The sequence below is a fragment of the Adiantum capillus-veneris genome, chromosome 3 (assembly GCF_014529385.1).
Source record: "Adiantum capillus-veneris isolate H3 chromosome 3, ASM1452938v2, whole genome shotgun sequence".
Classification (NCBI taxonomy): domain Eukaryota; kingdom Viridiplantae; phylum Streptophyta; class Polypodiopsida; order Polypodiales; family Pteridaceae; genus Adiantum; species Adiantum capillus-veneris.
Genome location: NC_140933.1, coordinates 62,895,436 through 63,039,614, shown reverse-complemented (window position 1 = coordinate 63,039,614; position 144,179 = coordinate 62,895,436). Strand labels below are relative to the sequence as shown.

At 43.6% G+C, this 144,179-nt stretch overlaps 1 protein-coding gene across 3 annotated transcripts; it reads left to right on the top strand.

Moving 5' to 3' along the window:
* The first annotated feature begins 25,009 nt into the window (after nt 1–25,009).
* LOC147461018 (Chaperone DnaJ-domain superfamily protein) lies at nt 25,010–122,666 on the top strand. 3 transcript variants are annotated; one of them, XM_086508675.1, is made up of 7 exons: nt 25,010–25,168; nt 107,541–107,658; nt 121,591–121,671; nt 121,763–121,789; nt 121,881–122,007; nt 122,091–122,194; nt 122,295–122,666. In XM_086508675.1, exons 1-6 carry the CDS (start codon nt 25,109–25,111, stop codon nt 122,143–122,145), a joined length of 468 nt encoding a protein of 155 aa, XP_086364801.1. In that variant the 5' UTR covers nt 25,010–25,108; the 3' UTR covers nt 122,146–122,194; nt 122,295–122,666. The 3 variants fall into 3 exon arrangements, with proteins under 3 accessions (XP_086364801.1, XP_086364802.1, XP_086364800.1); XM_086508676.1 differs by having other exon boundaries at nt 107,541–107,633; nt 121,641–121,671; nt 122,091–122,666; XM_086508674.1 differs by having other exon boundaries at nt 122,091–122,666.
* The last annotated feature ends 21,513 nt before the right edge of the window (nt 122,667–144,179 follow it).

Here is a 144,179-nt window from a genome sequence, read left to right as displayed (position 1 = left end):
CAAGTCCAAACTATACAAAAACCATAAAGAAGGGATAATGGACCAAGGGCAAGTTGTGTGTCAAGTTGTTTCGTTATCATCTAACACAAGGGTACATGGATCCCGATCCATGTCCCCCTGTAACAAACTGAGGAGTCAAGTGGTCTTTTCAAAAGAGAATCTCGATATCAAAAACTAAGCCAAAACCCCATACCTATCAAGCATTCTCACAAAGTGAAAGAATTGACCTAATGTTCAATCCAGAGGTCCATTTTCAAAAATGTATGATGCCATAGGACCTACTAGTCAGGATGATTCTGATGGTACGAAGAAAAGTCAATTTGGGCTCCAAACATGGATCGTGATCCATGACCCCATAACAATACCTTGACCTGAAGTTTTCCAAATTAGTAGTGCATATAAAAGAAAACATATCCCCAAGTGTAGTTTTGAAAAACATTGAGCAAATTTGGGTCAAAAGAAAGCAAAAGAGGTGCAATGGGTCAGATTTGGAAAAATAGTTTTGGAAAAATTTGGGTCAAATTTGCATCCAGATGTGGTGGAGCATGGAATAAGAGAATAAGAGAGGGTTGTTGAACCCCTTGGTTCACACAAGGTACCTCTACATCTACATCGTGCTCTTCTCTTTGACCTCCCACCAGCTTGAATGAAACTTACATACATCTGCTACCACTTCATCCACATGCAAAACATCTTAAATACCATACCTTGAGGACATGGACTCTATCTCCCACTTGACATCTATGTGTAGAACACTGCTAGAGCTTGATAAAATTCCTTCTTTCTCCTAGAAAATTGTTAGTTTTGGCACCTCCACCACCTTCCTTATTGCCTGTACTAGAAAATGTACTTTCTCTTCTCAAGATCTTTCATCCTCTCCTTGCTGAAATCTTCTTGAGAAAACAAATTGGGTGGCACCTTGAACATGCCCCTTTACATGTTTGAGGCCTTATAGGGACATGCTATATGCATATCTTGTAATTTGACATCACTTCTACTAGCTTTTATCAAATGCATATCAACATAAGGAAAAGACTTGACCTCTTGAAACTTATCTACTCATTTCGGCTTAGGTCCACCACTCGTAAGTGTGAGCTTCACCAATCCCATCTCAGTTACCTCTTGAAACTTATCTATTCATTTTGGCTTATGTACACCACTTGTAACTGTGAGTAGCAAAAATTCCATCTCAATTTAATTATCTACCTTTGAACTCTTTGCTCTAGTGATTCTCATAGCTTCATCATAGACTTTTGGATCTTCATAATCCACTTTCTCTCTAACATGAAGATCCAAGCAAGCTAGAAATTTATCCATCTTGAGATATTCCACATCGTAACAGCAACCAGATCTCTTCAACATGCTTCAAATCTATCAACAAAGGTATTGAAATCTTCACTTATATCTTGCAATAGGCTTTTAATCTTTGCATTTTTCTCAATAGCCAGCACCACCTTTCAAAATCTTTGTAGAAATTTCTCCCAAACACCAATCTAATTTTGCTTGTTTGCATCTTCTAAACCATCAAACTAGACCATTGCTTTACCCTCACAACCCCAATGGCATAATTTGGAGATTTGTTTCATCACTTGGCATCCATGCTAATAGCATCAAAAATTCAAAATCGGTAATCCACTCATCTGCATCTTCATCAACTTTCAATATTATAAAGAGATTCAGTCTCATCTTTCTTTACAAACACATGACCAAGGAGCAATTAGCATGCTCCTCCTTGGGGACACCAGAAGATGGAAGGGGGGAAAGGAAAAACACACATGAGAATACATACACACCTTGCAATAGTCCACATGGAATCACAACACCTTGATCCTCTTAAAAGACACATAAAACAACAAATCTTCACTGCAAAGTCTTGTTTGCACACATGCAAGCCCCCAATCACACAAAAAATCATATCTTACTACATCCCACTCTCTCTCTATCTCTCTCACTCTCTCTCTCTCTCTCTCTCTCTCTCAATGTGTGTGTGTGTGTGTGTATGTGTTCTTTGTTTATGCATGTGTGTTCAAAATTTTTTGCAAGCACCATTGGTGTCAAACAAGTATGCCCACTTTCCCCAAGTTACCCTCTTTCGGCTACTCATTGAGAATTCATGAAATGCATGGTTCTTGATTTTATGCAGCAAGAAGGCATAGAAGAGGTTAAGATCAGAAATGCAGTGATCATGCGTTTGCTTTATGCCGATGGTGTGGTGCTCTTGGAATATACTTTAGAAGATGCACAGAAGCTTATGATTGTCTTGGAACGATTTTGCCTACATAGCGGGCTGATCGTGAATGGATCCAAAACCAAGGTTATGCTTGTAAAGACCCTCAATGACAAAAATCCATGCATTGTATATAACAATGAGCAACTTGAAATGGCAGATAGCTTCAAGCACCTTGGCCTTGAGGTTCCATACAATCATAAACGGAAGGATTGCACAATGGGTCACTTGGAAGCCGGAAAGAGGGCTTATTATCCATTTGAGAACATGTACAATGATGGAGAGATCAAGTGTTGGGCTCTCAAAAAGTACCTCTTTGAGACATTGGTAACACCGGTGCTTCTTTTATCGAGTGGAGGTGTGGGGTGGTAGCATCGGGTATTCTACTTGGAAAGAGTTTGAGAATGTCCAAAAGAATTTTCTCACAAACTTTCTCTGAGTCAAGACACAAACACCCTACATGATCTTACTTCTTGAGTTCAGATCGCTTCCCATTAAGGTCTTGGGCATGCAAAGGGTTGTGGAGTACATGCTTAAGACACAACGTAGCCCTTTGTATCAACTTCCTAGAATCGCATATGAACCAAGTCAAAAGATCCAAAAGGCATGCAAGAGCAAAATGCTAAGTTTGGGGTGGATGCTTGACATCAAGAAATGGTTTGGAAGATGGGACGCATGTCACTTGGTCAAGGATGCGTCGATCGACTCTCAAGTTAATGAAGCCTTCTTACAATGCCAATGTATCACGGCTTGGGAGAAATCTGGAGGTTCTGCCTTCAACCATTACACCACACACGTTGCCCCAAACTAAAAATCTCTCTTCTTCTCCAAACGAAGTAACCAAACCCATCCCTACATCCTTGAGCCCATCACGGTGAGTGCGATCCGCACCATTGCCTCCATTTGTTACGGCATTAGCTGCACATGCGGTCCTGCGGTCCTCTGGACACTGCGGATCAGGAGTTAGGAGTCATGCGGTATGCGGCGGCCGGAGCGGCAGTTCTTCATAGGATATCATGGGACAGGAGTGTGTGAACCGTTCCCGAACTGCGCTGGAGCAGCTGTTGTATATGGAGGGGCATACCTGTCTTTTGATGTAACTTAACCAATCTCTATGATATTCATGGCATCATCTATTGTACTCTGTGTCTGGATTACAGATGAATGAAGCAAGGGTTGTTCTGTGTCTGTGTACTTTGTACTTCCTTCTCTTGTCATTCTGTGCGTTGATGTTCATATAATATAGTTGCGGGTAATCATTCCCGTAATTGTCTATTGCTCCTGTGTGGGCAATAGCCATTACATCTGGCGACCACGATGCGTGATGAACGGCCTGCGATGAATATGCATGCGCACTAGGTCGTAGGGTCCGCCTGACCCTATGGTTCCAATTGTAGGAAGACGTCGGAGGAGAGGCGGTTCAGATGAATTTGTTTTTTCTTCACCACAGATTGAGGAATCTGTATCTCCATCACCAAGCCCGGTGCGTGGTAGGAGGTTGCGGCGAGCGAGACGTACTCCGCGCAGTCAGTCATGTCCTCCTGTCGTACGTTCACCCTCACCCACACAGGTTGCTCCACCACCGTCTCCGATAACCAGTCCGAGAGTATCTCCGTCACTGTCTGAAGGGGATCGGGGAGCACCACAGACGGAGAGTGAGAGAGAGAGAAGGAGACACACACACGATGTGGGTGGGGAGACTCAAAGAGTGAGCAGCCCCCTATACACTTATGCTATGTATGAGGTATACAAGTCAGTGGGCGCCCAGACTCTGGGCGGCCGGGCAAGGCACAGGCGTCTATACCCCAACAACCTCCCACTTAAAGGCGACTGTGCCTTTAAGCAAGGGAACCTAGTCTAAAGACTACAAAAGGTGAGAGAAAACCGCTTTCAACCGATGCCCACTGGCTGGCTGTGATTGTGTGCATCCGGCTGTCCTACTCCCGTGTAAGTCCATACACCACCAGACGTACCGCACACATACTGCAAGTATGTACGCAATACCTGCATATCTCCCTCGTGCACTATGCCATCATCAGTCAACAAACGACTGACAACCCCAACTGCAAATGCTCCCACTGCAGCTACGATATCCAGTCTCAAGATCAGCATCTCATACATGAGACCACCGAATGCCGATGCAATGCTAGCGGGCCCTGCTAGCTCTACGGAGCATGCATCAACATATATATCCCTGGAAATAGGCATCTCTGACTGACAAGGCGTGTCAGCCACATGCATCTCCTGACTGTCCACAAAAGACGCATCAACCTGTTGTGCAACCTCAGAGCAAACCAACTGCTCTAGGTGTCTACTGGAAGACATATCCTGCACAACTATATCCCCATGCTCACTGTCGAGCATAGAAAGGAATGACTGCATAATCGCTGACATCTCAGTCTCCTCTGCAATCATCCACTACAGACATGACCACTCAATCTACTGTGACTCACTAGAGCTCTCATGCTCTAACTCCGTATGCATAGACTCTTGCACAACGTCCTCCTGTCGTGACTCACTAGAGCAAGACCACTCTACCTGTCTATCCTGCATAGAAGTATCTCGCACAAGTGACTCTCTGCTTTGCTTAGTCACTAGCAAAGCATGCATGTCTAAATCTGTCCTCACCACTCTGTGTGACTGCTCAAGTCGTGCCCCAACTGTGTGCACAACGAGCTCACTACTCTGCACTCCATGCAAAGCACCCTGCAACCCATGAGCAAAAGAGACTCGCCTGCTCTCTCGCTCTCTACCTGGCTGCATGATCACAGAGACAACACCGTCTCTCCCGTGATCCACATGCAATGGGTAACTTGTACCACTCCTGGCACCTCTCGCAATCACTAGCGAACCCAAATGCATCACAAAAGATCGCTCAAGCAACGATACCCGACATCCACTATCCCGTAACTGTCTGACTGAGATCAAATCCCGTCTCAGATCTGGCACATAACGCACATGATGCAGGGTAAATCTCATACCACTGGGCAAGGACAAACATACGTCTCCTGTACCCTCAATGTCATACACAGCACCATCAGCCATGTGCACACAACCAAGTCTCCCACTAGAAAACGTGCTAAACCACTCACGATGCGACGTGACATGGAAAGTAGCATCTGAATCTAGTAACCAATATGAAGACAATGTGCAATCCGATATGCAATCCGTAGACATAAGATCGTCTGAAGACAAGCTAGATGTAAATGTGACATCGCCGTCACAATCATACTCAGTAACCACCGTACTGATCTCACTAGCATCTGTCATGCCCAAATCTGCATCACGCATCTGTCGCCTCCGTTGTCTCAAACGCCTGAAACATCGACGCCTAATGTGCCCTCTATGTCCACAATGCCAACATGTCAAGTCTCTATGCCGTCGAGACTTGCGTGTGGGATCAATCTCTCCCATGGACATAGAAGTAGGACTAGACTCCCCTGTAGACATGGATGTCGCGTACATAGCATGTAAACTCTGCCATAAAGCATGAGTTGTAGTCTCCCTCGAGACCTGCCAGTAAATAGACTCAACCAGATGCAAACAAATCGTAGACATGGCTAACTCATCAAGATCCTGCCATCATCATCACGCATAGAATTGGGCTTCGCCGATAAACCACGCAAGGGTTTATCCTGCCCCAAATCCGCCAATGCAACAAGCATATGCTCCTTCCAAGCAACAAAATCTGCACCATCAAACTGTGTCAGACCATAACGCTGGAAGTCAAATGAAAAATCAGCCATAATGCTCTCAAAAGAGCAACCAACAATGAGTAGCAAATGTCAACCAAATCAGCCCTAAACTGGCTCGAATCGCATCAACAAAAGTCTGCAAATATGGTTGTAAATCAGCCCCAAAATTCAGCTCTTAAACAGCTGCATAAACAAGTCACAAACGTGTCCCAGATCAGCCTACAACTGAGCCATACATGGACACCTGCAAAGAGGAAACAATGGCTGAAAATTCAGCACCCAAATAAGCCCTCAAACCTGCCTGTAAACTTGTAAACCTGTAAAACCTACTGAAAAACCTCAAGTCATTAGTGCTCGAATCCGGTTACCTAGCCCGTAGCCACACAAGCATACATCACAATACTCACTCCTGTGAGTGTGCCAAGATAACTGTACGCCTGTCAAACCCGTGAGCTAATCACCAAGCCCACAATGTGCGGTATCGATGCATACACACGCACAAATCTCCCACCTGCAGAGAACACCGCACCCAAATGCTGAGTGCAACCCGCAATCTCTACCTAGATCGCATAAATGATACGCATAAAACTCCTGGGAAAATTTCGCCAGAGTTTCGTCAGTAAAACGGCCACAAAACCAATAACCAAACTGACTGCACGCTCAAAACCATGAGCAACCAAAGCGCATCAAACCGCACTCCAAATGCATGCACCAATCTCCACACTTTGCATACATCACTGCAAACACCTGCAAATCTAGTACACAAATATCTGCTCTACCTGTGACTGCCAAAAAACATACTCAAGGCATACATTGCCGAGCTCAAAATGCAATCACATTAGTCTCCCTGAGCATCAAACCACATAAGGCATACATTGTATCCTCCCACCTGTGAGGAAACTTGCAGCAAATATCACTCTCACATCTGAGAGCAAACCATGTGTGGAATCCTCGACACACAATAAACAACTGCTGCTGCTGTAAAAAATTCAGTGTTCAGAATTTTAAAATTCTGATATGACGAGCGCGTCCGGAGCATGCCAAAGCCCCAAGGTAGACTCCTGGATCACATGTATCCGAGTCCGAGTGTGAAAGCTATGCCAAAAAACCTCCGTTTTGATCCAAAAACGTAGCATAAACTGCCAAAAGAGGGCTGAAAAATGCAGCTCCTCAACCGTAGCTCGAATGAAGTTTTTGATGGCTCGAATGGCTTTGAAAGGGGGGTAAAATGCCATAACGCCTAGTGGAAACGCTCTCGGAAAGCTAAATTTGCCAATGCCGAAGTCAAAACCCTGTTTGCACTCTTGAAAGTGCGCGCTCGCGCGGATGCGATTTCGGGAATGAAACTGGCTCTCCGTTGTCGTCGTGACTATGCACACACGCGCTCCCTCCGCACCTACGCTCTGATACCAATTGAAGGGGATCGGGGAGCACCACAGACGGAGAGTGAGAGAGAGAGAAGGAGACACACACACGATGTGGGTGGGGAGACTCAAAGAGTGAGCAGCCCCCTATACACTTATGCTATGTATAAGGTATACAAGTCAATGGGCGCCCAGACTCTGGGCGGCCGGGCAAGGCACAGGCGTCTATACCCCAACACTGTCCCCACCTCCTAGTGCTCGTCAGCTTTTTCCGGGGGGAGGAGGAACAGTTGGGCAAGGAGTGATGGCTCATCCTCAGATTAAGTATAGTCGGTTTCGAGGTCTTTCGAGTGAAGACCCGGATGCACATTTACGCCAATTCAATAAAGCTTATGGATTGAATCATCCTGAGGTGGTGATTTCTCTCCATAAACAGTTAGTAATTGAATCTACACTCTCAGGGAAAGCTGCGAAATGGTTGTCTGAATATCCTGATGATCATTTCCAGACGTATGCTGACGGATCCATAGCGTTTCTACGAAGGTTTCAAACGGAAAAGACAGTCCCTCAACATTTGGAGAAGCTTCGAACGCTCCGGCAGAAGTCATTGCCAGTGGAGGATTACGCTGCAAAATTTCGGATGCTTTTGCAGAGGGTACCTCAGGCACAAAGACCGGCAGCGGAAGTACTGAATGACTATTTTTTACGGGGGCTCAACAAGGATCTCAGAACGGCTATGGCGACAGTGGATAAGGTAACTACTCCACTGGATACTGTAATTGTTAGGGCTGTAGTAGCAGGAGAGGCTTTAGAGGATACGAAACATCCAAAGAAGTCAAAGAAGAAAGATAGAAAGAAATCTCATCGGAAGTCACAGGACAGTGGCAGTGATAGTTCGGAGTCGGAATCCGCAGGATCTGATTCCTCGGACTCAGGCAACAGCGATTCGGGAAAAGAATCGGAAGAGACACCACGGAAAAAATCCCAACGTCACGGGAAAGGTGTATCCTCCAGATCGACGGAATCGACTGCAGTGGCTAAAAGTCTGAAGGAAATCCGGTGTACCCAATGTCGGAATCCGGGCCATGCTGCTCAGGAATGTGCAATGAATCAGAAGTGGTGTGCGATTTGCACGACCAATACTCATAATACAGTGGAATGTTATTTCAATGGCCAGGGTCGTCGGAGATGAGGGGACACTTCTACCTGGCAACAACCATAGATAGGGTAGGGACAAGAGCCTGCTGTGGCGATGGCTCATGCTCATACACCAGAGTCGCCTCTGCAAGGTCAAGCAGGAGGACAGGGTCAAGGGGGAGGACGAGGCCGCGGAAAAGGTGGCCGAGATTCTAATCGCCCCAAGACATGCCTTTTCTGTTTGGGGGATGGTCATTGGTGATCTGAGTGTACTGAAGCTATGGAATACGATCGGAAAAAGCAGGAGCGCGCTGCAGGGAAACAGCCTAGTGTGGCTATGGTTCAGATTGAAGGATTGGAGGAGTCTGACCCAGCGGTTTCATTAATCACGCGATCGGGTAAAAATGTGGTTCCAACTCCCGATGTGAAAATTCCGGATTGGACGGCTCAGGAAGAGGTGCGGAAAAAGACTATGTCCTGGTTGCCACAATCCGCACCACCAGTAAAGACAGCAGGACCATCGACTATGCCAACCACTGTAGGCCTGGAAATCAGGGAAGGGAAAGCTGGAATTAAGGGTGATATTAAAGAACGGGAGGAGTGGAATTCAGTTTGGAAAGAGGTTCTCACGTCACCAATTCAAGTACCTCTGGGTTCATTGTTGAAATTGGTCCCGAATTTCCATAATGCATTGCTGCGACAAACGGCCACTGAGCTGAGGGAAGTCGCCATTGGGAAGGTTGAAAGCGAGGATGATGATTCAGCCCCGTTGCCGACGAATAGGATCACAGATACCCGTATTCCGGAACTTTCAATTCGATACCATGGCACATACATTGACAAGGTACTCTTGGATGGAGGAGCGGGGGTAAACATTATCACCCAAGCAGCGTGTGATCGTTTTGGTCTCAGTGATTGGGAGCCTGCACCCTTTGTAGTCCGCATGGCAGATCAGCAAAGAGTGCAACCAGTGGGTTTACTTTGGGGTATTGTTTTGGATGTAGCAGGCTTGTCCTTTGCTGTTTCCTTAGTAGTTTTGAATATTGAAGATCATAATCAGGATTATCACATTATCTTGGGGAGACCCTGGTTACGACAAGCGAGGGTAAAACATAATTGGGAAGCAAATATGCTTACAGTAAAGAAGGGTAAAAGAAAAGTGCGTGTGATGTTGGGAACATGCCGACAACCAGTTCAGGCAGCATGGCCGGTGATAGCAGAAACAGTTAATATGGTGGAAGGATTAGAAGAGGATGAAGAGGAACAATTTCTCAAAGCGAATCCGGATTTGGTTTCTCTATACCTTGCGGATATTTCTCTGATTCCGAAAGGGCATTCGGTGGGGGTTTCAGGAACTCCAGGAGGAATAGGGGAGATCCAACAACAGGTGCTTCCAAGTCCTGAGTCACTGGAGGACGTGATTCAGCAAGAACGAGCGTTTGAGGCGCAAATGGAAAAAATTACAAGGGTTAAGGAAGATAAATTAGAGAAGGTTTTTCTTTGGGAGCAAGCGGAGTCGCAGCCCATATACATTAATAAGCAGTTGGAAGCAAGTTTTAGAGATGATTTGATCAAATTACTGACAGAGTTTAAGGATGTTTTCGCATGGGAATATGCGGACATGCAGGGATTGGATCCTAAGTTTTATCAGCATACGATCAATTTGAAACCGGATGCGGTGCCCGTGAAGCAGCATTCGTACAGGATGAATCCGAATGTGGCAAAGCAAGTTAAATTGGAAATTGATCGCCTGTTGGAAGTGGGTTTTATTACCCCTATTGATAATCCGGAATGGATTTCTCCAATTGTGGTAGTACCAAAGAAAAATAAGCAAATCCGAATTTGTATGGATTATCGGAAATTGAATGCCGCTACTGTTCCAGATCCTTTTCCTCTCCCGTTTTTGGATTCCATTTTGGATGATGTAGCAGGACATGAGATGTATACTTTTTTGGATGGCTTTAGTGGATATAATCAAATCAGAATGGCATTGCGGGATCAACCAAAAATAGCTTTTATTACCGCATGGGGAGTATTTGCCTGCACAGTAATGTGGTTTGGATTGCGGAATGCACCTTCCACTTTTCAACGGGATATGTTTCAAATCTTTGGGCCTTACTTGACGGATTTTATGCGGATTTTTTTGGATGATCTCAGTGTTTTTGGAGCACAATTGGAGCATTTGCAACAATTACGGTTATGCTTTACGAAATGCAGAGAGATAAAATTCAGTTTGAATCCTTTAAAGTGTGCATTTGCTGTTCGCAGTGGCAGGCTCCTGGGACATATCATCTCTGAAGACGGCATTTCTGTGGATCCGGATAAAATTGTTGCAATTATGGAAGCGCCTGGACCACGGAATCAGAAACAGTGCCAGATTTTCCTGGGTCAAGCCCGATGGCATGGGAGGCATTTGCGGTTTGTCGCGCATTTGGCAATCCCGATTACTCAGGCAGCTCATGCTATAGATTTCGAATGGACACAGGAATGTGATTTGGCTTTTCGAAGATTAAAATTGCAGCTCTCCAAAGCTCCGATTATGCTGGCACCGAATTGGGGGAAGGATTTTCATGTGTTCGTGGATGCTTCGGATCGCGCTATTGGCAGTGTGTTGATGCAGGAACAAAGTCAAGGATGGTTCTGACCGGTCTATTATGCCAGTAGACGATTATCATCTGCAGAAAGAAATTATTCAGTAACAGAAAGGGAATGTTTAGGGATGATTTATTCAGTGAAGAAATTCCGGCACTATCTGTTGGGCCGACAGTTTTTCTTCCATGTGGACCATTCGGCTCTGTTATACCTGGTAAGGCAACAGAATTTGACGGGAAGATTGGCCCGATGGGTGCTTCTCTTGCAGGAATTTGACTTTGAGGTCATACACAGGCCAGGGGCTCAGCATGCGGCGGCTGACTACCTATCCCGGCTAGACTCTGGAGAGCCGCCGACGGGGGTCGCTGATGAATTTTCGGATGCATCTCTGTTTCTAACAGGAGTCGCTGCAGAAGATATTACCGTCCCGAGTCACGTAAGGGTCATTCCGAGCATTCCATGGACATGGTATGAGGAGGTGTTTCATTTTCTCGACAGCGGCGACATGCCTTCCTTCTTGACCAGCCATCAGAGGAAACGTATGGCTATTAGAAGCAGGAATTTTGAGATCATTATGGGGAAGCTCTATTACCGCACGGTGGCAGAGGTGTTACTCCGATGTGTGCTACCACAGGAGCAGAAAGCAGTCCTAGAGGAAGTACGTACGAGTATTGACGGAGGTCACTTTGCAGCACTAATTACAACTAGAAAGGTTCTCCAATCAGGATTATGGTGGTCCACATTGTTTCAAGATGCGAGAAACTATGTGCAACAGTGTGATGTGTGTCAGCGTTTGGGGCAACCTACCAAACGGTCGAGAATGCCTTTTCAGCCAGTCATGCCCTTGGAGCCTTTTCAAAAGTGGGGTTTGGATTTTGTTGGTCCTTTTAAACCAGTGGCAACTCACACAGGGAATAAGTATATCTTGACAGCCACGGATTACGCTACCAAATGGGTGGAGGCATAGCCTTTGAGGGATAACACTGCAATTTCTGTGGCGGGTTGCTTATATAAGGATATCTTTTCTAGATATGGCTGCTCTATTGAGCTGGTTAGTGACCGGGGAAGTCATTTTTTGAATAAGGTGATGGAGAGAATGCTGCGGTTTTACTTTGTATTGCACAGGAAATCTTCTCCATATTATCCTCAGGCGAATGGGCAAGTAGAATCAACCAATAAACAATTGATTCGAATTTTGACAAAGTTGGTGAATATGAATAGAACGGATTGGGATGTGAAACTTCCTTCTGCCTTTTGGGCCTATCGGACAGCTTACAAAGTGGCAACAGGATTGACTCCTTTTAAGTTAGCATTTGGCATGGAGGCAATCACTCCGGTGGAGCATGTGATTCCGAGTTTGCGGATGTTGATTGCGGATTGGCTTATTCCGGAGGATTCCGTGATTTATCGATTGGATGTTTTGCAGGAAGTGGACGAAGAGCGGCTGCAGAGCTTTGCGGTGCTGCAGGATCTACAGTCTAGGCGGAAAAAATGGCTGGATCGCCCGAAAGCACGGCAATTTGTTCAAGGACAACTGGTCCTTGTCTTCAATTCCCGTCTCGGGAAGATGCCGGGGAAGCTTAAATTAAGGTGGTCAGGACCATTTTGGATTTTTCAAGCATGCGGGCCTATTTCTATTTTGGATTTATTTGCGGGGGGAGGTTATTTATGTGCCGGTCAATGGTTTCAGACTACGCCATTATGTTTCACCTACCACGATTCAATGCCCCTTTGCTGCAGTACAAGAGCCGAAAGCCGCCTTAATCATGATTGGGGATTCTTTTGCATGCAATCTTGGGAAGCGGGAAAAGATCTATGATGGTTGCGACACCGTGGATCGCCCTATTTTGGGAACTCATTGTGGAAGGGTTACTATTGCATGCAGACGTTTTTTATTGTGGTTCTCTAGTTTCGTGTGTCGCATGCTCTTAGTGTTTTATTCTCTGCTCCTGCATCTCATCGCCACCATGACAGCTTCTCTTCTGCAATGTGTCCCTTTCACTCCCGTGCAGCAGCTCGCGCTTCGACGAGTGGACGCATGGTTGCAAGACTTGCGGCTACGTGTGTTCGCCAACCTAGACTGGCAAGGAATCCCAGTGCACCCGCAAGAAGCACGTTTGATCGAGCAACTCGCGGCTGGTGATATGGTGGTCCTCAACAATCAACAGATACAGTTGACAGCAGAAAGAATCTCAAGATGTTGCTGTTTACCCAACGATGGCGTGGTGCGAGCCTCCCATGTGATCCCTGCTGCAGATGTCGAGCAGGAATTTGGCTTGAAGGTCAAAGGGGAGTATAAACTGTCAGGGTTGTCAGATGTGGCAACCAGGGATGCATATCGGTGGTTCCTTGAGGGGATTTGGCTACAGGCCAAAACGTATACTATTTCGACCAGAGCTAGAAATGTGTTGCATTCGACCAACTTTGGGCCAGTAGCTTGGGCAGCAGTGGTCAGAGAGCGACTGCTGGCGGAGTGCCAACGAGTGATGGCACAGTTGGGGAGGGGTACCCCAACCAATACAAAGGTGGGCCAACTGCTCACATTGATCTTTCCTTTGAGAGAAGTGTTTCCTCTCGCCATGCGTCCTCTTTGCCACTTTGAAGATGATCGCTTGGTGGTCCAAGGCACTAATCCTCCTCTGTCGCAAACACAAAGCTTGGCAGTGCCGGCGGAGAGGGAAACACAGCAGCAACAGGTGGGTACTGTGGAATTGCTTGGTTCATCAACGACGGTGGTATCCTCTGGAGCCCAGGAGATGGCCACTGCAGGTGTAGGATTAGCAAGCCACAAGCGCGGCCATGAGGAGCAGCAATTTTCAACACCACCTCCAGCAACTGCATCTCCTGTTGCGGAAGATTCTGCGGTGGCTCGCTAGCGCCGCCGAATGCAGGAAAGAGTTAGCAGTACGACTCCCTTGAGGATGAGCTCTGCGGTTGCGGACGTCCCCGCTCAACCGAAAACGTCGGGTATTACAAATGCGGCTGCCTCGACGAGAGGTATTCTCCCCGCAGCGCTACCCTGGGAGGCTACAGCAGCAGCGACCCCCGCTGACCAATTACAGGCATGCGACACATTTTTAGCTCTGGCTGGCAGAGTCTATTCGTGCGGCCTGGCCAGCCCCAGCCACAGAGGGACGAGTCAATGAGCTGGAAGCGCAAGTAGCGACTTCGCAGACTCGGATTGACAAGTTAAACACTCAGAATGAACAGCTGACTGCCACTACTCGCCAGCAAGGGGCATAAATACAAAGATTAAGAGGGGCTAATGCTGAGTTTGTAAGGTCTATTCAACAAGAACTTCTTCAGTTGAGAAAACAGCATAGCCTAGCTTCTTACTTAACCTCACACCCTGGCGATGTAATGATCAACATGACTGATTTGGATGCATTGGCAGTGGAGATGCAAGAGGATCTCCGAACTTTTTTAGATAATCAATTACAAAGCTGGAGCACACACTTGGCTGCTGAGGTGGGAGCACAGCCACCCGCTCAGCAGGTTGTGGTGCACCAACCCGAGTCATCCAACACTGACAGAGGTAAGAGTGTTGTTCCAGAGGGTTTTGATGTTGCTGATTGGGCACAAGCTACAGAGGATTGTGCTGAAGCCCAGGCTCATGTCTCTCGTTTGCAGAAAATGATTCGTCGATTTCGTAAGGAGAGGCGCAGGGTCTGTTTTTTGGTGGAGACCTTAGCTCATTCCTTTTCTCTCAGTCTCCCACCTTGCCCTCCATTTTGGGCTGCTCTTAATCGCTACCTTACTCGTTATTATCCCTTGCATACACCTCTTGCTCCTCTGCCACAGCCACCTCAATCTATCTCCTTGCCAACGCAGTTTATTCCTCGGGCTGCCTGTCCGGAACAAATTGAGATAGATCCACGTCTTTTGGATGAGGTCTATCGAGCCCATATTGCAGATTTTCGAGGCTTTGGCTATATTGATGTTTCCTCTTCACCAGAGCAGGGTGCAGAGCAACCACCGGAACCTTCCAACCGGAGGGGCTGATTGTGGGTTCGCGCAATCCACCGTGCGTGCCAGGTGTTACGGCATTAGCCGCACATGCGGTCCTGCTGTCCTCTGGACACTGCGGATCAGGAGTCAGGAGTCATGTGGTATGCGGCAGCCGGAGCGACAGTTCTTCATAGGATATCATGGGACAGGAGTGTGTGCACCGTTCCCGATCTGCGCTGGAGCAACAGTTGTATATGGAGGGGCATACCTGTTTTTTTATGTAACTTAACCAATCTCTATGATATTCATGACATCATCTATTGTACTCTGTGTTTGGATTACAGATGAATGAAGCAAGGGTTGTTTTGTGTCTGTGTACTTTGTACTTCCTTCTCTTGTCATTCTGTGCGTTGATGTTCATATAATGTAGTTGCGGGTAATCATTTACGTAATGCCTATTGCTCCTGTGTGGGCAATAGCCATTACACCATTCATCTTTGCTCACATTCTCTACGTTGCGAGACAAGATATTGGGGCACTGACGAGGAGTCTCATTGACTTTGCATCTTATGCCCTCGTCAAGTACGAGAGAGTGAGTACCACACATTACTTGAGTGATTAGCTTTTGACCACGTTACGTCCTCTTTTCCCCATATAGTCAGGCATGAGCTCTCTCTAAATACCTTCTTCTCCCAACCACAATGTGGACTCTCTATTGGGACGCTCATTTTAGCCATTTTTGAGCATTGAGAGCCACTTATGACTTCCACTCACACCACGTGACATGTTCATTTGGTCCCATAGGTCATATTTGACCTCCAAGGATGATAATAGAACTATCTATCTCTTTCTCTCTCTCTCTCTCTCTCTCTCTCTCTCTCTTTTCATACACTAGCGACCTCTTCTCATGCCATTATGTAAAGAGAGAGTCGATCGCTTTCTTCTTCTCACCCCGACTATGGAATCCCCCCCTTGTGGATTTTAATGGAGTTCAAACCTCCCTTTTTTTATTAAAAAAACTCTCTTTATCACTGTCGACCTACAGCAAGGCGAAAAATTCCTCTCTCTCCCTCTTTGATTTCCTGGTGACTCCCATTGGCTTTGCAATGCTCTCGGTCCAGGTCCCGCTTCACTCACCAACCTAGTAGCAGATGGTTTCCAGCCCTCTCATGGCTCAGGCCCTTTCCTTTCAGCCGCTTCAAGCGGCCCCCTCACACTCTCTCTAAAGATTCTCCCTCACAGTCCCTGTAGAGGCTTATCCTCTCACTTACATGGTCTTGGATGCAACATTGGCCGCGTTACCATCCTCATGGGGAGCATTTAAAGCATCCCTCCATGGTCTGCTCTCGTTCTCCTACTCCTTCACTGGGCATGGACACAAACCATCTCCGTCGGTCCTAATCTCAGTGGATTTCTCGCCGCACTGACCTACATCGCACTCAATTCTCAGGCTCTCCCAATCAACACCCTCCCATCTCTCGTCGTCACCCGCTAGCGACTCCTGCTGATGGCCTGCTCGCTCTCCTTTTCCAACGGTGGTGTCTCCACTGGTGCCGTTCAACGGACACCCTTACCGGGTCGCTTGACATCACCGCTTTCCAACTTGTTATAAAGGCTATACATATTTTATTTTTTACAATTGCCCCCTAAGGAGACTCCCATTCACACCCTCCCTGCGACGGCTCTCCTTTCTCATAACTTATTTCAAAGAGACAGTTATCTCTCTCTATCTCGGTCCCTATAGAAGGAGTTTCCCTGTCTCTCTCTTGATTTCTCCATGGAGGCTATCTCTCTACTAAATAGAGAGTACACACACTTGCATACACACACATACACACACACACTTGTACAATATGCATGCGTAGTATAAGAAAGTTGCACATGACATGCAATGGCAACAAGCAACTAATAGTGGCAACTATCTTTTAAAAATCATGTTTAAAAGGTGACATTAGACCATCCTCTTCAAAATCTTTTCTAGCCGCCATGGTACACCTCTAGCAGTGGTCGATCTCCATCTCTAGCCGAGGGCTTTATCGTGGCATCTCCAAGCACATTATACCCTGTCAAAAAACTCCTCAAGGCAGATCAAGTGAGAGTATCATCAATGGAATAGCATAATATAAAACTCTTTTGTTTTAGTGAAAATGTTCATGCTATAGTAGTTGCTTGTCGAGGCCAAAAAAACTCCAACAGTGGCGTCTTGTAGGGAAAACTAGCCTACTAGTGTGAACCTGATTTTTTTTGTTAGATTAGTCCCTTATCCATTGGTCTTCTCTTTTTCCTTACATTTAAACTTCACTCTTTTTCTATTAATTTCTCTCTTCCCTTTATCTTGCGATAACCCCCATGGATTGGAAACAAACTCACTCTTTGGCACATGGGGTACCCACTGTGGAGTAGGTAAACTGGTAACTCCTAAAGAAGGTGACTCATTAGCTTGCAAAGGTGTTGGGGTGAGGGGTGGTGGAATAAGAACCATAGGAGCACTCGCCATAGAATTCAAACAAGCCTCTCTTTGGTATTGCTTAGCTTCCAAAGTTATCCTCCATGAGACGGCTAGGGTAGTAGCTTCAAAAGCCTCCCCCACAACTCTAGCTCGTGCATATGCATCCTCAAGTTTCTTTGGATCTGACAACCTCACATGGAATTGAATATCCCTCCACATACCCTTAAGAAAACATTCCAATACAACCCTTTCATCAAAACAATAGGGGTCACAATGCTTCCTCTTGAAAAATTGAAAACGGCCAACATACCCAGAAATGGACTCACTCTCCCCTTGGAAGAAGTCTAGCAGGCTCCCAAAGGCTAAGTTAGAAGGTAAAATAGGAGAAAATCTATCAACATAATCTCTAACCATTCCATCCCAAGTCTGCATCAAATGTGGAGAATGTCGTTGCATGCTATGATACCACTTCCTAGCTACACCAACCAAAAAGACATGAATGAGCCGCATGAGGTCTTCAAGCTTGTCATAACCCTCAATCCAACAAGATTGCATAAATTGCAATAAATGATAATTAGTTGTATCAGCCCCAAATCCATCATAGGGTGTCAACTTGACAATCAATTGATCAATAGGTCTCTCCCTAAAAGGGTTGGCTACATGAACATTAGAAACCACGGGATCTGCCACTAATGGATCAAGCTTCTCTTTCTCAAGAACATTTTCAATGGTAACCAGATCATCATCAAAAATATCAAGAGAACTAAAAGTAGAAGCATAAAGAACATCCTCAATAAGAATATCTTCTCCAAAAGGTGTGACTGCAAAAAATGGCTTAACTACTGGCACAAATGCCACCCTTTCTACAGGTTGCATCTCATCATCAACATGCTCAAAAGAATCTAAAAACACCACTCCAAACTGCACCTCCTCAACAAGGGTGGGAGGGTGGGAAAGAACAAGAGGTAGGTCAACATTATCCTCCTCAATAAGACATTGGTTACAAGTGGCATCATCCACCAAATTGGCTAAAAAGCCAACCCAAATGCACTCGTCAAGAGTCGCACAATCGCTCATCACTTCACTCCCAACAATAACCTCAAGAAAAATGCCCTCATCTTCATCAACTTCATCAGTCAAATGGGCTAAAATGCATCCCAAACTCCATAAAAATTTAAAGTCTCACCAACATCATCATGAATACTCAAGGTTTGGGTAGCAAAACAAACATTACAATAACCCTTTTTTTGGAATCCTCCTACCTAGATATGTAAGCATCCCAAATGGTTGCCAGGAAAGAAACGTGCATAAAAGTCAAATACAACCAAAAAGGAAAAACTAGCTCCATCTTTGAGAATCATAGAAACTTCGCTCAAGCAAAAATGCTAGAAGCTGGGTCCCATCGGGCGTGCCACTGATGGATATTTTTATAGGTCTGGACCATGGAGCAAACCCAAACAAGAAAAACCAAGCAAGGATAACACTCAAACCCCCAACCCAAGCCCACCAGCAAGGAACTATGGCTGGAGATGTGCTGTTGAAATCTACTGCCAAGGAATGTGCAATGTAGTCTCAGTGTTATATCTCACCAATGACTATCCACAAAGACAATTGCTTAATCATGCAACAAGAGAGAGAGCGGAATTTAATGTTGTCTTTATTTCAAAAGAGAGAGAAAGATGAGACGAGAACAAGATATTGTGAAATTACTGAGCATTATGAATATTGGAATTGTTTTTACAACAGCTTAACAAAACTTATCTTTTGTCTTCAATACCTTTTTGTGGAGGCAGCTTCATAGGCTCCAAAATTTTTGAATGGTAGTAACTTAAGTCTTATAGCCTCTAGGGCATCACAACAATGCTTACACCCTATAGGGCAGCATGTTTGAATAATGGCTTTCTTTCTTCTCTCTCTCTCTCTCTCTCTCTCTCTCTCTCTCTCTCTCTCTCTCTCTCTCTCTCACACACACACACACACACACACACACACACACAACACCCTTATGAAAAAATTTCTCTCTCTCTCCCTCTCTCACACATCCCAAGTGAATGCCACATTCTCTCTCTTTCTGCCTGCCTTGGCTATGCAAACCCAAACGACGAGAGATAATCTCTCTCTCTCTCTCTCTCTCTCTCTCTCTCTCTCTCTCTCTCTCTCTCTCTCTCCATGCACTCACGGCCTCTTCTCATGCCGTTATGTAGAGAGAGAGAGAGTTGCTCTCTTTTTTCTTCTCACCCTGCCTATGGGATCCCCCCTTTGTGGATTTTAATGGACTTCAAAATTTCCCTTTATTTTAAAAAATATATCTCTCTATCAATGTCGACACTACAAGAGGTCACTTGAACTCCGGCGCCACATTACCGGTGTCACTCGCGGGCGTCCATATATGTGTGTGTATTTATGGAGGGAGCTAAGGTTTTTTAAAAAATGTGATTTTCAAATTTCCGACGCTTCGTCCGATGTCTATTCCAACGATAGTGTGAATTGACATTTTGACGGTTGTACCCATGTCCGTACCGACATCTGTATCGATGGCACCTGCAAAAATCAAAACCGCGAGCTTTCTCGGCGCATTTCTCTTGTTCTTGCACGTTTTCTCAAGATCTCTTCTTCCCCATCTCTCACAGATCTAGTGGGAAAGAAGCCATCGACGGAAGTGCTAATCTTGCTTGTGGGTTAGCGCATAACACTAAGGTGAGATTGTTTTCATGTTTACTTGTAGATTTAGGGTTTAGGGTTTAACTTTGTGTTTGTGTGTGCATTTTTGCAGGTTTCAAGACTTTCACAACAACTTTCATTGCTCAAATAGGACGAATGTGAGTGCTCGAACCTTTAAATGCATATTAAATTATTTAAATTACTTTGTATATTAAGAAAAGAAAATTTCATGCTTTAAACTTTCAATGCTTTAAAAGAAAGTATGGTTTGTGATGTGAAATTTCATTTTAAATTATGAAAACTTTTTGTTTTGAATTATGAGAAAATCTTGTTTTGAAGAAATTTTGTATTGAATTATGTCGTTTTTGAAATTATGCAATTGATGGGGTTTATGTTTTAGGTTAAATTTAGGTTATAAGTTAAGTTAGATTAAGTTAGCTTAGGTTATCTTATACGTTAGGCTACGTTAAGTTATGCTACGTTAAGTTAGGTTATACGTTAGGTTAGGTTAGGTTATCTTATACATTAAGTTAGATTAAGTTAAGCTACGCTAGGTTAAGTTATATTAGGTTAGGTTAGGTTGAGTTAGGTTAGGTTATCTTATATGCTAGTTTATGTTAACTTAATCTACGTTAGGTTTAGCTACGCTAGGTTAGGTTAGGTTAGGTTAGGTTAGGTTAAGCTACAATCGACAATACGGCAAGACATAGAGCTTACCTACATTGCATATTAAAAACAATACCATGGCGATCCGTTCATCAATACGGCAAGCCATAAAGCTTACCCACAACACATATGAATTGTGGGCAAGCTCTATGGCTTTCCATATTGCTAACGGCTCACCATTGTGTTTTTTCTATATCCACGAGCGGTTTTCAAGTTCTAAAATAGCTAAGCGGCCCTGAAAATAACACCATGGCGAGCCATTTGGCAATACGGCAAGCCATAGAGATTGCCCACAATGTATATGCATTGTGGGAAAGCTCCATGGCTTGACGTATTAATTGCCGAACGGCTCGCCATTGTGTTTCTATATGTCTGCAAGCGGTTTTGCAAATCCTAAAATAGCTAAGCGATCCTAAAAACAACACAATAGCAAGCCATTTCGCAATATGGCAAGACACAGATCTTGCTTACAATGCATATGCATTGTGGGCAAACTTTATGGCTTTCCGTATTGCCAAACGGCTCACCATGGTGTTGTCTATATGTTTGCAAGCGATTTTCAAGCACTAAAATTGCCTTGTGTCCCTGGAAACAATACAATTGTGATCCGTTTGGCAATACGGCAAGCCATAAATCTTACCCACAAGGCATATGCATTAAGGGCAAGCTCTATGGCTTTCCGTATTGCCAAAAGGCTTGCCATTGTGTTGTTTTCAAGATCGCCAGCAGTTTTCAAGCCCTAAAATAGCTAAGCAACCTTAAAAACAACACCAATGGAGATCCGTTTGGAAAAACGGAAAGCCATAGAGCTTGCCCACGATGCATATGGCATGCCGTATTGCCAAAGGCTGGCTTGTGTTGTCATAGCATCGATGTGCGTGTGCATCTGCGAGTCCCTTTAACAAATTGGTGTGTTTGTGTAGAGAGAGAGAGAGAGAGAGAGAGAGAGAGAGAGAGAGAGAGAGAGAGAGAGAGAGAGAGAGAGCGAGAGAGAGAGAGTTTTTACGATTGAAAATTTGGAAGCAATGAAGCAGATTGGAATGTAGTAAGCTATGATTTTTTGTGTTATTGGGGGCTTGGGTGTGTGCAAACAAGTGTTTACAATGAAGTTTTGCTTTATGTGTTTTTTTCAAAGGATCAAGGTATTGTGATTCCATCCGAGCTATGAAGAGGTGTGTATGTATTGTCAGGTGTGTTTTGCCCTTCCCCCCTTCCATCTTCTGGTGTCCCCGAGGAGCAGCTTGCTAATTGCTCCTTGGTCATGTGTTTGTAAACAAAGATGAGGCCAAATTTCTTTTTAATATTGAAAGATAATGAAGATGCGGATGAGTGGATTACGGATTTTGAAATTTTTATGTTATTAGTGTGGATGCCAAGTGATGAAACAAAGCTCCAAATAATGTTGTTGGGCTTGTGAGGTAAAGCAATGGTCTGGTTTGATGGTTTAGAAGATGCAAACAAGCAGAATTGGACTGGTGTTCGGGAGAAATTTCTACACAGGTTTTGAAAGGTGGTGTTGGCTATTGAGACAAATGCAAATATTAAAAGCCTATTGCAAGATATAAGTGAAGATTTCAATATCTTTGTTGATAGATTTGAAGTATGCTGGAGAAATTTGGTTGCTGTTACCCAAGTGATCAATGTGGACTATTTCAAGCTAGATAAATTTCTAGCTTGCTTGGATCCTCATGTTCAAGAGAAAGTGGATTATGAAGATCCAAAAGGCTATGTTGATGCTATGTGAATCACCAGAGCAAAGAGTTAAAAGGTAAATAATTAAATTGAGATGGGATTGTTGCTACTCATAGTTACAAGTGGTGGACCTAAGCCGAAATGAATAGATAATTTTCAGCGGTAATTGAGATGGGATTCGTACAGCTCACACTTATAAGTGGTGGACCTAATCCAAAATGAATAGGTAATTTTCAAGTGGTGAAGGCTTTTCCTTATGCTGATATGCATTTGATAAAAGCTGGTAGAAGTGATGTCAAATTACAAGAGATGCATAGCATGTGCCAATGAGGCCTCAAAAAGTGTAGAGGGACATGTTCAAAGTGCCATTTATTTTGTTTGCTCAAGAGAATTTCAGCAAGGAGAGGATGAAAGATCTTGAGAAAAGAAGGTACATTTTCTAGTTCAGGCAATGAGAAAGGTAGAGGTGCCAGATCTAGCAATTTCTAAGGAAGAAGGCATAATTTTGTCAACCTCTAGAAGTGTTTTGCATAGAGATATCATGTGGGAGACAGAGTCTATGTCCTCAAGGTATGGTATTTATGATGTTTTTCATGTGGATGAAATGGTAGCAGATGTATGCAAGATTTGTGCTAGCTAGTGAGAGGTTAAAGAGGAGCATGATGTAGATGTAGAGGTACCTTGTGTGAGCCAGGGGGTTCAAAAACCCTCTCTTATTCTCTTATTCCATATTCCACCACAATTGGACCCAAATGTGACCCAAATTTTTTCAAAACTGTTTTTTGAAGTTTGATCTACTGCACCTATTTTTCTCTCTTTTGACCCAAATTTTCTCAATTTTTTTCAAAATTGGACTTGAGGATATGTTTTCTTCTGTACCTGCTATTGATCTAGAATATTTAGGTCAAGCTCTCACTATGGGGTCATGGATCATGATCCATGTTTGGAGTCCAGATTGACTTTTCTTGGTACCATCTGAATCATCATGACTAGTAGGTCCTATGGTACCATCCACAATATGACGAATGTTACACTTTCCTTAGTCACACGTATGCATTATGTAAACCAATATCCTTATACTTAATGAGTCTTTACCCTTATGGTTGCACAATGATTCCTATTTGAATAGCCGAAATGCGGTGCTACATATGATCAAAGCTAACTCAAAGAGCATACTTGTAGTGTGATAATGTAGCTCGTTTGAACTTTGACCAAGGCATTACAAACATAGTTAACACCATACCACCTTGTAGAGGTGCTACTAAAAGTTGCAGTAGAATGTCAGATGATAACAAACTAAAACTAGAAGTACCTGACATACATGCAATTAAAGCATGTCTATAGACATCACAAAATGCTTGGAAAATTTGAAAAACTACCATCTGATTGGAGCACATTCTGTGTCTTATAGCACCAAATATGCAAAAGGCAAGAAATTGTCTGCTCTTCTTTGAATGAGCTTACAGAAGTTTGGCATCCCATACCAAAAAAAAAAACATAAGGAGTTGATATTTGTAGACTACCTAATCCATGATTAGTATAACATATCATGGAAAAGGCCTTAGAGCTTGCACATAACTTTAGTGCCGCTTGATCTTGAATCAAAGTTTCAATTGAAAATACTCCATGGTATATTTACTGATAATTGACAAATAGTCTTGTGCTATAGTGTCGTGAGTCGTACTAACCCTAAACATGTTTTAAATCTATAATACTCTACACTTAATTGTAGAATAGGGCATGCAAGGCACCATTTGATGGTAAAATGGTTGAAAGATGACTATATTTATTATGAAAGATTGAAAGGACACCAAGTGTCCAACATAGATTGCATCCAACCCATAGGTAAGGGAGACATTGGTCCTTGTCCATACTCATATCCAACATGACATAACCTCCATTGTAACCTTGGATGACAACTTCTAGATTTGAATCATAGATTGAGCTCTTTGAAAGCTGTAACGTTCTCTAGTTTAGGCATCAAAACATCCAAGCAAGGATGTGCCAGCCATTTGCAAGCATAGATGCTATAGAAAAATGGCTCTCGCAACCCCTTAGTTACTTAAGTTACCTTAGAAACCATCCTAAAGAATTGTGAAGCTAGCAAGTAGAATGAGTACAACATGCAACACACCTTACTAAATGTTACTAATTTCATCTTCTTAAAGAGGAAAGATAATCATGGAATGGCTTGCCATTTATGTAGTGATGTGATATACCAATCATGGTTTCATACGAATCTTATTGCAAACCTCTCCATGGCACATTCCTTTGAGCCTTGAACTTATTGAGCATGGTGGAAGCTTACCAATTTGCATAGTAAACTTCGAGTTAATACACTTGAAAACTCTACAACATCATACTCAATCAATGGTCAAGAGACACCTAATCCACTTTGTAAAAACTGCTTGATAGCTTTTCATAAAGTCCTATCACTTTCCTCTTTGAGGCTTGCATAATGGTTGGGATTGCCAGATCCAACTGGGCTTTTCCAAACTTGATGTATTGCGTGTTTTAAACAATACATTTAAATTGAAAATCCAAAACCCTTATAAGCCCTTTAATTTGTGGGGCAAGGTTTCCAGGGGGGTTTACGGCTTCATATTACTTGAATTCCCTACTATAAACAATCTGGCCATCGTGAGTCTTCAACGTGTTTAGGCATCAACGGGACAGAATGCGGATTTCTGACGCGAGGGATCTGCTTGGCGTGTCAGACGACGCTTCTCTATCTCAGGTAAACCTAATTGTAACTTCTCCTTTTCTTCCAAGCATGCATGCAAAGATTGGTGCTGCTTCCATAGTTAAATTAACGTTTTTTCTACAAAATTTTCTCTGGAGGCGCGTTTGCGCGCTCAAACGTTCTCGAAAGAGTGCCGTCACTGTCACCAATGAAATGCTTGTTTTATCAGCTGACACCAATGAAGGCTTTCTTCTCATGCTCAAAACAATCCAAACTGTGCATGTTTGAACCTGGGCACTCTGCGTTTGTATGATATTCATGATACATTGTGAACTTCCTCTTTGTTCTGCAATCGAACATGTTTTTTAATTGTTTTCTGCATGTTCTAATTGTTTGCTTGCTTGGACTTTTTCTTTTGTGTGCCTCTGTCTGTTTTTGTATTTCCTTTTCTGCATATTTGTGTACTGAACTTTTTCTTTTGTGTGCCTTTGTCTTCTTTTGCATGTTTTATGTCTCCTTTTCTGGATATTTGTGTACAAGTGGGAAACCTCAAAGCGAGAAAAACCCACCAAAAAGATCAGATTTACAAAAAAGTGTGTGAAGGTGTGGGGTGTGCGATGATGTGACAGGCAAGCAAGCGGTGAATCAACAACGAACACATGTAGGAACTTGAAACTGTTAATACTTGAACTTCAAAACAACATGAGTAGAGACACAATAGAGCGTAGTTCTTTGCCCCTAAGTCTGTGATCCTTTTGGAACTTTTTTTCATATTAATAAGTCACAAAGCACAACTTCTGGGAAGTCGCTCTTTGCATTTGTGCAGCCATTGCACTGATCTGGCAAAGAGGATCGCAAGGGTCCAAATTAATCATAGGGAGCACTACTTGCCCTTCTCTGCCACTCACAAGCCTCTCTCTGGCTGAAGCTAGTGGCAACAACTGCCTCATGACTCGAAATCTGACGTCGTGGCCACTCTGGTCGCCACCATGTGTGCCATGCCAATCTCTTATGTCAAATCTTTATCACCGTTATCTCTGTGGAGCTTGCCTTTGTCTTCGTCTCTTTGTGAGTTTCTGCTTTTGTCTTTGGCTTCAAACTCCCGAGCCAAACAAAGCGTTGTATCACAATTATAACATTGGTTTTCGGATCTCGTGGGCACCGAGGCAGCTAACTGAGTACTAGTATTGTCGGCCAAACAAGTTGACGGTTTCCTTGAGAGCTTCGGTCGAGCATAGGCTGTTGACTTGATGATGGTCGATTAACTTTCCATAGCTGACGATTGGTCTTGGTCATTGGTGCTCGAGCAAGGGTGGGCCATCACGCACGTACAAGTTGAAGCAAGCCATGTTTGATCCTCAGCAAGCTTGCACTTCTGCCTCGCACTCCAAAGGCCTCTGATGGTAGTCCTTGAGCTGCTCAAAAAAACTCCTTGCTGCCTTCCCAAGCACCTATTGCATGGGGGTTTCAAAATGCAATGAGAAATGCTGCCGACATCGAGTGTTCCACACTGCTTCCACGCCATGGGCGTTTCAATAAGCAGTTGACGGACTTCTCTGCGTGTCACAAACGGGAGCGCATAACAATATAAAATACATTCGGATAAATAGACTTTATCACTTATTACTGAAGCCAAAGGATATAGAGAGAAGTAGATAGAGAGAGAGATAGAGAGTGAGAAGATCAACACAGTACTGGGGACCAAAAGATGGGCTGGTCCCCCCCCCCCCCTAATAGTATCTTTATTATTGAGGAGAAGTCTATACAAGTACTTGAACCGAACGTATTACCACGTTCGTTCTAGAATAAGACTTGATGGTTCCCGGAAGCCTTAGCTTCCGATTCCTAGGGCAAAACCCTATTCCAAGGAACTTGCGTTCCTTATTCCAAATCCTTGAGAACCAAGGTTCTCGCCTCTGGATCTCACCTTCCAGACTCAGGGCATGACATCCCTGCAACTCTCTTTTTCAACTCTGTTTCCAGAGTCCTCTTCCCGCAGAACAACTCTACTTTCCCGGACGCGAAGTCCTTACTTGGGAATCCCAACTTCTGGATCACAACTTGAGAGACTACCTCTCTCCGATCCGTGGATCTACTTCCCAAACTCGGGTACAAAACCCTTAGGTTGATTTGGCTCTAGTTCCTGAGAGCGCTTTCTCCTGCAGAGGCTCATTCCTTCCTCTCCTCCTACTCCCTCACGAAGAGGAAGTACACCTGCAATCAAATACTCAGAGATCATAACATGAAAATCATTACCTTCAAAGTCTCGACGCTCGAAACGCAACTCGGTTCTCGAAAAGCAATTCCCTGGAAGAGATCTCTACGTAGAAAATCCTCTCTTCCAATCCTACACACAAAAGAGGTGTGTTCTCGGGTTCCTTCTCGTAAATCAGCCCCGTCTACGACGTTTATGGGCTGAAATCAGAGAAAAACAGCAGCTTGTCGCGATGGAAACACGCTTCGTAGGCACTTCTTTGCGAAGGAACTCGCGCACTGGGTCTTGGCGACATCTGGTACACTTGGGGCAGCCATGGGCATCACCGGCAACGTCTTCTTTACGGCTGAAATCTGCAGTAGCATCTCCTCGTTGCAAAGATTGGTCTTCCCTCTGGGAGAGGGCGTGTGATGCTTTTATAGCTCCTTGGCCATGGAAAAGATAGCTGCTCGCGTAGAGATCGCGGCTGTTTTTTTTTAAAAATAAAATAAAATAAATAAATAAATTCATAAATAATTTTTTTCATTTTTTTTTCCGCTATTCTGCTAGAAAAAGAGAGAGAGAAAACGCTGGCTGATCTGTTGCCTTATTTATCAGATGGCTGCCCACTTATTAAATGGGCGGTCGGTGTATTTTAAAAATAGTCTGAATCTGCCCAAAAACTCAATAAAACCTTTCAAGTTAAAAACAATGCTTTCACAGCACTTCCCAGGCGTCCTTGGATGCAATCACATGCACAGTTGCAATGTAGACATAGTCTTCCTCGCGGGAAAGCATTTGCTTTCCCGAAAAGCAATCCCGCTTTCTCAGAAAGAATCTGTTTTTCCTCAAAGTTTCCTCTGAACCCATCTTCGTTCAACTGCTTGCTTTTCCTTGGGAACAATTCTAACACAGTTCGGAATTTTCTCTTGACTATGGATGTCCCCTTTCCAATGCACCCGTCACCCACCTTGTGACACATCAGGAATACCCATCACCTAGTCCTTTCATACCAAACTTACGGTACCATCTCCTTCACGATGCTCTGTCACCCATCCTATGACGCATCAGAGATGTCTGTTGCCAGATGGTTGGATACTTCTTTTCGATGCTCCCTGTCACCCATCCGATGTGACGCATCAGAAGTACTTGATCCTAGTACTTGATCCTGGTGGCCTTACAGATATTCCTGTTCTCAGTGCTCCCGTCATTACTTTGAATGACGCACTAGGAATACTCTGTACTCAGATGTCTCCAGTGAGAAAAGCCCTCTCACTTAAAATTCCAATAATTCATTTAGAATTATTTTTCCTTGGTGTTCCAAGTGAGAAAACCCTCTCACTTATAAATCCAATAATTCATTTTGCATTATTTTTCTGTAAGATAAAGCCAATTTAGCAACATCCCTCACTTATAAACAGTTGTCCTCAACTGTAGAGGTCCAATTGAACTGCCGGGGAGAAACCGGAAAGATTCCAAATCTTGCTCAATGGTGAGTTGAGCTGGTCCTTTCTCAGTAGAGAACTTAAAAAGTAAATTAAACAAAAAATTTCATAAATCAATACTTACCTTACTAGTTCATGTCCTTTCTCTAGTACCTTGGATATCCTTCACCATTCATCAAACTTACGAGCCATGTAAGAACTCGTCATTCGCGTCTTTCCGAGAATCTGTGAACTCAATTCCACCTTCTCAATCCCGAGAAGAATAATCCTCCTAAAAATCAATTTAGGTCTATGTCCTTGCGCATAACCTTGCGCTATTAGTCCTGAGGATATTAAACCTCTTCTGTCCTCCCGCATAGGGCATGTCGAGAGCATTAAGCTCATGTGAATCTTCCTGTGGAAGACAAAGTGTGTCATCTTACCAAAGTAAGTTCTTATTCCGGGCCTTTGCTTTGGGTAGGCCAATTGTTCTAATCCAAAGTTTTCTTATCCGAGACTCTGTTAACTTGATTCCGTCTTCTCAAATTCGAGAAGAATAATCTTCCTAGAAATCAATCTAGGTATCTGTCCTTGCGTATAATCTTGGGCTGTTAGCCCAGAGGGTATTAAACCTCTTGTGTCCTCCCACATAGGGAATGCCCAAGTCATAGAGCATTAAGCTCGATGTCTTTCTTTCACAATTTGCGATCACCTTAAAGAAGGTTCTTGTTCTGGGCCGTCGCTCAACGTAGGCGGACGGTTCCAATCCGAAGATCCTTGTGCACGACGGCACTTCCTTCCAATCTTTTCCTCGTGCGAGTTATTACCACCAGCAGTGTTTTCCAGACGCCCATTAGAGTCTCTTCCTTACAGAATCATAAAAATGATTCACCTTGCGAGCATCAATGACGCCTTGCAAAATATCAGGCATATAGGATTCTAGCCATAGCATTTTCTGAACGTACGTTCAAACCCGGTTCACAATAGAGCGAATTTGATTCTTGCCATTTTGAAACGGTTGGCGAACTATATTCTTACGAATAAAAGTTCGAATTTATTTTAATAGCGTGTAAATGCTACTTGACCTTCTCATGGAGAAACATATACCGCAACCAAAAGTTGCTACTGTAATGTAAAAACACATAGCGTACTCAATGATCAACAACCATCAGAAAACCTCTTCTCCGTAGAGAAACTCAAATTCCTTCTACCAAACACATCTCAAATAGAGATTCTCGTGTCGGAATATCCTTGCACGCAAAAAGGCGCTCAAAAGAGTATAACAAACTCTCGTCCAATTCTTGATCTCATTCCGTTCAGCAAAAAAAAAAATCAATTGGTAGATGATCCACCTTAGCATAGGTCTGCATCTTCGTGTGTTATCCATGTACCCAAAGGTGTACATAAGTTTCAGTGAGCCTGGTAAGATCCTTAGAGCGAAGACGCTCAACCTGACGATCTCTTGGCTCAATCTTAGAGCAAAACCCGCTCATCAAATAAACTAGGATTTTAATCCTTGGATTCCTCGAGCACAAGCCATAGCAGTCTCTTGCTCCTTTACTCATAAAGAGAGTGTTTATTTACTTGTGCGAAAAGCACTACCATATCTTCCCGGGTAAGGAGTGTTGGTTCATAAGGTACTCAAGCTTAGTGAAAACTTTTCTTGCTTGAAATCGCGGAATGATTCCTTCCTTTCTGTCGTCCTACTTGCAATAGCAGGTAATTTGTTGAAGAACCACCGGATACCAGATCAATAGTTGACCTTTTGGCTAGTTGAGCAAACCAATTCATCCCAAAAAACAATGTTTCAAATTGATCCTACTCTCATAAATACTCGAGAGTGATTGTCCTAAAGAGACACATGTATATCTCGTGCATAAAAGCAATACGCAGTTGATGAGTTCCTCAAAGATTTAACTTTGATCAAAGACCTGCCCTCTCACTTAAAGTTTGAGGGTCTTCTATTCAAGAACGAAGGAGTTAGATTGAATTCCCTTACTCCAAACTTTCTCCGGATAGCAACGTATCCTTCGAGGAGAAATAACAAAAAATTCGGAGTTTCTGTGTTGAATGGTTCTCGTCCCACTGCGCGGATTAGATTCTATGTACACTAAGGTGTACGCTTTCAGCTTTTATTGTTGACTCCACTATCTGAGCAAAGTATTTTGCAGATGCGTCTACAAAATTCGGGCAAAAATCCTTTGTTGAATTTCTTCATCTTTTCTCCCTCAGAGAGAGTTGAGAGTGGAGCTACCTTGGCAAGAGTGAACCACTACTTGCTTTGACTCACTCGTGTTCCTATTGGGCAAACCAATCCCAATCTTCTTGAATGCCTTCCTCAAAGCGTAGAGGAAAAAAAAATTTGTCCGAAAATTCAGCCTTGAATTGAATCCAAGTCTTGTTGTAAGTTCCTTGCAAAGCTTTGGTATACCACCAAGTACTTGCAATCCCTTTTGAGGTGTTTGGTCACATGCCTCACCTTAGACACTTTTCAGATATTGCCGCTTGCAAAGGCAACTTCAAACTGTCGAATGAAAGCGTTAGCTTTTGAGACATCTTCTCATCCGTCAAAAGTATCAAACTTGACCGGAGTGTTCTGAGGTCTAAAGACCTTCTTCATATCCTTCCCGGAATGACGGGATTTCTTGGCTATGGTTATGGATTGATGTTCATGGATATTTTCTGGATTCTGAAGGATCTTGAGCATTCCGCTCCTTGGATTCTCTAGGTTCTTGAGCATCATGCTCTTGTTGCCTTCTCAGAGAATCCCAAGTCTTGTGTCGGCTTCTTGCAGAGAGAAAAAAAAATTTCCCAACTCTGCAAGCTTTTCTTGCAGGACTTAGGTTTCCGCCTGCTTACTTCTCTCTTGGCTTGTTATGGCTTCTTCCCGTATCTTCCCAGAGTCGTCCTCCTTTACAGAGAGAGTAGACCATGCTTTGATACCACTGTCACAAACGGGAGCGCATAACAATATAAAATACATTTGGATAAATAGACTTTATCACTTATTACTGAAGCCAAAGGATATATATATATATATATATATATATATATATATAGAGAGAGAGAGAGAGAGAGAGAGAGAGAGAGAGAGAGAGAGAGAGAGAGAGAAGATCGACACAGTACTGGGGGCCAGAAGATGGGCTGGTGCCCCCCGTAATAGTATCTTTATTACTGAGGAGAAGTCTATACAAGCACTCGAACCGAACGTATTACCACGTTCGTTCTAGAATAAGACTTGATGGTTCCCGAAAGCCTTAGCTTCCAATTCCTAGGGCAAAACCCTATTCCAAGGAACTTCCGTTTCTTATTCCAAATCCTTGAGAACCAAGGTTCTCGCCTCTGGATCTCACCTTCCAGACTCAGGGCATGACATCCCTGCAACTCTCTTTTTCAACTCTGTTTCGAGAGTCCTCTTCCCGCAGAACAACTCTGCTTTCCCGGACGCGAAGTCCTGATTTGGGAATCCCAACTTCCAGATCACAACTTGAGAGACTACCTCTCTCCGATCCGTGGATCTACTTCCCAAACTCGGGTACGAAACCCTTGGGCTGATCTGGCTCTAGTTCCTCAGAGCGCTTTCTCATAACATGAAAATCATTCCCTTCAAAGTCTCGACGCTCGAAACGCAACTCGGTTCTTGAAAAGCATATCCCCGGAAGAGATCTCTACATAGAAAATCTTCTCTTCCAATCCTACACACAAAAGAGGTGTGTTCTCGGGTTCCTTCTCGTAAATCAGCCCCGTCTACGACGTTTATGGGCTGAAATCAGAGAAAACAGCAGCTTGTCGCGATGGAAACACGCTTTGTAGGCACTTCTTCGCGAGGGAACTCGCGCACTAGGTCTTGGCGACATTTGGTACACTTGGGGCAGCCATGGGCATCACCGGCAACGTCTTCTTTACGGCTGAAATCTGCAGCAGCATCTCCTTGCAAAGATTGGTCTGCCCTTTGGGAGAGGGTGTGTGATGCTTTTATAGCTCCTTGGCCATGGCAAAGATAGCTGCTCGCGTGGAGATCATGTCCGTCTTAAAAAAAAAATTAAAAAAATAAATAAATTTATAAATAAATTTTTTTTCGTCGTTCTGCCAGAAAAAGAGAGAGAGAAAACGCTGGCTGATCTGTTGCCTTATTTATCAGATGGCTGCCCACTTATTAAATGGGCGGTCGGCGTATTTTAAAAATAGTTTGAATTTGCCCAAAAACTCAATAAAACCTTATCAGTTAAAAACAATGCTTTCACAGCACTTCCCAGGCGTCCCTGGATGCATGCAGACATAGACTTGCTCGCGGGAAAGCATTTGCTTTCCCGAAAAGCAATCCCGCTTTCTCAGAAAGCATCTGTTTTTCCTCAAAGTTTCCTCTGAACCCATCTTCATTCAAGTGCTTGCTTTTCCTTGTGCACAATTCTAACACAGTTCGGAATTTCCTCGACTATGGATATCCCCTTTCCGATGCACCCGTCACCCACCTTGTGACGCATCAGGAATACCCATCACCTAGTCCTTTCCTACCAAACTTACGGTACAATCTCCTTCACGATGCTCTATGTCACCCATCCTATGACACATCAGAGATGTCCGTTCCCGGATGGTCGGATACTTCTTTCTGATGCTCCCTGTCACCCATCCGATGTGACGCATCAGAAGTACCCGTTCCTGGTGGCCTTACAGATATTCCTGTTCTCAGTGCTCCCGTCATTACTTTGAATGACGCACTAGGAATACTCTGTACTCGGATGTCTCCAGTGAGAAAAGCCCTCTCTCTTAAAATTCCAATAATTCATTTAGAATTATTTTTCCTTGGTGTTCCATGTGAGAAAATGTTCCATGTGAGAAAACCCTCTCACTTATAAATCCAATAATTCATTTAGAATTATTTTTCTGTAAGATAAAGCCAATTTAGCAACACTGCGGCTCCAGTGTCCCTGCGTTTCAAGAGGTGGGCGATCTCGTTGCTACGACTTTGCCTAGCATTTCAAAAGGTGTCTCAAAATGCCATCGTTGAAGTCCACCCAGTCCTTGTTGACATCCAAGTCTGTGGCCAGAGTTTCAAAACACTCATTCAGCATTGCTAGTGAGCCTTCCAGAACGCGTCAAGGGCTAGTCACCAAAACGCAAAGCATATCAAAACGCTGCCGCTTGCTTGACGATGAGAAAACGCTAGGTCCTCTACTTCCTACGTTTCAAAACGCCAATCCTTGTTTCTCTTCTGCGTCCGGGTTTCCCTCCCTTGCTATCACCGAGCTCAAAGCTCTGATACCATGTCAAAGTTGACAATGCGAAAGCATAGAGCAATGGGGAGAATACACGAGAGAGACAGTAAGAGGGAGAGAGAGATACTCTGAACCAACCAACCGTCACAAACGGGAGCGCACACGAATAATCAACAAGATGAAAATAAATAATCTTTCAACTAAACAAAGTTGAGGGAGAAGTTCGACACAGTATTTGGGACCAGAAGATGGGCTGGCCCTCCCCTTAAAGAGAATCCTTTATTAGGGAGAATCTTTTTACAAGCACAAGAACCTGAGAAAACCCCTTCGTTCTAAATCTCTGACTCAATGGTCGTTCCTTCCCATAAGGGAAAATCCGAGAGACGAGCTCTCAATCCTTTTTCCGTCTGTACTCGGAGTCGAGACTCCGCAGACAATTTCCGGATTCCGTTCCCGGAATTCCCAAGCGTAGGCCGAAGCCTTCTCGCTTCTCCTTCACGATGAAGTACTTGCAAACACACACACAAACACGGAGAAACAATTCGTATGGCGAATCCACAATAGATACCTGTCGCTCTTGCGCGGGAAAAGCGACTTCCGTGCTTCGTAGTCTCACGATCTCTTGCGGTAGAGTCTTCTCTTGCTGACGTTGGTAACCTTCTTTCAACGAGGGCATATGGTGCTTTTATAGCTCCTTGGCCACGGCACGAATAGCTGTTCGCGTAGAGATCGTGGCCGTTTTTTTTTGTGCGTTGCTTTACCCGAAATAGGGAGAGAGAATTCGATGGCTGGTTTTGTTGCTTTATTTTCTAAGTGGCTGCCCACTTATTAAGTGGGCGACCGGCATATTTTAAAATTGGTATGAACTTGCCCAAAAATTCAATAAAACCTTATAAGTTAAAAACAATGCCTTTCACAACATTTCCCAGGCGTCCTTGGATACCCATTTACCTTCCTAGAGTGCTCTTTTCCATTCAAGTCCATAAGTTGATAGTAACTTGAATTGAAAGCCTTCTTAACTATGTATGGCCCCTGCCATCTAGTTTCAAATTTGGCATCAAAACGATTATCGAGTCGATTGTCATACCTTAGCACAAGATCTCCTTCATTGATGCCTTTGTCCTTTAGTTTCTTGTCAAGCTTTTCTTTCGCTTGCGTAGCTTTCCTCTTGTAGCACTCGTAAGCTGCTTCTCTTTTCCACTCAAGCTCCACTAACGTAATAAGTCGATCCATCCATACCTCTTGATCATCTTGTGCACCTTTGCCATGAAGCCGCATTGTTGGAAGGTTGAGCTCGATAGGCTGCAAAGCCTCTTGACCATAGACCAAGTGAAATGGTGTGAACTCCGTGGCTTCCCTATATGTGGTTCGATATGCCCACAAGGCACCATCCAAGAAGTCATCCCATAACTTTGTTTTGTTTTGCACCATCTTTCTAATGATGCCTGCAATGACACCGTTAGCCTTCTCCACCAAACCATTTGACTGTGGGTAGTATGGTGTGCTATGACGATGTAGAATGTGAAACTCTTCACAAACTTCTGTGAGTAAACCCTTCTTGAACCCCGGACCATTATCCGAAACAATCTCTAGAGGTGTGCCAAATCTACAACAAATATTAGTGTAGACAAACCTGCTCACTGTTTTCCCATTTACCCTTGCCACACTTTGTGTTTCCACCCACCTAGTCATATAGTCTACAGCCACTAGAATGTAGAGTTTACCATTTTTTGTCCTAGGCAGAGGACCCATAGCATCAATGCCCCACTTTTCAAAGGGTCCATTTGCAAGCACTATCTGCCTCGGGCCATGCACCAACCTTCTATTTCCATTTATCTGACAATTGTGACAGCTTTTACACCAATGTTGAACATCCACATGCAAACTTGGCCAAACATACCATGTAAGCAAAATCTTCTTCACAGTTAATTCTTGGGCAAAATGACCACCACATGCCTCTTCATGCAAACCGTTTAGAATGGCTGGAATTTCCTCGATAGTTGGTATTCTTCTGCACACTTGATCCTTCCCTCTTTGATAGAGGGAGCCTTCTAGGAAGAGATAGAAACTTGCCTTCTTCACGAGTCTCCTTTTCTGAGCTTTAGTGAAGTCTTGTGGAAACTCGCCCTCCAAAATGTAGCCAATAATGGGAGTCAATGACTCCAATCCTTGGTATCTTGGTTGCTTCACAGCAGTTGCCACCATGATGACCTGCACTTCTTTCTCAACACATGTAACCACTTGCTGTGCAAGTAAATCGGCATCTTCATTGTGTTTCCTAGGAATATGATATAGTTGCACTTCTTCAAACTGATTAAACATCCTACGAATGGCATGAACTTTTGTCCTTAAACTTTCATTCTTGCATGCCCAAATGCTTAACATCTGTTTAACAATGAGAAGTGCATCTCCTTTTACCATGAGACATTGTATACCTTGGCCAATGCACATCTTCAAACCATGAAGTAGTGTGTCGTATTTTGCTTCATTGTTGCTAGTTGAACCTGGTAGATTGACCTTCTCTTTCATGACCACCTCTCCACTTGGGTTGAGCAACACTAGCCCTCCCCCTGCTTTCCCTGTGGCTCGTCGAAAAGCTCCATCAAAGAACAAGGTAAAAGCATTAGGAATATTTTTTGGTGGTGGCAATGGTAGGGTCTTTACTTGAGGTACCTTAATTTCCTTCTCATGTACCCTATAAGTGAGAATCCCTGCCAATTGTGCACGCACACTATCTTCTACCTTTGTAAGTGTTGTAGACAACATACCTTCTAGCATTCTTTCATCTTCCACTTTTTGGCTCTCTTGGGAACCTACCTCTTCCAAACTTGGGCAAGAGGTCTCCTGGTTGTTTGGCTTAAACCTTACCCCCATGACGTCGATGGAAGACTCCTCTTCAGTAATGCTGCCGCTACTTTCTCCTTCTGAAGTGCTATTGGTCAAGCCTTCCTCCGTCTCACTTTGAGATGATTCTTCATGGAGCTCCTCTTAGCGTTGCTCCTTCATGTCAAAGACAACCTTCTTATGATTGTCATTCCTGCAAATTAGCTTTCCACTCTCCCAATCCTGCAAAGCTCGCATTTTCATTAGCCATGGTCTCCCTAGGATAAATGGGTAACCATTTTCTTTGGTAGACATGACATAGAAATCCACTGCCTTCTTAATGCCAAAGGCCTCCACAAAAACATTTTTGCAAATGCCTATGCACCTAGCCTTGCTATTGTTTGTCATCTTGACTTTAATTTCAAGTGTCTTATGGATGTGCATGCCTAGTTTTTGCATGAGTCCCTCTGTCATGATGCAAATTTGTGCACCCCCATCCACTAGACCTTTCCTAACTAATCTTCCTTTGATGTAACAATCTAGCACAGGTGTAATATCCTCATTCATTTCAGCATGTGCAATTTTTATAACAGGCACACTCTCTTTTACCTTTTTCCTCGTGCTAACTGCCTTTGTTAAATCCCTCCTAACTTGTGGACATAATGCAAGAAACCGAGGCCATGAGATATCAGGACCCTTATCTCTCATGTCTTCCAACAGGTTGTATGGAGCCATACCATGTCCAAGAGGGAAGTCTTGGAGGTTGATACGACGTCGAGTCCTCTTAGCTTCCTTGGTCTCCTTTGCCTTCTTTCCTCGTCCATGGTCACTTTGTGATGTAACTCCTTCTTTCTTCTTACCTTTCCCTCGGGCACGCTTAATGCCATTTGCTTCCATGTCAACCTCTCTTGAATTTGTCACCTCTACCACATGTACATTTGGGTCTGGCAAAGGTGGAACTCCTTCCACTCCTTGTGGAGGTGGTCTTGCTCTATTTGGCCTTTGTAGAAGCCGTGGTTGCTGACTAGTTCCTTCACCTGCATTTATCACTGGGTAATTCAAGTTAGGTCTCCCTGGCTCCCCACGGGGCCAAGGACAATTATACATCCCATGTCCAGACTCACCGCAATTCCAACATTGCAAGACTCTCCTGGGTCGTGAATCTCGCTCTTCAGACTTCTTTGCTTGTCCCTTTGGACCTACAGCTTGTGCAAGGTGAATTGACAGGCTGCTTAAAGATTCGTTTAACTTCTCAATCACTTCCGCCGTTACCTCAGGAAGCTCCCTAGATGTTGATGCTTGTGACTTACCTTTGGGTCTACGACCTTCTATTGGAACCTCCCCCCTTAAGCACTTGAGTTTCCTATATTTCTCAGTAGCCCTAGTTTCAGCTGCATCAAAGGTAGCAGGTGCACCCGCCTCAACTTTTACCTTAAGGTCAGGAAAGAGTCCGGCTATGAACCTCTCCTTCTTTAGGAACTCTGCACCATCACCAGGGTTAGCAACATTTCTCACCCATACAGCCTAAAGACGTAGAAACTCTTGCTTGTACAAGTAGTAGTCATCTAAGTCTTTTTGCTTATGAGAAACAATGTCTTGCTATAGTTTTTGAGTGTTTTGGGGATCAAAGAAGTATTTCTTGAAACGATTCAAAACTTCTGTGTAATTCCCCTTAACTTCCTCAGGCAAAGAGTCAAACCAAGTGCTAACATCTTTCCTAAGGACCACCTCAAACATTTCTATACGTTCTTGATCAGTTACTATCCTCTTGATACAGCAAGACACTTTGAAATTTGCCAAAAATAATTCTGCATTCTCTCCAGGCTCTCCAAAGAAAAGAGGATATCCAGACATTTGGCGTTGGCCCTCCATTGAATTGATTCCAAAGTGACACGTTTTTGTTTTTTTCAATAATATTTTCTAAATTGCAATCTATTCTACAACAAAATAAAAATATTCACATCAAATGACCTATGATAATCAATAAGAGGTAGGATGACAAGGTTTGGTGACTCGAGAATTTCTCCTACTCTTTGGGCACCAGACATGAACACCATACGCTGTTGAAAATGGATTTTTCTACTAATTGCAATGTTTACTCTAATGTGTGGAGTGAAATGGAAGGGGAAAATCTCTATTCCTGGGCCATTATCCATGGTCTATGCATGCTTTAATTTTTAAAATAAAACAAAAATATAGACGTACAGACTAAGGTCGTACCTAATGAGAGGCAAAATAAAAGGATTCACTAAAGCGTTTATTTCAGCCAACCTACGAGGGCCCAAAATTCTACGAATTACTCGTTGAAATTGTAACTTAGTACTAACAATTATGTGCACCTTTTGCCTTGCAATGAGAATAAAAGGATCATACAAATTCTCGTGATTCATGCAAGCTACTTGATTATGCTAAAGGTTGAGCCTACACAAAACATACACAAGCCGTCCTCAGTGGGGGCACCAAAATTGAGGTGGTCCGGGGCGGGCAACAAGAGAGGCGACCTCTAAACACCCCTCAAGGCTCCCGTGCTGCTCAATTGGGGCTGGGGCAACCAAAGCACAACACAACAACCAACCCACAGCCAAACCCAAACAAGATAGGGGCACCACCTAGTTAGAGAGCGAACTAGGACGCAAAAGAGGAGAATCCCTTAGCAATAGAAGCAAGAAGGAAGGGTACACTATCACTAATTTAAATGCTACAAATACACACACCAAATAGACAAGAAAGAGAGAGATCTTTGTGCAAGAATTTAGCTTCAATTTTAATGATTGACGTGGATGTATGAACAGCTTGGAGGAGAGTCAAAAGACAGGATTAAGTTTGATGATGTTGCAATCTACACATTATCTTAGGGTTATGGGAGACCTCTCACCATACAACTCTCTTATAATGTTTTCCCAAGCAACAAAAACAAACACAAGAGCTCGTGAGTCACATACAAGCAGATACTACAAAAGAATCTCAAAATGAAAACGCGTCACCTTAAACCAAACGAGATGAGGTTGCCAAACGTGAATTGGAGAGACTCAAGAGAGTTTTGACCCGTGATTTGCACCCAACGTATTGATTCAATTGATGCACAAGAGTAGGTACAACTTTGATTGGAAGTTATGAATCACTCACTCCCTTGCAATGTTACAACTAGCTCAGAGAAGCTTTCCTATACACCACATGTAATGGTGCATAGAGAGCTCACTCTCACTCCCTAAAACTAAGATGGTGAATGGCACGCTCAAAGTAGTGAGCAATAGTGTAGGGATCCTTGCCATTACAAAGGGAAAAGGGCTCTATTTATAGGTGAGGAGAGCCCTAATTAGGATTATACCTAATCAACATTTTCATAGAAAATCATGTTTATGAAATTTTTTATATGTTCTTATGAGAGTGGGGCTCTCTTGTCTCTTGAGTCACATGGATGTGGGCTCAAGAGAATTATTGAGGTGAAATAGAGAAGATTCTAGAGAGGTGAGTGATTTTTTGTGTGAGGTTGCCTACTCCACAGTAGAGTAGAGTGGGTGCAATTTACAAAAAAAAAAAGGTTAGCAGTTAGTGTTAGTAGTTTGAAGTTAGTAGGATGGGGTAAAATTACATGGCATATGCACTCAAGGTGCATTATATGATTTATACAATGGTAAAAAGTAAGAGAAGAATGAGAATATACACAATTTGGTGGAAACCACAAGATGTAAATGAAATTTTCCACCTTCTTCTCCAGTGAATAAAGCGGTTGTAGAACTTTGTCGGTGCAGTTCTTGTGACCATGGGGAAGTTGAATTTTGCATGATCAAACTCTTCCTTTTGTAGGCTTGAGATTGGTTATTTGCTGATTTTTTCTCTTTTATGAAAGGATGAAGAGGTTATGGTAATATGAATTTGATTCTAGAGAGAGAAATTGAGCTATATGTGTGTAGAGATGATAATCTTTTGAGCCATGGAGTAAGGAGAGATGGAAATGGTGAAGAAGATGAAGTAAGCCATGAAAGTTGCAGGTTTGAGTGAGGGATGGAGAGGAATGAGTGTATGTGTGTGGAAGTGGGAAAGGAGGTGAGAGAAGACTATGGGTTACTTTGTGAGAAAAGTGGGCAGACTGGGGTCCACTCAAAAAATCATAGCTCACCGGTGGTTGCTCCAAAAATCACCAAAATTTTTGAGGTGATTATTCAGCTTTTGTTTCACATTTTCTCTTTTGACCACCGCTCCAAATTCGGAGTGGAGATGGGTGTCAAAAATCTCACCAAAAAGCCTGTTTTTTATGCATGCAAAAGTCTTTTAGTGGCCCCCTTCTTTGTTGAATTTGTACAATGTATCCAAGAGTGAGCCCCTCCTTTGTCATATCATAATACAAAGCATCCAAGTTGCCCTTTATACATGCATGGAGGAGGATTATTGGTGAATAAAGCAATATATACATGGTGGAACTAGTGTATGGACTATTCATGGACTTTAGCTCAATGAGCACATGGTGTTAGAATATTGAGTAAAAAAAAAATAAATAAATATGGAGGAATTATGGATATGGAAAGATATTGGAATCATATGATATGGTCTCTCTTTGTATTATTTTGGGTGAAAGAGGAAAAGGTATGCAAGTAAATGAAAATAATATAATAAACATGACTAAGAAAGTAGAAATCAATTTTTTTGTTTTCACGAGGGTGAGGGTGAAAATGTGGGGGTGATTTGTATAAAAGAAAAATATGAGGTTAGAGTATGTACACATTGGCAAAAAATACACTTATGGTGCAAGAGGATGAAAGAAGGCATACATAAGTTTAATAAAACACACACCTAGGTATAAATATTTAAATAAAATATCAAAATAATTATAAAAATCCTTATATTTAGGCCATATATATAATGAAATATTTACACACAAAGAGGCCATAATATACCTTTTATTAATTATTTTTTTATTTTTTTGGGCTCTACTAGCCCAGTGACTAGCTAATTGAGGGTTTTTATGAAAATACGAAAAAAGTCCCCTAACTCACACGCGCCTATATACAGTGAAATGGTAGGGATAGCCATAGTGTTTGGGTGAATTTGGTAGGGTGAGGTAGCTCACTATGACAATTTATAATAGCCGAAAAATGACTATCACCATCTTTATTCTTGTGCTTGCGTCTTTACGCGTATTCCTCTTTCCAGTTCGGGTTTCTTGCCAGAACCTCGAGATATTCCTTTTTCGATGCTCCCGTCACCCCATCACGTGACGCATCAGGAATATTCGTTTCCCGGTCTCTCCCACCGAACTAACGGTAAAACCCCTTCGCGATGCTTAATGTCACATCATATGACGCATCAGAGTTTTTTGTTCCTGATGGCTTTTAATAATTCCAATAGATCTACAGTTCCTAACCTGATGGTTCAAGTGCACATCTTTAAATATCCTAATTTCAATGAAAAGAAATTACTCGAGAAAATAAGAAAATAAGAAAATAGTCCATTTAGCAACACCAACCTTGGCAATGAATTCATACAATGTACAATGGGGACAAGGGGTCCCGTATATACCCACCTCAGTAAATTGCCCTATCCAGACTTTGACAAATAAGTAAAATAATTACTTAAAAGCCAAAATAGATAATGGGATCACATTGACAATTCACTTGAGATGCAAACACTCTAACAACTCCCTATTGGATGCACAGGTAAAGTACTGGTTGATGGAGATATCAGTCATGAGTTGCCTAGAGGATAGTGATTATGTCGAGGATTATTCATCATAGACGAAGACGTGCAGTGTTGTGCTTGACTTCCATGGGGATTTTTCCAAGACATGAGCCTTTGGAAACTTTCCTTGCATCATGCCCTCACTAGCATCACACACAGATGGCTAATGGCCAGTGAAAGAGAGAGCTCACATCATTTCTCTTGAGCCATCTCTTTGTTATCACGATGTTATCATTTTATGAAATCAGTCTTGACGGTATGTTTGGGTATGTACTACAGTTTGACCAAATAGTGGCGAGGATTGCATAGGAGTTTACACATTAGCCATTGATCTTGAATGGGGCGACAACTCCAGGGACGGACTCATATTGATTGTGCAATGAATCAGTGTCAAGCCTTCTCTTGGCAAATGGTTCGAATGCGCTGAGGTGGATTGAAAGCAGAGCATCTTTGCATTTGCAGAGAGAGTACACCTTCGGTAGCAGAGATTGAGGATGTCATTCCTGATTGTTGTAACTTGATGCCAATTCATGGTCACCATGAAGTATCTTTTTCACATAGGTAAAACCCTGAAACTCTTGCAACGTTTCAGGTGCAGCTGGAACACCCCACATGAAACCCAAGCTAAAATGTTCCATAATTTTTTAGTACGGCTCACAAGGTGAGCCGTTCTTGGCAATGATTTTTTATATTGATGTTTTGGTCTGGACGTTTCGTCTCTTCTTTCTTGTGGGGTGAAACATTGCATTCCAATATGCCCTATTTTAGAATGAACCGTCTCAAGACTGAGATAACCAATATTCTTCGTGCTAATGCATGGTTTCAGTGCCAAATTGCATATCTACTATTTTCTGTTTGTTTTGCAAGCGTAACCAAGGGTGATTACACTTCTCTTAAGGGGAGGCACGTCACAAAGTGATGGTGTTGCACCTGACAGGAACACACACAAAGAGAGAGTTCGCGGGCAATGACATGGCAACTTCTTGCACCAGTTATGAAAGCAGTGAATAATGTTTGCTTTTGGGTTCCCTCTCTTTAACGAGCAGCTTTTGGGGACTCTTATCAATTGCTTTCAAGCCACATGCCTGTAAATTATTGGCTTGTGTTGGAGTTCAAGTTATCGGTGTTTGAACCCGTGGGTTGAAGTTCAAGGCACGTGTATCTGGCAGGGAACCAATCAGACGTTTCTAAAACACTATGGATGAGTGCGCACCAATCCATTGTTGTTGGTCGGATTATGGACAGGATGTGTTCCACAGTTCATTATCTAGTAGTATCTTTGGATGTGATGTGTTTACAGTTCACGAATGGGGATTCTTGGACGTAGTGTAGTCTACAGTTCAATTTTCTACAAGGCAACCGATGCTCAAGATGACATTCTTCGAAGGTACAAAGTTGAGGGTAGCATAACTGAGGTGTATCCAGTAGACTGATCAACTACTGGGGTGTCCATGGTAGCTGCTTCTTCGACTTGGTCTCACTTATTTATGTCCACTATGAGCTGCAGAGAGGGTGTTAGGGTTTTGACCTCTCAAGTGAATTATCCAATGTGATCCCATTATTTATTTTGGCTTTTAGGTATTTGTTTTACTTATTTGTCAAAGTCTGGGTAAGGTGGGTATATACGTGACCCCTTGCCCCCATTGTACATTGTATCAAGTCATTGCCAAGGTCGGTTAGTTCATAATATCTTTCTATCTCTCTTTCTCTCTCTCGTGTATTCTCCCCATTGCTCTACACTTCTGCATCGTCGACTTTGGCAGGAGTTGTGTACCAAACCGTAGCTAAGAACACTTGATATGGCTCAACTCTCTACCCGCCTACAACTAGTGAGAGGGTGACCAATAATGTAGCTTGTAACAAATAAACTAAAGGGTTAATGCAAATTGCTGCTTGGGGGAGACTATAGACATGCAAATCCTTAAGCTTGATGCTTCTACGGCTCCCTCTTCCACTCGCGTCACAAGTTGGTGATGTGGCATAACCTCTAGGGGGTTAGGCCAATTAAACAGCCAACATGAGACATTTAGCTGAGGAACCCAAACACTAAAGAAGTGCTGATGTAGTTGACTGAACAAACATTGCGTAAATTGTCGAATCTTACTGATGATGCACTACTATATGGACAACCCTGCGATTCACGGAACATTCCTTAGGATGCGTGCTTTTCACATTTGATGCTTTTGGAGGAGAAGGTTTTCATAGCCAATGCTTTTGGACCAAGGGCCTTTAAATATGGGCTCACTCTGGCATTCGAGCGTGTGCAGAAGCAGAGATCGAGTTCCCTAGCCATTGTACTTTGTGAAAAATCAATAAAGAACGAAATATCGGAAGGGGTGCTAGTCTTTAGGGTTAGTGTATCTGGAAGTGAAATTCCGTCGCTTCGTGTTGACTCCTCTCTCTCTTTTCAACTTCAGTTGTTGTAGTTTCTCTCGTGTGGTGTTGTTGATTTCTCGCTTCGGTGTCCAAGTCTATTACAATTGTATCATACCCATAGTCACATGGGGACGAGGACGGGTCTTGGGGACGGGGACGTGGACGTGGCAAAACAAGGGACAGGGGACGCGCTTTAAAAAACACTTTGAAATTTGAAATTTGAAAGGCGCCCCAAAAGTGGGCTTTTGAAATTTGAAAGTCCCCCCAATAGGGTGCTTTTGAAATTTGGAACCCCCCCCCCAAAAAGTGGGCGCTTAAACAGTGTTTGAATTTAGAATATCCTGCCCCTCATTGGCTGCAGCCCGCCCCCTGTCCGCGTCCCATCCGGCGGTGTCACCGGGGACCCGTCCCCGGTGAGGGACGTCCCCACGTCCCAAAAACGGGTCCCCATCTCCGTCCCGGCGTCCCCCGTCCCGTCCCCGCATGAATGGGCCGCGTCCCCCCATCCCCTGTTTCTATGATCATACCAAAAGGGGCGCCAATCTTTGAGGCTTGTTGTCAGGTGCAACAACGTTGAAATGGTGAAGATCTAAGTTTTCCACAAATCCTTTACTCGTTTCCTTGTGTTCTTTTAGCTTGAATGATGGTTCCTTTTACTTTCTCTAAAGAGAGGGAATGAGAGAGAGAAGTAGAGAGAGAGAGAGAGAGAGAGAGAGAGAGAGAGAGAGAGAGAGAGAGAGAGAGAGAAGAGAAGAATGACACTTGATGGGGTCCCAGCCAACCCTCTCAAGAGCCCCCCATACCGTTGCCGATGTGGTATTTGCTTTTGATTGCGTAAATGGAAATTACACATGCAATACCTCAAGTGCAGACTCTGCTGACTCGAATAGGGAATGTCCCATGGTAACTCTTTAAAATGAAGCATCTCCGAGGCTGATTTGATGCACCTTTGGATCCTTCTCAATGTGGGATTGCTGAAGCTTTACCCTTAGATTCATTTTGAGAGTTCTTTTCCGAAGGATTAGAGGAAGATTGGTTAGAAGAGTTACCATTCTTACCGTTCTTACCGTTCTGTGGGTTCTGAGGAGTCTGAGAGATACTTTGAGAAGACTTGTTCTCCTTAGGCTTTTCCTTGTTGTGCTTCATCTCCTGTGCGAGAGCAATCGCTACCGCCTTGTTGAGATCTACGGGGTCGAAGACTTCGACATCAAACCTGATATATTCATTCGACATGAAATAAAAGCCGCTTGGCGCTTCGCATCCGATTTGTGTAATTGGGTGCCAAGCTGCAAAACACGGTTAGAAAAGGACATGACTGGGGTACCATTTTGCTTGAGATTGCGCCAATCTTCCTTTGACCGCGCTAGGTACTGAGGTGGCATGCCTTGAGCTTGTCTTGGAATTCGGCCCAATTGAAAGAAAGGGGCACGCCTTCCTTGGCTTCCTCTAGGTGCGCGGCCAACTGTGCCTCTTGCCACACTTGATACCAATTACTGGCATCACCGGCAAGATACATGGCTATCGTCAAAACTTTGCTATTCCGTGTGTTCTTAGTTGTCGCAAAATAAGCATTAAATTGATGCAACCAAGAATGAATAACATTAGCATCCATCTTACCGTCATACTTACTGAATGTCAACTTCTCAGTGACGGGGTTGTTGGAATCCGCTTCTCGACTTGTGCTACCTGATGATTCTCCCACGTCCTTGAGTGGTTTGGACTTTGAGGTGAGTACTTGTAGGACCAACTCTTGCAGGCGTTGGTCTCTCTGCGCCTCACGTTCTAATTCCAAGGCCGCTCGTCTTTCTTCGGCCGCCATGCGTGCGTGCTCACGCTAACGCTCGAAGGCTACTCTTCTTTCTTCGTCCGCCAAGCGCGCTTGCTCGCGCTCGCGATCAAAGGTGGTGCGTTGCGCCTATTGTTGTAGCATCATGTCCATCATCGACTTGACGAAAGCCTCCATAGGATTTGGTACAGCCCGTGGCGTAGGTGGGGAAGGGGGAGGGTCGGAAAATCCTCTTGGTGGGGAAAAATCTTCGTCACCATCTCCATGCTCATCACCTTCTCGCAAAGTATCCATTCCGCTTCGGGTGATGACGATACACTGAGATCTTGGGTACTTAAGTTCGCGAATAACTTGGGTTCTTGAGGTTCTGGAGTTCTTGAGTTCTTTAGCTTGCAATCAGTGTTTGAGAAGGCTTTTCTCTTACCCTAGCTCGACTCTTCCCTGTGGGCGCACCCCTTGGCGGCCTTGCGCTCACACCAAAGTTGCTTTTCCCACCTCATATCGATTGGCCGACCGCTAAATGCACGATCCGCTCTCAATGAGTGAAAAGAGGAACAAGGGGAGGCTGGACAAGCCCTTCTTTCTTGGGTTACCTGTCACTCTTCAAAAACACGATTAGGAATCGACGCGCCCAAGTGGACTTGGGTTACCTACGACTGCAACAAGCAAATTTTTTTCTGTGGTTCTTTCCTTGAGTGATACAGAACAATGCCAAAGCTCTGATACCAATGTTGACTTTGCTCGAGATGAGTGCTCCGAACTGTGCTCAAGGGTTCCTTTTACTTACGGAAGGGAGAGCCTTCCGTTCCTTTAGTGAGAGAGTGCAATGATCACATACAAAGTGAATGTTGACTTTGCTCAAGATGAGTACTCCAAACTGTGCTCAAGGTGTTCCTTTTACTTACGGAAGGGAGAGCCTTCCGTTTCTTTAGTGAGAGAGAGAGAGAGAGAGAAGAATACAACATCAGATGGTTCTCAAACCCTCCTCCAAGGGCCCCCCTCTCTATGGCGAGAGAGGTCTATGCTATTGATTGCACAATCTGGTGCAATGGTCTAGATGCAATGGACTTGCCGACGATGTTGACGACAATGACGACGACGACGAGGATGGGCTGAAATCTGCAAACTCTGACTTTCTACTGAATTCTGACACTGTGTCGGCGAGGACGACGACGCGACGACGATGCGCTGAAAACACAGATGCTGAAATCTGCGGACAGCGGGCTGAATCTGAAAACATTGGCTGACTCGACGGTACAGTGAGGTTCTGTTGCGGGTAGGTGAGATCTGCGAGGCTAGGGACTGAATCTGCTATGTTCAAGTGCTGAAAACTGAAAGCGCTTATGTGATGGGGTTTATTTGACGCCGGAATCTGCAAAAGCTAGTCTAAATCTGCAAACTGGAAAATGCCAGGCTGATCTGTAGCAAAAACGCTAGGCTTTTCTGCTGATTAAAACGCTAAGCTGTTCTGCTTCTGTTGGTTGAAAACGCTAGGTCTCTTGCCGATCTTGCTGAGAAGGTGCACTGCAAGTTACTGGAACTTCTGTTGCCTCTTCTGCCAGAAAGTGCCAGCGCTAGGTTTCTTTTACAGATACTTAGCAAAATTGCCCTACTCAATTTCCCAACAAAGTCACTTATTATATAATCAGTAAGAAATGAATAATTGGGAAAATTAGGTTCTATGCACTGTAAAATGCTCATGATGGGTATTGAATGTCATGCTGATGATCATGCTGTGTGCAACCAGAGGATATGCAACTACTCTAAGTGCCTGGACATGCACGGCCTGCGCACAGGCTCACAAAGGTGCCAAAACACTTCCTAAGCTGACTTGAACCCTAGACCAGAAGTAGGTTGTCCACATGCACCTAGGGTTAGATGTGCATGTGACAGAGATGAGGTAGCCCAAATACCACACAGTACTCAGAAAAATTCAAACTTCTTTGTGGCAATATAAAGACGGTTAGCATCCAATTGGGCCAACACTTTCTCTACATCTATAGCTTTTTTTTTTTTTTTTTGAGAAAAAGATCCTTCTGTTAGTTAATGAAATTGCCCATAGGGCACACCTCTACTAGAGAGGGCTACAACAAACATAAGGGGAGACTCTTCCAATGAAAAAAACAACATATGTACAGTGAGGGCTAAATCAGGATATGAGAGGAGGGAAAGAGCCACATAGGTGGACGGTAGTGCCATCTGAGCACACCTTGGACCATAGTGAAGAAAGGCCCATGGCGCCATAGTTGAAGGAACGCCTCTCTACGCTCTCGCATGCGGTCGGAGCTGCCCTGAAGTCTCTCAAACTGTCCCCTGAGAGTATGGATCAACTCCAACCAAAAATCTCGAACAATTTGTTGGTGGCACGAGGCGAGCTTCAAAGATGCGGAAGCAGCGGGATCGCCAGATGAACCACGAGTGTCAGGCAGTGTAACAGGGAATGGGCGGAACGTAGCCCAACCGTTCCGAAGCTGTTAGGTGCAGCGGAATGAATGTTGTATTTTCTCAAGATTAGTGATCCTTATTGCTCAAGGTTCCTTTTAGTTCTTTAGGGAAAGAGAGAGCTTTCCGTCTTATGGAGAGTGCTATGATCACTGTCACGTGACACATCCCAACCCTATGTGTCCGTGGACAAGCTACACCACAGCAGGGTTCAGTCAGTTCAGTCAAGTCTAGATTAGCAGTGATCTGGCACTTTTGTGAGTCTATTCGTAGACCGTGCATGCCCAATCACTTAGCATAGATGCATATCCTCCGGTTGCACACAACATGATCATCGGAATTCCCATTAGAATCCATTAGCATCAGTTAGGGGAATTTTCCAGTGCATTTAGCCTATTTTCCTATTTATTGGTATTTTCACTTATTATTTTTAAGTGACTTTCCAACAAAAGTAGGTAGGGCAATTTTGCTAAGTTAATATATAAGCAAACCCAAGTTCACACTTTCTGGCAGAAGAGGCAGCAGGAGCTTCCCGCTCAACAGGCAACTTCTTAGCAGTACCCCCTCAAGCACCTTGGCGTTTTTGGAGATCCCATCCTCGCCTACCTCCAAGATCTGGCGTTTTCAGCCTTGCCTGGATCGTCAACACAACCAGCACCCTAGCGTTAGCAGATTACTACCATCGCCGGCAGACTCATCAGCTTTGCTAGCGTTTTCCCCAAATCAGCCCATTGGCGTTTTTGGATTTCCGGCCCAGATCAGCATTAGCGTTTTTGCTAGCATCAGCCATGCATCAGCGTTTTTGACTTTCAGCCCTAATCTGCAGCATATACACAGCGTTTTCAGCCTATGACTTCGTAGCAGATCAGCCCAAGAAGGTTGCAAATTGCTCCCCCATTTTCAGCCATAAAAACGCAGCCAAAACAGTCATTTTCAGCCACCGAAACAGTCCCAGAATTCAGCGATTAGAAGATCCCAGATTTCAGCCACCAAGTCGTCGTTGTCACCACCGTCATCGTCATCGGCATAGACCAAGTTGCATAGTCCATTGCATACGCATTGTACACCTTTGTGCAATCAAAGAATAGACCACTCTCGCCGACGGGAGTGGGGCCTTCGGAGGAGGATTTTACAACCTCTGGGTGTCGTATCTCTTCTCTCTCCTTCTCTTAGTCTCATTCACTTGCACGCACAATCCACTCACTTTGTTCGTGATCATAGCACTCTCCATAAGACGGAAAGCTCTCTCTTTCCCTAAAGAACTAAAAGGAACCTTGAGCAATAAAGATCACTAATCTTGAGAAAATACAACATTCATTCCGCTGCACCTAACAATCACGAACAAAGTAAATGGATTGTGCGTGCAAGTGAATGAGACTGAGAGAAGGAGAGAGAAGAGATACGACACCCGAGAGGTTGTAAAACCCTCCTCCGAAGGCCCCACTCTCGTCGGCGAGACTGGTCTACTTTGATTGCACAAAGGTGTACAATGCGAATGCAATGGACTGATGCAATGGGACTATGCCGATGACGACGACGACAACTTGGTGGCTGAAATCTGAGATCTTCTACTCGCTGAATTTCGGGACTGTTTCGGTGGCTGAAAATGACTGTTTTGGCTGCGTTTTCTTGGCTAAAGTTGGGGAAACAATCTGCAACCTTCTTGGGGGAAATCTGCTACTGTGTCATGGCTGAAAACTGCGTTTGGAATGGGCTGGAATCTGCGTTTTTCAAAGGCTGCAATCTGAAGCAAAAACGCTGAAGTTGGCAGTTGTCTAGCGTTAGTAAAAACGCTAGGGCTGGCTATGGTTTGCTAAGGTCAAATTCGCCATGGCTGGTCTGCTGCTGATGGTCAAAACGCTAGCAATGCTGAGGTTCTGCTGTGGATGGAAACGCCAAGGGGGGGATGGAGATGGCGAGGGTCTACTGATTGGGGGGGTACTGCTGAGAAGTTGCCTGTTGAGCGGGAAGCTCCTGCTGCCTCTTCTGCCACAAAGTGCTAACTCTAGTTTGCTTATATACAAACTTAGCAAAATTGCCCTACCTACTTTTGTTGGAAAGTCACTTAAAAATAATAAGTGAAAATCCCAATAAATAGGAAAATAGGCTAAATGCACTGGAAAATTCCCCTAATTGATGCTAATGGATTCTGATGGGAATTCCGATGATCATGTTGTGTGCAACCGGAGGATATGCATCTATGCTAAGTGACTGGGCATGCACTGTCTACGAATAGACTCACAAAAGTGCCAGATCACTGCTATTCTAAACTGATCGGACTGATTGAACCCTGCTGTGGTGTAGCTTGTCCACGGACACATAGGGTTGGGATGTGTCACGTGAGACAGAAGCGGCGTTCCAAACGAGTCCTGTTCCCGAAACCGAGTTGAGAACGGAACACCGTTCTGGAACAGGGTGTAACCGGAACGGTGTTCCGGAACGGGGGCAACTGGGTGGAACGTGAGGTGGAATGGCAGAACGCGGGGCGGAACGGGCAATAGTAGGCATTTGGGGGCAAAAAAGTAGACATTTGGGGACTGTTTGAGGGACATATTTGGGGCAGATTGAGGGTATGTTTTGGGGTAGATTTGGGGCAATTTTGGGGTTGTTTAGGAGTCGATTTGGGACTAAGCCGAATGGAGGTAATTCAAGTCTTACTTTAGTTGACCGTTCCGGTCGCGTTCCCGTTTCGGGCCCCCCTCCTCTTCCCCATTCCCGTCCCGTTCTGGACCCTCTCGTTCCTGTTCCCTGTTCCCGTTCTCGTTCCGGGTGACTATGGTGTCAGGCCACAGATGAGCCCCCAACACACCTCTCTCTCACTGTACCACTTGTAAGGTGCAGCGGAATGAATGTTTGAACTTTGCTCAAGATGAGTGCTCCGAACTGTGCTCAAGGGTTCCTTTTACTTATGGAAGGGAGAGCCTTCCGTTCCTTTAGTGAGAGAGTGCAATGGACACAAACAAAGTGAATGGACAGTGTGCGTGCAAGTGTATGAGACTGAGAGATAGAGAAGAGAATACGACACCAGAGACGTAAAACCCTTCTCCGAAGGCCCCACTCTCGTCGGCGAGAGTGGTCTACTATTGATTGTACAAACTGGTACAATGACGATGCATGTGACTGATGCAAGTCTAGGCTATGTCGACGATGACGACGGGGATGGCGACACCGACCTAAGGGCTGAAATCTGCAATCTTTTATTTGCTGTCTAAAAACGCTATGGGCTGAAATCTGCTACAATCCAAAAACGTTGGTTTTGGGTCTGCTTTCTGATGATCTTGTCGCTGAAAATTTGTAGGTTTTAGGGCTGAAAACTGAGGTTCTTAAGGGCTGAAATTGATGGTCTTTCCGGGCTGAATCTGCTACTCCTTAGGGCTGAATATGCAGGTGCATCATTGCTGAAAACGCTGCATTGCTGAAATCTGTCAAAACACCACTGTAGCAAAACGCTAGGTGCTGGGAAAAAACGCTAGGGTTGCTGAAGCTTCTGCTGGCGATGGTTTGCTGACACAAAACGCTAGGGCAAGGGGCCAATGCGGTCTTGTGTCTGATGAAAAACGCCAAGGGAAAAAGGGGCTGGCGATGAGGAAAAACGCTAGGGCCGAGTCTTGCTTGGAGGGGAGAACTGCCAAGGTCTTGCTTGAGAAGTTGCCTGCTGAGCTTGGCTCCTGTTGCTTCTTCTGCCAAATAGTGCTAGTCTAGGTTTGCTTATATACAAACTTACTCAATTTTCCCAGCTACTTTGCAATAAAAGTCACTTAAAAATAATAAGTGAAAAATGTCAAAAATAGGTAAAATAGGCTAAATGCATTGGAAAATTCCCCTGAAGGATTTTGATGGATTTTGATGGGAATGCTTATGATCATGCTGTGTGCAACCAGAGGATATGCATCTACAGTAAGTGACTGGGCATGCACGGTCTACGAGTAGACTCACAAAAGTGCCAGATCATGCTGTAGCTTGTCGACGGACACATAGGGTTGGATGTGTCACGTGACATCCCCTCCTTTTCAAAGTGAGGTATTGATACCGAACTGAATGGCGTCGAGGGAGATCGCTAATAGCATCCGGAATCCTGAAAGGGACTCTTCGCCTGCCCACTCTGATGTGTGGGTTGTGCGGTACTTAAACTTCATAAAGGTCTGCAACGCTTGCTTCTTTGGGCCGCGCCAAAAGTGACACAAAGTCTTCTGTGGCTCCTTCGATGCTTCAACTTCGTCTAGAGTCATGCTTCTTTCTTCTTCAAGAATCTCCACGACTGAAAATTCCTAAAACCACTTCCAACACAAAACCATGAACAGACCTAATCTATGTAAAGTGAGTGGAAAAAATCTTGTCTTCCTAAAAGACTGTGCATGCAATGTAGATGAACAAAGAGACTGAGTTCCAAACCGTTCACCACACACACGCAAACAATGAGATCGAATCTTTCTCTTATGATCTAGAGCAATCAACTTTGGCAATTCACAACGGAAATGCCCATGCTTGGTGCTCATACTTTCATGTGGTCCATCTACAAATGTGTCATGCCAAGGAAGAGACATGAAATGTAACTTCCTTGAATGCATACTTTTCTGCTTTTCATTAACAATCCGCATACATTCGTGCTCATTCATGAGTGAAACGTGCTCAACGTACAATATGTCATGCCTAGGAAAAGGGATCACATAAAGACGCTGACTAAAATACAGGAAACGATCACGAATGAAACACTCGAACATTGCGTGCGTACTAATCATGCGAACACATAATACTTCTCGTGAGGGTTCTTGAGACCTAGGCTCGAGAGCCAAGATCGGTTCTTTCTGAAGGGGTTCTTTGGACCTAGGCTCGAGAGCCAAGATCGCTTTTTCTTGAGGGGGTTCTTTGGACCTAGGCTCGAGAGCCAAGATCGATCCTTCGTGATTGATCGAATATACAATGAGGTTAGCTTCACTAGAGAAAGTATTAACTAACACATCATCCTTGTGAACAATCACATCATCTTCATGCAAATTATCATGCTTGTGAGAAATCACATCTTGATCATGCAAATCATCATGCTTGTGAGAAATCACATCTTGATCATGCAAATCATCATACTCGTCATTGTTATCCAAATCATCATGTAAATCATTGGCATTCAAATCATCATGCTCATCATTATCATTGAAAAACCTCTTGGTGGAGAAAATTCTTCTTCGCCTCTCTCATGCTCATAACCTCCAAGCGAAGTATCCATTCCGCTTCGAGTGATGACCATTCTGAAGTCGTGGGTTCTTGTGGTTTTGGGTTCTTAAGTTCACGAGGAACTTGGGTTCTTGTGGGTCTTGGGTCTTGGGTTCTTGGATTCTTGGGAGTCTTGAGGTCTTGAGGGTCTTGAGTTCTTGAGGTTTTCTTTCGCTTGCAAACCGTGTTTGAGAAGGATCTTCTCTTCACCCGAGTTCTACTCCTTTCCGCGGGCGCACCCCTTGGCGGCCTTGCACTCACACCAACGTTGCTTCTTCCCAGCTCACGTCGATTGGCAGGCCGCTAAGTGGACGGTCCGCTCTCAATGAGTGAAAAGAGACACAAGGGGAGGTTGGACAAGCCCTTCTTTTTTGGGTTTCTTGTCACGCTTCAAAAACAAGATTAGGAATCGACACGCTGTCGTGTTGTAACACGTACATAGTGGGAACGCATCCTACAAGAGTTATCTTGTAACTTTTTAGATACATAATTATCTTTCCTATAATGTACATATGCATATTTAAGTATAATAATAAGCCTTCTATCTCATCCTATTATTTTTCTCAAGGGTAACCTATCCTTACTTTACCATCAGAAAATACTATGGAAAAAGCTCAATAGCTCCGTCTCTTTAACTTGGGGCAAAAAGCATTGATTCTTTATTTCTACTATTTCATTATCATCTCACACCCTAGCTAGATCCTATATCTAGGGTAAACTCCAATATATATATATTCTACGTATTTTTTATACTTTTCTTATATTTCTTTTTAAATAGCTACTAGGAGAGAATCAAATCCTAGTGGGACACTAGGTGGCATGATTTCAAAGATACACTTATTTTAATGCATTATTGCAAGCATGATTACAAAACTTTGTCAAGGAGCAATGTCATGCTTTCATATGGCATGAGGCGTCCTTGTGAATTAAATGAAAGTCTAAGCTAAGGAGACCACATGAAGACTTTTGCTGCCATAAATGGACCCTATTTTGATGAATTTTTTACACAAGGTTCCAATCCGAATTGGAAAACGATTTTAATATGAAAATCGTAGCTAATGAGCTGAAGTTTTTGCCCATATTTTTACTTTTTTATTTGGAGCCACGGTTGAGGAGATATGATCAAAATACTGGACCCCAGTCTGCCCACATCATGCAAGGACAGCTCATTTCCAACTTTTCCAATTCATGTTCACACTGGCTCCTCTCTTCTTATGTAAACCCTTGGGGGTTCCCTTCACCTATAAAAGGGGACCTCTTCTTCCTTGGAAGGAACTCAAGCATTCAAGCCATTGATGAGAGGAATTCTTGAGGGAGTGAGTAGTAACGCCTAATTGTACTTAGCCATTAACATAAGCCCAAGCCTACACTTTTTCCTAGGAGAAGACTAGCCATTCTTGCAACAAGCTACCCTTGGAAGATCAACTCTAATCAAAGAAGGTCTTACACTTGGTGTATCAATCAAAGTGGAATTCTCCACTCTTCTTCTCTCTCCATCAATAATGGTGTCGAAGGGTTTGTCAAGTAAGATGTGTTCTACATTGATGTTTTCTTGATTTCTTGTTGTTTTCTTTTCCATCTCTAATCCAACATATATATATATATATATCTAATCTCATCTCTTTAACCAAATCTATCTCTTTCACTCTTAGTAATTCATCCTCTTTACAAATTTTAGGTTCTCCTTGCTACAGGTACATCTCTCCCCGCAGTATCCTTATTGCTTACGGGCAAGAATAGGGCTTCGGAGGGAAACTTCTCATCTCTTCTCTTCTCTTCTCTCATATCTACATTTCTCACATACTATCCTAGATGAATAATCCACATGATGATAATTTCTATTGCTTTCACTCTGTACGATCTATTAAAATTAACGTATGGATTAGCCGTAAAATACACTTTCAACAACGTATAGTGTTTCTCTTTGGCCCAGAAAGGCTCAATGAAATACTTCTATCACCGGATCCCATCATACTACCTCTCATAGACTATAATTTTTCTTTTGATGTAAGCGTAGTTATCTTGCTATGAACCAAGAGGATTTGTACACACAATTAATCCCAATCACTAGACAAAATATATATATTATGGTAAGCACAAAACTACAATTCCAAAGAACAATTCGTAGCCTATTTGGTCAGCCAAGATTGAATGCCATTAGCTCATCCATTAATCCTTTCATATTACCCATGATACGATATGACCATAGCCTTGATGTTTTCATATTCGTATTGTTTTGACATTCTCTTTTGCGTTGTTTCTTTGTGTGTGTGAGTGCAAGAGAGAAAGAGTGAGTCTTCTTTGATTGCACTTCTTTCCAAACCCTAGTCTTCATGGCATCTATGGTTTAACTCCTTCATATAGTTTTTGTTGAGTTCTCTCACAAACTCTCACAGCCATAAGCCCGGTGCTTTCCTGGCAAGACCGCAAATTTCTCGACATATTTTTGGTGAACCCGACGTGAACAAGCCGGGGTGAGAGTACATATAGATGGTTAGCAAAGTGGAGCAGCTATATGCTGAAATGAAAGAGCTTGAAGACAGATGCAAATGGCTTGAAGAAGAAGACCGGATTCAAAAAGCGATTGAAAGCGCTATGCAATCTGTATACAATGAGCTTAATATATTCGAAGGCTATGATCCAGAAGGATATCTTGAGTGCTATGTGACAGAGATGAGGCTTCAAGCAATTCCAGAAGCTCGGATGATTTCAGCATTTGTTGAACTTGTGAGTGATGATTTCAAGCACCAAGTTCAAGACTATGCAAGTGTATATGCAAGCAACTGGGGTGAGTTTTCTATAGCTATAACACAGGTATGCTTGGAACATCAAGACCAAGAGATGGAGCAGAGTGGAAGTGGATGTGACCAGCTAGAGTTGGTGTCTCCTGTAAGCCACGCAAGTGTCAACACATCCATACAGGCCAATTTAGAAGCAGTAATAGATGCATATCTTTTGCAAGATGCAAATTTATTGTATGCAGATGAAGCAGACATAGTGCAAGCTATTTATGCACATTTGGGTCTTGTAACCTTTTTATCTCAAGATAATGACTTTCATGATGCTATCCAAGCACCTGAAACGGCTCAAAGCGACTTAGAGGATGATGCAAACTCGTCGGCTATGATAGATGATTTGGACGCTCCTTTTGATTCGTTTGAAGATGCACATGAGTGTATATACAAGGATGAGGATGCTATGGTTTTGACAGAGGATGTGAAGGGAAAACAGGTGGAAGACGGCTATATTAGTGATGTGCTACAATCTACTTTTGAGTTGATCCAGGAACTTTTACCAAGTTTAGAAGAGCCGGATGCCTATACTGAAGACATATACCAGGATGAAGAAGCCATTATCAATGCTTTCCTATGCGAGTTTGATGCATGTGGTACTACCCAAATGGATATGCCTAGCTGCAAAAGTGCTAATTTAGAGGGGGTGACTAAAAATCTCTTCCTTTGTGAGTATAGCTCTGCTAGTAGCATTGTGGATTGTGAAGTACCTCAGTTAGACGAGGTGGAAGAAGAGAAGTGCATTGATAGAGTAATATGTATGTCTTGTATATATGGAGTAGCAGATGTGATGCAGATGACTCATGAAATTGTGCCTTATTTAGAGCTAGATGCAGCAAGCTTTCACAATTCCATGGTAGAGGAAGGAATGACAGATGCAGATTCTCTGCATGAGGATTGGGGTTCTGCAGATGAAGCTATGAATCTTCAAGATTCACAAATCAAAGATAGAAAAGTGTTTGGTTATGCTATACAGGTTGAAGTGACATTAGAGGATAGAGTAGAAGAGCAAGAAACCTCTTCGGATATGGTCTGTGATTGGGGTGATATTTCTTATTTGTGTGAAGATGCAAATAAAGATGCTTGCCATAAAGTGCCTACTATACAGGGTTCTAAGAAATTCGGTTGCCTACAGGTATGCAAACAATATCTGAGGCATAAAAGGGATTTAGGTCTTGTGTCACAGGGTATAAGTTGCAAGCAGGTTTGTGAGCATCTATCTGCTATGGATAGGAAGGGTATACATGGTGATTCCTTGAAGCAAGAAGAGGATGCTAGCTCTATGCTGACACCAGAGTCATGTAATGAAGAAGGGTTCTCCCTAGATGAGTGGAGACATGATTCAGTTGAAGATAATTTAGCGATGAGTCAAAAAGGAAGAAGGGGTGAAGATATTGTGTCAGAGACTAACTCCAAGGAGGTTTTTGAGCAGTCGGTTACAAGTGACCGGGAGCATACCTACTATGATGATTTGGAAAAGGAATTAGACACCATATTTGAGAGGTATGCAAAGTTTTATGCTATAAAGCTGGAGAGGTATTTGGTAAAAGGTGAGAGAATTAATGAGAGGTTTACCATGCACATTTCTGAGGTTTCTCTCGATGTTGAGAAAGGCTATCTAGAGGATTCTTTTGAGAATGAAGATGCAGATTCAGACTTCTATGCGAAAGAGGTACATATGGATTTACAGATTGGTCAGAAGGTTGAAGTGCATTTTAAAAAATCTTTCAAGTATATTACAGGAAGCTTAGAAGTGTTTTTTAAAGAGGAGGATGAGGAACTTATGTCTCTACGTCGTGAAGATTTTGCGCATAATGGAGATTTGTTACAAATGTGGAATGGGATGGTCGGAGAATAAGGTGAGAAGAGTGGTAAGTGAGTGAGAATGGGCTTGCTACTCGTGCATGTAGTAAGGAAAATAATGAGGTCAGGGAAACATGCAAGTATGTTCACTTCTCATACAAGAGGTGGCGAATCCGCACACCTGAAGATGCAAGTAGCAAGATGATAGAAATATGAGAGGGAGAGTGTGTGTGTGTGTATGGTGGCGAATCCGCACACCTTAACATAAGCAAAAAAATAAAAATAAAAAATTGGCAAGGAACAAGCATATACCATACTCACAATGAAATGTATCCAAAGCGACACAAGGTATGACACCAAGATGGAGTGTGTTGATTGCTTGCAAAACATGAATACAATAGGTAGCGTATGGCAAGAAGATGAGAAGGGAACAAGATCGTAGGAGGCATAATGAAGAGATGGGAGTTGATTGCGAGGAATATCATGAGTGTGTCCATCCTTCTTCTTCTACAAATTGTGTCTTCAATCCTTAATTACAAGTGGTATGGAGGTATGGTGCTCATTTTTTGTGCATGGTGATGGTGATGGCGTTGTGATTATGTGATTAGGGTCATGCTACAAGGATGTAGCACAAGGGTGTGTATCGATAGGTGTGTGTGTGCGTCTTTGTATCTCCCCCCATAGTGAGCTCTCATGGCCTTCTTATATAGGGTAGGAGGGGAGGATTTAGCAATATTTCTAATTGAAGTGAGTGTCCCACTCTGGTGACTAGTAAAATGGGATGCATCTGACTGTGGCTCCCATCTTGTCTCCTCATTATTTAAAATACCAGAGTCAATAGAGAGAAGAAGAGAGAATGTGGGTAGGATGTAGAGGATAGGAGATATTTACAATAGTGTAGCTTTGGCTAGACATAAGCTTATTAGGAAGAAGAGAGAGGTAACAAATTTACAAGAGAGGTTGTCGAAGGTGGATAGTTGTTGATAAGGATGGATTCTCCAAAAATGGTGATAGAATCACTCTAAACTTGCCAAAGACTTCATTAAAAGAGCTTTGTCTTTTGTAATCATGCTTGAAGACTTGTAGAACGATAGCCATTCTAGAAGGAAGAAAACTGGGGATGGCCCGTGTCACCATTACATGAGAAAACTGGGATCCACCACAAAAATCATAGCTCCGCGTTCATAACTCTAAAAATTCTAAAAAAATTTGAGCAAAAAGTTGAGCTCACAAGCTACAACTTTCATGTTGAACACTTCTTCAGATTCGGGATTCTTCTCTATGCAAAAAATTCAGCCAAATAATGTATTATTTGTGGCTGCAAAGGTCTTTTGGTGGTCCCCTTTGAGTGGACTTCTCTTTTGCCTTCAAGTGTAAACTTCTTCATGTATATGAAAACATGACCTAGAGTGTTGAAAAGATGGGCAATCATTTAGATGGAGGTATTATTGAAATTTGAAAGTGGGGTTGAGGTTTGAAAATAAAAACTAGTGAATAAAATATTTGGTAGGGTGGAATAATATATATACATGAAAAATATATTAGAAAATACTAAATATATATAATGTAATTTATAATATATATATTTAATGCTTAAGATCAAAAAAGAGATTAACAAAGAAAGTTTTCTTATTTATGCTACATCATGATTGATTAGCATAAGTCTTATTTATTTAATAAAGGTTAAAACGTTGATAGCGGTTTTTCGGCTGTCCATAATTGCCATAGTAAGTTACTCCACCCTACCAAATTCACCCAAACACTATGGCTATCTCTACCATTTCACTGTACATAGGCGTGTGTGAGTTAGGGGGCTTTTCCGATATTTTCTTAAAAACCCTCAGCTAGCTAGTCACTGGGCTAGTTGAGCCAAAAAAATAAAAAAAATAAAAGTATATTATGGTCTCTTTGTGTGTAAATATTTCATTGTATATATGGTTTAAATATAGGGATTTTTTATAATTATTTTGGTATTTTATTTAAATATTCTACTTAGGTGTGTGTTTTATTAAACCTATGTACACTTTCTTTCATCCTCTTACACCATAATTATATTTTTTGCCAATATGTACATACTCTAATCTCATATTTTTCCTTTATACAAATCACTCCCACATTTTCACCCTCACTTTCGTGAAAACAAAAAATTGATTTCTACTCATTGGTTACGTTTATTATATTATTTACTTGCATACCTTTTCCTCTTTCACTCAAAATAATTCAAGGAGGGAGCATATCATATGATTCCAATATCTTTCCATATCCATAACTCCTCCATATTTTTATTATTATTTTCACTCATTATTCTAACACCATGTGCTCATTGAGCTAAAGTCCATGAATAGTCCATACACTAGCCCCACCATGTATATATTTCTTTATTCACCAATAATCCTCCTCCATGCATGGGTCAAGGGCAACTTGGATGCTTTGTATTATAATATGACAAAGGAGGGGCTCACTCTTGGATGCATTGTATAAATTCAACAAAGGAGGGGACCACTAAAAGACTTTTGCAGGCATAAAAACAGGCTTTTTGGTGAGAATTTTGGCACCTATCTCCACTCCGAATTTGGAGCGGTGGTCAAAAGAGAAAATGTAGCCCACGCTTTGAATAATCACCTCAAATTTTTTCATGATTTTTGGAGCTACCAGCGGTGAGCTATGATTTTTTGAGTGGACCCAAGTCTGCCCACTTTTCTCGCAAATAGCCATTAGTCTTCTCTCACCTTTCCACACACCTACTCACTCTTACACATCCCTTCCTCTCCTTCCCTCACTCAAATCTGCAATTTCCATGGCTTCTCCCACCCTCTTCACCATTACCCTTCTCTCTCATCCCTATAGTTCTTTTATGAACCTCTACATACATACACCCTCTCCATGTCTCTCTCTATTGCTTCTATGTTACAATTTCATTTACCTCTCCTAAAAATATCTAAAATTCAGCATCTTAACCGTGATAACTTCTGCAAATTGAGGATTTTTCATCAACAAATCCTCTTTTCATTGTGGTGGTCAACCGTGGCGGCGGCGTAAAGAAGCGAAGAAGAAGAAGAAGACCAGCGGTCATTTTTTCCACAATCTACACAAGGGTGAGTTCAAGCTTCTTCAAAGCTTCACCATCTCAATGATTCTCTTTTAATTCACCCCTCTTCCTTCATCAAATCAACTCATCCTACCCATTGTAAATGTATCACTAACAATTCTAGTGATTATTACCACTAACAACTAACTTCTCTTGTAAAAATGCACCCACACTATCAACATATGGAGTAGGCAACCGCACAAGTAAACCAAATTCACTCACTCCCATGGAAGTTTCTCTCCTTTCACCACATCAATAATTCTCTTACTTGAGCCCACATCCATGTGACTCAAGAGAAAAGAGAGACCCCATTCTCATTTGAAATTCATAAAAATTCATAATCCTTGATCTTTCCTAATAAAATTGATTAGGCTTAATTCTAATCAAGGCTTCTAAAACCTATAAATAGAACCCATTCCTCCTTGTAAAAGACATCACTATACCATTGCACACTAGATTGAGCGTACCACACGCCAGTTCTATCTTGGTTGTAAAGAGAGAGTAAGCTTTCTATACACCATCACCTTGGTGCATAGAAAAGCTTGAGCTAGTTTGAGTGAGTACGAGTAGAAGATATTCTTCCTACCATTGTTGTATCTTCCCCAACATCAATGAATTGGTAGTTTTGGGTGCAATTCATGTCCAAAGGCTCACGCTTCTCCAATTTGGCTTGGCAAACTCATTCAGCTTCATAAGGTGACTTGTTTCATTGAAGGTTGTTGTTTTGTTGCTTGTGATTCATTGGCTATTGTTTGGCTACCATTGTAAGAGGGTGGATGGTGAGAGGGCTCCCATAACCCTAAGACAATGTGCTAGTGATGCTATAACCAAATCTTGTCACTTGATTCCGCAAAATTCTAAGTTCCTTTTTGTGCAAAATATAAAGTTGAAGCTAAGTTGTACACCATCTCTCTCTCTCTCTCTCTCTCTCTCTCTCGTGTTTTAGTGTATGAGAGTGTTCTATTGGTGTTAGGGTTAGTGTAAATTCCTTGCTTGTTTGTGGGATGCTCTAACGATTCTCCTCTTTTGCGTCCTAGTTCGCTCTTAAACTAGGTGGTGCCCCTTGTGTAGTTGGGATTTGGCTGTGGGTTTGTTGTTTTGGTTTGTGTTGTGTTGTGTTGTGCCCTAGCCCCATTGAGCAGCACGGGAGCCTTGAAGGGTGTCTAGAGGTTGCTCTTCTTGTTGCCCGCCCTGGACCGCCTCAACGTTTGTGAAAAAAGGAAGAAAAATTAAAAGTAACTTATATAATAGGAAATATTTTTTGGTAAAAGGACAAAAAATATATGGGGGGTTTCTTTGCATGGAAAAGCTTGCCGCATTAGTCCTCTCCCTAAGGCTAGAGGTATTCATGCCTCTAGCTCTGTACTTGATTGTTCTTCAATTGAGGGGGAGGGCTAATGAGACAAGCTTTTCCATGCATGGGAATCCCCCATATATTTTTTGTGCTTTTACCAAAAAATATTTTCTATTATATAAGTTACTTTTGATTTTTCTTCCCTTTTTCACAAACGTTTTAGCTTTTATTAAATAAATAAGACTTATGCTAATCAATCACGATGTAGCATAAATAAGTAAGCTTTCTTTGTTGATCTCTCTTTTCACCTTAAACATTAAATGTATATATTCTAAATTACATTATATATATTTAATATTTTTTAATATATTTTTCATGTATATATATTATTCCACCCTACCAAATATTTTATTCATTAGCTTTCATTTTCAAACCTCAACCCCACTTTCAAATTTCAATAATACCTCCATCTAAATGATTGCCAATCTTTTCAACACTCTATGTATGTTTTCACAAACACGAAGAAGCTTACACTAAGGCAAGAGAGAGGTCCACTCAAAGGGGACCACCAAAAGACCTTTGCAGCCACAAATAATACATTATTTGACTGAATTTTTTGCATAGAGAAGAATCCCGAATCTGAAGAAGTGTTCAACATGAAAGTTGTAGCTTGTGAGCTCTACTTTTAGCTCAAATTTTTTTCAGAATTTTTGGAGTTATGAACGCGGAGCTATGATTTTTGTGGTGGACCCCAGTTTTCTCGTGTAATGGTGACACCGGCCATCCCCAGTTTTCTTCTCTCTAGAATGGCTATGGTTCTACAAGTCTTCAAGCATGATTACAAGAGACAAGGCTCTTTTATTGAGGTCTTGGCAAGTTTAGAGTGATTCTATCACCATTTTTGGAGGATCTATCCTCATCAACAACTATCTACCTTCGACAACCTCTCTTGTAACTTTCTTACCTCTCTCTTCTCTCCCTAATAAACTTATGTCTAGCCAAAGCTAGACTATTGTAAATATCTCCTATCCTCTACATCCTACCCACATTCTCTCTTCTTCTCTCTCTATTGACTCTGGTATTTTAAATAATGAGGAGACAAGATGGGAGCCACAGTCACATGCACCCCATTTTTCTAGTCACCAGAGTGGGACACTCACCTCAATTAGAAATATTGCTAAATCCTTCTCTTACCCTATATAAGGAGGCCATGAGAGCTCACTAGGGGGGAGATACACACATACACACACCTATCGATACACACCCTTGTGCTACATGCTTGTAGCATGAATCCTAATCACATAATCACAACACCATGACCATCACCATCACCATGCAAAAAAAATGAGCACCATACCTCCACACCACTTATAATTAAGGGTTGAAGACACAATTTCAAGAAGAAGAAGGGTGGACACACTCATGATATTCCTCGTCATCAACTCCCATCTCTCCATTATGCCTCCTACGATCTTGCTCCCTTGTCATCTTCTTGCCATACGCTACCTATTGTCTTCATCTTTTGCAAGCAATCAACACACTTCATCTTGGTGCCATACCTTGTGTCGCCTTAGATACATTTCATTGTAAGTATGGTATATGTTTGTTCTTTGCCAATTTTTTATTTATTTTTGGCTTATGTTAAGGTGTGCGGATTCGCTACCATACACACACACACACACTCTGCCTCTCATATTTCTATCATCTTGCTACTTGCATCTTCAGGTGTGCGGATTCGCCACTTCTTGTATGAGAAGTGAACATACTTGCATGTTTCCCTGACCTCATTATTTTCCTTACTACATGTACGAGTAGCAAGCCCATTCTCACTCACTTACCACTCTTCTCACCTTATTCTCCGACCATCCCATTCCACATTTGAACGTGGATCTTGAAATTGTTTTCCATGGCATTTTTTATTGTATATATGTATGCGTCCTAGCCGCATATCTTGCTAGGTGGTGCCCCTATTGTGTACCTCCCATGATGAGGCCATTGTGTATAGTCTTGGTGTAGAGGCCACCGGGTCTATTTTTCACATCCGCCTCTCATTTGGTGCCCCCACGGAGGAGGGCTCTTGAAACCTTCAATTTACAAGGCTGACATGTTTACTTCTCTTCATGGACGAGTGGCTTCTTGAATTCTCTAATTGGACCATTGAAGAGGAGGAGCTTCAAAAAGGTTTGACGCATGTCATCAAGACACTCTTGCCAGGGTGTTGTATTGTTAGCATAGAAGAGGTGGTAAGACCTTCTTTTCCTACTCAAATTGTTTACATTTCTCATCATCCCCGTAATCGTAAAATCAAGGCACAAGCCGCATCATGCTCACATTGTAGCCAAAAATCGCACCTTCGACATGAGTGCAACCCAAAGTGAAGAAAATGCCATCATTTTCTTCCGCGACATCCGCACAGGCGTTCTCACATCGGTAGGCTTTCAAGTAGCACCAGGCTTCTCTACATCTACGTCCCTATCTTTGCCATCTATTCTACCTACGCCCACAACAAGCCTTCACAACTTGAGGAAGCTACTACGAACGCGTGGTCCCTCTCTCTCCCTTGCACCAAAAGATTCAAGGGTTTTCCAGCATCGACAATGACCCCGTCTCCAAAACAAAAGGGTAGTTCTTCCAAAGTCTTTCTATACCTCACTCTCATCTCATGAGCCAGGAACTAGAAACAGCAGCATGGATTCAACGTCGTCTACCGAGTGAAGTGGCGGAGCTTGTCATCGACAAGGTCTTTGACACAGGGTTTGCTTGGCGTAAAGACAAGACCCTCCACCTTCAAGGAGTGTTGTTTGTGAATCAAGGCTATGCTGACGACTTTACAGCTTGCTATGTATTTATCCAACTTGGATTAATACAAGTGGTAAGACTCACCACCTACCTCATCACACCTGTGTATACACTAGATGACACTCTATCTTGCAGGAAAGTGAAGGTGCTCAAAGAGAGAGAGTTCAAGCTTTTCCAAGAGCTTGCTAGAGGGGCAGTCGTAGAGCTAGAAGACGAAGACAATCTTATCCTGTGGTACTATAAATTTGACCTTGACTACCAAGAGCTCTACACCTCCGACTATAACCTTCCACCACAAAGGAGAGAGCCTTTCCGAATTATCATGTGATGGACCCAGCACATCAACCTTTTGCAAGGAACGAAACTTATGCACCACAACGAATTCAATCAATCAAAGTAATCTTGGACCGCAAGATGTTTGATCAGCAGATCATTACAACCATGTTTGGTAGAGAACGATTGCAAGAGATAAACACCTCTTCTCTATCCTTTATCCTCCCTATGAGTAATTATGAAGTATCTTTTGATGTAGTTATTTTCATCCTTGTATAGTATGTTTTCCATCTACCGAGCACCCATGTATTGAATCTCTATTTATAAAAAAAAAAGGGATTTCTAAGTCGAGTTAATTTTGAGTTAATTTTTTCACTCCACAATGGCAAGTGTAGCATTTCCAACCTTTACTGGTAAGGTGGGTGAGGATGCTGCAGACTTTATAGACAACTTGGAAATAGCACGTGTCATCTCTGCGAGAGATGATGATGCTTCACGCTTGCGCATCTTCCCACTTCTAATGAACGTGGAGGCAAGATCATGGTACAATGCCTTGGCACAAGCAACCAAGGAACGGTGGGACTTATTAAGAGCAGCCTTTGTTAAGCGTTTTGTCAAGCGTTTTGGAGAGGATCAGAGAAGCTATGGCAATTGTTGACAGAATTGAAGCAGGACAGTATGCTAGAGTACGCATCATATGAGTCAAAGTTTGTAGATTTATGGGGGCGATGGGTTGCATCGCTAAGAGAGGATGAGGGGGCACCTGATTTTCTAAAGAGAGGCACTTGATTTCCTAAAGAGAGGCACCTGATGTTCGAATCACTTTTGTGATTGTTTACATGTTTAGTGATGATTTTGCAGATCATACCATTTATCTTTTCCACCAAACCATTGCATTGTAGGTAGTAGGGAGTTGAGTGTCGTCGTAAGATACCCAGCTTCTCCATCAGCTCTCTTATAAGGTCTCCTCTAAAACCTGGTCCCCTGTCAGAAATTATTTCAAGAGGAGTGCCAAAATGACAACAAATGTTTTCACATACGAACTTAGCCACTTCCTTAGCTGTAATCTAGGTGGTGGCAACTTCTTCAGCCCACCTGGTCATGTAGTCCACAGCCATGATGATATACAATTTACCTGATTGGCTCCTTGGCAAAGGCCCAATAGCATCAATTTCCCATTTTTCAAATGGTCCATATGAGATTATAAGAGTCTGTGGCTCATATGTGAGCCTCCTATTGCCTGCCTTTTGACATTCCTTGCATGTTTTACACCAATGATGCACATCCCTATGTAGACTAGGCCATACAAACCCGGCTTGTAGAATCTTTCTACTAGTGATGTCAAGTGCAAAGTATCCTCCGCAAACACCATCATGGCAACTTGAAACGATTTCAATGATCTCTCTAGAGAGAGGTACATGCCTAAGAATTTGATCCTTACCCTTGCAGTAGAGGTCGTCATTGATAAGGCGGTATTTTGTTGCCTTGCGCACAAGCCACTGCTTTTGGCCCTTAGTAAGATCTTTAGGACACTCTCTTGTGTCTAAGAAACTCATGATGTTAGGCATAGCATCGCTACCTTGGAAGAGAGGCAGCTTCAACTTGATAGCACCCACCACTGAAACATCTTGCAGCTTCTCTCTAGCTAGAGCATCTGCTTCTTGATTTTCTGCTCGAGGGACATGATGTAATTGTACAACTTGAAATTTCCCTAAAAGTTCCTTAATTTTGCGCAAATGGCCCAGCAAGCTATGATTTTTACAAGCCCAAGTTCCTTGTATTTGTTTTATTAAAAGCCTGGCATCACCAAATACATTTAACTGTTGAATGCCCCGTGTCACACACCACTCTAACCCAAGAGTTAAGGCTGCATATTCTGCCTCATATTTAGAGTGAGAATCCAAGAGATTCCCAATGGAGAAAACCTTATCCCCTTGCTCGTTGAAGATGACAATGCCTGCTGCAGCTTTGTCCACTTTCCTCTTGTAGGCTCCATCAAAGAAAAGAGAGTGAGTCTCCTCTACCTTAGGGACTTCCAGCACAGGTGTAATCTCTTGATCATTTGGCTTTATCTTTAGCTTCTTTTCATAGTAGCGATGAGTGAGAATACCTCCTAAACTGGCCCTTGTGGAGTTCTCCACTTGCATTGTGTAGTCAAACTCTTGCAGTCTTGTGAGCCATTTGGAAATCCTTGAAGAAACATCCATGTGCTGCATTACATAAGGAAATACGTCTTCCATTGTTAAGATTATGAATGGTCTAGACAATAAATAAGAGCGAAATTTGGTGGTAGCAAACGTTAATGCAAGCACCATGTGCTCCACTGCCGTGTATCCCTTTTCTGATGGAGCATTAGAGAAGTAGATAGGACGCATGAAAGAAGTCTTTTGCATCAATACAGCCCCAAGTGTGTCATTACCCACACTAGGGTTTACATAAAATGGCTTGTCCCACTTTGGAGATGCTATGGTGGGAAGTGAAGCTAGAATTTGTTTTACCTCATTGAATTGTTGTTCATTTTCTTCACTCCAAGTGAAGATCTCTTTATGGGTAACTTGTTGTAAAGGGAGAACCATTTGGGAGAGCAAGTGAATGAACCTACTCAAATACCTCACCTTTTGAAGAAAAGAGACCAATTGCTTTGTTGTGGGGGGAGATGTCAAAGCCACCAAGGCTTTAACCTTGCTTGGGTCAGCTTCAATGCCTTTGGCCGAGATCACATGGCCAAGAAGAGTAACCTTACTTTCATCAATGTGGCATTTCTCCACATTGAGTTGGCCACCCAAAGCTTGTAGCCTAGCTAGACCTTCATAAACTTTCTCCAAATGAAGAGAGCGAGAGCTATAGATACAAAATTCATCAATAAAATCACGGATTGATTTTCCAAAGAATGGCTGAAAAACAAATGTCACATATCACTGAAAAGTGGCTGGAGCATTAGTGAGACCAAAAGACATAACTCTGTAAGCAAAACATCCCCATGGTGTGATGAAGGTTGTCTTCTTTTGATCTTCTTTAGCGATGCTAATTTGGAAGTAGCCTGAGTAGCCATCACATACCGTGTAGCGCTCATGTCCTGCTACCTCATTGAGAATTTTGTCTTGAAAAGGAAGAGGAAAATGGTCCCTCTTTGTGACTGCATTAAGAGGCTTGTAATCAACACAAACCCTCCACTTACCCCATTCTTCTTTGGTGTGATTACCACTGCAGAAACCCACTGAGTCTTCAACAGGATAGATAAAACCGGCTTCTAGCAATTTCCTCACCTCTTTGAGTAGGGTGTCTTGTTGAATTACTCCTAGCCGCCTGAGCTTCTGCACTACAGGTTTACTTCCCTCCTTGAGCTTAATGTGATGTTGAACTACTGTGATGCCAGTGATTTTATCATATTCATCAATGAACAATGTGGTAAAAATTACTTAGCATGAAAACATAATCTTCACGCTCCTTCCCACACAACTAGTCACTAGAGAGCATTTGATGTAGCTTACTTGCTTCTACCAGAGGTTGTATACCTGGTGTCTCCCCTTGGTTTGATGATGAGACATCAGATTGATCCATCTTCTTAGGGTCCTTGAGAATGATCCCCATCACCTCAATGCTACTGTCACTTTCTTCACTCACTGTTGACTCCTCCTCTGAAGTGGTTGAAGAGTCACCACTAGAAAACTCATCCTCGGAGGTTTCTAGATCCATGTCGCGTTGTTGACCTATCTTCATGTCGTAAAGTATTGGCCTCCCTTTTGCATCCTTCATCTGGATTATGTCGGTGTCCCAGTCCTGCTTAGCTCTCATAGCCATAAGCCAAGGCCTCTCTAGAATGATAGGATAGCCCTCCCCTTTGTGTGGCATGACAAAGATGTCCACATCTACCTCGGTGTTGAATGCCTTTATCCTAACTGCATTTATAACACCAACACATTGAAATTTTATATTATTTGCCATTTTGGCTCGGCATGGTGCCGGCCGACTCACCTCTAAACCCAAATGGTGCATCATTTTTTCACTCATGACGCATATTTGTGCGCCACCATCGATGTAGATATTGGAGATGTGTTGCCCTTTGATGTGAGCATCCATCACTGGTAGTATGTCATCTAGATTCCTCTTAGAGATAGTCCCAGCTATCTTTGGCTTTGGTCGTCTAGTGCTAACCATCTTTGTCCATTGTCTCCTCACCCTAGGTGCTAGGTTGAGTAACTGGGGCCAGGTGATTTTTGGGCCCCGCACAGAAACATCTTGAACCAAATCATCATCTTGAACCAAATCATATGGTTTGGAACATTCACCCAAAGAGAAATCTACAATGTCAATTTTACGTCATGACTTGGACGGCTTTTTGCTAGATTCCCCTTTAGTCTTCATCTTTTCTTCCTTTTGGGAAGATTCACCATGCCTAGCACGTTTTACCCCCATGGCTACTCCTTTAAACTTGGTCTTACCTTTTGTCACTCCCTTGATATCCTCCTCCACTTTCTCCTTTCCCTTACCTTCAAGACTGATGACGCTTACTGTTTGATTGCCAACTGGTGGTGGGGGTAAGGTTGGAATGAGAGGTTGTTGTGGTGGTGGATGTGGTTGAATGGGTGGTTGTAGGATTTGCACGGGTGGTGCTTGTTGTGGTGCCCTCGGTGGTGGTGGTCTTGGTCTCGGTGGTGAAACCTGGTTTTGTCTGGCTCTTCTGTTGAAATTTTACCTCCTTGGGTGTGGACAGTAGTACATGCCATGACCATCCTCCCCACAATTGTAGCAGTGGTATTCTTGGTTTTGCCTTCGTTGTCCGATCCCTTGCTCTTGGTTGCGATTGTGTGCATGCCCTTGTTGTATCAAATGGATTGAGAGATTCTCAAGTTGATTGGTGGTTCGGTTGACAAGCTCTTGCTGATCTTCAATTAGTCCTTGTGGTTGAATCCTATGGGCGGCTGTTGTAGGTGGTGCTAGAGGTGGTCGGGTCCTAACGGCTTCCTCTTCATCGATATTCCTGGCTTCTAGGCGCAACTTCTTGTCTTTAAGGCGGGCCACTTCAACTGCTAGCTCATACGTAGCAGGAAACCTTCCCTTCACCTTCTCTTTAAGAGTTGGCCATAACCCAGCCACAAACCGATCCTTCTTTAGGAAATCAGGTGCCCCCTCATCCTCTCTTAGCGATGCAACCCATCGCCCCCATAAATCTACAAACTTTGACTCACATGATGCGTACTCTAGCATATTGCCCTGCTTCAATTCTGTCAACAATTGCCATAGCTTCTTTGATGTTGTGCCCTCTCCAAAACGCTTGACAAAGGCTGCTCTTAATAAGTCCCATCGTTCTTTGGTTGCTTGTGCCAAGGCATTGTACCATGATTTTGCCTCCACCTTCATTAGAAGTGGGAAGATTGAGTCGATCGTGGGCAAGTCATTGATTTTACGGGTTTCAAAGGTATATGATCGCTTCGACGTTATCCTGAAGTCCCCGCTTGCCGCAAGCGACCTTGTCCAGCGCTTGCACTGTGAATCCCGCCTATCCAGATGGCATGCCAAGGTGTCAGTCCCTTATAACCAACGCTCACGGATGGTTAGGCCAAGTAAGGCAACCTCCCCTGAGGGGCTTGTCGTGGTTTCGTTGAACGTTAATGGCCTTCGGAATAAACGGGTTGAGCTTGAGTGTTTGATTCAAAAGGGACACTAGGAGGTCGTGGGATTGCAGGAAACGCGCATGTTCCTAGGTAGTTGGCCGTTGAAGGTACCGGGTTGTAATACCTTTCAGTCCCTAGGTTCCGGCAAACCCGGTGAGAGAGGATTGATCACCCTTACCTCCCGGCGATGTCGGGCCTTCGAGCTCAGTCTGTCTTTCCCCAACAGTATCTTCGTCCAGCTGCACCCGGAGGGGCTGACGGGACCGTGGGTCCACGGGAACGTATACGCGCCCCAGAGGGCACTGAAGGAAGCACGGACCGGAATGTTGGATACTCTAGTAAAGAACCTCGGAAAGCTGGCCGAGAAGAAGGTCCTAATCGTGGTGGGGGGCGATTGGAACATGTCCCAGAGTAGGATGGCTAAATGGCTAGAGTCCAAGTGCCCCAATTTTAAAATCCTTCAGTGTCGTGGCTCCCCCCTCACGTATCATTCCCCCCGTGGTAAGGGAAGATCGGACATTGATTTTTTCGTAGTCAATAGTCTGGCCTTGTCCTCTCTTCGTAAATCTTATGTCCTACGGAGCACGGGCATCTCGAATCATTGGCCGGTGTCATGCAAGATTATAGGCACCGCACCGGGCGTAGGGGTGAAACCCGTAGTTGAAAGGCGACCAAGGATCGATGCGACTAAAGTCGAGGGGGCTGGAGGACTCTTTTTACATAGTAATAGGTGGGAGCCCCTCCTTCAGTTGATTGACTCCGAGGGCCCGGATACAATAACCCATCAATTGATCCAAGGTTTCGAGGCTAATGTCAAAGCCATAGCTAAGGAGGCCGGAGTCTTCGGGAGACGGCATCCCGGATTGCTTGATAAGCGAACCAGGCTAGATTCCAAAGTGAGGCGCGCAATTAATAGAAAACGTAAGGCATTCCTTAAAGTGCGAGATCTGGACCCTAAGTCGACCCAAGGTAAAGAGGCTTGGAATGCATACGTACAGGCACGAGGACAGGCTCGGGCCGCCGAGAAGGACTCCCAGCGCCTAGTCCAGGAACAACTAGCAAAGAAAGGCTCCGAGCTACTTAGGCGAAGAGAGCACAAGAAGTGGTGGAGCCTGAACCAACGAATGTTGGGAAAAGGCCCTGAGAGCCAGACTGTGCAGCCCCTACTGGATAGTGCCGGGGTCTTGCAGGCAGGTGAAGAGGAAACCTTGGAAATCTGGCGAGGGCATTACACTAAAATCTTCTCGGACGAGTCCGGCACGAGCTTGGACCCTAAGGCCTGGCAGGGCAAGCCTGTCAGGATGTGGCCGAGAATGACGGAGGTGAATGACCCTTTCACGTGGTCGGAAGTCCGTAAGGCTTGCCAAGGACTGAAGCGTCACAAGGCGGCGAGAGTTGATGGTATCCCGCCGGAAGTGTTCAAGCTCCTAGTCAGGGATAAGGGCGCCCGTAAGATCGGGGTGTGCCTAGAACACTCATGGGAAGAGTTTACCTCAGAGTTATCCAATCAATCTTTAACACAGGAGAGGTCCCTATTGAACATGCTGCCGCGGTGCTCATCTCCATCCCGAAGAAGGGTGACCCCACGGTCACAGATAACTACCGAGGTATCTCTCTCATCAATGTAGCACTTAAGCTAGTGACTACTATTTTAGTGACGCGCATCGCTAGGACTCTAGAAGAGCGCGGCTTCTTCTTGAAGGGCCAAGCGGGCTTCCGATTTCGTGAGGAGTGCATTGGACAAGCTGCGTGCCTAAAGGAAATTGTCCTACGACGAAAAAATGATGGCAAACCGACTTTCGCGGTATTCGTCGATTTCCGGAAGGCATATGACTCGGTCCCGCACGAAGCCTTGTTCTACAAACTTGAGGCCGCCGGGGTGGGAGGGAAAGCCTTGCGCTTTATTAAAGCCCTCTACAGCCACTCTCAAGTCTGCATCAGAGTTGGTGACCGTCTCTCTGAGCCCATAAAAATCGAAAGAGGGGTCCGACAAGGGTGTCCCGGGTCACCCACCCTCTTTAACATCTTCATCAATGATGTCTTAAATGAGGCAGCAGACTTCGGAGTGGACATACCCGGATTAAAGCAGAAAATACAAGGTTTACTCTTTGCCGACGACCTGGTCCTATTGGTGGACTCCCCGGCTGAGCTCCAGACTGCACTTGATCGACTATCGGTTTGGGCTCAAACTTGGGGCATGAAGTTCGGTATAAGCAAGTGCCAAGCCACAGTCTTCTTCGGGGACCTGCAGGACCTCAAGAAGAATGGTTCGTTCACTTTGGACGGAGAACGCGTTGAGGTGACTGAAAATTATAGATACCTGGGGATCATTGTGGATTCCGAATTCAGCTTGGAGACCATTATCCAAGATAGGACGACAAAGGGGCGGGGATGCCTCTTTGCGGCCAAGCACGTCCTCACCTCTCGCGCTCTCCCTCTATGGACAAGGCTGAGCATTTTCAAAGCTTGCGTATACCCAGTGATTCCCTACGGAGCAGAGATCATGGGGGCACACGACCAAAAGCAATTATTGCCGCTCCAATGCCTCGTGGCCACAGGAATGAGGTGGTTGGTGGGAAAAGCGGCAAAGTCGACGACAGTCGCAGCGTCGACCCTGCATCACGAACTGAATGTTTCCCCGATCGTCGCCTTCTGCGGTGCCCAACGGAAGCGTGCGTATGACAAGTTCGGATCGGTTAGCACGCTCATTAGGGACCTAGTTGCAACCACCCCTAAGTCCCGGAAGGGGTGGGCGTGGACAACGAGGACGGACAGGTGGTTCCGGCAACATTGTCCAGCGGCGACCGCGGAGATGGCTAGGGAACTGATATGGGAGAAGTGGGACTCAAGGGCCGACTGTGCCTCTCTGACCAATTACAAGCTCCGTGGGATGAATATCACACGTAAGTATCTTTTCCGGTGTAACTTATCTTCGAGTATGAAGCGTGACGGTGAGCGCCTCCTATTGCTTGCTAGAATAGGAGGATTAAGACTAGCAGATAAGGTGTTACCGAGGGGGAGTGCATGCCCCCTGTGCAATGACTTGGAGGGCGGGCAATCAATTGACCATATCGTGTTGAACTGCCCTACCCTGACCCGAGCTCGAGATGAATGTCTCGGCGGAATGCTGGATACCATTCGGGACCTGCAGATCTCAGCGGGTGTCGCTCTTAGTGACGGGGAATTTACCACTATCCTCCTTGGTGGGGAGGCTCACGGAGTTAGGTTGACCCATTGGGTTAACCCGCATCCGCATTCGAGGGAAGCAGTTGCAGGGCACCACCTTGTAGCAGCTTTCCTTGGTGAGGCAATACCACAGTATCAAAGAGCATTGAACGCTAGGTTACTAACCTAACGGACCGATTGGATGAATCGGAGATAAATCAGATCCCCCCTACGCCTAAGGAAGAGGGAGAGGACGAAATTCTACTTAGTAGCAAAAGTTTTGAAACTGTGTGCTAAAACTGAATGACTTGATGATACTGGTACATGGGTTGCCTCATCGATGGGTAGCAAGAGTGAGGAAGACTCTAACTGTCGCCGGATCGGGACTCCACCTACGAGCTGACGCCCAAGCTAGCTATGGCAATTTCTCTCGAAAACCCGCCGGGGTGATCAAGGTTTTGGCAAGTGAGGGCAACCAAGTCTCGCAGTATCTGGATCCCTACGGGACTCTTGGACGCTGTCACGCCCCTAACGGGGTCCGCCAGGGATCCCTCGGATTAACTAACGAGGGTGCAAGTCCTAAAATACTGGGCGGGCTATCCATCCCCAAGGCGGTGTCTAAGGTCTCTAATTGAGACTGAAATCAGTGACAAAAGCTTCACCTTGCGAGAGTAGGCCGGGCACCGTGCCCGGTCCCCCGGCTCGCTAAAGTAAAAAAAAAGTCAGCGCTGGAAAACCCCTGAATCTTTTGGTGCAAGGGAGAGAGAGGGACTACGCGTTCGTTGTAGCTTCCTCAAGTTGTGAAGGCTTGTTGTGGGCGTAGGTGGAATAGGTGGCAAGGATGGGGACGTAGATATAGAGAAGCCTGGTGCTACTTGAAAGCCTACCGATGTGAGAACGCCTGTGCGGATGTCGAGGGAGAAAATGATGGCCTTTTCTTCACTTTGGGTTGCACTCATATCGAAGGTGCGATTTTTGGCTACAATGTGAGCATGATGCGGCTTGTGCCTTGCTTTTACGTTTGCGGGGATGATGAGAAATGTAAACAATTTGAGTAGGGAAAGAGGTTCTTACCACCTCTTCTATGCTAACAATACAACACCCTGACAAGAGTGTCTTGATGACTTGCGTCAACCCTTTTTGAAGCTCCTCCTCTTCAGTGGTCCAATTAGAGAATTCAAGAAGCCACTTGTCCATGAAGAGAAGTAAATATGTGAGCCTTGTAAATTGAAGGTTTCAAGAGCCCTCCTCCGTGAGGGCACCAAATGAGAGGCGGATGTGAAAAATGGACCCGGTGGCCTCTACACTAAGACTCTGCACAATGGCCTCATCATGGGAGGTACACAATAGGGGCACCACCTAGCAAGATATCCGGCTAGGACGCATACATATACACAAAGAAAAATGCCATGCAAAACAATTTCAAGATCCACGCCTAAATGTGGAATGGGGTGGTCGGAGAATAAGGTGAGAAGAGTGGTGAGTGAGTGAGAATGGGCTTGCTACTCGTGCATGTAGTAAGGAAGATAATGAGGTCAGGGAAACATGCAAGTATGCTCACTTCCCATACAAGAGGTGGCGAATCCGCACACCGCAAGATACAAGTAGCAAGATGATAGAAATATGAGAGGGAGAGAGAGTGTGTGTGTATGGTGGCGAATCCGCACACCTTAACATAAGCAAAAAAATAAAAATAAAAAATTGGCAAGGAATAAGCATATACCATACTCACAATGAAATGTATCCAAAGCGACACAAGGTATGGCACCAAGATGGAGTGTGTTGATTGCTTGCAAAAGATGAATACAATAGGTAGCGTATGGCAAGAAGATGAGAGGGAACAAGATCGTAGGAGGCATAATGGAGAGATGAGAGTTGATGGCGAGGAATATCATAAGTGTGTCCACCCTTCTTCTTCTTGAAATTGTGCCTTGATCCCTTAATTACAAGTGGTGTGGAGGTATGGTGCTCATTTTTTGTGCATGGTGATGGTGTTGTGATTATGTGATTAGGGTTCATGCTACAAGCATTTAGCACAAGGATGTGTATCGATAGGTGTGTGTGTGTATCTCTTCTACTTAGTGAGCTCTCATGGCCTCCTTATATAGGGTAGGAGGGGAGGATTTAGCAATATTTCTAATTGAGGTGAGTGTCCCACTCTGGTGACTAGGAAAATGGGGTGCATGTGACTGTGGCTCTCATCTTGTCTCCTCATTATTTAAAATATCAGAGTCAATAGAGAGAGAAGAAGAGAGAATATGGGTAGGATGTAGAGGATAGGAGATATTTACAATAGTCTAGCTTTGGCTAGAAATAAGCTTATTAGGGAGAGAAGAGAGAGGTAAGAAATTTACAAGAGAGGTTGTCGAAGGTGGATAGTTGTTGATGAGGATAGATCCTCCAAAAATGGTGATAGAATCACTCTAGACTTGCCAAGACCTCATTAAAAGAGCCTTGTCTCTTGTAATCATGCTTGAAGACTTGTAGAACCATAGCCATTCTAGAGGGAAGAAAACTGGGGGTGGCCTATTTCACCATTACACAAGAAAACTGGGGTCCACCACAAAAATCATAGCTCCGCGTTCATAACTCCAAAAATTCTGAAAAAATTTGAGCTTAAAGTTGAGCTCACAAGCTATAACTTTCATGTTGAACACTTCTTCAGATTTGGGATTCTTCTCTATGCAAAAAATTCAGCGAAATAATGTATTATTTGTGGTTGCAAAGATCTTTTGGTGGTCCTCTTTGAGTGGACCTCTCTCTTGCCTTCAAGTGTAAGCTCCTTGATGTGTATGAAAACATGACCTAGAGTGTTGAAAAGATTTGCAATGATTTAAATGGAGGTATTATTGAAATTTAAAAGTCGGGTTGAGCGTGGAATAATATATATACATGAAAAATATATTAGAAAATACTAAATATATATAATGTAATTTAGAATATATATATTTAATGCTTAAGGTCAAAAGAGAGATCAACAAAGAAAGCTTACTTATCTATCTACATCGTGATTGATTACCATAAGTATTATTTATTTAATAAAGGCTAAAACGTTTGTGAAAAAGGGAAGAAAAATCAAAAGTAACTTATATAATAGAATTTTTTTTTGGTAAAAGGACAAAAAATATATGGGGGGTTCCCATGCATGGAAAAGCTTGCCTCACAAGGAACTTCGGTTCTTTATTCCAAATCCTCGAGAATCAAGGGTCTCAGCTCTGGATCTTACCTTCGAGACTCAGGGCATGGTATCCGTGCAACTCTTTTCCAACTTTGTTTCCAGAGTCCTCTTTCCGCAGAACAACTCTTCTTTCCTGAACACGAAGTCCTCACTTGGGAATCCCAACTTCCGGATCACAACTTGAGAGACTACTTCTCTCCGATCTGTGGATCTACTTCCCAATCTGGGGTACGAAACACTTGGGCTGATCTAGCTTTAGATCCTCAGAGCGCTTTTCTCGAACACGAAGTCCTCGCTTGGGAATCCCAACCTCCGGATCACAACTTGAGAGACTACTTCTCTCTGATCTGTGGATCTAGTTCCTAAACTGGGGTACGAAACACTTGGGCTGATCGAAACACTTGGGCTGATCTGGCTCTAGTTCCTCAGAGCGCTTTTCTCCTGCAGAGGCTCATGCCTTCCTGTGCTCCTACTCCCTCACTAAGAGGAACTACACCTGCAAACAAATACTCAGAGTTCATAACATGAAAATCGTTACCTTCAAAGTCTCAACGCTCGAAACGCAACTTGGTTCTCGAAAAGCAATTCCCCGGAAGAGATCTCTACATAGAAAATCCTCTCTTCCAATCCTACACACAAAAGAGGTGTGTTCTCGGGTTCCTTCTCGTAAATTAGCCCCGTCTACGACGTTTATGGGCTGAAAACACATTACGTACGCACTTCTTCACGAGAAAACTCGCGCACTAGGTCTTGACGACATCGGGTACACTTGGGGCAGCCATGGGCATCACTGGCAACGTCTTCTTTACGGCTGAAATTTGTAGCAGCATGTCCTCCTTGCAGAGATTGGTCTTCCCTCTGGGAGAGGGCGTGTGATGGCTTTATAGCTCCTTGGCCATAGGCACGAATAGCTGCTCGTGTAGAGATCGCGGCCGTTATTTTATTTTATTTTATTTTTTTGAATTTTTTCCCGCCAAAAAAAAAGAGTGTTAGGTGCGGCGGAATGAATGTTGTATTTTCTCAAGATTAGTGATCTTTATTGCTCAAGGTTCCTTTTAGTCCTTAGGGAAAGAGAGAGCTTTCCGTCTTGTAGAGTGCTGTGGTCACGAACAAAGTGAGTGGATATTGTGCGTGCAAGTGAATGAGACTGAGAGAAGGAGAGAGAAGAGATATGACATAGAGAGGTTGTAAAACCCTCCTCAGAAGGCCCCACTCTCGTCGGCGAGAGTGGTCTACTTTGATTGCTCAAAGGTGTACAATGCGAATGCAATGGATTGATGCAATGGGACTATGCCGGTGACGACGACGGTGATGACGAGGGCGACTTAGGGGGAAATCTGTGATCTTCTTGGTGGCTGAATTTATGGACTGTTTTCGGGGCTGAAAATGACTGTTTCTTGCTGTCCTTAAGGGCTGAAAATGGCAGATCTGACGGGTGTCATGCTGATGGGAAAAACGCTGAGAAGCTATACCTTTTTGGCTGCGTTTTTTTGGTTGTTTTCCACCTGCTGAAAACGCTGGTCCTTGTAGTTTCTAGGGCTGCAATTCAGCGCTGAAATCTCTGCTGTGCACTTGTGAATGGCTGCGTTTTCCAAGGCTGAAGGCTGAAGGAAAAACGCTGGATCATAGGCTTGCTTGAAGGGGGAAAACTCCAAGGATGGGCTGATCTGCTGGGGACTAACGCCAGAAGAGGGAACTCCAATGGCAATGGCTGGATATGGTAAAAACGCCAAGGATGGGGGTGAGAGGTATGGCGATGGTGCTGAGCGGGGGTACTGCTGAGAAGTTGCATGTTGAGCGGGAAGCTCCTGCTGCCTCTTCTACCAGAAAGTGCTAACTTGGGTTTGCTTATATATTAACTTAGCAAAATTGCCCTACCTACTTTTGTTGGAAAGTCACTTAAAAATAATAAGTGAAAATAACCAATAAATAGGAAAATAAGCTAAATGCACTGAAAAATTTCCCTAACTGATGCTAATGGATTCTGATGGGAATTCCGATGATCATGCTGTGTGCAACCGGAGGATATGCATCTATGCTAAGTGACTGGGCATGCACGGTTTACGAATAGACTCACAAAAGTGCCAGATCATTGCTAATCTAAACTGATTGAACCGTGCTGTGGTGTAGCTTGTCCACGGACACATAGGGTTGGGATGTGTCACGTGATAGAGAGAGAGAAAACGTTGGCTGATCTGTTGCCTTATTTATCAAATGGCTGTCCACTCATTAAATGGGCGGCCGGCGTATTTTAAAAATAGTCTAAATCTGCCTAAAAACTCAATAAAACCTTAGAAGTTAAAAACAATGCTTTCACAGTACTTCCTAGGCGTCCCTGGATGCAATCACACGCACAGTTGCAATGCAGACATAGACTTCCTCGCGGGAAAGCATCTGCTTTTCCGAAAAGCAATTCCGCTTTCTCAAAAACATCCGTCTTTTCTCAAAGTTTCCTTTGAACCCATCTTCATTCAAGTGCTTGCTTTTTCCTTGTGCACAATTCTAACACTGTTCGGAATTTCCCCCTGACTATAGATATTCCCTTTCCGATGCACCCGTCACCCACCTTGTGACGCATCAAGAATACCCATCACCTAGTCCTTTCCTACCGAACTTACGGTACAATCTCCTACACGATGCTCTATGTCACCCATCCTATGACGCATCAGAGATGCCCGTTCCCGGATGGTCGGATACTTCTTTCCGATGCTCCCTGTCACCCCACCGATGTGACGCATCAGAAGTACCCGTTCTTGGTGGCCTTACAGATATTCCCGTTCTCAGTGCTCCCGCCATTACTTTGAATGACGCACTAAGAATACTCTCTACTCGGGTGTCTCCAGTGAGAAAAACCCTCTCACTTAAAATTCCAATAATTCATTTAGAATTATTTTTCCTTGGGTTCCAAGTGAGAAAACCCTCACTTATAAATCCAATAATTCATTTTGAATTATTTTTCTGTAAGATAAAGCCAATTTAGCAACACTTCCGTTCCTTTAATGAGAGAGTGCAATGGACACAAACAAAGTGAATGGACACTGTGCGTGCAAGTGTATGAGACTGAGAGATAAAGAAGAGAATACGACACCAGAGACGTTGTAAAATCCTCCTCCGAAGACCCCACTCTCGTCGGCGAGAGTGGTCTACTATTGATTGCACAAATTGGTACAGTGACGATGCATGTGACTGATGCAAGTCTAGGCTACGTCGACGATGACGACGGGGATGGCGACACCGACCTAAGGGCTGAAATCTGCAATCTTTTATCTACTGTCCAAAAACGCTATGCACTGAAATCTGCTACAATCCAAAAACGCTGGTTTTGGGGCTGCTTTCTGATGATCTTGTCACTGAAAATCTGCAGGTTTTAGGGCTGAAAACTGAGGTTCTTAAGGGTTGAAACTGATGGTCTTTCCGGGCTGAATCTGCTACTCCTTAGGGCTGAATATGCAGGTGCTTCATTGCTGAAAACGCTACATTGCTGAAATCTGTCAAAACGCCACTGTAGCAAAACGCTAGGTGCTGGGAAAAAACGCTAGGGTTGCTAAAGCTTCTGTTGGCGATGATTTGCTGATGCAAAACGCTCAGGTAAGGGAGCAATGCGGTCTTGTGTCTGATGAAAAACGCCAAGGGGAAAAGGGGCTGGCGATGAGAAAAAACGCTAGGGTTGAGTCTTGCTTGGAGGGGAGAACCGCCAAGGTCTTGCTTGAGAAGTTGCCTGCTGAGCTTGGCTTCTGTTGCTTCTTCTGCCAAATAGTGCTAGTTTAGGTTTGCTTATATACAAACTTACTCAATTTGCCCTACCTACTTTTCAACAAAAGTCACTTAAAAATAATAAGTGAAAAATGTCAAAAATAGGTAAAATAGGCTAAATGCACTGGAAAATTCCTCTGAAGGATTCTGATGGGAATGCTTATGATCATGCTGTGTTCAACCAGAGGATACGCATCTACACTAAGTGATTGGGCATGCACGGTCTACGAATAGACTCACAAAAGTGCCAGATCACTTCTAATATAGACTGATTGAACCTTGATCATGCTGTAGCTTGTCCGCGGACACATAGGGTTGGATGTGTCACGTGACACCACTCCTGTGGAGTGAGCTTTGTAGCAGGCTAGAGTGTAGGTCGACCCCCGTGTATCACTATCATCCTGTTGGTGGAGGATAGCTGAAACTGTAGTGCTGGGCCTGTGAGAGTGGACCAAGCAGCTGTCCCCCAAGTGTGCTGTTGTACTATGGAGAGAGCTGGCATTAACCGAAGGACACGAAGCCAAACCTAATGTGCCATAGGGCAATTCCAAAGACAGTGACGCTGACTCTCCAAAGGATGGTCACAAGCTGCACATCCTGTCGAGAGGCCACTATGTACAAGCCAGCTCCCCATTGCTGTAGCTCTATGTGCAACTAGCTACGGGAACAACGTGACTCGCCGCGACTGTCTGGTGTCGCAGAGCCTCGCCCAAAAAGCTGACAAGAACTCAACTGTGAGACCCTTCTCCTGCCAATGAGTTGCTGCAGCAGCAGGACGAGCCTCTCTCCATGCTGCCAGTATGTGATGTCCCAGTCGAACAGTGTAGTGAAAGAAAGGGACACCTGGACGGTCGGCTGAGGAGAAAGGGTCCCTCCAAAACCACTCTCTAGGATCCCACTGCACTCGTGCCAGTGGACATCATTCCGAGGCCCACAGCCTCCAGTGGCCTATCCCAAGAGCAGTTGGGTCAGGATCCATGACACACGTCCTCCCACAGATGCCCACAACTCGGATCCTCTAGAAACAACACTCTGCAACCTGTGGGACCTCTACTGAGACTGTGTAATCGCCCCTCGCCCTGAAGCTTGAAAAACATGGAGGGGACGGACTCTCAGCAAGCCTGAACTGCGATGAGGATCTCCAGTCGCGTGAAGGCCTCCATTCATCTAGGCGCTGCTGACTCGAGAGGTGTAAGCCACTCAGTTGGTACTGCCTCTGTGATGTCTGTGATGTCCTGACACATGCTCTACACCCCTCTCATGCCCTGAAGCTGGATGCTCTGAAGCTCCTCTGACAAAACTGAGAACTGTAGCTAGTCACTTAAAGTGCGTGCTGGACCCTCTTCCATGGGACCCCAAGAAACATGAGGCCTACTACCAACCAAGTGGCCTCTCTGAGTGCTGACCATGGGGTTCCAAACAAGGGGCTGTCTCAGGCACTCCTCCGTGCAAGTGGGCAGGCCTCTCCGCAGCCGCTCCCAGGAGCGAAGTAGACTCAAAGAAAAACGATCCTCCAGTCTCCTGCTCAGACCAGCTCTGCGCATCTCTGTGAAAATCCATATGATGGAAGGTCTCCAAGGGCCTCTTGCCTGAGGCACTCTAGCTCTAAGCCGCTGAAGCAAAAGCTCCTTCCAGGGCTTCTCCCGAGGAAGCAGTTCTCTGACGACAAACTTCCCAAGAAGGGCTTTGCTCTGTTGTGTAGGGTCTATGATCCCCAACCCCCCCGAGAACAAGGTAGAGTGATGACCTGCCAGGCCACTTTGGCCCGAGCTATTTGAGTGTCGCGCCTTGACCTAAGGAAGTTCCTGATCAGCCTCTCAACCTGGCTGATGCAGGAGCTCGAAAAGATATAACAAGATGTAATGTATCACATAGTAGCCAACAACACTAGGTTGGCCACTACAACTTTGCCTGCCAAAGAAAGTTGTGCCGAGCTCCAGTGTAACAGCTTTCTCCTGATGGACACGAGGAGGGGAGCAATCTGCTGCTCAGGAGACAAGTCCAAGCCAACTTGACAGCCCAAGTATCGAACTGCATTCCCTAGGGGGATCCATGTGAAACCCTCACCTGGCAACTAATCAGGCCGCAGGAGCACTGCCAACCGAGAAAGCCATTGTCTTCCTCCAGTTGATCAATGCGCATGATGCACAACAAAACGCCTCAAGAGCCTGCTCACACCTGCGTAAGTTGGCTTCCTTGCCCTCCAAGTACAAAGCTGAGTCGTCTGCAAACTCAGCGTCCAGTAGCTCAGTTTGTCGTCTAGTTTATGAGAAGATGAGAATTAGCGGAAGAAGCGGAGAAAAAGCAAGAAAAGCAGATTTTTGAAAAAGTCTAGAAGGCACAGGGAGCTGTCCGACAGTTCAGAGGTGGAGACTTCATGCTCTTTTGACAGCTCAAACAATAAATACATGAACAAGAAGACCAAGGAGTTCAAGGATGGGGGTCAAGCAGTTAAGTTTCACACGTTTTTAGGCTACCAGGACACCCATCGAGCCCTTTTATTTATACAATAGTTTGATGTTGCCTTCTTAGTAGGTCGTTTCTCGGAATGCTCTAAGGTGCGAAGGGCGGCATCTTACTTGAAAAGAAATGCACAAGCATGGTGGTCTCCTCTGTTGTTATGCAGAGAAGCACCTAAGAAGTGGGTAAAATGTCACGGGGACGGGCACCACATGCCAATGGAGAAGAACTGACTGAACAACTTTAAGCACTTCAAATAACAACGGAACTGAAAGAGATGCACGATACAGGAGACGGGGAGTGGCAAAGTTCTACCTCAAGAGAGCACTGGCCCCAAACCTTCGCACCCCTTTCGGTATTTCTTTATATTGCTTGAACTCAGTACAATGCAAAGTTGTTACATGAAAACGCATCAAACTCTAAAAGCATCTGGCCCAAAAGCTGACACTGAAAATCAGTTAGCACAAATTACGGAAATCTGTACAAGTGCCACGTCGGCACAGTCAGCGTAAAACCCGGAATTCCGTATTGTCTGCCACGTTAGCAGTCTAACGTGAATTGCAGGCTATCCCTACAGCTACTGCCACATCATCGGTTTTCCACGCAAGCCTGCTAGGTGCTTTATTTTAATGCCTGTAGTCACTTAGGCCCCATCGGAGGGGGTATCATAAGTTGGTGGGAACTCCTCTTTAAAAATAGGCCACTTGTCAAGACTTTGCTTGTTTGTGATACTTCTTGTGTTGCTTCTAGGGTGTAGGCTCCTCGGTTGGGATCTACATGTTGGCTCTGTGCTTCAATGTCTTGACAACAATTTGTTATATCAAATGCAAGAGAATTTTTACTTCTGCATGGGTAACAAAAGAATATGACGAAGATGTCATCATGGCTTGGCAACATTTGAGAATCAATAAGAAAGATATTTTGGATGACTATTGCCAGAGGTTTTAGGATACCTATTTGCTAGTGTCCTTGTTCCGAAGGGTCACTTTGAGGGACCAGATTGAGTGGTTTTGTTGTGGTTTGCCAAAAAAGATTCGACGGTATTGCTTGCAACAAAAGATTTAACTCTATTCAGAGACGTATGGGACACACCAAATAAGGTTTTCGTATGCATGCCAGCTCCTTGACTTATCCCACAGACAAGCCAAAGTTCACCTCAATAGGACAAGAGTTTTTGAGTAAAAAGAAAGAACTAAGGGAACAAGATGAAAGTTCATCCAGGATTTCAGAGAAGTAAGGGAATCAGATGATAAAGCATCCGACGAATTTAGGGAACTAGATGAAAGTTCATCAAAAGATTTTAGAGAAAAAGGGAATCAGATGATAGTGCATCTGAGAGTTGTGACGAAGCAAGGGAAATGGCTGATAGTTCATCAAAGAATTCCAATGATTGAGGTGCCAATCGATAGGGAAGGCCATTAACAGGTCACAGGGCGCAAGAAAAGAATAGAAAGGTAAGATACGTCCACTGGATAATTTGGTGAAGGGTACTTTTTGACCCTCTATGCAGAGTGGATGGAGGAGGAGAACATCTCAAATTCTCTTCACAAAGAGCTGTACCTTGAAGCTTGAGTGTCCTTTTTGACCTTCTATGCAGAGTGGATGGAGGAGGAGAACATCTCAAATTCTCTTCACAAAGAGCTGTACCTTGAAGCTTTTGGAATTAGGAGTGTCTATGCCAAAAGTTACTGATTAGCAGGTTGAATTTGGTGCGGTGTGGAATACAGAAGAGGAGAGCCACTCCACTCCTTTGTCCCAGATTGTCTAGATTGAATAAAGTCACTAATTTCTCTTTGGAATTTAAAGATACTGATAGGCTAGCAGAATTTTGCGAAATGACTTTATGAACATATGTACACTGAATTGGAAATTTCCTTGATACTGAAGACATGTGCTCTTTCATGTGTGTATTGTTAGAGACATGTAGAGACAGATGAAATGTTTGTAGCATTTTCCTGATGAATGATTTGAACTTAGTGCATCTAGACATCTGCTAGAGATCAACAACATGTGGATATGATTGCTAAGTGAATGTGAAATGAATGAGATTCTAATGCAGCAAGATATTTATTTGTATGAAATGATTGGATACTGTTGTAAGTGCATCAAGAGTTCCGGAAGGATTAGATGGTTACACAGTGATCTAGGTGCATCAAGAGTTCTGGACGAGATGGCTGGCTAGATTGAATGATTGAAACAGAGTGTTCAATGTGAACTAAGTGTGTGAACAGAGTAATTCTAGAGGAAACACACGAACAAAATTGACAAAGTTTTACACTTGAACTTGAAAAAAATTGTACTCGCCACCCGAAGTGGCAGAGTTCAAGTTCCAAATGCTCTAAACCCAAAGTCCAGTGCCCTTACGCTACTTTTTTTATTACTAGTTACAAAATAATACAAGGGACTCTGGCTCTACACCCATGCATGGATCTGCCAAAGTAGACCCCCAAGGCTCGTATTTATGGGCACTAATGGAAAAGCAATTGAGCCCACAAGCTAGTCTCCCTCAAAAAGCTCTCCCGGCTAAAAACTGATGCTCCAAAAGCAATACAGTTAACTATTTTCATAATTGGCGCTAAAAAGCACCTTTTTCGTATAGTCTCAAAATTTCCGCCGCAATTCACAGGTTGTATAGGGCCATGTCAGTAGGTCGAGGTTTTGGCTTCCGACTCAAGCTATTCTCTTTGGGTACACATCATTGCTTTGTGCAATACCCCTTCTTAAAGAAGAAGAGAAGTGTCACGTGCACATCTAACCTTATGTGCATGTGGACAAGCTATCTTAGGTCTAGGGTTCAGGTCGGCCTAGGAAGTGTTCTGGCACCTTTGTGAGCCTGTGCGTAGGCCGTGCATGTCCAGGCACTTAGATTAGTTGCATATCCTCTGATTGCACACAACATAATCATTAGCATGACATTTAGTACCCATCATGAGCATTTTAAAGAGCATAGAACCCTATTTCCCAAAATATACATTTTTCACTGATTTATTAATAAGTGACTTTTGTTGGAAAAGTAAGTAGGGCAAATTGCTAAGGAAATATAAAAGAAATCTGACAGTCACTCAGTAGAGGCAAGAGAATCAAAGAAAGCACAGGCAAATCTTGCAACAGGCCCTCTAATGCTTCTTCCTTAGCAAGAACAACCCCCCCCCCCCCCCGGCCCCCCTCAGCAAGACCTTGTAGTGTTTTCAGCAAGCTTCATCATCAGCGTTTGCAGTATGACAATATCAACGTTTTCAGCCTGACAGCATCGGTGTTTTCAGCCTGACAACATCAGTGTTTCCAGCCTGACAGCATCAGCGTTTTCAGCGAGACAACATGAGTGTTTTCAGCCAATCAGTCTTAGCGTTTTTAGCCAGACAGCACTAGCGTTTTCAGTTTCAGAATTCAGCCGGATTCCAGCCTTTGTGGCAGAGCAGGTGGCGTTTTGGTCAGGCTCAGCTCTACGACAGAATTCTCAGTTTTCAGCCTTAGTCGTCACCGTCGTCGTCGTCGTCGCCGTCATCATCGACTTAGCCTTCCCTTGCATCATAGCATCAAGTCCATTGCATCAACACCATTGTACCAGATTTGTGCAATCAATAGCATAGACCTCTCTCGCCATCGAGAGAGGGGCCCTTGGAGGAGGGTTTGAGAACCGTCTGGTGTCGTATTCTTCTCTCTCTTTTTCTCAGTCTCAGCACCTTCCTTCACAGTAGCATTCACTTTGTTTGTGATCATTGCACTCTCTCTCTAAAGGAACGGAAGGCCCCCTCTTCCGTAAGTAAAAGGAATCCTTGAGCACAGTTTGGAGCACTCATCTTGAGCAATATCAACATTCACTTCCGCTGCACCTTACATTGGTACCAGAGCTTTTTAGCAGTGTTCTGTATCACTCAAGGAAAGAACCACAAGGGTTTTTTTGCTTGTTGCGGTCGTACGTAACCCAAGTCTACTTGGGTGTGTCGATTCCTAGTCGTGTTTTTGAAGAGTGACAGGTAACCCAAGAAATTAGGGCTTGTCTAGCCTCCCCTTGTTCTCTTTTCGCTCATCGAGAGTGGATCGGCACCTAGCTGCTGGCCAATCGACTTGAGGTGGGGAAAAGCAACTTTGGTGTGAACGCAAGGCCGCCAAGGGGTGCGCCCACAGGGAAGAAAAGCCTTCTCAAACACCGATTGCAAGCTAAAGAACTCCAGAACCTAAAGAACTCTAGAACCTCAAGAACTAAAGAACCTCAAGAACCCAAGTTCCTTGAGAACTTAAGTACCCAAGATCTCAGTGTATCGTGATCACCCGAAGCGGAATGGATACTTTTCTTAAAGGTGATGAGAGTGGAGTTGGTGATGAGAGTTTTCCCCACCAGGAGGATTGTTTTCCGGTCCTCCCCCATCCCCATCTACGCCATGGGTTGCACCAAATCCTATGAAGGCTTTGGTCAAGTCGATGATGGACATGATGCTATAACAAGAGACGCAACGTGCCACCATGGATCGTGAGCGCGAAGAAAGAAGGGTAGCTATGGAGCTTGTTTGTGAGCAAGCATGCGAAGCTCAATGCATAGCGGCCGAAGAAAGGTGAGCGGCCCTGGGAGTTAGAGCATGAGGCGCAGAGAGATCGACGCATGCAAGAGTTGGTCCTACAGGTACTCACCGCGAAATCCGAGCCGGTCAAAGATGTGGGCAGTTCATCAGGTAGCACAAGTAGAGATGCAGACTTCAACAATCCAGTCACTGAGAAGTTGACGTTCAGTAAGTATGATGGTAAGATGGATGCTAATGTTATTCATTCTTGGTTGCATCAATTTAATGCTTACTTTGCGACAACTAAGAAAAAAGGGAATAGCAAAGTTTTGACGGCAGCCATGTATCTTGCCGGTGATGCCATTAATTGGTATCAAGCGTGGCAAGAGGCATAGTTGGCCGCACACCTAGAGAAAGCTGAGGAAGGCGTGCCCCTTTTCTTTCAATTAAGCCGACTTCCAAGACAAGCTCAGGCGCGGTTTATACCACCTCAGTACGTAGCACGATTGAAAGAAGATTGGCGTAGTCTCAAGCAAAATGGTATGCTAGTTATGTCTTTCTCTAACCGTGTTTTGCAGCTCGGCACCCAATTACACAAATTGGATGATGAGCGCAAAGAGGCATTCCTTTTCGGGCTGGACGAGTATATCAAGTATGATGTGAAGTACTCGACTCCGTGGATGTTAACAAGGCAATAGCGATTGCTCTCGCATAGGAGATGAAGCACATCAAAGGAAAGCCTAAGGAGAACAAGTCTTCTCATAGTCACTCTCAGACTCAGAACCCATAGAACGGTAAGAACGGTAACTCTTCTAGCCCATCTTCCTCTAATCCTTCGGAAAAGAACTCTCAAAATGAATCTAAGGGTAAAGCTACAACACCTGCTAAACCTAAGCTAACCCCATATGAGAAAGCTGCACAAGGAATTATAGGAGGATACATAACGCTAGAAGAACAAATCATTTATGCTAAGGAAGGTCGATGTTATCGATGCCACGTCAAGGTTCATATCAAGAAGACATATCCTTAGATAGCACCACTTAAAGAACCCAAAGCACCGACAGCTACTACGAGCACTTTAGTGCAGAGTTACCCGGAACGTGGAACGGGAACGACGATGGGCCTCCCTGTGGAACGGGGGAACGGGAATGGGCCCGGAACGGGAGGCTAAAAAAGCACCCAAATATTGTTTTTTTTAGCGTTGTGTGTTTGAATACAAGTAGTACTAGAGTCCTTTGACTCTAATATCCACAAAAAACACGATTCGAAGACCATTCAACCTTATTATGACTTGATTGGGATGTGCAGCGCCCAGAGTACATAGCACATATTCAACATTGAGCAAACACAATGCCCATACACAATGCTCTTAAATAATTGCAAGAGTAGTAGTCAGAGTTAACACTTTGGAATTAATTATGGCTAACAAGCCTCAAGGGCCGCCAAGGTGCTACAAAAAAACCAAAGGGGGGCAAACCAATGACCACAATACCAAAAGACTGAAGGTGACAAATACCATAAAGATGCTAGTAGCTACAAATGGCAAAGAGGGCAAGGCTCAAGCAGCCATACAAAAAGGTAAGGATAAATGGCAAAGACTCAAGACTCAAGAGCCACTAGCCTGAGAGGCCTCCCAATCCGTAGTAGCCAGCTGTAAATTATGCACATCCTCCCACCCCTCATCATCGAGCTCTAGGCCCGGCTCGATCTTAGCCACGGATGAAGTACCTGGTGTTGGTGGATGTGCATCTCCACCTGCCTGAGGAGTCTCTTGCTCCATCTCCCACTGTGTAAAAACATCTGTCTGTTTGTCTGTACTCTTGCAAAGCATTTTCAAATTTGCACTGACGAAGACAAGATCATTAGCCTTCTCCACTCCAAGCCGATTCCTCTTCTTGGAAGCAATGTGGCTAAAGGTACTCCACAATTGCTCCAAGCATGAGGTACTAACTGACTGGCTGAGAATACGGATCGCCAATCCCTGAAGCTCAGGGCCATCATAGCCATAGTCCTCCCACCATAGCACTGAACCTATCTTCCTGCGATCAATCTGAGCATCTGGACTGCCAAATGACCCCCGCATCTCTCTGTACTGTCTCAACTGATCTCTGACAATGCGTCGCCCATCTCTGTCTAGAACCATCTTGTTTAAGATCTCTGTAAATTGGTTCATGACTTCCCTATCTGTCTCTTGCCCTACACCTTGGAACTCTGGATCCACCATGTACACTGCCCCGTGTAAAGGAGAGGCATATGAATTCCACCTCGAGCTGCAAAGCGCATGGATCTCCTCATATCGCTCCACTTTTGGCTCAAGCTGTGCAAGCTGCTCAATCATGCGGTCCATTGCCTCATAAATCTTGCCAATGCAAGGATCCATGCCATCCAGAACTTGAAGTAAATGAACCACCGGTTTTACCTGTGCGTCTAGACTCTTGAGCGCCTTCCAGAACTCAAGATCCTCTATCTTATCCTTGCACAAAATCCCTGCAATTGTCTTTGCATAGGGAGAGGTGGTGAACTCATCATTGATGAAGACCCGTCGGACCGCATTTTGACATTCAGACAGCCTGCGCACAAGAAGAAAGTTGAATGCGAAGCGGGTGTGTGAATACTTTAGAAGCACTTTGCCGCCCGACCTCTTGAGGTACTCACTTCGAACCAAGTTGTGATTGTTTATGAAAGTAACAATCTTCACTGCATCAGCAATGATTGGAGCGATCGAGTCTAGCTTGCCGATGTCTTTTAGAAGGTTGTTCAAGCAGTGTGCCATGCAAAAGCACACTGTCACATGCGGATAGTGGCCCTCTATAATAGCTGCTGCTGCCCTGTTTGATGCCTCCCCATCTGTGACAAAGGCCACGACGTGTTGCTCACCGATTGTTTCTATGGCCGTTGTCCACTTTGCAGAGAGGACATCGGCGGACTTGCCACTATCGGTGGCATCATGAGAGTGCACAAAGTACATCTCTCCACTCGAGAATGCGACGAGACCGTGGATAGACTCTTCCTTGTATCTCTCCACCCGTCGGCAATGAGAGAAACGCCATGTTTTGCCCAAAGACGTTGAATATTGAGGGTTGCTTGCTCCATGATAGCCTTCTCTCGATCGAGCAAAGTGGTTTGGAGAGCCTCTGAAGATGGCGGCACAAAGCCGGTGCCATACTCTCCTATCCGTTGCACCATGACTTTCCAAAACTCCGACCTATTTCGATCAAACATAGAAGAGGTTAGTATCAAAAAGGTGGAAACAACGATAACGGAAGAAATGAGAGAGAAGATTGATAAATCATAAAACATACCTCGCCGCGACAAATGGTATATGGTCATGATAGAAGAATCGGCAGGCCACGGTCGCATCCACTTCTTCCTTCTTCTTTGGGCCCCAAGAGGTGGCAAGGGTCCTTTGGCGACGAATTGGACCCGATGAAGATGCACCAACAGCTAAACCAGGTAGAGAGGAAGAAGGGAAAATGAGGGTCTTTGGATCAATACCTTTGCGTGCGGGCTTGGCTTTATGGTTGAATTGCTGATCCTTTTCCTCGAGCTCCTTCCTCTTCTCGATGGTTACGTTGGTGCAAAATCTCACCTCATGTCCCGACACTCGAAGAAAGTGTACCCTCACTTTGTCATGCCCCCCTTTCCACATGTAAGAGCATAGCGTGCATGCCCATGCACGAGAACCTCCCGCCGCCGACAAGGTGTCCGCCGAGGTCACTTCATCTCACCATGACCATTCCTTCGCCTTTTGAGTGTTGCCCGCATGAACGGAGGGGGTTGTACGAGAAGAAGAGGCCATGGATTATCCGTGAGAGAGAGAGAGAGCTTGAGAGAGGGCTTGAGAGAGAGAGGCTTGATTCCGTGAGAGCTTGAGCAATGAGAAGTTGCGAGCTTGAGAGAGAGGCTTCACCTCTTGAAAGTTGAGACCGAGAGAAGGAGAGGTTGAGCCTTGAGCCTTGAGGGTTAGCCCAAGAGAGAGAGAGAGGTTGAGAGCTTGAGCCTTGAGGCCCTATGGCTTGAGAGTTGAGAGCAAGGGAGAGAGGGCCTTCAACCTTGATGCATTTGTGAAGAATGGGGGAAGAAGGGGCTATTATATAAGCTATGGAGGTGTAAATGGACGCTGCTGCCCCAAACAGTCACATTTTTTAAAACTCAAAAAAACTGTTGTTTCTAGCCGTTCCGGCCATTCCGGTGCGTTCCCGGCCATTCCGGTGCGTTCCCGGCCATTCCTGCCCTGCCATTCTGGTCACAGCCCGCCTGCCGGAACGTCTGTCCGTTGTGAAACGTTCCATGCCCTTCCAGCCGGCCGGAACGCCGCTCCGACGTTCCAAGGCCTCAAAACTCCGTTCCCCTGTATCTCTGCTTTAGTGAACCAATCTGATTCTCCACACGTTTCTGACACCCACATTGATGATTTAAATGTTATGGTTATGTAAAGGATCAACATTTTGTCGTATTGTTTGATTCAGGGCAGTATCCATGATGTGATTGGTGATTCTCTTGTAGAGAGAGCCCGCCTGGATGTTAGCCAGACCCCTCCTCTCGAGGTGTCAGGCTTCGCTCCCGGTATGGACTCTCTCATTACACAAGAGTGCCTTGATGTGTTATTTACTGTTCAACATGCTTCCTTCCGTAGAAAATTTGTCGTGTCTCCTCTCTAAGGATGTGATATGATTTTGGTCATTAGATGGTTTTGTAAGCATAACCCTCTTATTGATTGGGCAGACAATACGCTCACTCTAAATGCCAAAGTGACTCTCCCATGATCATTCGTGGTGCGGAGGGTTTGCATTCTTTACCTCTCATTTCTCATGTGCAGACGAAGCGTGAATTACAAAGAGGAGCATAAGCAGCATTCATCTATGCCTCTGCAGTTACCCAGAGCATTCAGGCTCCAAACAAGTATTCAGTTTTGTTTAACAAGTATGAGCACCTCTTTTTGCAGGATGATCTTCCACCCCGTCTCCCTTTCGAGCGGCCGGAGGACCATCGCATCGAACTCACGGAGGGGGCACAGCCAGTCAATAAGGCTCTCTACCTTTTGAACAAGACTCAAGAAGAAGAGTTGCGGCAACTCACGGAGTTCGTGGCCAGAGGATTCATACTCTCTAGTGTAAGTCCTTTTGCTACTCCTATCTTATTTGTCTGCAAGAAGGATGGTTCGTCTTGTTTGTGTGTTGATTACAGGGCTTTGAACAAGATGACCGTCAAGAACAAGTTTCGGATGCCTCCCCGTGAGTATATCCTCGATAGGCTCAATGGGGCAAAGGTTTTCAGTAAGGTCGATCTCAAAAGTGGATACCATCAGGTAAGGTGTAAGGTGCAGCAGAAGTGAATGTTGAACTTTGCTCAAGATGAGTGCTCCGAACTGTGCTCAAGGTTCCTTTTACTTACGGAAGGGAGAGCCTTCCGTTCCTTTAGTGAGAGAGTGCAATGATCACAAACACAGTGGAAAACAGAATGAAGGTGCTGAGACTAAGAGATAGAGAGAGAAGAATTCGACACCAGAATGCTGTCAAACCCTCCTCCGAAGGCACCACTCTCTATGGCGAGAGCGGTCTATTGCTATTGATTGCACAAATCTCTACAATGCTTGGACTTGCCGACGATGTCGACGACGATGAGGATGACGATGACGAGACGGGCTGAAATCTGCAAATCTTTATCTGCTGAATTCTGACTCTATGTTGGTGACGACAGCGATGACGACGCGTTGAAATTGCAGATGCTGAAATCTGCGTTTTCCAGGCTGAAAATGAAAACTTCGGTGGACTTGACCATGCGGTGAGGATTTGCTGCGGGAAGGTGAGATTTGAGAGGTTTGGGGGCTATTCTGTGGTGTGTCTATGCTGAAAACTGAAAACGCTGAGGCTATGGCTGAATCTGTCGCCGCAAATCTGCAAAACGCTAGGATGTTTTGCAAATGCAAAAACGCTAGGGCTGATTTCTGACATGCTGCAAAAACGCTAGTGATCTGCTGTGTCCGGCTATGGCCAAGCTGCTGCAAATGCAAAACGTTGGGCTGATCTTCAAAGCTGAAAATGTTGGCTTGTTCTTTGGCTGAAAACGCTAGGTGATCATGCCGGGGGGTCTTGCTGAGAAGGTGCACTGCCGGATGTCTGGTCCCTGCTGCCTCTTCTGCCCAAAAGTGCTATCGATAGGGTTTCTTATATACTTGCTTAGGCAAATTGCCCTACCTAGTTTCCCAATAAAAGTCACTTAAAAATAATTAGTGAAAATTGGCTAAAATAGGGAAAATAGGTCTACGCACCGTAAAAATGCTCTTGATGGGTTCTGACTGAAATCTGATGATAATGTTGTGTGCAACCAGAGGGTATGCATCTACTCTAAGTGCCTGGACATGCACGGTCTGCGAATAGACTCACAAAAGTGCCACAACACTTCCTAAGCTAGGCTAACCGAACTGAATTGAACCCATGTCATGAAGTAGCTTGTCCACGTACACATCAGGTTAGATGTGCACGTTCTGGTACCGAACAGTATGGCGTCGAGGGAGATCGCCAACAGTGTCTGGACTCTTGGAAAGGACTCTTCGGCGGCCCACTCGGATGCGTGGGTCGTGCGATACTTGAACTTCATAAAGGTGTGCAACGCTTGCTTCTTTGGACGGCGCCGAAAGCGACACAAAGTCATCTGTGGCTCGTTCAGTGCTTCAACTTTGTCTATAGTCATGCGTCTACCTTCTTCAAGAATCTCCGAAGATGAAAATTCCTGAAACCACTTCCAACACAAAAACATGAACATACCCATTTCATATAAAGTGACTGGAAAAATTCTAGTCTTCTTTAAAGACTGTGCATGTAATGTAGATGAACATATAAACGGAGTGCCAAACCGTTCATCAAACACATGCAAACAATGGAATCGAAACTTGTCTTTCTGATCTAAATCAACGGTGGCAAATCACAATGGAAATGCCGATGCTTGATGCTCAATCCTTCTTGTGCTCTTTTGGATATTGTGTCATGCCAAGGAAGAGACATGGAATGTGAATTCCTTGAATACAAACATTTCAACTTTTCATGAGTAATCCGCATATATCCATGCTCATTCATGAGTGAATTGTGTTCAATGTGCAATATGTCATGCCTATGAAAAGGGATCACATAAGGACGGTGCTTAAAATACAGGCAAGCATCACGAATGAAACACTCAAACAATGCGTGCTAACTAATTATTCGAACACATAATACTTCCTGTGGGGGTTCTTGGGACCTCAACTCGAGAGCCAAGATCGGTTCTTCGTGATCGATCGAATCTGCAATGGGGTTAGCTTCACTAGACAAAGTATCAACTAAACCATCATCCTTATGAACAATCACATCATTATCCTGCAAATCATCATGCTCGTGAATAATCACATCTTGATCATGCAAATCATCATGCTTATCATTATCATGCAAATTATGTGTGGTGCTTTTGAGAAAAAAAGGCTGAGAGAGTCTCCTTCTCCTGATTCTTTTCAATCTTCACCTGCACATTAGAAATGAGAGATGAAGAATTAACAACTTGCTCTCCACGAATGACAATGGGAGAGTCACTTTTCGCATTGAAAGTGAACTTATTTTCCGCCCAATCAATGAGAGGGTTATGCTCACGAAACCATCGAATGCCCAAAAGAATATCATGTTGCTAAATTAGCTTTATCTAACAGAAAAATAATTCTAAATGAATTATTGGATTTATAAGTGAGAGGGTTTTCTCGCTTGGAACACCAAGGAAAAATAATTCTAAATGAATTATTGGAATTTTAAGTGAGAGGGCTTTTCTCACTGGAGACATCTGAGTACAGAGTATTCCTAGTGCGTCATTCAAAGTAATGACGGGAGCACTGAGAACGGGAATATCTGTAAGGCCATCAGGAACGGGTACTTTTGATGCGTCACATCGGATGGGTGACAGGGAGCATCGGAAAGAAGTATCCGACCATCCGGGAACGGACATCTCTGATGCGTCATAGGATGGGTGACATAGAGCATTGTGAAGGAGATTGTACCGTAAGTTCGGTAGGAAAGGACTAGGTGATGGGTATTCCTGATGCGTCACAAGGTGGGTGACGGGTGCATCGGAAAGGGAATATCCATAGTCGGGAGGAAATTCCGAACTGTGTTAGAATTGTGCACAAGGAAAAGCAAGCACTTGAATGAAGATGGGTTCAGAGGAAACTTTGAGGAAAAACAGATGCTTTTTGAGGAAGCGGGATTGCTTTTCGGGAAAGCAGATGCTTTCCCGCGAGGAAGTCTATGTCTGCATTGCAACTGTGCATGTGATTGCATCCAGGGACGCCTGGGAAGTGCTGTGAAAGCATTGTTTTTAACTTATAAGGTTTTATTGAGTTTTTGGGCAGGTTCAGACTATTTTTTTTAAAATACGCTGGCCGCCCATTTAATAAGTGGACAGCCATCTGATAAATAAGGCAACAGATCAGCCAGCATTTTCTCTCTCTTTCTCTGGCAGAATTGGAAAAAAAAAAAAAAACGGTCGCGATCTCTACGCGAGCAGCTATTCGTGCCCGTGGCTAGGAGCTATAAAAGCATCACATGCCCTCACTTAGAGGAAAGGACCAATCTTTGCAAGGAGGAGATGCTGCTGCAGATTTCAGCCGTAAAGAAGATGTTGCCGGTGATGCCCATGGCTGCCCCAAGTGTACCAGATGTCGCCAAGACCCAGTGCGCAAGTTCCCTTGCGAAGAAGTGCCTAGGAAGCGTGTGTCCATCGCGACAAGTTGCTGTTTTTCTCTGTTTTCAGCCCATAAACGTCGTAGACGGGGCTGATTTACGAGAAGGAACCCGAGAACACACCTCTTTTGTGTGTAGGATTGGAAGAGAGGATTTCCTATGAAGAGATCTCTTCTGGGGAATTTCTTTTTCGAGAACCGAGTTGCGTTTCAAGCGTCGAGACTTTCAAGGTAACGATTTTCATGTTGTGATCTTTGAGTATTTGATTGCAGGTGTACTTCCTCTTCGTGAGGGAGTAGGAGCAGAGGAGGGCATGAGCCTCTGCAGGAGAAAAGTGCTCTGAGGAACTAGAGCCAGATCAGCCCAGGGGTTTCGTACCCGAGTTTGGGAAGTAGATCCACGGATCGGAGAGAGGTAGTCTCTCCAGTTGTGATCCGGAAGTTGGGATTCCCAAGTAAGGACTTCGTGTCCGGGAAAGCAGAGTTGTTCTACGGGAAGAGGACTCTGGAAAGAGAGTTGGAAAAGAGTTGCAGGGATGCCATGCCCTGAGTCTGGAAGGTGAGATCCAGAGGCGAGAACCTTGATTCTCGAGGAATTGGAATAAGGAACGGAAGTTCCTTGGAATAGGGTTTTGCCCTAGGAATCGAAAGCCGAGGCTTCCGGGAACCATCAAGTCTTATTCTAGAACGAACGTGGTAATACGTTCGGTTCAAGTGCTTGTATAGACTTCTCCTCAGTAATAAAGATACTATTACGGGGGGGGGACCAGCCCATCTTCTGGTCCCCAGTACTGTGTCGATCTTCTCACTCTCTATCTCTCTCTCTATTTATTTCTCTCTATATCCTCTGGCTTCAGTAATAAGTGATAAATCCTATTTACCCGAATGTATTTTATATTGTTATGCGCTCCCGTTTGTGACATATCACATCCTGAAAGAGGAGATACTACAAATTTCTTGCGGAAGGACGCTTGTTGAACAGTGATCAAAACATCAAGGCACTCTTATGTGATGAGAGAGTCCATACCGAGAGAGAAGCGTGACACCTCGAAAGGGGATGTCTCGCTAAGCTCCATGCGGGCTCTTTCGAGAAGAGAGTCACTAGTCAAATCATGCATACTGCCTGGGTCAAACAATATGACAAAACGCTGACCCTTCACATGACCATAACACTTAATGAGAGACTCATCAATGGGAGGATCATGAGAAACTTGGGTCACACTCGTGTTCTCATTTATTGCGTTGACAGAGGAAGTGGGTTTTGTGGGATCTTTGTAGTCATTAGATTCAAGCTTAGGACATGTTCTTTTTATGTGACCCTTGATGTGACAATCATAACAACGATCTTCCTTAGAATAAATGCTTTGTTCTTCCGACGTGATGTATCCTCCTATAATTCCTTTTTCTGCCTTTTCATATGGAGTGAGCTTAAGTGTAGCAATTGTGTTAGCTTTACCCTTAGGTTCATTTGTGAGTTCTTTTCTGAGAGACCAGAGAAAGATTGGTTAGAAGAGTTACCATTCTTACCATTTTTACCGTTCTGAGAAGTTTGAGTGGTACTTGGAGAAGTCTTGTTTTCCTTGGGCTTTCCCTTGTAGTGCTTCATCTCTTGTGCGAGAGCAATCGCTACCGCCTTGTTGAGATCGATTGGGTCGAGGACTTTGACATCAAACCTGATATAGAGGCAACCCAAAAATGAAAGCCTCCTTGCGCTCATCATCCGATTTGCGTAATTGGGTGCCGAGTTGCAAAACGCGATTAGAGAAAAACATAACTGGCATACCATTTTTCTTGAGACTGCGCTAATCGTCTTTCAACCGTTTAGGTATTGTGGTGGCATAAACCACGCCTTGAACTTGTCTTGGAAATCGGTCCAATTGAAAGAAAGGGGCGCGCCTTCCTCGGCTTCCTCTAGGTGCGCGGTCAACTGTGCTTCTTGCCATGCGTGGTACCAATTAATGGCATCACCGGCAAGGTACATAGCTGCCGTCAAACCCTTGCTATTTCTTGTCTTCTTAGTTGTCGCAAAATAAACATTAAATTGATGCAACCAAGAATGAATAATAGTAGCATCCATCTTACCATCATACTTACTGAACGTGATCCTCTCTGTGACGGGGTTGTTGGAGTCCGAATCTCGGCTTGTGTCACTTGATGAACTACCAACATCTTTGGCCGGCTCTGACTTCGAGGTGAGTACCTGTTGGACCGACTCTTGCATGCGTTGGTCTCTTAGCGCGTCATGCTCTAACTCCAAGGCCGCTCTTGTTTCTTCGTGCTCGCGATCCACGATTGCCTTTCTTTCTTTGCGTGCTTCGCGCTCGCGCTCCAAGGCAACGCGATTCGCTTCTTGTTGTAATATCATGTCCATCATCGACTTGACCAAAGCCTCCATCGGATTTGGTACAATCCTTGGCGTAGATGGGGAAGGGGGAGGGTCGGAAAAACCTCCTGGTGGAGAAAATTCTTCTTCACCTTCTTCATGCTCATCACCTTCATGCAAACTATCCATTCCGCTTCAGGTGATGACCAATACACTGAGATCTTTGGTTCTTAAGTTCACGAGGAACTTGGGTTCTTGTGGGTCTTGGGTTCTTGGGTTCTTGAGTTCTTGAGGTTTTTCTTTAGCTTGCAATCTGTGTTAGAAAAGGATCTTCTCTTACCCGAGCTCTACTCTTTTCCGCGGGCGCACCCGTTGGCGGCCTTGTGCTCACACCAAGGTTGCTTTTCCCCACCTCACATCAATTGGCCGGCCGCTAAGTGCACGGTCTGCTCTCAATGAGTGAAAAGAGGCACAAGGGGAGGTTGGACAAGCCCTTCTTTCTTGGGTTTCTTGTCACGCTTCAAAAACACGATTAGGAATTGACATGCCCAGGAGGACTTGGGTTACATGCGACCGCAACAAGCAAAAAAAATTCTTGTGGTTATTTCCTTGAGTGATACAGAACACTGCCAAAGCTCTGATACCAATGTAAGGTGCAGCGGAAGTGAATCTTGAACTTTGCTCAAGATGAGTGCTCCGAATTGTGCTCAAGGTTCCTTTTACTTACGGAAGGGAGAGCCTTCCGTTCCTTTAGTGAGAGAGTGCAATGATCACAAACAAAGTGGAAAACACTGTGAGTGAAGGTGCTGAGACTGAGAGAGAGAGAGAGAAGAATACGACACCAGAATCCTGTCAAACCCTCCTCTGAAGGCCCCACTCTCTATGGCGAGAGCGGTCTATTGCTATTGATTGCACAAATCTCTACAATGCTTGGAGTTGCCGACGATGTCGACGACGACGACGAGACAGGCTGAAATCTAAAGACGCTAATGGTTGAAATCTGCAAATCTTTATTTGCTGAATTCTGACTCTATGTCGGTGATGGCGGCGACGACGACGCGCTGAAGACGTAGATCCCGAAATCTGCGTTTTTCGGGCTAAATCTGCAAACTTCGGTGAATCTGACCGCGCCGCGAGGATCCGCTGCGGGAAGATGAGTTTTGCGAGGTTTGGGGGCTATTCTACGGTGTCTATGTTGAAAACTGAAAACGCTGAGGCTATGGCTGAATCTGTCTCGCCGCAAACCAGCAAAACACCAGGATGTTCTGCAAATGAAAAAACGCTAGGGCTGATTTTTTACCAGCTGCAAAAACGCTTGTTATGTGCCGTGTCTTGCTTATAGTTGCCACGGAGTTTCGAAACGTTTCGTTTGATACGAGTTTCAGAAGTTTCAAAACCGTTTCATCCGAGAAGAAACGCCCAAACAGAAGTTTCGTGCAAACTAAAGAAGTGTGAAACGTTAGGAGCAACCATATTAAGACAAGCTTGGCCACGCAAAACAGAAGACAACAAACTGGGCCACGCAAAATAGAATACATAACTTTTTTAAACGATAAAAAAATCAACGCTATAGCTTGACGTGCGAAAACTTACAATCCTTGACTTTACCTTTGAAACGTCCAAACTAATAGAGAAACGTTTCTGAAACGTTTCGTACGTTTCATGAGTGAAGAAACGCGTTTCTTGGCAACACTGGTCCTGCTCTGTCGCCAGGCTGCTGCAAATGCAAAACACTGGGCTGATCTGCAAAGCTGAAAATGGTGGCTTGTTCTTTGGCTGAAAACGCTAGGTGATCATGCCGGGGGGTCTTGCTGAGAAGGTGCACTGCCGGATGTCTGGTCCTTGCTGCCTCTTCTGCCCAAAAGTGCTAGCGATAGGGTTTCTTATATACCTGCTTAGGCAAATTGCCCTACCCAGTTTCCCAACAAAAGTCACTTAAAAATAATAAGTGAAAATTGGCTAAATAGAGAAAATAGGTCTATGCATCGTAAAAATGCTCTTGATGGATTCTGATTGAAATCTGATGACCATGCTGTGTGCAACCAGAGGATATGCATCTACTCTAAGTGCTTGGTCATGCACGGTCTGCGAATAGACTCACAAAAGTGCCAGAACACTTCCTAAGCTAGGCTAACTGAACTGAATTGAAGCCATGTCATGAAGTAGCTTGTCCACGTACACATAGGGTTAGATGTGCACGTGACATAAGGGTATTCAAAGGCGACATCTACAAGACCGCCTTTTGCACAGAGCGATGGCAATGAGAGTATGTGGTTATGCCTTTTGGATTGACAAGTGCCGTGGGTACATTTAACCGTCTCATGTATGCCGTTTTGGCGATATGATAGGCGTGTGTGTATCTTTCTTGATGATATTCTCATTTTTTTTGCATCGTGGAAACAACATGAAAAAGATGTAGACAGGGTTTTAGCCCGTTTATATGAGTGTTAGCTGTACATTGCAGCTAAGAAATCTGAGTTTTCTCTCACTGAAGTTACTTATCTGGGTTATATCATTTCTACAGAAGGTGTCAAGCTCAATCCTGCGAAGATAGAACAGGTTCGTAATTGGGATTTACCCAAGACTGCATATGATGTGCGTTCTTTCCTTGGTTTATGTCAAGCATATAGTGTCACAAGACGGGCACCACGTGCCAATAGAAAAGAACAGACTGAACAGACTTTTAGCACTTGAACTGAAAGAGAGAGACGACATGGGATACGGAGTGGCGGAATTCCACCCCAGAGAGTATTGCCCCCAAACCTTGGCGCCCCTTTCGATATTTCTTTATATTGCATCAACATAGTACAAGCCTGTACTCCAGACTCTGCACCTTCTCCAGGAAGCATGCCAGAGAATGAGCCCTAACCTCATATTTAAAGGCCCTTGGCCTGAAAAGCAGTAATAGTGAAAAGCCTTCAAAACTCAAAAGCTTCTGGTCCAAAAGCAATGCCAAAAAGCTGTCAGCGTAATTTACGAAAATCCGTAGGGTCCGCCACGTCATCAGCCAGCGCTATTTTTGGAAATCTCCGTACAACTTGCCACGTCATCATGTCAACGCAATTTTCAGAAATCTCCGTACAGCTGCTACGTCATCAGCTGTTGCGTGGGTCCTGCTTTATTTTAATTTCTTTATGTCATTGGGCCCCATCGGACGGGGTCCCCATAAGTTGGTAGGACTTCTTCTTCTGTTATTTGTTCTTTTTAGGGTTTAGGCTCCTCGGCCGGCATCTGTAAGTTGGCTCCATTCTTTAGGCTTTGACAGCGTGTGGTTTTGCCTGAGGCAGCCGTTGAGGCTTTCGCAGCTCTCAAGGTTGCGGTGATAGAAGCGCCGTATCTCATCCTTGCCTCTTGGGACGACCCCTTTGAGGTATGGACGGATGCGAGCAATGTCGCCATAGGTGCTTTGCTTCAATAGTTGCATTTCTCAATCGAAAGCTAAATAGTGCAGAAAGGAATTATTCCGTTTATGACAAAGAACTTCTCTCTATCATTCACTCTCTCAAGCATTGTAAGTATTTTATGTATGGTAGAGAGTTCACAGCTCGCACAGATCATCAAGCCCTCAAGTGGCTCCAGTCTATGCCTAATGCACATTGGAGTGATCGCCAAGCATGGTGGTCACAATTTTTTGAGCAATTTGGTGGTTTGATTGAGTATGTGTCTGGTATAGCTAACCCTGTTGCAGATGCATTAAGTCGCAAAGGACAGATCTTGGCTCTTGAGTCAATATCCATAGTTTTTATTCAGGGTGTGTCTTTCGACAGTATGAAGAACTAGTATGCAGATTCCGAGTTTAGTAAGCAATGGTTGCAGGCTCTTGCTTCCCAAGGGCCTAGCAACTATCTTATTCGTGAAGGTTTGTTGTATTTTCGTCACCGTCTATGTGTGTTGTTCTCTCTCAGGAGAGCCATATTGCATGATGCTCATGACTCTCTCATGGGTGGACCACAGGGGAATGAATACCACTTTGGAAAAAATAGAAAGATTCTAGGCTTCATTATGGCCGAGTTTGCCCTTGATCTCCGGAGTCATGACAGAAACTCAGTACGTTGAACTTTGTGTTGATGTATGCTCATGTGTGCGTGTGTGTGGTGTGTGTTGTGTTGGGGAGCATATATCAGTACCTAGTTCTACACCCACTATTGGGCATTGACGACGTTAGTGGGGATGTCGTATTTAGTCAATACTATGCATTATGGAGTTGATTGTTATATTGTCTTGTGGGTGACTATCATGAGACTATAACTTGCACTTTCCTTCAAGGGTGAATCTGGGCTTATCCTAGATCCATCTAGGTATATAAAGTGCGAAAAGATGTGTTTCGTTATGTCACACAGTGCACCATTTGCCAAAAAGTAAAAGCTCTTGGGGGTAAGCAGCAAGGCCTCTTGCTACCATTGCCTATTCCCGACGAGCCTTTTCAGGACATTTCTATGGGATTTGTGATTAACCTTCCACCTAGTTTGCATTCAAGAAACACTCAATGTTTGACAATTGTTGACCCTTTCAACAAATTTTGCATGTTGATTTCTTGTAAGGTCACAGTCACGGCACAAGATGTAGCACTGTTGTTCATAAAGCATTGGTACCCCCTCTATGGTTTGCCAAAGTCAATTGCTTCAGATAGGGATGTTAAGTTCACATCCTCTCTTTTAAAATTTTGGCACCAAGCTAAATTTTTCATCGGCTTTTCATCCACAATCAGATGGTCAAATAGAAATTTACAATCAATTGGCTTTTGATGTTTTGAAGTCATATATGCATGATCAGCAGTCTAATTGGGAGCTCTATCTCCCATTGGTCGAAGCAATTTTGAATGACTCTTATTCCTCTGCCATTGGTAGAACTCCGTATGAGGCAGCCTTTGTCGGTCCGTTCTAGTCACTTTTGACTCGCTCGGTCAGTCAAATGCCTTATGTCAATGCTGAAAGTCAGTTGTTGGATGAGATTTCTGAGAGTGTGAAGCTTCGGCTAAGCAAGCCTCAGGAATCTTACTCACGATAGGCTAACAAGCATCGTCAGGATGTTTTTATCAAGGAAGGGGATTGGGTTTATTTGAGAATCATGAAGCAACGTCTTAAGCAAGTCGGAAAGAAGTGTCCTAAGTTGTCTTTCAGAATGTATGGTCCATTTCCAGTCATTAAAAGGTCAATGAGGTTTCCATGAAATTACAATTGCCTAACTCATGGTCAATGCACAAGGTTTTCTTTGTTTTTTGGTTGAAAGTGTTTCAAGGTACACCTCCAACGGACATTTCCGAAGAAGAAGAGCTCGAGATCATCGACGAAGCTAAAGTCATGGAGCCAGAGAAGTGTTGTTGCATCGGTTTCACCATCGCTCAAAGAAGCAAGTTCGACAGTACTTTTTGAAGTTCAAGGATCGACGAGGCAGTGTGGGTCGATGGAGAATTTTTCAGAGATTACTACAAGGAAGCCATGCAGCTCGGTACTAGTACCTCACTTTGAAAAGGAGGGGATGTCACGTGCACATCTAACCATATGTGCATATGGACAAGCTATCTCAGGTCTAGGGTTCATGTCAGCCTAGGAAGTGTTCTCGCACCTTTGTGAGTCTGTGTGCAGGCCGTGCATATCCAGGCACTTGGATTAGTTGCATATCCTCTGATTGCACACAGCATAATCATTAGCTTGGCATTCAGTACCCATCTTAGGGAGCATGTGTACCCAGAGTCTCGGAGAGAGTTGGATCCTTGGGAGTTGTACTTTGCGAAGAGAAATACCGAAAGGGGCGCCAGTCTTTGGGGCCAATGCATCTTGGTTGGGAAATCCATCGTGCCGTGTCGACTCTCCTAAGTTTAGTGATTTTGAAGTTTTTGTTTGTGTGTTGCTATTGGTTTCTCGCTTGAGTGTCCAAGGTTGTAACAGTTTCTCCCAAGGCCAGGTGACAAGGTCTGAGGGTTGTTGTGTGGCTGTGCTCGTCCAGAGTGAGTGGAAAAAAGGCACCCAAAGCCCTGTGGGCTATAGAGAAAAAACAAGGCGTGGAAAAATACTCCTAGCCTGCAAGAGTCTAATGGCCATGGGACCAAGCCAAAACCTCGAGCTAAACGCTGTACACATCCCAACATGAGAAAACAACCTTCTTCACTATTTATGAGGTCATGGGGCAGCGGCCCACGTGCATACCCAGGAGTATATATTAGTGGGCAGGGATATAGTGTGCACATGCTTCCAAGCTGGGAGTATTTTTGCGACCCTTGTGGTTTTCCCCTGGGGTTGTGGGGCAGCTTCATTGCTGTCCCACCAGCATACGTGGGAGTATATATATTAGTGGGTAGGGGTACCATAGGGATATAGTGTGCACAGGCTTTTAGGTGCAAGATGGCCCCTGTCAGAATATGCAACAGAGGATGCAATGAAGACAAGAACTGGCCTTCGATCCGCCGATGGACACCTCGACTTCGATCTAGCTCGAGTCTCGACTCCGATAAGATCCTCTACACGATAACACTTGCAATGCCACATGAATGAACAAGGCAACTATGGGGAAGAGAGATCACTGAGATAGAAAGAGACAGGACCATAGTCACATGGAAGGGGAAATGGGAACGGGAACCGGAGATAATGAAGTGCCATTCACTATGACTATATAGTCACATGGAATGGGGACCGGAACAGGAAATGGGAACAAGGAACGGTTACGGTAGACCCAAAATGGCCATTCTATGTGACTATGGACATGACAACTATGAGAATGATAGAGAGAGAGAGAGAGAGAGAGAGAGAGAGAGAGAGAGAGAGAGAGAGATTTTTGGGAAAGTCTCTCCATGTTGATAACAAACTGCTCATACAAGGGTGGTCCGACATAGATTTGCATAGATCTGACATGCCTCAATGGATAGACCCAAGGTACACACAACTGCTGGTGCTACTAACACTACCAACTGCTCCTACACACGAGACCTCTGGCAACAACTGGGAACCAACCGAGCAAGCACGAGGGTAGCAAATCTAGAATACGGCCTGGCGAACTGAGGATATGCAATGAGGATCCACGGATCTAGGATTGCTACTCCGGGTACATGGAGAAAGAGTGCAGTATGGGTGGAACATCCTCTGGGTATCTGATTGGAAGACCTCTAGTTGTTGGCTTTTTGTCTACGGCTGCTGGCTGGTTGTCCCAAAAAGACAGATCTGGCCCTGAGCTAAACATGGCTAGAAACATCCTGACATAAGAAAACCTCTGATTGGTGGGGCACAGCCACAAAACAGCCCTCACTCCATAACACCCGTCCTTGGGAGAAACTAGGACCAACTGGATGAATCCGAAAAGTAATGTGATGAGAGCATGCACAACTGCCATATCACCTATCCATGCAGGCTGCCACATCAGCAATGCCCACATCAGAAGTTTGCATGGTATTACTTTAATTTTGTGATTGGGACGTAGTATTTGGAGTGCATTTCTTAATTCTCAAGCCAAGGTCTAGCTTTTGAGGTTTGGCATAAACCGCTCTACCAGTTGAAACATGCAAAATTATGTTTCTTTTAGTAAACGTTTTATCTGGTTTTGAAGGACAGCTAAAGGAGGCATATAAGCAAAAAGCATTAGAGAAGCACCCAGATCACCAACCACCAAGTCTCAAACAGCATGCGGAAGCAGAGTTCCAACAGGTGTTATTCTTCCCAGCGGCCAAATGTATATGGTTTACTTTTTTCAGATGTAGCTTCTTTTGTGCCAGATCTTTGCAATTTTGATGAAAGTTTTTGCATGTTTGAGAAATTGTTGTTTGGGCATGTCAAATGTGATTGGACAAATCAATTGTAGTATGTTTCAAAAAGTTATTTATTATTGCTACCATTTTTTTTTTTGGCAAGAAAAAGATCCTTCCATCAGCTAAAAAAACTGCCCAATGGGCTACAATCTGCCCCTGCTAGAGAGGGCTACTTCAAAATGCGGGGAGACTCTCACAATAAAAAGGCAAGTTATGTACAATTAATGCTAAATTAGGAAATGGGAAGAGGAAACAGCCACAGTGGTGGGTGGTACTTCCATCTAGGCGCGCCATGAACCATGATGAAGAAGGGCCCTGGTTGCCAAAGTCGCAAGAAGGCCCCGTGGCGCTCGGTTGGAGCTACCTTGGAGTCCTCAAACTGGCCCTTGGGCCTGATCAACTCAAGCCAAATGTCACGTGAGTCTCCGCCAGTGGGACTGGCTCAACCTCGATGATGTGGAAGCCATAACGTCAAGCTGTAGTTGAGCTCCCAACAATATTCTCTATCTCTGCTCCACTCCTGGGGTACAAGCTCTGTGGCACGTTGGAGTGTAGGCCGGCCCTCTTGTATCACAATCATCCTGCTTGCCTCGGTAGTGACTCTGTGAAGGCGACCCTTTCTCTAAGCCTCAAAGAGCATGCAAGAACTTGTGTTTGAGCAAGCCCTTACTAAAATGAGGACCTCAAGTCTCATGAAAGCTCCCATCTAGCAGGGGGCTGTTGGCTCAAGAGGGGTGTGCCACTCTGCAGGTATAGCCTCTACAATATCTTGACACATGCTCTACACCCCCCTCATGTCTCGTAAGTGAATGCTCTTGGTCTCCTCAAGAAGTATTGTAAACTGTAGCGAAATTCCCAAGAGTACGGGCTCAACCCTCTGCCATGGAACCCCAAGAGACATAAGGTCTGCTGTCACAAACTGCTGACGTTGTCGGTGCCGCTCCGCTCCCATGACAAGAAAATGAGCAAAGGAAAGCCAATTAGGTGTATTTGAATCCTGCATGATTATTCAGCAGTTATAAGGGCTTGCTAACAGGCCAATTTATAAGCTAAAAGTGTGCCAATGGGGCTCTAAGGGCCAAAACATGCCTTAATGATGCTAAAAAGTGTTATGCTTGAAGTGGACATGGATGGGATATTGTGACCTGGAATTGCAGTGCTCGATGTGCTCTACCAGCTTGTCTTTACGGCTCGTCGATTGGAGCTACGGTGAAGAAGTTATGGCAGTTTAAAGTTCAAGTCGATTGCAGATCCGTACCGGATTGGGCAAGTGCAGCTGAGGGGACAAAACTGAAATAAATGCACTGGGCTGAAGTGCTCAACTTCTGGAGCGAGTCGGTCTTTTCAGATCGGTGATCGGATTTACGGTTGCCAAGTTACTGGCCGTTAAAGTATCGCCGGGGGCCAGGTTCAAACCGCCCTGGTCACCCTAATCAGTCACATTCATCTGGCTTAATGCAGTGCGGTGCCCGATGTGTATGCCAAATGTGGGCCAATGCGGAAGCATTTTTTATAATATGCCTAGCCTTGACGGGTCAACTCTCCAAAAGCAATCAATTACACTTGCTTCTTGCAGGCATGTGGCACTATTGAAGATTTTTTATGACATCAAAATTCATGATGATATTGTTAATCGATGGTGATTGGAGGAAGTTGTCGTGTTTGGCAATGCTTTAGCCGACATGTATGCCTAATGTGGTGCCCTTATGAGGAAAGCTTGCGTAGGCTGGCTCGGGCCTCAGCCGGTGGCGGGTGAAGAAATGAGAAGTGCAAAACATTCCGTACAAAAGGGAACGACTTCCTTTTGTGGGCTCTCTCGTCATTTTTGATTCTTCTTCTTTTTTTCATGGAACCCCTTCTCTCCCAGGGGAAGAGGGGAAGAAAAGCCTTGAGATCTTAAGCCATAGCCCAAGCTAATCTTGGATAAGCTTCATTACTTGAGCCCAACTTAATCTCCTTAAAAACCTTGATGATTAAGAGCCCTAAGCGAAGCCTAAGCCTTGATGACCACTAATCTCTCATAAGCCAATCTTTGAATCATAAGCTCTCTTATCGGATTAACATAAGCTCTCATAAGCCAAGCTTAATCTCTAATCCTAAACCCAAATTTCTTAAGCTCTCCTTAAGCTGTGCTAATCTTAATCTCCTGAAACCAAGCCAAAATTTTTACTTTCATTAACCAAGCATGAGATCGAACCTCTTAATTCCTAAGCCATAATCCTCGACACTCAAAAGGCATCAAAACCTTAACTCGGATTATCATAAGCTCTCTAAAGTAAGCCAGCTTAATCCCAAGCTCTAAACCAAGCCATAAATCCTAAGCTGAAGCTCCCACAGCCATAGCGGGAAGAACATCAATTCTCTTTCAACCCAGAAGCAACAGAAGGAAAACAAAGTAGATCAAGGCAGTCTTGGCAGACCAATTAAGACGAAAGTACCGTATTTGGTACTGGTATCATCGGATTAGACTTTAACATCGTTACTGAAGCTTGAATTTCATAATTAGCACCTGGATTAAGCCAGGTTCCACCTTCGAGGGGCCCGGTGCCTTCCTAGCTCACCTTTCGCAGACTTATCCCCCGACATTCTTGGTGAACCCGACACGGAACGAGCCGGGGTGGGAGGTAAAGATTCAGATTCTAGCAGAATTGAAGCAGTTTATTAAAGATTACAACCTCAATAGATTTGATAAAAATCTAGCAGCAGGGGATCTGCCAAAAATGTTGGGCTTAGTTAAGAGATGTTTGCAAGAAGTAAAAGCTATGAAGATGAAAGAGCAGATTGATGATGCAGTGGAGATGGCACTTGATGCCGTACATGAACAGTATGGAATTTTTCTAGGACATGATCCATATGGACTCCTTGCATGCTATCAAGCGGAGATGAAGAGCCGAGGAATTCCAGAAGATCGGATGATTTCAACCTTTGAAGAAGTGGTAACCTCTGAGTTTAAAGATAAGGTCCGAGAACTGGCAGAGACATACCCCATCCAGTGGGACTATTTTGCAGATGGGTTTGTTCATGAAAGCTAAAAAATTATCGAGTTAGCAATGAAGGAGATTAATGAACGAAGCCAGATTGTTTTCTATAAAGAAGGGGATCATATGAAACTCCTTAATTATGATCAATTTTGGGACCATATTTCTGCAAGAAGTAAAGCCAAGGCAAATACAGCTTTGGAAGTAGCAGATTCAACGACAAAAGACCATATTTTGAGCAACCGAGCAAAGGTACATAATGAATTTACTCCTGAAACACAAATATATGATTTTTTTCAAAGATTGCTCGTATGGAAGTTACCTCGAATAATGGTTCTAGTGAAGAACTAGATTGTACAAGAAAATTTTTTCAAGCTATTGACCTTGGCATGATATGCTCTCAGCAAGTCTATCAAGAAGATGAGTCACTACAGGCTTCTAATGGTTCTATCGACACTATAGCTGAGCAGGGCAGCATATTTATTACAGATGATTGCATAAACAAATCTATTATATATACAATAGCTGATGAAGTGGCTGAGACTATGAACCTAACACAGGATAAACCTGAAGATGCCAATGAACCTATGGTTGCTCCTAGCAATATGCTTGCTGATTCTATAATCACAGAAGCAGATTCCATAATTGAAGGTTGTTTGGCCTAATCTGAAGGAGAAGGTTATAGCGGTATAGAAGAGCTTTGTAATGCATGTACCCCTTCAGAAGGGGTGCTTGATGAACCTTTTTCAAGTTATAATGGCTTACTCAGTAGCATGGATGCAGATGAGGAAGCAGAGGACGATATTCAAGATTGCCTACATCATGCCGATTGTGAGCAGGATATTGACATGGATTTTACATCTATGCTTATATATGGGCTGCAAGAGGAGCCAACTCCTATAGCTTTGAAGAATGTTGAGACTTCCAAGGGTGATTTTCCCAAGGATGTTATGGATGAAGATTTTCAGAATAAAGCTATTATTCATTATCAACCTCAAAAGTCAGGTAAAAATCTCTCTGATGATACAGGTCCAGAAAGTCCTAAGATTTTTCGTAATGGCTATGAAGCTAGAGGGGGTGATGATGCTAAATCATCCTTGATACTGCATAAAGTGAATAGGGCTTTTCATTTCTTTGGACAATGTGCTAAATATGGCTGGATTTGGATACTATTTCTAGTAATTCTTATGTTAGTGATGTCCTGGCTACCAATAAAAGGGAGTCAGAATTCTTTCATTCTTACTGGTAACGACCTTAAGTTACCGAAAGTTTATGAGATGTGGTTGTTGCACTATGCTTCAGGTGAAGCTCTAGTATATTGCGAAGGCCATCAATGCTATGTGATCTTAATGGTATTTGAATCAGGTGATTCGACAGATCTTCAAAAGCAGGTTCACTATGGATGGGTATTTTTGGGTCTACATTGTGGTTTCTTTCTGCTAGATCCTGGAATAACATATTTCAAGCAGAAATGCTTGAAGTTGATTGATTCAGAATATGTATGCTCATGTGGATATTATGCTGCTCCACTATTGGGGCAATTTCTTATTATCCCATCTGATCCTGGGAGCTATTGAAGAGCAACTTGCAGATTCAAAGATCTCATTTATTTTCCTGTAGCAAGTTACTTGGTAGTAGATTTGTTTTGGATGTATGCTAAGACATAAGTATTTTTGGTTATATTATCAATAAGCTTACATGGCTAGCTTCCAGTTGACATCTTTGGACAATTGTTATAATATCTTCACATCTTTTGAGATGGTTCTGCTACCAGAACTTGAAGTAAAGAACTTGACGACCATTCCGTGTGCAGATAGAGTAAGGCATACTTGAGCTTGACAGGGTTCCCTAAAGCGAGCTGATCGTCAAGCCGTGTGCATAAGTAACTGGAGCACTTCAGTCTGGCGGGGTTCACTAAACATATTTTTTTTCATAATTGAATGCTTTGAAGATACGACCACTACAGTTCAAAGATTTGTGATGGAACAGCTACCAGATAATTGAGCTAGACTATTGATGCTATGATTTCAACCTTCTTTTGTTTCACATGTCTTTACCAACTACGTGAGCTTGATGACAAGTAACTTAAGGTATTTATAGAAGATGTAGCTTGAAGACCGGTTGGCACAGACCGGAGGCTGTGCAGGTTCAGAGGGGGTGAATGTCGTGCCGCTCCGCTCCCATGACAAGAAAATGAGCAAAGGAAAGCCAATCAGGTGTATTTGAATCCTGCATGATTATTTAGCAGTTATAAGGGCTTGCTAACAAGCCAACTTATGAGCTAAAAGTGTGTCAGATGGGGCTCTAATTGCCAAAACATGCCTTAATGATGCTAAAAAGTGTTATGCTTGAAGTGGACATGGATGGGATATTGTGACCTAGAATTGCAATGCTCGATGTGCTCTACCAGCCTGTCTTTACGGCTCGTCGATTGGAGCTACGGTGAAGAAGTTATGGCAGTTTAAAGTTCAAGTCGATTGCAGATCCGTACCGGATTGGGCAAGTGTAGCTGAGGGGACAAAATTGAAATGAATGCATCAGGCTGAAGTGCTCAATTTCTGGAGCGAGTCGGTCTTTTTAGATCGGTGATTGGATTTACGGTTGCCAAGTTATTATCCGTTGAAGTATCGCCGGGGGCCGGGTTCGAACCGCCCTGGTCGCCCTGATCAGTCACATTCATCTGGCTTAATACAGTGCGGTGCCCGATGTGTATGCCAAATGTGGGCCGATGGGGAAGCATTTTTTATAATATGCCTAGCCTTGACGGGTCAACTCTCCAAAAGCAGTCACTTACACTTGCTTCTTGCAGGCATGTGGTACTATTGAAGATTTTTTATGACATCAAAATTCATGATGATATTGTTAATCGATGGTGACTGGAGGAAGTTGTCGTGCTTGGCAATGCTTTAGCCGACATGTATGCCTAATGTGGTGCCCTTACGAGGAAAGCCGGCCGCCCATAGCCCAAAGGCCCAAGGTCACATGATAAAGGGCCGCCCAAGGCCATAAGCAAAAAAGGCCGTCCGATTAAACCCTAAGGGGTGTGAAGCCAAGAAAAAGCATGGCGGGCAGCTGTAGCCGAATGCGCAGGAAGGAGAGATTCGCTTGCGTAGACTGGCTCGGGCCTCAGCCGGTGGCGGCGAAGAAATGAAAAGTGCAAAGCAGCCCATTGCGAGGCCTTTCGGTGCAAGTTCGGGGCCATTCCGTGCTGGTCATCACTCGGCCTACCACGTCATCAAGAGGCCATTCCCATTAGCGATATCGCTAATGGGATGGCCGAGAATAGGAGTTTTTTTCCCCATGCAACCTATAAGGAAGGGAACGACTCCCTTTTGTGGGCTCTCTCGTCATTTTTGATTCTTCTTCTTTTTTTCATGAAACCCCTTCTCTCCCAGGGGAAGAAAAGCCTTGAGATCTTAAGCCATAGCTCAAGATAATCTTGGATAAGCTTCATTACTTGAGCCCAACTTAATCTCCTTAAAAACCTTGATGATTAAGAGCCCTTAGCGAAGCCTAAGCCTTGATGACCACTAATCTCTCATAAGCCAATCTTTGAATCATAAGCTCTCTTATTGGATTAACATAAGCTCTCATAAGCCAAGCTTAATCTCTAATCCTAAACCCAAATTTCTTAAGCTCTCCTTAAGCCGAGCTAATCTTAATCTCCTTAAACCAAGCCAAAAATTCTTAACTTTCATTAACCAAGCATGAGATCGAACCTCTTAATCCCTAAGCCATAATCCTCGACACTCAAAAGGCATCAAAACCTTAACGCGGATTATCATAAGCTCTCTAAAGTAAGCCAGCTTAATCCCAAGCTCTAAACCAAGCCATAAATCCTAAGCTGAAGCTCCCACAGCCATAGCGGGAAGAACATCAATTCTCTTTCAACCCAGAAGCAGCAGAAGGAAAACAAAGCAGATCAAGGCAGTCTTGGCAGACCAATTAAGGTGAAAGGATTGTATATGGTACTGATATCATCGGATTAGACTTTAACATCATTACTGAAGCTTGAATTTCATAACTAGCACCTGGATTAAGCCAGGTTCCACCTTCGAGCGGCCCGGTGCCTTCCTGGCTCACCTTTCGCACACTTATCTCCCGACAACGTGTCAAAGCCTAAAGAATGGAGCCAACTTACAGATGCCGGCCGAGGGGCCTAAACCCTAAGAAGAACAAGTAGCAGAAGAAGAAGAGGTCCTACCAACTTATAGGGACCCCGTCTGATGGGGCCCCAGTGACATAAAGGGATTAAAATAAAGCAGGACTCACACACACACTCACGCAAAGCTGATGACGTGGCAGCTGTACGGAAGTTCCAAAAATTACGTTGGCTGATGACGTGGCAGGCTGTATGGATTTCCGTAAATTATGCTGGCAGCTTTTGGCATTGCTTTTGTGACCAGAAGCTTTTGAGTTTTGAAGGCTTTTCCCTGTAACTGCTTTTCAAGCCAAGGGCCTCTAAATATGAGGTTAGGCTCATTCTCTGGAATGCTTCCTGGAGAAGGTGCAGAGTCTGGAGTATCGGCTTGTACTGTGTTGATGCAATATAAAGAAATGCGGAAAGGGGCGCCAAGGTTTGGGGCCAATACTCTCTGGGGTGGAATTCCGCCACTTCGTGTCGTGTGTCGTCTCTGTCTATGAGTTCAGTTGTTATTGAAGTGCTAAAAGTCTGTTCAGTTTGTTCTTTTCTATTGGCACGTGGTGCCCGTCTTGTGACAGTGGTATCAGAGCATTAGGCGTGTGCTTTCAGACCGGTCCTACAAAAGAGCAGATAGAGCTGTCAGAATTTTATTTGAGGTATCTTCGGCCTTTGACCCCGGACTTATTAGCCACTCCCACCCTTACTTCATCGCGCATCAGGCGCTCCCGTCTCATCGCTGTGTCTTACAGGGCATAAGCCATAAAGAACACAAGACTTGGAATTCATGGATTCAACAGAATATTTGCAGTTTTTGCTCAACGAGCTTCATGACATTCTTTCGCGGCATCCTCACGAGAATCTTCCGATACTGCAAAGTTTTCAACAATTTTTGAGCTACATGTTACCCCCTCTGATGCCCTAGGTGGTACCTCCTTCGGCACTAGAAAGTACGAGAGCTTCCAACCGGCAACCTTCTCAGCCGTCTGTTCCGATTGGGGGAGTCTTCAGGAATATGGTGCAACCATCTGACCTGATCCAATGCAACCGCCTTTGCCACCGCCGTTGCCCCCACCTCCACAACCACTGCCATCAGGCTACAATGGTTGGAGCTCATATGGATTTCCCTTATTATCCATACCCGAGATATGCGCCTAACCAACCCAAAGATTTCAAAGATGGTGGCACGACAGTCAAATTTTTTGCTTTTTCCGGGGTGAAAGATCGCAAGAAAGCATTGCAGTTCCTACAGCAATTTGACAGTATCTATGCTTTGGGGAACTATACAGAAGAATCCAAAAATTCTCGAGCAGCAGGATCTCTTAAAGATAATGCTATGCAATGGTGGAGTTCAATCGCAACACAACGGCATGCTCCAAGGACCTGGCAAGCTTTCAGGACAGTTTTTGCACGTAGTTACATGACTTCGATGTTTGAAGTCCGGATTTTGACAGAGTGGGGCAACTTGAAAATGCTTGCCACCGAAACCATGGAAGACTATAACCAAAGGTTTCTCGACATGTACCTTCCTGTGTCCTTTAAGTTCATTCCCTTGGAGGACCAGTGCCAACGCTACACCATTGGACTACCATCTCCATTGCAGGAATATTGTCTCTCCAAGCAAATCTCTACCATGGAGGAGCTTATGGACCATGCCGAGGTTGGCTACAAGCTCATGAAAGGAAAGTTGGAGTTTACCACAGAAGAACCTCCGGCCACTAACCAGAACTCCCGGCAACACCGAACAAATTCTCGAGAATCTTGTGAAAACCAATCTCAACGGCCTCGTGTGACACAACGTCAACGAGACATCTTGTTACAAGAAGGCCGATGCTTCGAATGTTTCCAAACAGGGCATACATACAATACATGTTCTGAGCGAGCCTCGACGTTCTCAGTGCAACCTTTTGCTTCCACGACAGACAGATCCCCGGGGCCACGTCCGGCCAAGAAGGCTAGACCTGCTATTGGACTAGTACCCGATATTTATGGTATACACCTCGAGAGTTTTAATCAATTATGCAGAGCTTATGGAAAAGTCAATGGCTTGAAAGCCCTTATTTTCTTTGACCTCGGAGCTATGGAGAACTTCATCCATCCAGAATTCTTGAAGCAGATGCACTTTGATTATGATCCAGAGGGTGGAGAAATTGAAGCTGAGCTAGCCACAGGGCAAACTCAGAAAGTGGTACCGCTCATTGGTGCACTTCTAGTGACTATACAAGATTATCATGGAAAAGCCGATCTCCACATTATGAAGTTGGGCAATTGCGACGTTTTCTTGGGCATGCCCTGGCACGACAAGAATGATGCAACTCTTCAGGTCCGGAACCGAACCATCATCGTGATGCAGAAGGGCAAGCCCGTTGTCCTCAAAGTTCGGTTGTCTGAACAAAACCCTGAATGACCTCTCTAGTTGTTTTCTAGCTAGATACTTTTGAACATTGTTTGAGAAAGTATTGTTTGAAATGGATGCTATCTGTTTTAAACCTGTCTTAATGGCCCACCGAACGGGCACGGGAACTCACCGCACGCAATGCCACACCGAGAGGGTGTGCACACGGCAAGGGAGAGGGAGCTCTAGCTGTAGGAAGAGGGATCGCTGAGGGAGAAAACACCGGAGAGAGAGATCGATGTAGGTGGGAGAAAATGCTAGAGAGAGAATGTGGTGCGCGCACAAAACGTTAGCAAATTGCAAAACGCTAGAACGCTAGATAGATAGATAGATAGAGTCTACCCAAACGTTGGATCTCTGCACTGATCCACACATGCCAAAAGTACAAGGGGAGGAGTTGCATGTATAGGCAAATCCTAGATTTTGCCTACCTACTGCAAAACCTCGGCGATCCCAGATAAATGGCCTAAAATGCTAATAAATATGTAAGCTCACTAAAAGTGACCTGACACATATTTAGTAGAAGAACTGCAGAAGACTCGAGACTCTAACCCAAGGAAACCCTAGGAACGGGGGGTCTTGTCTCATGCCAGCCTAGCGGGTGAGCAACCCCGTGAAGTGCGCCGGTACGTCTACCTCAAGTACGGCCGGGCATAGCCACAAAACAACTCTCTCCCCCTAAAGTGCTCTTGGGAGATATCAGAGCTACCATCGAAAAGGAAACTGAACTCTAACACCCCCTCTCAGCTCCTGGATGGGAAACAAGTCCAACGGAGCTGGCATGAGAGGGTAATGACGCTTGTGGAAGAGGTTTGGTGAAGATGTCAACAAGATTATCTGAAGTCGGGATGTACTCTAGTCGGATAGAGCCATTCTTTGTCTTTTCACAAACAAAATGGTACTGTTTCTCTATATCCTTGGTTCGGGCATGGAACACCAAGTTCCTTGCAATGGCTATACAATTCTGATTGTCAGAGTACATGATGGTTGTCTGTTGCCTCCAAATCCACATTGACTCACATGTGGCACTGCTAACAGCTTAGTACTCTGCCTATGTGGAAGATAAGGCAAGTGTAGGTGGTGTCTTGCTGCTCCATGAAACTGCTCCCGAGCCAAAAGAAAAGGTAACCTGTAGTCGACTGTCGTCCATCTCGATCTCCACCCCAGTGTGAACGACTCCATCCTAGTAGAATGATCTGGGAGTCGGTACCTCCAGCAGCATGAATTGGTCGCCTTTAAATACCACAGGGTGAAGGGCATGCTCCAAACGTGACTTGGTGGGTTTCATCATGAAAGAACTGAGAAGGCCCACCGGGAAACTGACATCAAAACGGGTGTTGAGTACCCAAATGAGAGAATCAACCAGTTTCCGATATTGTGTAGCATCAGCTACAACCAGAAGATCAAACTGTGACAACTTCTAATTGGGATGCATAGGAGTTGAGATAGGTTTGCACTCGGTCATACCAAATGCTCCTAACAATGCTTGGATTTAGCGCTCCTGGGAGAGAAAGATGCCCCCCTCTGTCTGCCATATCTCCAATCCAAGAAAATGATGAAGCAAGCCAAGATCTGTCATGTCAAACTCTTTAGCCAAGGTCTCCGTAGTATTGTGGATGTGCTCAACCTGGCTACCTGTAATCACAAGATCGTCCACGTAGAGGATAACAAGTGTCAACAATGCTCCCTCATGGTAAATGTATAAATCTGGGTTTGCAGAAGGTCGTCGAAAGGAGTGTCGTAGGAAGAAAGAGTCTATCTTCTAGTACCACGCTCGATGGGATTGCTTTAGGTCGTGGAGAGCCTTTAGCAACCTACAATCCATGTGTGCGAAGTCTGGATCTTTGAACCCTGGAGGTTGTTCCACATCACCTCCTCCTCTAAATCACCATTGAGAAATGCCGAAACCACATCCATCTAAAAAACCGGCCATTCGAAAAAGGTAGCAAGGGCAAAAACTATCCGAATGGTCGCCATCCTTGCAGTCCGTGCAAAGGTCTCGTCATAGTCCACACCAGGTTTTTGAGAAAAGCCTTTGGCAACTAGTCTTGCCTTGTTCTTGTCCATCAGATTTTTACTTGGTCTTGTAAACCCATTTAACACCACACTTTCTACTTGGCAGGCCGTGGAACTAACTCCCGAGTGCTGTTCTTCTTGATGGAATCGAGTTCTTTCTGCATGGACAACTTCCACTTCGGTTGTGAAAGTGCCTCCTCAATTGAAAGAGGGTCTTTGTCCTTGATCACTGTAGACATGAAAGCATAGTTCACATGTAATAAAGTCCCATCTACCTCAGCAAAACGAAGTCGCTAAGATCGTCATGTAGTACCGGCTTCACGCCAATCGGGTGGACAATCTGAAGTTCGTGGATCTCTAAAAGTCTCCAATAGCCGCTTCGGCAACTTGTTTGACTTTCTCCTTGGGGGAGCTTTTGGTATATCTAGCCCTAACTCTTCACTATGATGAGAACCACTATCACCAAAATAGGCTTCGAATGGGGTCTTCTTAGGAATTGAAGAGGTCGGAGATCGGTTGATGATATGAACTGTCATCGCAACTGCCTCTGCCCATAAAGACTTTGGCAAGTCTTGATGCTCAAGCATGGTCCGTGCCATTTCTATCACTGTCCAATTCTTCCGCTCCTCAACATCATTCTTTGAAGGTGATCCGGTATTCGCAAGCTCTCGCTTGATGCCATGGTCCGCATAAAACTGAATAAAAGCATTGGAGGTAAACTCGCCACCTTTGTCAGATCAAATAGTATTCAACACTTGATTGCTTTTCTTCTCCACAAGAAAATGCCAATTCTTGAAGAGGCCAAATACCTCGTACTTGTGCTGTAGAAAATATACCCAAGTAAAGCAACTGAAATCATCCACCAATAACATGAAATAAAGAGCCTTGCCGAGGGAAGGTGTTTGCATATGTCCACAAAGGTTGGTGTGAACCAACTCCAAAATGGCAATGTAGCAACCCTCTGAATAGATTCTTGATGTTGCTTCCCATGAATGCAAGTGATGCATTTCCCATGCTTACTCTCAACATCTGGTAAGCGTGTAAGCATCTGCTCACGAAAAGCAAGTGGAAGAGCATCATTGTTCAAATGACCAAATCTGTAATACCAAAGATCACCTGTGGGTATCCATGTCGTTGAAGAAAGAGCATGGAGCTGTAGAGTTCATTCTCCATTGAGCCCCCTCAGACCTCCATACCAGATTGCCGATCCCGAATAGATACCGCATCCTTTGTGAAGTTCACCTCCATGCCAAGTTTGCACACCTCGTGCACAGACATAAGATGAAATCCCAGCTTTGGAGCATAAAGTACCTAGGAGGTATGCGTACCCCCTCTGCCGTCAGGAATGAGCTCCATAGATCTCTTGCTATGAATAGGAATTTCATATTAGTCGGCAATGAAGATAGTACCATAGTGTCGCCGCATGTTGGACAGAAGATCCTTCGAAGTTGTCATGTGCTGTTAGGCACCACTATCCAGAATCCAATAATGATCATCTCGACCTGCAAGAGTCAACTCAACCCCCGATGTCCCTGGAGAGTCCTTTGTGGGGAGAATCTCCAAATGAACAAAAGGCCAGTGACCACACCACTGCTGCCAAAGAAGTTGAAGCATCTCCAGCTCTCTTTGGACTTTTCCTCCAATAATGTCCCTTCTCACTGCAACTATTGCAATGCCATTCCATCTTCAAGGCTTCCCGTTCGGCATCACTCTTCTTGTGTTTGGTGGTGTTGCTTTTCTTCTTACTCCTCTGCTTCTTGTTGTTGGAAGAACTGGTCAAGGTTTTGGAGCCTGACTTCTTCCCCGTATTGAATCGCTCCTCCTGGACCAATATTATTGGAACAATAGTATTAAACTGGCCAATCGTAATCAAGGAAGAGAAAAAGTTGGTGTACCGAGGAGGTAATTGGGCCATAAGCTGGATGACCATGTCCTCTGAGCTGATAACCTTTCCCATATAAAGTATCTCTTGTTGAAGCTCCTGCATCTTGTTGATGTGATCCCGCATGGAAGAGCGTTTCGCATCCAAGATCCTCAATTGCACCTCAAGGGCTATCCGCTTAAACTCAATCATAAAGTGAAGAAAGCTGATCCCAAATCAACTTCGCATCTTTCATCAATCGTATGTGGCTAATAACTGATGGTGTACTGTTGAGGATAATGAAAGACTGGATTTGAGCATTGACAAACTCCCATAACTTTGCTTACCTTGGACAGGGACATGCTTGCAGTGGCTGGGTGTTTAATTACCTAATAAAAAAAATCTTTTTGTTTTAAGAGAAGCAAGAGCCAGACTTTGAAATCTGATTACAATGTTTTTGGGCAGACTTTCATGGGTTTTTTGCTTATCCTGCGTACCCTTTTTTGTTGCTGCAGATTGCTGAGGCATATTCATGCCTGAAAGCCGGTGAGTGTCCTATCTGTTACATGTACACCAAGGTATCATTGATTTATGTTTCTTGCTTGAACTTAGCGTAATGAAAATGATTTTTTTACAGCTAAAGCTTCAGGTCTCTCTACTCGAGGTATGCTGGCATAGTCAGTAAATTGTACCTGTGACATCCTTTAGCATCGACAAATTTTTTTGATGTCTGCCGGCTTAGTTTTATCTTACAGAGGAGGCACGCAATTCTGGCCATAGTTTTGCAAGAAGGGGAAGCCGTTTGCAATTTTCTGCCCCAGCAGTGCCTTTTTTATTCATAATATTTGGAACAGTGGGCCTTGGAGTGGCTCAAGCAAGAAGGTAAATGTGGAAGGGAGGATTCTGCCTTAGTGGCTCTCTAGAGTTATGGTTTTTCCTGTTACCTTATGCTTATAATTTTGCAGGGCTTATAGGGAAAGCCAAAAGCAGGCATCCTCTCATAATCCGTTTCTTCCTTAATATTCTCACAAAGCATGAGGTTTCATCATTAATGACGGGGGGTTCTCAGGTTTTAAGTTTCCTTTGGTTCTCTTGGGATGGGGTTGCAAAATGTGCCCTCTCGACACAATTTTTTGATGGGCTTTTTTTTATCATTGTTGTGGTAGCAGAGCCTACATTTCCAAAGGCATTCTGTAGATGGGCCTCCTCTTCAATTAAGAAACCAGCTGCCGAGTCTATGTATTGTCTCTTCGTTGTACATTTGGGCAGTGACTCATGCAAATAATGCCTTCCCAAACAAAGATGAAACATTGACTTTGTAACGATTGGGTGCTTGGTGGGCACAATATGCTCATTGGTTTAAGCATTGAGTAATAAGATTATTTGGAGAAGAGTATTCCTGTGGTTACTTGTGAAGGACCAAATAAAGAAGACAAGTTGATTGATAACTGCCATTGAGGCAAGTCTTGTTTTTGGTTGGTCCCTGCTACACAATTTTGTTGCGGGAAAGGCGTGCAATAAAATAGACCGGTGAATAATGACATCCTTGATTGAGGACAATTCTTCACTTTGATAAAATAAATTTTATCGAAGTGTCATTGGTGTGCTGTTGTTGATATTCATGTCTTATGTTTGTTGGCACTGCCTTTCAAGAGAGGGAATGTTACTGCTGAGTTTTTTTGAGCCCGTGTAAGACCGCACATTTTTTTTAAATCTATACCATTTGGTTGTGCATCGCGCGCGCGCACTCTCTCTCTCTCTCTCTCTCTCTCTCTCTCTCTCTCTCTCTCTCTCACACAGGTCTCTTGGGATAGTTTCCTACGACGTTAAAACAATCTTCTTCTTCTTCTTCTCGCTCTGGAAGGCAGGTACATTGTCTGCTGACGTCTTGTTTTCAAAATGCTGTATGTTACTAAAGCTTATTTAATGTGGCGTATCAAGGTCTGTATCAATCTTTGTTCATATGTTTCTACTGTCATAATGGACTCTCTGTAGCCGTCTATTGTGTTAGCTAATTGATTTGCTACACAATTATCTGCCATACGTTGTTTTAATGGTAAATTGGAAAGTTGTGAAACATCAAAAGTAGGTGGTATGTGTTGAATTCTTTGGTACCTTTGTGTGTACATGTGTTTGGGTGGGACATGTAATATCAGTATATCACTCTGAAGGCTTTATGTTATTTCAATGTCAGGCACTTTAATAGGAAAATGATGACTAAAGTACATGTGGACCAATGAAATGTGAAGAAGCTATGGACCAATGAAATGTGAAGGAAGATATGTAAACCTTGCCTGGAGCAGAACTTCATGGGAAGATTGAGACTCTTCATCACTTAGGAGTAGTCTCTTCCTCTCTCTTACATATAGTAACTTTCCCGTCCTCATCTCCACCAAGCTTGGAGCTTCGATCCTACTATTCTGTTTCATTAGCATGGTCTGTAGTGTCCAAGTTGATAAATGCATTTTATGTTTCTGATCCCATTGGTCACACTGACCAAATATCCTATTAGAAGGTTTTTTTGACTTCCAACTTTCGAGTCGCCCGAGAATTCCAGCACAAGTGTTATGTGTCTTGTAACATCTCAAACATGATTCATCATGCAAATATGTAATATTTTGTCCCCACATCGATCAGGTTTGTCCATTACACTTCTTGCGATTCCTGTTGGATGCCGAAAACTTATCATTTGCATGAAAGTGTCGAGTGGGGCTTTCTTAGTTGCACCTATATCCAAGAAATATGATGATGTGGATTTCAAAAAGCCCCTCTTAAGATGGCACTTCTCTTTACGAGAAACTTTTGAAGTCCATGTCATACTTTCTTAAAACAACCATAAAAAATTTCCAAAATTGTAAAATGGTGGCTTTTAGTGTAACAATTGTTGTTTGCTATGACACAACAAGACCGGCCACCACTGGCACCTCCTTCCCCTCTAGAATCTACCATACAATATGTCTTGAATCAGCTCGCAAGCTAGTCCCATCGGCTTGTACACTCGGAACCACCCTCGCCTCTATCCTTGTTGCCATCCCTATCCATCTCCTTCCCAACCACCTTCTTCGATGAGGAACCATGGACTCTCGCCTTGATGTGCCAAGTTACCTTTTAATCCCACCTTAAACACCAAACCCACCCATGTGTTCCACCTCTTAGCTAAGTCTAGCGGAGCCGTCACCCACCTCTTCGTTCCTGCCGGTGCTAACCACCTCACCACCACTCCTAGCATTGACAACCTGACCTGCTCTCGTAACCTCGCTAGTCGCAACTACTCCATCAGCTTTGGTATGTAAAGATAAATTGTTAAAATATATCTCTTTGATAAATCATCAAAATTTAACTCTTCAATATCTGTATGTAAGGATTTGATATAAATCAATAAATCATAAGTATTTGATATTAGTAATCAATGATAATCAAATCATTAGATAATAACAACTCTTTAATCATAAAATACAATAACAAACAATCTCATAAGAACTCTTCACAAATAAAACCACAAATCTTTGTTGTTTGTAGTTAAAAATAAATTGTTAAAATGTATCTCTTTGATAAATCATTAAAATTGTAACTCTTTTCAATATTTGTATGTAAGAAATTGACATGAATCAATAAATTAAAACTCGATGTACATGCATCGAAATATATGTGATACACATAAATAGTAAAATGAAGATCAATCAAATTTTTTACTTCTTTCAATATGTAAATCGAATTACAAACAATGTAAATTCAATATGATTAACTCTTGATCTAATTTCTTTTATACAAACAAAATATATATGATGCATAAAAAGAAAATCTAAGAATTGTGGAATAAGAAATTCAACATGTATCAATATGTAAATTTAATTGAATACAATGTAATTTGAACATAATTAACTCTTGATTTAAATTTTTTATACAAACAAATTGTATATGATGCATGAAAAGTAATTCAAAGATTTATAACAAGAAGCTTAACGCAAATAGATTTGGAAATATAAAAGCTATTACCTTTTGATAGTTTTAATTGAAAACTACTAAAAAATAGTTACCAATTCATTGTAAATCACTCATAATATAGAATTTGATAAAAATGCCATGACGAGCACCTCCAAAACGTCCAAAAATCTTAAGAACGACTCTCTAAACGTTGAAATCGGAGTTTCGAACAGAAAGGTATGACGATTTTATGTTTTGCTACATTGTAAATTTTCGTTGCGCGTGCACCACATGAAGCCGCGGGAGGTTAGAAATTCCCTATTTTTGTGAAGAAAAAACAACCACGTTCTGATACCATATTGAAGAGATAGAGAAAGAGAAGAACATAGAGACGATGCGTAGAGAGTGTAATCCCAAAGTGTATAGAATATAGACACATGAGCTTACATGTGAAGCACAACGCGAGGAATGTAATTTTTCATGCTCGCACAAAGCATATTGAGGTGCATTATCACTACATCAAGGAGAGACTCTTAACAGGAGAGAGTAGCTTGGCTTATGTACCAACATAGGACCTGTTTACAAAGGCATTGGCTCATGAGAATTTTGAAGTTTTTTGTAAAGCTTTGGGGTTGCTTTCTTTGTGGATTGATATGTCCTTCTGGCATGGTGTATCTCTATACACTATGTGCCAATTGTCATTCACTTTGTCACTCTGAGGGGGGATTTAATACCTTATATATAGTAGTGATGTGTGGTGTTAGGCATTTTTTGGATGAGCACAAAGTCATTGGATCATGCCAAAAATCTTGCTAACTAGCCTCATATATATGTGTGTACACAGTGGTTCGAGTCTTGGGAGTGACCATGTGAAATTTATGTACAAAGGTTTGATTTTGTTGCGCTTGTTTACTGGAGATTTGGGTTAATTGAATCCCTAAAAGATGATTTTCAATGAGTATTTTCAGCTGTGCTTTATAGCTTGTAAATCAGACTTGTACATCATGAGATGTGCATCCGAAGTGGACGATCTCGACTTAGAAAGTGGTTGCAGATGCATGCGACAAAGGTAATTGGGACAACTTGATGATATAAAAGTAGAAATGCTAAGATTTTAAATTTTTGAAGATAGCCGAAGTAATGGGCTCTGAGCCGTGCTTTACGAAGTCGCATTTGGTGGCCGCAGCGGTGCACTATATTCCTGGGAAGCTAGTTCTGAGAAGAGGTCAAGCTGGAAATTTTCTGTGGGGAGAGAAGGGAAGTTGAAGACTGTGGAGAGTGTGCCATGTGGCAATGGGATAATCCCACATGAGGGAGATTGGGCTCAAAGAAAGGGGTAGAAGAGGGGAAGTGGGTACCTATTTAGGGTGTATGAAAGGAGAGAGGAGCTCTCTGAAGCCTTGGCTATGGGGACTCGTGGGCTTCTTGGGGGGGAAGATGGTGCCCTTTTTGCATTCACACTAGGTGCCCAAGCGCATGGCCATCCTTTTGGTCCCAATGGCACTCCCACCTCTTCCCTTGGCCCAAAAGTCACCGGCTGCCGATTTCCTACCCAAATGAGGCAGAAAATGGACCAATGAAATGAAGTCTTGCAAGAGAGCCTTGTTGGCTGAGGAGAGAGAAGAAATCTCTTGGAATAAAAGATAAAAAGAGGCCCCATTTTATAGCTGCAATTCTTTGCAACACCTGCAAACTTTCCAGAGAGCTCATTTTTGAGCAAGAGAGAGTACACCCCCAACTTCGAGTTGCCATAACTCTCTCATCTTTTATCTGTTTTTAGCCTATGGATGCTCTATGGACATTTGATAAAGATGAGCTACGTCTTTATGTCCTTGGTTTCTCTTAATTCCAAGTGTGGTTCATGCTAGAAGGGTTCTTCATAAAACTTTACAGGTGCTTATACAGGTGGTTTCGGTGGTACAATAGTTCTTCTTTGTCACGATGTTACTTGTGCAAGGCTATAGAGACACTCATTTTACTTGTTGTTTGCACGCTAACATCCTTTTGGTTCCCCCATGGAGGAGCAAGTGCTCATGTGCTCCAATTCTGCAAGCAAAGAATATAAAGGGGATGTGGGTCCTTATGGACAACCGCCTATGTATGTGCAAATTGTGGACAACACTTGGGGCGGTCGTGTAATTGGATTGCATCCTTTGGAGGATCGTGAGGTTTTGTGAAGCCAAGCACTGGGGGCCGGGTTACCCAGTGTGAGGTGGATTAGGTATTGGAGCGATTCATCGACATCCCATGAACTTACGACGTCACATGTGTTTTTTGTGGCAATCAAACATGGCGGACGAGTTTCCATAGTTTCATGGATTGCCTAATGAGAATGCACGGGCTTTTATTGCGAAATTGGAAGTTAATTCCTTACTGCACAATATACTAGATCCAAATATATTATTGTGGTTTTGCTGCAATACAGTTTACAGGATGAGGCAAAATTTTGGCTACAAAATTATGAAGAGGTGGTACATGCACAAACTCCAGGGCTGGTTTTGGACTACAATCGTGTGAAGCAGGATTTTCTGGCACAATATAGGAGCATTGGAGTACCTAATGAAGTTTGGCATGAAATTTTGGGGTACACTCAGAAGACTAATCAAAGTGTTGATGATTTTGTCATGCAATTTACCCATTTATGGGATAAATGGGTCCGAGCTTTGGGAAATGAAATCCCTTCAGCCATGTTAAAGAAGGACCATTTTGTGGCAAACTTAAAGGAAAGTCTGAAGTTAAAAGTTGAGCTGAAAAGACCTGCTACCGTTGAGGAAGCAACCACTATCGCAAGGGAGAAAGAATGGAAAGCTCAAAGACTCAATGAGTATGGAAAAGCGGTCCATGTGCAAGGTAATGGTTGCCAAAATGAGGAAAATCAGACAGAGTCTAAAGCCCAATCTGCTCAAAGGGTTGCAAAAACTGAACAGTTACAACGAAATATGCAAGACATGATGACCATGATGCAGGAGGCTCAGTGTTCTTGGAGGTGGTCGTGGTCGTGGTAGAGGAATGGCCCAGCCATATGAAGCTCAGGCTAATGCTAATGTGGATCATGGACAAGGTGTCTTTGATCCACAAAGGAGGTTCATCCCTACCTGTTATAACTGTGGTGAACTCGGTCATATCAGCACTCATTGTCCAAGGCCAACAAGGATAGGAGGTGACATGTTTCCACTTCCTCAACAGTTTCCTAACACGGCTAACGATTATGCAGTGGATATACAGGGAGATCAAGGTATTGAACAAGAAAATCAAGCCTCAACCTTTGGTGGTCATGTGGGTTTTGTGTGGGTTGAAAGAAATAAGCATATATGATGCCCATAGGCAAAAGAGAGAGGGAAGGTTATGCTTCTCCAGGTCCTAGTAAGAAGAAAGGGAAAGAGAAAGAGGGTGAAGATGCGAACGTTAAGAGGAAGAGAAGACCTCTTAGAGTGTTTGAAGTAGCAGATTTACCTTTGGGAGAAGGCCAAACAACTTATAAGGAAGACCTAATTGGGAGGAAAGTAGATTGTAATTTTGGACAGTTGATGAATATGGTGCCCAAACTTAAGAGGCAGTGGAAGTCATTAGTGAATCTAGAGAAAGAGCCGAAGCATGGACAAGTCAAAGTGTTGACTGTGGGAGAGTTACCCAACATTTGGTGAATGCTTGGAACAAACGTGTGGGCATGGGAGAGGACTACATTGATGGAGGTGCTCAAGTTTGTGTGATCACACAGTCATGTGTCGAGAGACTGAGTCTCATTACATGCGGAAGCTTTGGATTCAGGATTCGACTAGCAAACCATGCCAAAGTGAAGTGTTTGGAGTTGATTAAGAATTTGGAAGTTGAAGTCTTTAACGTGAAGGTTATAGTAAACTTTCATGTCATGCCAGCTGGCCTGGAAGTTTTTTCTCTCACTTTGGGACGACCTTGGTTGAGAGCTGTTGGTGCTATGCAAGATTGGGGCAAGGACACAATCTGTGTGTATGGCAAGAAGGGTGAAAAGAGGGTGTTTGATATGACTACCAAGCAATCTTTAGCACTAGAAGCAGGGATTTCATTAACGTAAGCAGGCTCGGGTGATTATGTCAATAACTTTAGTATTTACACAAAAAAATCACATGATCACGTTAATTGTTAATGTGACTTTGATTATGACATGAAAAAACCTATAGAGCCGGTTAGCCCTCCGGGTTTTCCATTTTTTCCCTGCAAGGCTCGTCGGGCTTTTTATTATCTCGGCGGGCCCACCGGGAAAATGAAAAGTCCAGGCGGAAATAATTATATATAGTAAACAGTGTGCTAACCGCGGTCTTTTAGCTAGGCAAATCCTTGGGGAGTGTATCCGAGTGTCGGGTATAGTCATCTCCTTGTGAATTGACCTAAGGTTACAGAGTCATAGGTCCTTTTTATGGGTCGAACATGATTCTTAATTCGGTAACCACTTCCAAAAAAAATTAATTCGTTTACCGACATAAAGGTACAAAATCAAAACAACTGAAAACTTGGAGAATTATGCTCATTGCAAAGAAGCCATTGGTCCAAATGAGGGCTGTAATTGGTTTTAGAAGATGAGCATATGTAAATGACGAGTTGATAGTCAAGGGTCGGATGTCCTATACTAGTGTACCGGGCATATAAAGATCCTTGAAGTCTTGCATTTGATTGATTTACACTTGTCACTCCACAATATAAGAGCTATAATCCTTAATTGGGTTAAAATAGCTTTTATATATTGAATTGGTTGCATGGGTGGGCTACAATCCTTCACTGGGTACATGTAGTCCTCAATTGAGTGATTATATTGAAGATTTATTTACGTTAATCATTATAATAATAATTGCATAGAGAGATTCATAGCATTGTTATAGTTATTATGCCATGCATAGACCACATTGCAATGTGTATGGTTGCTCACAATATAGGTGATCGATATGTGGATTGACTAACGTGCATTGAAAATCTCATATTGTGCATCATGATTACTTTCATATTGAATGGTTTTTAAATTTTAATATATATTGAAAATAAGAAAAATGTTTCAAAAACTGAACATCTGGTTCTTTTGTCTTCAGTTTTAATTTAAAAGCAATGGAGCAAAATGTGGGCACAAGTGGTACGAAAAAGCCAAAGAATAAAAAAGCTCCTGGCAAAGAGTGGGATTATGCTCACAACATATACAGTCGATATATGGAGTGGCAATGTAAATTTTGTTACACAACAAGATCAGGCGGTGCACCACGTATTAGGGATCATTTTTTGGGTAACGCTAAAAAGAGTTGTAAGAAATGTGAACATCCTCAGACACCTGCAGTTACAGAGCATTTGAGAGAAGAGCTCGCCAAAAAGGGTGGCAAGAGACAACATATATATAGCTCTCTGTCTTCGAGTCAAGACTTCTTAGAGGCAAATATTAACTCCGCATATCCTGTAGTGATACCAACTAACCTTGGAGAACAACCTACGCAAGGAGAGGAAATTCCAGGCAGTGTTCCTTTTAAACGTCACAATGAAGGTGGACTTTGTCAAATGCGTCAAAAATCATTACATCAAAGCTTTCGAGTCATTAGGAAGGAAATGGACTCATTTTCGGGCCTTTCAACTCTAGTGAGAGAATGCTCCTTAGCCAATAGGAAGAAGGCTAACGTTACGTTGAAAAAACATTTTTTCTCATTTTGAAAAATGTCCATGAAAACCATTTTGGTGAAATTGTCACTATCATCAGAAAAGTAAGGCGCTTGATAATGACATCTGACACAAGCGCCGAACGCCTTTTTATGACCCGTTGTTGCTATCATATAAAGTGAAGTACTTGTACTTGTGCATCTCGCACAAGTATCAATCACCTTTTTATGAAGTACTCGCAATTTTAACTCGAATAGATTGTACTTGATAGTGATTGATAGGTACTATTTAAGACTATGAAGGAGTCAGAACCAAGCGAATAGAGGTGCTTGAGGGGTCTCTGGGACCTCTATTCGCTTGGTTCTGACCTTATGAGGCCCTAGGATTAAGATATAGCACTTTTTAAGCCCACGGATGCATCCGGAACGTCCAAAAACCATAGGATAGCTCTTTAAAACACTGAAATCTGACGTCTCTAGCTCAAGATATAGCATTTTTAAGCTTAGGGCCTCATGAGGTCAGTACCAAGCTAATAGAGGCCCTTGGAGTCAGTACCAAGCGAATAGAGGCCCTTAGAGTCAGTACCAAGCGAATAGATGTAAACTGAGCTCTGGAAACCAAAAGATAGCTAAAAAACAACCATAAATGGCTGACCAATGACAAATATGAAAATATCTGTAATATGCTATTCTGTAAGCATACATTGTCTCCTGTCTGGGCGATCACAGAACCTGTATCTGTCTCTAGACTGAACCTTGAACAATGCCTCAACGGCGCGACGCATAAGATGCAATCCAATGTTTACACAAAGTCATACATCATATGGGATAAAAGTTACCGAAGAGGATGCGTGTAGAGGGGAACTCCAAAAACCTAATCCACCTCACACTGGGTAACCCAGCCCCCGGTGCTTGGCTTCAAAAAACCTCACACACAACCCTCACAGATGGCTCAGCAAACTGCCCAGAACTAGCATACATCCTACAATAGACCAATCACTGTCCTATGACCGCTGTGGCTGTCTGTCTGCTAGCGTGACTCACAACTAGCAGACCCACAATCATAGTACATCAATCTGCAATACATGCCAGTGGTGTCAAGCCGTCGTATGGCCACACCTCCCCTGGAACCTGACAAGCACAAGAAGTAGCAATGCAGACTGCAATATATATATCTGATGATATATATGTGTACCTGGTCTATAGATGATGCTTTGAAGACTAATGAGTGATGTATGTCGATGCCAACCACATCCTGCTTGCCAATCTACACAAGACGGGTTTCTTTGTGGCTGAAACCTATCTTCTGATGTAGTGCTCAGAATGAAATTCTGAGGGCATAAACAACTTCGAAAGGGGGGTAAAACCCTAGGTCTCACCTGTTGGAAATGCTCTCGAAACGCTAACTGTGAATTTCCAAGCTCCGGATCCAGAATCTGCCTGAAAAGTGTGCGCACGCGATTACGAAAAACCGCACTGCACCTTGCTCTGATACCAATTGAAGTCGCGGAAGGGAGTGTAGATCGACTCACACACACACACACACAGATACAAAGAGAGCTTACACAATACGCAGAGAATCGTTTGAAGGGTTATCTCCCAAAACCTTATTATCCACAAAAGTATATGTGAGTATATACAAAGAGTTAGTGATAAGTGAGTTAGGTGGGCGGGTGGCCATATCCGTATAAGAGGCCACTTGGGTTTTAATCCCAACAAAGACATCAACAAAGATATCACCACAGAGATGGTCAAGGAAGCGTGGCCGACTGTGTCTGAATTCTCCATTCGCAAGGAAAGATGGAAGCTATAAAAATGTGTTGTGCCAAACATTTTCACGCACACCAAGGCCATATACCTTGCTTGGATAGGGTGTACATGAAACCACATGGATTTTCCCTTATGGTTTTCAAAGATGTTATATGTCCAATATGGTCAAAATGAGTTAGTGGAATGTAAGAGCAAGCCCCCCAAAAAGAGCATAGTCGATATTCAAAGTGACACAGCCACAATATCATAAGAGGGGCTAAGATATGCATTGATCGGCACCACTATGCAAACACATGACGCTCTGGAGGAATTGCAAACATAGATTTGTACCTCCACACAGACGACAAAGGGAGGTGACTCAATCAACACCAAAGATTTACAAAGAGACATCAAGCTCCTTGGGCTTGAACACTGTGAAATGGAGGAACAATGTCATCAAAATCAATCATGACTATGATCGAGCATCCCAACACATTGCTGACACCTCTAGCTTACACATAAGATTTTGTGGGTCCTTGCCCAGTTTGCTGACATTTTTTCCATAGTCGGAGTGGTTACTATAGAATAGCTTGCAGCCACATGTACCATTTGCCATGTCTCATGCAAAACATGGTAAATAGAAAAGAGTTACACATTTGAAAGGCTCAGATTGATGAGCTTATGTATTCCATGTTCAAAATATAGAAAGACTATCAACACTTACTAACGGCCACTACAAGGGAGAGAGACTCTATTTTGGATAACTTGAAATTATCTTTGTAATTATCTTAACTTGGAGTAGATTGTAGTGACTTTTTTTTTCAATGTATATGTCTCCCTTGCAATGAACATTGAAGCCTTGTAAAACTTGAAGTCACTTTTTGAATCATGGTATATGATATCTTTGCAGTGTACATTGAAGTAGTTTGCCTTGTGATCAAATAAGGATAAATTGATCTGTGTTTGTTTTGATAGTCTTACCTGGTGTCAAGATTAATTTAATAAATGAAAATTGTATAGAGTCACCCATTGATTTAAGCAAACAAAATTTATGATGATTTTTAGACACCGGGGCATCCATAAAAAGCAAAGTTTATAAAAGCCACCAATTGATTCAAGCAAACAAACTTTTTTTTAATATCATAAATGGAAATACTCAAACAAGCAACACTATGGAGTGGACTATGTGCACTTATCTATCAAGCATGTACATACTTTTTTAAAGTATCCTATTTGGCCTTAATAAAAGGTGCTCTCCAGGGCTTTATCAAACCATTTATAGGCTCTAAATGAGAGTTCAAGCTCTCTTGAACGTTATACCAGCCCATGTAAATTTTCCCTATATTGGGGAACTTAAGATAAAATTGACACAAGGATATCATCATAGGCCTCATCACCAAATATGTGTCACCAACGTCAGACCAACAATATTTATCATCAAATAAGCACTTTCAAGGACCACACCTTTGTTTTTACTCTTTCTGGTTTCTCTTCTTCCCGCTCATAGAATCCACCACAAACAAACGTCTCCAAAAAAACATTTTTGTTTTGCAAAATGCTTTCCATAATGTAGAAGTTAGTGCAAAGTCTTGTTTCACATGGAAGCTTCAATATTGTGGGCATACGTTGGAGAGGGGGAAAGGGGAACACACCCAACACATAACACAATGCCTCACTATAGCCCAGGGTATACACAGTGCCCCAATCCACTAGAGTTCACCTTCAAAACATGACACTGCCCGCAAGCAAACCACAGCCTGCACACAACTATATGCACACATGCCTTGCAATGCACCAGACAGACCCAATCACTTTGCTTTGCTCAATTTGCAGCCTTCCATATGCACATAGCCTCTCTCTATCTCTCTTTGCACGACAAACTTCGGGGGGTCACACGCGCCGACACACGCGCGGAACCACACGCACACAAACAGAGAAGAGAAGGGAAAAGGGGGAATGACGCCAAGTGACAACAACGAATGGTCTTCTCGCATATACAACAATATATATAACCAACACACTGTCGGCACGAACCTTGGCAAACATTTCAACTGGCCAAAAAGCCTAATGACAAAAGGCCCCAAGAGCCAGAAGCAACATTGGCCAAGAAGCCCCAAAAAATTAACGTATACATCCTTTTATAGGGGGAACTAAACCCCAAAAAAAGAAAAAAAAGTGAGCTCTCTTGCTCGTGCAATTCTCTTTGAGCTCCTTTTGGAATTCACTTGCATTGCTACCACTTGGCATAGTTTATTTTTGGTAATTCTTGCATGGTGCACACTTCTTGTCCTTTGTCCGCCCAACTCGACCGCCCAGCTTGGCCCTTGTATTATCCGGCCTCGTTCTCTCTCTCACTTGATTCACCATGGGACGGCCTCCTTTGAATTGGCCCTTTGAACACCTTCTCTCTCTTCTCTCTCTCTCTCTCTCTCTCTCTCTCTCTCTCTCTCTCTCTCTCTCTCTCTCTCTCATTTCCTCTTGCTCCACTGGCACCACCGAGGGATAGGCCCCTTGGCCGGTTTTGAACTTGCCTCTTCACACCTTGTCTTTTGCTCATGCTCCGAGACAACTCCATCCATCTCTGTCGTGGGAACCCTCCCTACCTGAGCAACAACGACATCGCTATTTGGGGGGGGGGGGGGGGCGGGGGGGCATTAACCACAATCGTCTTCAAAAGGGGGCCGGTGCGGGATCGAACCCTTAACAAGCTACCACATCACCATACTGCTCCACCGGCCACCCACGGGTACCGTCGCCTGCTTGCTCCACCCGGCGCATCACTGGCGTAGCCAAAACCCGCCGCGCACACCAAATTGCACCACATGTGCATTGCTCGGACAGCTCCGCCATAGCCTTGCTCAAGGGAGATCCCTCTCACGCCTACACATGCCCAATGGGGCTCACGATCTAGCTTTTATACACCTGAATCTCACCACCGCACTGCGCATATGGGACTACTCGGTGCCACGTAGCAGTTGCAAAGTGCCCCCTCTTAGGGTGACCTCCAAAGCCCCCCCAAAAAAACCTTTCATATTCAAAATTTTTTCCCCCATTTCACGAGCTTGTAACATACTGCTTCGAGGTCGGATTCCCAAACCGCAAAACCCAGTCACTAGTTCATATGATTGGCCCCAAACTCCTCCAGCATTACCGCACTTCAAGACCCCTAGAGACCCCGAACCGAGGCTGCAAAGAACATGAAGATCCATGTGTAGCCAATCCCGAGAAAATACACCCAACTTTCCCGCTTCTATAACTTCCTACTCCGGGCTCCGTTTGACGAGTAGTCAACTTTTTCTAGCTCCATACATTATATAGCACCTCCTTGAACTCCGTCGTGGTCCAAAAAATGCCAGATGGCACGACTACCCATGTGGTCAGGTGGGCACCAACCTAGCCCCCGAAAAAACTTCAAATGGCCATAAACTGCAATCCGTGGATCCGATTTGCAATCTGAAAAGATGGGTAGGCTCCATAAATCAAGAACTACACACCTATGCATTGACATCCACTTGGGCCACCTATCCCGAGCTTCCCGATCGGGAAAGAATTTACAACGCACTAAACATTCAAACTTCAATATCTGCTCAGTTTGATGATCGAAGTCTCCACCGTCTTTGGCATCACAACCTCCTCTCTAGTCACACACTTGATTCCAGCATCATCGAACCCTTCCTCGTCAGCCGTCCCTTCAAGGTCGATCAGCACCACATGCTCTTTAGCTTCAATCATGTGCTCTTTAATCAATTCTCCTACCGTTGCAACCATGCTCCATTAGGGAAGAGAGAAACTTGTTCTCTTTTGCATCATCCTCATCTTCCTCCATAGTCACGGTTTCTATATCCCTCGTGGCAAGATTCTGTATCTATTGCACCACCATGGAACATTCCACTGCTACTTTCAGTAGCATGGCCATTAGCATGGCACCACATATCATCATATCTAGGCCTAGACTGCTCTACTTGGTTTTCATCAAGCTCCTCGGCTTTCTCTGTTCCGTGCTCTTGTTGCACATGGGCTACTACCATATCATCAAACACATAAGAGGGCAGCTTTCCCTTTACCAGCTCAGATTCATTAGACTCCATTTCCTTGCCATAGGATGTGGACTCATCCACTCCATTATTCTCACTTTGTCTCCGAGCTACAAAAGCCTGAATCTTCATCATCACCGACACCATATATCAAATCCGTATCTTCATCTTCATCTCCTTGCAGCTCAACAAAAGCTTGACCATCACCATGACTTTGCTCTTTTTCTCCACCCATCAGCTTTTGAACCCTCGGTATCTACAACCCCACTGCATTCTTCTACCTTTTCATGCAAACTCTCCATAATAATAGGCTTTATCTCTTCAATCCGCACTGGAACTTCCACATCTGCTTTCGCTTTTACACCTTGGTTCACCTCAACATGGAGCTTCTCCTCGTTGAAAAGCTTGTACACCCTCCGCACATGCACATCATAAATTGGAAACCTCCCAGGAACATAACCAACATTAGGCCTTACCTCAATAGGCTCTGCACTTTGAACAATTGAAACCAGACCAAAAAACACTTTGCTACCTTCGCAATAGGCACATAATTTGTTGGCTTCAAAACGCCCAACTCCAGCTTTTGCTTCACCTTTTTTCTCTTCATCTTTGCCAGATAGACCATGTCTTCATAGGTATCAGTACCGTCTATGACCTTTTCTCTAATCCTCGGATGCAAGCACTCTAACAACTTTGACAGCTTCAAATATTGTTTGCTTCAAATCTGTTCTATTCAAATATTGATCCCTAGGTATGGTTGATGTCAATGTGTATGTTGGAGCAATCGATATATATATAATAAAACAAGAAGAAGTGAAATTTTTGGTAATGAGGAGCACTCTATTCCAGAAATAGAAATGGGAAAACAAGAACATTGGTGTAGTAATGAGGAGCACTACATTCCAACCACAAGAAAGAGCCTCATGCACTTGCACCATTTAAACCCTTCACAAGGATGCTCCCTATCTAAACCTATTTTCAGATGGATAGATACCCAAGGAAGGTATCTAAACGTGACAAGAAAGTATGCCAATGTAGTGATAAGGAGCATTTTATTCCAACAATACAAATGAGCCCCAGGAAGTTGCACCATCTAAACCCTTCATGAGGATTCTCCCTATCCAAACCTATTTCCACGTGGACGCACCCAGGGGAGGTAACTGAATGCAACAAACAAGTACGTTGGTATAGTTATAAGGAGCACTCAATTCCAACTTTAGAAATGAGCCATATGCACTAGCACCACCTAAACCCTCTGTAAGGATGCTCACTACCCATGGGAGGAAATTAAATGTAACAGAACGATACATATGTGTAGTGATAAGGAGAACTCCATTCTAGCCATATAAATGAGCCCCAACACATGCACCACCTAAATCCTCCATGAGGATGCTCCATATCCAAACTTGCTTTAAGGCAGATAGACACCCAAGGGAGGTAACAGTTCGTGGATTTTAAAAAATATAGGGATCAAATCTACGTGAACAAAAGCCAAAAAGTAGATCTCAACTAAGGCAAAACTCAACTAAACATTCTCGTGGAATCTTTGAAAAGTGTACCAAATTGGATAGCTAGAAGGATGGGACTACGTTTATATAGCCACCTCCAGAAATGGGGGACAAGAAGGGATATAGCCGAGCCAACTAGGCATTCCTTCTTGCCCATCAGGGCTCGACAGGCCACGAAGGATACCAGGTGAGCCAACTGGAAGGCTCGATTCTAGCCAATCATTGTGAATTTGATGTTATTAACACTCCCATGGAGTGTTAATAACATGATTTATTACCACTTTACATGCACTTCACCTGAAGACGTGAATGAATTTATTGAGGATGTATGAAAGAGATGGTTGCCAATAAAATCAATAGTCAACCAAATTTGTAGATCCATGCTCTTGGAAGCCTTGCTTTTTCCCTCTTCTTGATCGCACAAGGAGGAAATATCAAAGATATGGGTGCCAAACAAGATCTATGGTTAACCAAAATTGCAGAGCCGTGCTCCTCATATCGAACATGTACCATGATGTATTGTTGATTTTTGAACTTGCAAAAAAATAACCACAATATTTTCACAGGAAACACACTCTTGAGTTTTCCAATGCTTCTTTGCCAATACCCTTGTCTTGGCATTGTCAATTAGCCTTGAAAACCCGTCGACAGATAACTCTTGCCGACAATGGACTGGCTATGATTTTTTTGATTTCATCAAGTTCAGATAGCTTGCCTAGGAGCCATGCCCTACCAAACCCAACTTCCAAGACTACAAACTAGAGGGAGACAAAATGAGTGTCACTTTCTTTAATAATTGGTCGGTCTTTCGGAATATCTTTATCTTACAAGCCACACACCTTGCTTGTACTCACCAATGTTTCATGATTATTCTTGACCAATTTGGAGCAAGATTTGTTGTGTGAACTTTTGAAGTCTTCTTAAGATCATGTGTCATTGAAGTTCTCTATTTGATATCATGCAGATGACAAGCCTCGCTCCGTGTGCAAGGAAATTCAAGAAATTTCCTTTCAAAGGACCATGTCCTTGCTGATATTTTTTATCAAGACAAATCCATTCAATTGTGTCAAAATCAATGCGATAAAAAATTACACCTCCTTGAATTGAAAACCTATCCTTAGCAGGCCTTGACTTGCCAATAATGAATGACTTGATTTGAGTTACTTCGAGCCGAGTTGAGCTTGTCTCTATGTAGCAATTGACAGCTCAAGCATGCATGATATGCATGCGAGTCTTGTAATCATAGTTTTGCTGCCATAGTTTTTTGCATGCCTTAAATGTTGTACGTTCTCTTGGAAATTAATGCTCTTGGCATGCCTTCCATAAGCCTTGCATGCATCTCCGTAGGCTCTCCTTGCCAAATCTTGTGATTCTCCTTGGATGTGGGTCAATTTTTTGCAATACCAAGAGCTTTGCCGATCCTGTTGTGCCTTGGAGAAGCTATAAGACAAAATTACCATGTAAGTAAAACTCTTTACCTTTACTGGCCTTGCTTCTTGGCACATGGAATTTTTGCAATTTCTTGCCAAAAATTTCTACAGACTTTTGTAGCTCTACATAAATGGTCAATGATTGTCAATTCTTGATCATAGCCAATGTCGAGTCTCGTGTCGCTTCCTTGTTTTGTGCAATTCCTGCACGGGGATGGGCCCTTAGCAAGGAAGGTTTCCCAGAAGAGGGCTCCCAATCTCTTTTCTAACAAAAAGAATGTGAACACAAGCTTGGTGGGAGGCATGGTGGGTTGTAGATCAACAATGGTGGGTGAAGAAAAGCCTCGCTACAACCTCCGTGGACTCTGCACGTCAACCTCCATGAAACCAAACCTACTGGGTTCTACATGGTGCTTCTTTTTTATGCAGCCATGTGAAAAAAAATGTAGGTCGTATGTGCTTCTTTCTCCCCCTGCAAACAAGTACTCGCACGCTTGTGGTCGCTAGGCAACCCCTTACAAGGATTTATTTCCATGCCCACCTTATATGGGATTCTTTTCATGCCCTATTTCCCCATCAAATGCTGCCGTGGAATATTGACAAGTGAGCGAGAGAGAACAAATACCCATGCCAAGCTTCAAGACGAGAGAGAGAGAGAGAGAGAGAGAGAGAGAGAGAGAGAGAGAGAGAGAGAGAGAGAGAGAGAGAGAGAGAGAGAGAGAGAGAGAGAGAGAGAGAGAGAGCATGCTTTTTCCACGCTCCTCCATGCCCCTTCTCCCCTGATCTTTGATACCAATCTAAGACTAGAGGGGACTAGGCCATGCATTTCTCCACCCAACCTTGCTATAAATAGACTCATAATCTAAGACAAGAGGGGACTAGACCATGCAACTCTCCACCCAACCTTGCTATATATAGACCCATAGCCTACTAGACTATAGCCCCCCTTGATCGCATGTTCAACACGTTTCATGGCCTGCCCAGTCTACCCTAGGCATCACAAAGAAGCTTGAGAACCTAAGAAATAGTGAAATATGAAGGCTCAATCTTGTTTTCTCATACTGATGTGCTTGGTAGGGGGAAACTCACTCGCTTACATGCATGCTAGGAGCCAATCCTACTTATAACACCAACACCACTACTTATTGAGTGATGTCCCATTGGGAAGTTGAGTTTCCATTTTTTGATAATAGATGTAGCTAAAGTCAAGGTCATTAATGAATTAACTACCAATAACGTATCTTAATCAATGTTTTCAAACATATCAATTTCTATTATAATACCAAAAAATAAAAATAAAAATGACAATGAGGAGAATACATAAATTATTTTGCATCAAGCAACTTAATTTTCGAGAACATCACACAAGTCTAACCGCATGAGATTATTCTATAGAAAACAATCTTTTCAAGTCTTGAAAAAATCTCAGAAGATTGAGAAAAAAAGGTAGGAAAAATCCTAGTGATGATGTTGTTTTTGTTGTTCACGTGGTGGTAGTGTCAATTTTATATTTTTTCTTTTACCTTTGTGTTTTTAGTAATAAAACACTTCCTCTCTTTTGATATAGAGATCTTGTCAAATGAAAATCAAACAATGTTCTCCTATCATTAGGGGAAGGATGGGGTCAAATTGATGTGGTGAATCGTTGATAATATTTACTTGTTTATTTGTATTTTGACACCCTAAACTTTGTCTCAATTTTTGAGGGTCTTCTGTTCAAAATTTGGAGAAACAAGAAAGTGTGGCTCCTTCGTCTAAAACTTGTTTGCCTACTTGGGCTCTTTGATTTGAATACTTGGTTTGTAGCAAACAAAATTTGCAACATAAAGTTATGCTATTTTTACTCTAATCGAGCTTGTCGTAGGTTTCATCTTTGTGAAGCGTTCGCGATCATTTTTCTATTTTTAGCATCAATGTTTTTTAAATCAAATTTAGGGTTTAACTATTCATATTATGGCCATCAATCTTGCATCTCACGTCACATTGTTTTGAGAACTCTTTTATTATTGACGTCTCCTTTTACCTGTTTTTCGGGTGCTGTCTCTCATCATCTTTGAACTTTTTGCAAATTGAAAAGTTTCTTGTGATCTTTGAACTTTCAAAGATTAGAAAAGCACGATTGTGATATTATTTGCTTGCCCTTAGTCGTGGCCTTCACTATATATGGTGTGTAGGTTTTATGATCTTATCTTATACGTCTTCCCGCAATCGGATATGGCTATGACTATTCTCGTCAATGGTTTTCCTTCTGGCAAGCGTTCTGTTCTTCCTTTTGAAGGCCAAGGATTTCCTGGTTGGAAAGCAAAGGTGTTGTTAATTCTTTAAGGTGATAAACTCTTTGATGTTTGTTCTTGAATATCATGTATGCCGGTCTTAGCCTATTGATCCACATCATGATAACATTCTTGTCACTAAAGGACCTAAATTTCAAGAGTGGCATCTTGCGTATATGGATTGGTAGCAATGTGATAAAGCATCTTGTTGATACATTATTTCTGCTCTTACTAATTCTCTTATGCTTGATGTGTATGAACTTTCAACTTTCCACAATGTATGAAAGTACCTTATTGCAAACTTTCAAAAGAAATCTGTCAAAGAAATAATTTATTTGAAAGTTTTTCTTACAAATCTAAAATATTAAGTTAGTACTGCTATGATGGAACATATTGAATCTTTTATATCTATTATTAATCAGCTTGCTACTATCAATGATCTTGTTTCCCAAAAACAACAGATTAAACTTCTCCTTGATACAGTGAAGGACTCTTCCTATGATAACATTGTTACCATTCTTTCTAACAAGGATGGTCGTGATTTTGACCAGACCTGCATATCTTTAATTTAATACTCTCAATGTCAAGAACGACGTAATGCTAGTCATGATGCAGTTATGATTTGATAAGAGGAGACTGAGCCACAATAGATGAAACGTGCTTTTCATGCTCAAAGGTATCCATTTCAATGAGGAAACCACAGAGATGGTTTTCGCGATAATGTTTTCTCTCGTCTCAAATTTCCTAACAAGCATTGTTCTTACTGCAAAAAAAATGGTCATACTAAAGATGATGGTTGGGCACGCCAATATGATGAAGAGCACAATATTACCACTAAAAAACAACATTTACCTAGAGATTCTTCTTCTTCTTGTGAATATTCTCCCACTCATATGTTCTATAAGCATCAATTGGACACAGATTGTGATAGAGCATATGCTACTGAATATCGTAACAATATTATACCAAAAAAGAGTTGCATCCTATGTTCAGTTACTCCATATAGAATACTTCATGTACGTGATGGTTCACCTTTTATTATTAATTTTGGTGCTACAAGAACTATGACATATCAGTCTAAGTGGATCCATAACTATCATCCACTACCAGTTCAACGTGTTGTTTATCTTGTTGATGATACGACGTGTCAACTAAAGGGTATTGGAGATTTATATCTTGGTACCTTATCTTCTTTCACTCGAGTTTTGTGAGAGGTAATACATATCTCAAATCTTCCATGTGATCTTCTTTTAGTTGCTAGACTTGTTGATCTTGGTCTCTTTGTTGGATTTGATCATACCAAATGCTGCATTAAAAAAATATAGATAGACTATAGCCACTACTTCTCAAAACGGTAATTTGTTTGAACTCTCTCTCAATGATGTTGTAGAAAATGTTGTCAACTGTAGGTGATCATGATTGCAAGGTATGGAATCACCGATTTGTTAATGTGGTAATTTCTCAAAACTCCTTGATCTTCATTGTCGTGATCTTGTTTGTGGCATGGATCTTAGAGCTCATCTCTAGATGGGAATTTGTGAGTTTTGTGCTCTTGGGAAGCATAATTGTAACCCCTTTCCTCTCTAAAATACAATTGATTCTCATGATATACTAGATCTTGTTCATACTGATATATGTGGACCTCTACCTTCTTCAAGATCACAACATCATTATTTCATTATGTTTATTGATGAGTACTTACGATATGCCATGTTTTTTTGCTTAGACAAAAATTGAGGCCTCATCAATTTTCAAACAGTTCCACAAGGCTGCCCAAATTCAAAATGGTCATCGCCTCAAGAAGCTTCACAGTGAATATGGAGGAAAATATGTTACTTGAGAGTTTGTGAGCTACTGTGTTGACAGTGGCATTCAAAATGAACACACTATTCTATATTCACCTTAATAGAACGGTGTTGTTGAACGAAAGAATCACACTATTCTTGATGTTGTAAGATGTATGTTGATTCATTCCGGGTTATCTAGTTTTCTCTGGGCGAAAGCTACTTTGACAGTAGTATTTATTTAGAATCATGTTCCTACTATTGCACGTTCTGATAAGATACCCATCACTATATGGACAAGTGACATTCCTTATGTATTTCATTTTTGAACCTTTGGATGTATTTCTTATATTCATGTTCCCAAAGAAAAAAAAACAAAGCTTGATGCTCTTGGTCTTAAAGTTATTTTTATTGGATATTCTAACACTTTCAAAGGCTACAAATTCTATGACCCTTCCTCCAAGAAAGTAATTGTAAATCGTGATGCTACTTTTAACGAACAGCTTATGTTTATGATGATGATATTGTTGATAATGTTTTCTCTACTTTTGAAGATCCAATTACTTATAGTGAAGCTATCTCTTCTCCACAAAGGGATCAATGGCAAGAGTCTATGGAAGGAGATTATGATTCTCTTATCTCTAAAGGTACATGGATACTAATTGAACTACCTCCTGGTCATACAACTATTAAGTGTAAGTGGGTATATAAGACAAAAGTAAAAGTAGATGGATATTTTGACAAGT

Excerpts from the sequence above, each read along its gene's own strand:
- LOC147461018 (XM_086508675.1), top strand. The coding sequence starts at position 25,109 with ATGCGGATTTCTGACGCGAGGGATCTGCTTGGCGTGTCAGACGACGCT. Across the intron at positions 107,659-121,590 it reads ATTCTTCCCAGCGGCCAAAT|ACTTTCATGGGTTTTTTGCT; the intron begins GTATATGGTTTA and ends GTTTTTGGGCAG. Across the intron at positions 122,008-122,090 it reads GGAGTGGCTCAAGCAAGAAG|GGCTTATAGGGAAAGCCAAA; the intron begins GTAAATGTGGAA and ends ATAATTTTGCAG.